The sequence below is a fragment of the Leuresthes tenuis genome, unplaced genomic scaffold (genome assembly GCF_036924035.1).
Source record: "Leuresthes tenuis unplaced genomic scaffold, fLeuTen1.0.hap1 SCAF_14, whole genome shotgun sequence".
NCBI lineage: Eukaryota > Metazoa > Chordata > Actinopteri > Atheriniformes > Atherinopsidae > Leuresthes > Leuresthes tenuis.
Window position 1 is genome coordinate 16,976,996 of NW_027325368.1, and position 142,550 is coordinate 17,119,545.

Genomic DNA, 142,550 nt, shown 5'->3' on the forward strand with positions numbered 1-142,550 from the left:
AGTTTCTTCAGATGTTGAATTATCATTATGAATAAAGTATCATGCAGACACAGAGGAGCCTACTTTCCATATTCTGAAGTTGTCCGCCAAGGGAGTTGACTTACTCACCAGATTACAAACAGGAGCTGACCCAAACTATCTATGATGTGCATCTATCTCAGTATCATCAGCTTGAAAACCTGCAGCATCGATGGAGTCAGGAAAACAAAAAAGAAGTGAGACAAGGACAGAAACCAGTAGAAATCTTGTTTGTACTTTTTAAGAAAGATCTTTAGGCACTATTAATAACAACACAGTGCTATGGAGGCAACATATTTACAGTCAGCGCTAAAAACGTTTCCACAAAGATATCATTATAGATGGATCATAAAACATAATAACAGGAGGTTAAATTAGATCAGAACTTTCAAGACTGCATCCTGGAAGTGACACTTGAGCCTCTTTGATATAAACGGTGCTGCACGTGCAGCTCAATACATCACTCAGACTGCACACTGCAGAGGCTGAGGCTGAGACTGCAAATTGTGTTTCTGGATACAAATGAGGCAGAAAAATGGTATGATGTAAACTCACAGGTAGTAGACAAAATAATTCAAATGGGAAAGTAAAGCCATTCAAACTGTAAATCCCATTTATGATCCTAATGTTTGTTACATTAGTGTGTTCATCAACAATCAGTGAGACCAATGAAGAAACCTCGTCTTGTGTCTGGAGTGTTTGTTAAATTATCGTGTGTTCATCAGTGTGTTCACACACACACAAACCGCCATTCATCAAGAAAAACAGGGTCAGAGCAGCACGTGAAACGCTCTCACAGCAACTGTAAATTCTTCTTATCATCTTGTAACTTTGATGAAGAATAGCAAAACAGACTGGATCTGACATCTCCATGCAGAACCTCTGTGCTGTCTTTAGCTGGAGACCGACAGAGCAATGCTGCCACCACGTGGTCAAGTCTGAGATTACAAAAACGTTTACCGTACCCGCCCGTCTGTCCATGCATTTTATCTCCCCGCAAAGATAAAGAGACAGATACAATCACAGCGAACTGAAAATACTCAAACATATCTGTATTGGTTATGTTGGCCTAAATTTCTAAGCTGATGCCAATAACAGTGATAACTGATTCACCTTTTCTGTTAGCTTCTGCCATTCATGAGCGACTGAATGAAGGCGAATTTTCTCCTCCATCTCACATCATCACAACCACCACCACCACCATCATCATCATCATCAGCGCTGGTCACATGGCACATTGGGAGCAGGCGGTGGGTGTGTCCAAACGCGTGTAGTTCATTCATAACTACAGTCTTTATTTGAAGCCCAAATTAAAGTATGCAGACGGGGCATGCTGCCTGTAGACCGCTTCAACCAGAGTCTACAACCGGGTGAGTCCCATTTTTGTCCCTCATAGTTAACCTGAGTAGTTCGCACGGGTCTTCAGGCGTGCTCACGGCACTGCTTACTGTGGTACTATTTCATTATGTAAGATATGGGATAGGTGACAGAGCAGAGTCTAGAAAATCGCAGCATGTGATTTATTGGGAAGTGTTTGACGCTCAGGGACCTCGCCGGAGCTCCCCGTCTGTCCGGCACATGAAGGCTCCCGTGTGACCAGTCGTAATTTATAACCTCGCAGGGTGAGAGCAGGCGACGCAGAGACATGGGGCTGCCCTGATCGGCGGGCTTTCGAAGGAGACAAGAAGATGCTGCTGATGGTGATGCTGATGCTGAGGCTGCCGCTGCCGAGCGCCGCCGGCTGCAGCGGATCGCTGTAGTCACTCTGCACAGAGAGGATAGAAGCTCCTTCAACACCGCCCGTATAGACCGTAAGACACAGCACATCTGGGGCACTTCGTCACCCACTCACACGTCTGGGTGATATGCAATAATCCCTCTCACCACCTTCTTCCATCTCCTACTGATGGTATTTATAACGATGAAAACACCATCAGCATCATTGAAGTGCCATGAACTTATGTTGAAAGCGTGTCTGTTTGAGACGCCTCAACCATTTGTCTGAGTGATAAACCAGAACTAATGTGCAAATACAACATGCCATTAAACCCATGGATAACACCAGGAGCAGGCACGCACACTGTGCTTTAAATTTTTAGTTTGATTTAATGACCCCACATGCCCATAAAATAATGACGAAACATAGAAAATGTGATATTATTATACATTACCATCATTGCTGCTGTTATATCAACAACAAGGGTGGACTATTTGGAATATCTTGCTGAATAGATAAAAAGAAGATAGGACTAACATACTGTGGTACATATTTTAATCTCTGCAAATTTCATGCATTCTGCAAATCACCAGATTTGGACATTTATTTTCACGTTTGGGGATTTAACTTCGATGCTCTAAGAAACTTGGTTTGATTGTCACGGTGAAGTCTACTGAAGCTGGGTTTCAATGTTTGCCCTGATAAAAAAAATTGATTAAAAAAAAAATCCCAAAAAGCTCAATAAATCATGAAATTCATCAATAAACATTTATGAATGCTCTCCTTGGAAAGCTTCCTGTTTCCACTCATACCTTGTTTAATTCCTCTGAAAAATACTTTAGATTTAACAATGTGTCAGAGAGCGCATACAAATCAAATAAAAGCAGGCAGGCTCTAAAATCCCAGTATTTTCATAGACAATCTGTTCTGTTAATCAGAGCAAGAGTGAAACACCCGGGACACAAACAAATGTTGGGACAAAATGACCCACTGGCACTGACAGTGTGTAAAGCTTCAATGAAGATGATTCAACAGAACAAGGATTCACATGCATGTGCAGTGGTGTGTGTGTGATTTTTCTTTCTATTCAGAGCTTCAGCCGCATCATCATTACCTTGAGCTGCTGGTTTGTCTGAGATATTACATAAAATATGACTCTTACAGCGAGGGAATGCGCAGCGGCGTTAGCAGCATGAGAGAGGAATACAATCATGGACTGATGTTACACAAGCTGCTCTGCTGTTTCATATGCGTTACTGCAGAATGGTCACTTTAGAGATGGAGCTTGGAGATAATAGTGTCACAATAGTGCCACAAATCTTTGTACAAAGAGGAGTCTAATGCACAGGAATCAACCAAGAGAACAGTTAAAGTGAGGTTTTGGATATGTTAAAGGAGCATTACACCTAACTGACATAAGGAGACCAGCCGATCACTCGGTGGCTGTACTGTACAGGCTGTGACAGTTGTATAATCTTTTCTGTAACGCCAAGGGGAGCTTATTACTGTCTCAACAGCCAGAGATGTGCAATCTGATCTCAAAACTGCATGAGAGAGCTTGCATCATAAACTGGGTATTTGACGTGTGTGGAGTTTTAATACATGTGAAAGTCAAGGCTAAAATTCTGAATACCTTAGCCTTGGCAGCATCAAACACTGCAGCTGGGATTTTGAATATATATTGAACTCTTAAAGCCATATTTTACGTTACATTCTCATCTGCCTTTTTTTTTCTTTATAAATTAGTCATTTCTTAGCAGTTAAGTAAAATAAGCTGCTGCTGAGGATGTTACAACCCAGAAACATAAGATTTCAGAGTCAGTGCCAGACAAATCACTTGCTGTGTTTGACACCTATACTCACACCTATACTGCTACTTGTCTGAATCTCCATGTAATTTATCTAAATAGCATCTGCCTAGTGCTTAGTTTGGCACATCAAGCAAACATCCAACACCGAATAAGCAGCTGAGTCGTATACAGCATTTTTTTACCGAACAGAGCAGACTGTGCCTTTTGGGAGGGTTGCCTTAAAGGAACTAAAACAGATAAAACAGAGAATTTCAGGCTAAAAAGGGATAAAAGGTGTTGCAGCAATCTACTAATATAGAAAAGTAAGGGGATGTTTTTATTTGAATTTTTGCACATTCAAACATGTAAACTCATTTTTGTACACTGGAAATAAAAATGATAATTTTTCAAATGAGAATAATACAGAGAACAGAGCAGTGACCATGTCTTAAAAAAACTAATTAATGAGTTCAACTGCGGTTTTTGATTGCATTTGTTAACTCAGAGAGAAACTGAGTTTCATGTCATTCACCAAATGATCTGTACTTTGAAGTTTCTGTATCAAACACAGAAGTGTTATCGATGCCCAGCTGTCTGACACTTTACTTTCCTCATCCTCTGCAGGGCTCACTCACATTGACCTGGACCATGAGCAATGATCTGCCTGTTCTGACAAGTCTGACTGAGAACTCCACTGTGAGTAGTGCAATATGAATCCCTCCCTATCTATCAACACATACTGTCCACACCTTCAGCTGGTGTCTGTAGTCTGGTTTATGGCAGCTCTGCCTGAAGAATGTTTCACAACTCTGCGAATGATACTGAATACTGTGCCAGTCGTAAGCATTATAGATTGAGAAGTGATGGTAATTAGCATGATCAGTAATCAAAGAAGGTCTGATTTAAAAAAAAAAAAAAAGGACTTGGTTTTGTGCACCATGTGTCCTCTGGAGGATGAGGAGCTGATTGTGATTATCAGTTAGTTAAATCTGTCTGTGCAGAGGGAGAAATTACTGCCAGTTTGCCTCTGCAGAGTGTGTTGGAAACATGGCCTGAAGATCAGCGAGAGGCTTCACTGCTCCGGCTGATCAATGGTGCTGTTCTTCTTGTTTGGCTGAGCTTGTAAAAACAGCGGATTTCTTTAAGTCACAAACGGTCTGATGCTCATACATGTTTTTACTGTGGGTGTATCAGACACATGCATACAGCGTCCAAGATCTAATTTGTGTCTCAAGTGGCTTCAGCTGAATGTAGGCTGCTGCGGCATCTATGAATATGAAATATATACGATTTCTTTTAGACAGGGTGCTCAGTTTAACTCATTCAGGCCTGAAGCTGGTTTGAGGCTGACTGAAAAAAAGGATCTTTTTATCTATGTGAAACAAGCAGGAAATGACAGCCTTTTGTGTTCAGCAGCACACTCACCTCCATGAAGTGACTTGCTGCACTTAAACGTAACTTGTGATTGAAGCTGACAGACTGATTGATGTTGCTAAGTTGGTGACCTCTCAGAAGATGCTTTTGATTAACTCTAAAAGCAGAGTCATCATGAAATTCACAGTTTTTGCTTCTTCCCCATGAACTGATTGAGGACCGTCAACAGTCGCAACTCTTTTTAATCTTGCTTTTCTTTGCTGTATGTTGGTTAGAAAGGATATTTTAGGAGTTTGGCGTTTTCGGGGCAGACAAACAGACAGACAGGCTCTAGTATGCTTACGGTCTTTGCAGCTCCTATTAAAGTCATTATCAAAAAAGGTGGTTTGTGCTCAAGGGTGAACTTCTGCACTTTTGCTTCCGCTCTAAAGCTTTTTGCAAAGATCCTCATTAACATCTTAATAACACCAAATCCAATTGATAAATATTCCATTTGTGATGGTGTAAATATTCCAATTATTTGAGCACTTCGTTCTGAAACTGGCATCGGAAGAGGAGCCAGGAAAGTCTTATGTGGGGATTGCTCATGTGCGTCGGCATCCTCCTCCTCCTCCTCCTCCACCTCCGATTTCCATTTTTAGCCTGCGGAGGCCTCATTTCCCTCTCATTGAGAAGAGCTGGGAAATTGAATTAAGGGTCTCGATGACGTTTCGATTAGCATCCCCAGCCGCGCTCAGCCAAGACTGAGAGTATTTATCAGAAGAGAGCAGTCGTAGTTGTCAATGCAAGTGTGTGAGTGAGCAGACAGGACGTAAATGACTGTGCATCTGGGTAAAAGTCACTGTGAGGATGTAGGGACTTAAGAGAGTGTTTGAGCGTTAATTCCACTCATTAAATATTACAACGCTTAGCTGTCAGTGTAATGCCACGAAGAGATTCTTCACTGCCCACTGAGAAGCTCGGAGAGAGAGAGAGAGAGAAAAAACAGTCCCAGCAGAATGAAATGCAGCCACCGTGTTCTCAGCAGCAAAACATGACAACAGAGATATGCAGGCTTCTGCCTTGTTAAAGGAGAGTTATGAGCTGCACCAATGCCATGCGAATACAAGGAAAGGAAATTAAATTGATGCTCTGCAAGCCAAGCATAAGAGGGCACAGACAGGATCAGGGTTAGACTGAGGAAGCTTATGTTTGTGCTGAAATAGTTGATATTAGGGTAAAAATATAGGGCTTTTTACATCAAGCAAAGTCAGCGATGTTTCCATATTTTGTGTGATTTTTTCCTACTTTCACTATTTTGTTTTTTGTGATCTATCAGTCAGTGTTTGAGTGTCGATTTATTTTACTTGCTGCTGGGAATAAAGGTTTGGCAGCATATTTGGTTGTTTAACGGAACTCTTTTATCAAAAATATCTACAGAAAAAGAAAGCAGGTCAGACACAGAAAACCAGGGCTCTGTCCCATCCCACGCACAGCTGGTAACAGGATTACAATGTGTAATTTGGTAAAACCTCAAGTTCACTCATTGTGCGGATGGACTGGGAGTCTAGCGACTCCAACGTTCTGTATCGCCGCCGTTAAAGATTCGAGCACATATTTTCTTGTCCAGGGCAGTTATTTTATTTTTTATTTTAGTGAGTGAGTGAGTTTGAAAATCAACAGCTCACGGTTCACTCAAAACAGGAAGCACACACTCGATAGAGAGATTATTCACAGAAATACTTCCCGTCTTTCTTCGAAACAGCAATCTTTGGTTTTCATATGAACATAAATAGATAATAAAATCACTGTCACCCTTAAATTGTTTTTGATCCCTTAGGTGACACTCTACAACGTATCAGTTTTGCTCTACATAACTGGAGTACAATCACATTTACAGAAAGGTTGGGATATTGTGTAAAATATAAATGAGAACTGAATTCAAAGATGTGCAAAGCATCTAACTATGAACTGATGTTGTGCAATATATTGATCTAAATTTTGGCTTTGGGACAAGGGCAACAAAAGTTGAATGTGTCACAGTTAATTAGATTAATTAGCAAATTAGCAACAGGTCAATATCATGACTGGGAGTAAACAGAACATTCCAGAGAGGACATGAAGATGAACAGGGGTTCCTTACTCTGTGTGGAGAAACAGTGAATTTGCAAATAATTTTGTCATCTACAGTGAATATTGTTATAATACAAGGGCAATATGCAACAATGAATGATCCTGATCTCAAGACCCTCAGCCAGCAATGTATAAAAAACGGAAGATATTCTGTAAGTCCAAGCACAGGTTCAGGACACTTGTCAGTGAACACACTTAACTTTTGCATCCACAAATCCAAGTTCAAACTCTGCATAGAAAATGCTAACAAAATACAAATATAAACAAGATTCATGTCAGCTTCTGTGGTCCAGAGCTCATTTAAGATGGAAGAGAGGGAAATGAAAAACTGTTCCGTGGTCTGATGAATCAGAATTTGGAATTCCTTTGGGAAATCATGGATACTGCATCCTCCAAACCAAGGAGGAGACAAACCACCCATCTGTTTATCAGCACACAGTTGAAAATCCAGCATCCTTGATGGTTTGGGAGTAAATAAATCAATTTGAATGATGCACCAATTCAGATTTTGGAGCAACATATGCAGCCTTCCAGATTACTTCTTTTTTTAGATAAGTTATACTAATTTCAGCAAGGTGGTGCCAAACCACAAACCGCACGTTTGCAACAGTATGGCTCCACAGTAAAAGAGTCTGGGTGCAAAATCAGCCTTTCTGTAGTCCAGAACCGTTCCCCATTAAACGAGAGCTGTCGAACAAAAATGCATCAAGAAAGGCCCTGAACTGTACCTGAAATCTTGTATAAACCAAGTATGGGAAAACATTTAACTTTCAGAACCACAGCAACTGAAAAAGTTTGTCATTTAGAAACTGTGTTTTATTTGATCAATAAGTGCAGCTTATTAAAATATCAAAACATGGCAGCCTGGCTGTTTGCTGCTATTTTACGAATTTGTAGTGTCAATATGTTAGTCTTCTCCTTATTAATTGATTGTAGTGCTCCCTAGTGCTCCCTCAAAAATAAGGACAGAAATCTATGAAAATAGTATTCAGGATGCAAATGTAGAGATATGCAGAGTGACCCTTGTCAGACATTACAAAGGCATGTTGTTATATCCGATTGTTAGACTTGTGTACAATGCTTTGGTGTTGCAACATAAGACAATTATTTTCACGTACAGTACAAGGGCTTCAAAATACCCTTCTTTTACGCCCTCAGGATGTGCCCGTGTCGGCCGGCCAGGTGGAGAACTATGTGCTGCTTTTGGTGCTACTGAGTGTTTTTGCTGGGGGGATGCTGGTCTTGCTCTCTCTGCTGCTCCTCTTCTGTCACCGCTGCTGCTTGGGTGGAAGACGCTACTCCAGGTGGGTGCTGGTCCAGGTTTGCATGGAAAGACATGGGAGGACAGGGGCCACTGGAATGAAGACTGCTCCAGGTTTAAAGTGAATGGGATAGGGAGTAAAAAGCTGCAATGTTTTAAAACTTTTAAAAGAGCAGAAATAGTATCAATAATTTCTTATTTTCAGAGCGAGCGATGACCCTGAGAAGACAAACACCACTTATGCTGAGGATTCTCAGCCCACACAAGGTCAGAACTGTTTTTCTTTCAAGTACATATATATAGTCCGGTCCGGTATCATCTCGATCTCAATCATTTCCCTCTGTTGATGTGTCCTTGTAATCTTTGTCGCTCAGAAATCACAATTCGTCTGGATGAATCAGACGCTCTCTCAGCGTCAAGCTGTCACGATGGAGAGCCAGAGCGATTCGTCTCTACTGGGTCTACTGGACGAAGAGTCTCCTTCAACGAATCTGCACTTTACGAACAGGAGAAAATGACTCAGGACAAAGGACGCAGGTATAGCTCCCCCAAGCAAAGCTGAATTTTCCTGTTATCTTTTGCCTGAGTTTGATGGACTCAGATTAGATAATTACTCTTTGGCCTCAGGTACACTCTGACCGAAGGAGACTTCCACCACCTGAAAAAGGCCCGACTGACCCACCTTCACCTGCCTCCAGCCCCATGCGACTTGAAAATACTCACCATCATGGAGTGTGACTCAACAGAGAGCAGCACCATCAACATCAGTGAGACAGCAGCGTCCAAACTGCCCCTCACCATCTACCAGGTAACTTAACAACATGAAATTCATATCAGAAATGTGGTTTATTTAACCACAGTTGCAGTCTGAGTGAGTCAACAAAACAAAACTGGTTCCATTCCATCTCCAGCCTGTAGAGAGAAGAGTCCCCGACTGGATTGGACAGAGTCTGAGCGGGGGACTTCCAGGAGAGCCACATCACTCCATCGTCCTGGACCAAGGATTCAGGCAGTCCTCATCTGCCTTAAAAACACAGCACACACGGTCACAGACAGTAAGTCTGCCCTTCTTTCCTTTCTATCTTTTTAAAAGAAAATTATTTAAGTCGCAATAACAACAATAACATGACAATGTTAGTCAGTTAGTTGTTTAGTTAATCAGAGCTTTACCTAATGGATTCCCTTTGAATTTTTTAATGCTTACATTAATGCTTCAAGAGGATGAATTTTAAGTTTGATAACAGACAAAGAACAGTGAGCACTGCACCTGCTGAACGTCTGCATTCTGGGAAGCGTCAGAGACAGTTTCATAAACTTGTCAGCGTGTGGCAGATGTCGTCCTTTTTTTTTTTACTCTTTCTCTTTGTTTTGTTCTCAGACATAATTTCCACTGACATACCTTTCAAAATAGTGTTGAGCAATATCTGACATTTTTACAATGCTTTACTTCTTACAGTGACTTTGAGATGCAAAACACCACAAAAGTGGATAAAACACGACAACAAAGCTAAAGAAATGCACGGACACACTCACACACAACAGCACACACAACAGCTATAACAATTCAGAACAAATAAAGATACAAAACACAACTGTTCAGAGAAGAAATGAAAGAAAACATCACAACAAAAAACTATGAGAAAAGCGACAATATGACAGAAAGGAAGAACAAAAGGAAAAACATTTCAGATATCCATCCTTTTAGAAAACACAAAAACACACGATTACAAAAGATATATAAAAAAAGACTTGAAACCAAAATACACTATGATTAAAACAACATGCAAATAAATGTGAGACAAAGAAAATTCACAGGTTCAAGCAGGTTCAACATAACCAGGGTATCTTTAGGTGATCTGGCTTCACTAACCCTAGAAATGGAGATCTTGCTTTTGCCTGAAACATGTCTAATAAAGCCTATTTGGTCTTTGACTCTAGCATCTATTTTATGTTTTCATTTTCAAAGAGACGTTATTGGTTGGGAAGCAGTGCTTTTATGTGTATTGAACTTTAATCTCAAACCCTAACATGCCCTGGAGCAGGTTGGGTTTTCAGTGGAGGTTGCCACAGTCATACGACCTGATAAAAAGAGAACCAACTTCGTGATACTTAAAGATTTAGGTCAATAAAACCTAGGATGAACAACAACATTGAACAACAACAACAACAACATAGACAAATTACAAGGTGTCATTAATATAGAAAAACTAAGCCAATATGCAGGAGCAGCATGTGAACAACTGCATACATCCTGTGATTTAATAGCTTGAAGAACCAACTTCAGTAGCAGTAACTTGAAGTAATTGTTTTCTGTATGATGTTCAATAACTGTGATGGACTGGCAACCTGTCCCGGGTGTACCTGCCCCTGCCTCTCGTCCAATCACAGCTGGGATAGGCTCTACGACCCGAGTTGGATTAAACCGGCATAGAAAATGGATGGATGATGTTATCAATCTCTTCTTTAGAATGTTTTTTCCGTCCATTCGGCTTGCAGCATTGGTTTTTGTATGGCTTTATTAAATTCCCACCACAGCATTTCAATCAGGCCGAGGTGTGGACTTTGAATGGGTCGTTCCAACACCTTGATTCTTTTTCAGCCATTCTGTTGTAGATTTGCTGCTGACTTGAGATCATTCTTCAGTTTCATGACTCAATTTCAGCCAAGCTTTAGCTGTCAGTCTCATTGACGCACCACCACTGTGCTTCGCAGTTGGTATGAGGTGTTTGTATTGATGTTCTGCGTTTGGTTTGAACTGAACCTGCTGCTGTGCATTATGACCGCAAAAGTCCACTTTGGTCTCGTCTGTTCCAGAAGTCTTGTGGTTTGTTCAGATAAAAACCTAAGCTGTGCTGTCGAGATGTTTTAAGACAGATGAGTCTTTCTCCTGACAACCACTCCAGAAAAGCCATGCATGCTCAATGTTTTAATTGTATTTTCATGAACTTTAAGATTTACAATGCTTAATGAGGCCTGAAGAGTCTGAGATGTAATTTGGTTTTTTTGCAGATTCTCTGAACCTCTATTTTTTATTAAAGCTTCTCACATAATAGTATAGGCTGAAGTGTATGAAAAGCATTGGAGAAATCAAGGAACATGATCCTCACAGTGCTGTGTGCGTTGTCCAAATGAGAGTGGGCTCACCGAAGCAGGTAGATGGCATCTTCAACACCAACCCCGGGATGATAAGCAAACTATAGTGAGTCTTGAAAGGTGCTTGATTACTTAGGTGAGCCTAACAGTCTCAGCAGGACTTTCATTATGTGGGATGTTATGGTAACTGGTCTGTAATTGTTAAGGGCAGATGGATGAGATCTTTTTTCTCCTTTGCACCATGTCAAACCACACCTGAATCCGTAATATAACTGCCAAAATTTCTGCTTTTATGGAAGTGCTCACACTTTCTGATGGTCAGTTAATAAAGTGCAACTGATTAGCAACACCTGGCTGCTATTTACCTTCTTAACTCCGATAGAAACACGAAAGGCGTACTTAGGTTTTTATATACTGCTACTGCTTTTTGCCTTAGTTTTTGTATTATGTCATGAAGTGTTGTTAATCTTATGTTGAATTGACCAAATTTCAAGACCCAGTAAGCACCAGATGATCTTTTGCTTTGCCCTTATATATAAAACCTTAGAATTAAGGTTTCTTTTTTGTGACTAAACATTTCAGCAAACAACACTTGCTCTGTGTTCTTTTGCTGTTGTTGTCATATTTCTGTATAAAATAACATTCTAATTATGATAAAGCATTGATACTTTCTCAAAAAAAGCTGTCAAACTGAAATCTTAGTATAGCTACATTCATGCCATTTAGATATGAAAAATATTTCCACAGGAAATTTCTGTGGTGCAGATTCATCCACTTGTATCATACGTAACCAGCGAGAAGCAGCTGCCACAGGCTAAAACCTACTGATGCACAGTGACATCAGTTACTGCTGGAACTGAGTGACAAAATGACAAACTGCTGTCCCCCGAGGGCTTTGCCTCTGCCCGTCACGATTCATCTTAGTGTGTCTCCTTCCTTAATGTGTCATCGCTTCCTTCCATCCTTTCTCTCCCTTCATCTCCTGTGTCAGATGGAGGCTCTCGGGGACAGGGGAGAGGCTGAGAGTGAAAGGGGACTGAGAGGAGAGCCCACACAAACTCAGGCCCAGACTTCAGTCCTGCATTTCTTCTCTAAACTGCGGCGGCACGCCAGTCTGGAGGGGGCTGGGCCTTACTTTAAAAGGTGGAAGTTTGATACCAGTCACCGGGCTGCCAGTCTGGATGCCAAAGGTTTGTATAGATGCCATGAATCATGAGTAATTTCTAATGTATGGAAAATGTCTCGCTTAGAAAAAAAGTGCGATAGAGTAACATGATGATGTGTGTGAATTTCCACCAGGGTCCCCAAGGAGGGGACCCTTCCATAGACAGAGAGCAGCAAGTGAAACCACCGAGCACACTGAAGAGGATTCCTCTCCTCTCGCAGATGACGCCTTTGAATCTTTCCCACACACTCCCATCCAGACCAGCGGCCTCCAGTCCCTCTCTGCAGAGTCTCTCTCTCATCCTGCATCCTCAGTCTTCCTCAGGAGGTATATCCCTGTCCTTAACTCAATGACTTACACCATCATATCATTTTCTGACCTCTGTGCCCTCTGTCTGTGTAGGCCAAAACTGGAAGCCATGGTGGAGATAGGTGGTAGCATCAGCTCCAGGAAAGAGGAACTCTGCTTGCCATCAGATCTCACTCAAAGGCAAGATGAGGCCACGGTCAAAGGAGTGGAAGAAGAGACGATGTTTGGAGCAGTTATGAGAAGAGAAGCAGCAGGAGACGAGCGAGAATCTTCAGAGAGCAATTACTTGTTTGGGACAGAACAAGAAGCTGACATGCAGGAAAAGTTTGAAGACATGTTAAAGAAGACCACAGACACAAAAACAGACACAGCAGATGTGAAGAAAAAGAATGAAGCGGAGGTGGATGATGGAGATGAAGTGGTGTTGGGAGCTGAGGCCAGACAAAGGACTGACTCGGGCTCATCTCTGTCCTTCATGACACGCCAGGAGAGCTTGGAGGCCCCACCTTCCCTGTACAGAGACATTTGGAGCTTGCGAGCTTCTCTGGAGCAATATGCCTCCTCAGACCAGAGCAGCACCGATCGAGAGTCCATCCGCAGTGATGCAGACAGCGTCTCATCCATTGGGGGTGCAGGGGCTCGTTCTGCCCTTGACAGCTGCCTGTCACAAGACCTGGATGATGAGCCTGAAGGAGAAGGAGATGGGGATGGGTTGGAGGGGGGGACCAGAGGGGCCTCAGGTGTGGATAGTGAGATGGGAAGTGGAGCTGGAGGAGAGGGTGAGGGAGGAAACAGGAAGCTTCTTCAAATGGACAGTGGCTATGCCTCCATCGAAGCACCATCAAAAGCCCCTGAAGAGATGCGGCTCTTTGGGGCTCCTGGAGCACCCCGAGGGAAGACAGCATCTGAGAGAAGGCTGTTTTTCACCAGCTCTGGAAGAAAAGGTTCAGTGTGTGAGAGTGTCGAGGCCAGGCTGTTTCAAGAGGAGCTGGAAGACCAGATGGCGGACAGCACAGAGACAGTGGAAAAACTGAAGCAGAAATCTCAGAGTGGCAGCTTATCTCACACCCTCCAAGAACCATATCAATTACTGAAACCCCTGCATCCTCAGAAACTCCTGGAATCCCAGTCTCTCATGTCTCCCCTAATGAAACCAATCACCCAGCCCTCCAGTCCTCACAGACCTCGTCTCCGCCGCCGTGACTACAGCATCGATGAAAAGACAGATGCTCTTTTTAATGAGTTCCTTCGTCACGACCCACGCTTCGACCAGCAGGACTCTCCACTGCGCTCCAGGCACAGATCCAGAGTTCACCTCCGCAAACAGTGGCAAAGACATAAGCAATACAGCGATCCCGGGTCAGTCTCTGGTGGAAGGTACTCTCCGTCTTTGGAGAGGCAGAGGTTTACTCCATTAAGGAGGGGTGACAGTGCCGGTTATCCTCTGGACACCAGATATCACAGCACGCTCTCACGCATAGCGAGTGCTGCAGATGAAGAAGCCAGTGAGGTTGCGGCCTCTGAGGACGCGGAGGGAGGAGATCAATCAAGCGAAGGAGGTGCAGGGAACGCTACAGAGAGAACATGTGAGGGGACCGACCCAACAACAAACACTTCGAGCTGTGCAGAGTGCAGTGGTGACACCGATGGCTGCAAAGTCTCTCCGAACAAGGACACAGAAAGCACAACCAGTCGATCTGCGAGCACTGCGACTGCACAAATGAGCCACATGGATCCAAGAGTGGACAACAAGAACAACAACAGTAGTCAGGCTATCCTATCAGAGGTTTCCCTGCAGGCAGAGAGCAGCCTGACAGACAAGCTGATCGTGTCAGTAGAAGAGAGGCTTTACGGCGGCCTGAGGAGAGCAGAGACACCCGAACAGGGAGGATCAGACTGTGCGCTCACTGCGTCTCACACAGCCTCACCTGGATTCACTCCCATATAACCTGTTAGCAATTCTTCATCACTTTCTTTCATATCCACTGGCTACAGACTGAAAGACCTACAGCCAATCAGTATCTTCATGTGTTAAATACTGCATCAGAGTCCTCTACAGGACAGAAGCTCCCTCTTGATGGCCAGTCTATTCCCTCATATCCATTCAGATCTTAGCGGCCACTGTGACGACATGTGATGCCCCTTTCTACCAGTAATCATTCTTCAAAATCAAAACGCACTCATCCCATAGTTTTGAAGATGTAGACCATCCTATTTTCAGACGATGAGTTTTGAGCATGCAGATAATATGTATGTTAATAGTGTACAGTTTGATCTTCAAAACAAAAAGCACTTTGATGGGAAGAAAGATAATGGTGGTGTCGGTCACCCATTTCTCTCATTTAAATCCCCGTCCTCCTCAAGTGTCCTTCTCGTCTCAGTCATTTTGAGAGTAAATGTGTGTGAGAGCTGTTGTGTCTGCGTTGAGCAATATAAAGAACAATGCTTCAGTGTTTAGCCCTCTCATTCATGAACGCTGTATCAGCTGGTCTGGAGATAACAGACCACGTCAAGGTAAAAATCAGATGGGAACCACAAAAAACAGCTACGGAAATGTGGGCATTGAGCATTTTTGTACAGATATTTCATCCATACGCATCACAACTGAGGCGGTGGTTTCCAGGAGCTTCCGTGGACTTGTGTGGAGTGTTGCCGGTGCTCGGCTGAGGCTGACAGATGACGGTTAAAGTGACTGACACAGGATCCTCTCAGGCGTTTACACAGTACTGACAAGAGTTGATGCTGTGACACGGAAAGGGTTGAAACTGATTCGAGACGACGGCGCCTGTTCGCAGCAGAAACTGAAAAACGGCGTCTTACCAAATAGAAGTATGAAGACATTTTGTATTTTTCCTGTCAACATATCCCCTGAAAAGACAAAAAAAAAACAAACAACAACATTGAACTGATCCTGGCGAGACGTTTAGCCAAAGCTCGATAAAGCTAATACTTTTCAGTCTAAAGCTCCATTGTTTGGCACCAAATATAGCTGAGACACATTTTCAGACTGCACAAAAAATGTGTCATTATGACGTTTATTTCCGTTTGGTCCTGCAGATATCATCCTATCGCCATAAAGATCCACTCCAGCACCAAATGTGTGTTAATCTTTTGCTGCTGCCAAAGTGGCATTTCCCTTAAACAGATTTTCAACGGCCTGGTTAGATGTTTGGAAAAGTGAAAGCTTAGATTACTTTCTCAATCTTTTTACTCAAACTTGTTTAAAAATGTCCGTCACCACTTACAGAAGCCTGGTGCTTTTTTTTTTTTGGTTGTTTTCTTTAAACAAATATACTTTTTAAGAGGTTGAAATTGCATTTCACAATCTGCTGTGTGGCTAAATGCTCAATAAAAAGCTCTGAATTAGACCAGGTTTACAAAATATCCCAGGAGTAACGCATCCAAGTCAAATTCTGCGAATAGGGATAAATATATATTTATACTGACTGAAAAAGTTGCTTCAGACTAAAATGTCAATTTTGAGGCATGTATATACATGATTAAATTGAACAAAAAAGGTAAGGTACTTATTTGGAGAACTGTTACAGCCTCATGTTGGAGAAGCAGCAACTACAGAATGAGTTGCTCTTATAGGTTCCAAATATTTACTGCTGCAGCTCTAACATGCAGTTGATTTGAGGTTTTCAAGAGTCTAGAGCACTGCCTAATGTTGTAATCCAGAAAGGAGAATGTCACTGGAGCGCTGCGATGGTAAACCCAGCACAAACACAGAAATACATTGAGTTACTGTGTGTATCTTAGGGAATCCACGCCCTAGTCCTTATTCGTGTAGCACCAACTGCTTTATTATAAAATGACGAGCACAGGGAATTTGGATTTCTTGCAGCCTTGACAAAAGCCAGCCCTTATGGAACCAAGTACGGTGTTTCTTTTTTTTACTGTTGTAATGTGACTCATATGAGCTGATGCACTGTGAAAATGTTGAAACAGCACAATCATTACCACGAGAACAAGAACCTGAAGTGTGTTCTCACATACTAATCGTACTGCTGCAATGTTCCTCAGCCTGTTCATTCGAGGCATCAGTCCATCCCCTCCGCACTGCTCTCTGTGGCTCTCGTTGAATGGGGAGCCTCTGTGTCAGCCTTGCTGACGTGGGGAGAGTCACTCCTCCCTCCCTCCCTTCCTCCCTCACAGCTGTGACTCACCTGCTCTTTGATCTATTCCCAGTGAGAAGCTGACGATGGGCCCGGCTGCGTAAGAGCGGGGCAGGGCTCTTGCTGATGTGATCGGTACAACAAAGCGTCATTAGAAAAAACAGGGGACTGGGCAATTGTCAAGCTCACTGCCTGCAACTGGGCGACACCGGCATCGACTACAAAATGGTCGCAGAGAGAAAACGATGACGTAGTATTTCAATCGGTAGACCCACGAGTAAAATAAGAAGAAAAAAACTGAATGGATATAAACCACTGGGCTGTATTGCAAAAATAAAAGTATGCTCAACTAAAATGCAAACAGAAAGGATAATCCAACAAAATAGCCTGTTTGGGACAAATTTTATATAAATAATAATTAAAAAAATATTCATTGGTAAAATAAAAATAAAACCTAAATGAAGATCAAATATCCTAAAAGGTCAGCGGTGGATCTCAGAGCTTCAGTCTGTCAAGTCTGTCCACACCAAACATTTTCCCTTACTTCCAGCTCTGTACAGCATGCACTCTTTCTGTTGGTAGTAGCATGATAACCCATCAGAGATTTAAATATAGAATTATTCATAAGTTGTTGGGGTTTTTTTTTTTCCTCTTTAATTTTTTACACATCACAATGTGTATTTAAAAACTGCCATTAGGGTTCTGTAAAAACAAATGTAATCAAAGAAACAGAAGGTGGTGGGGGGGAGGGGGGGGGGTGGACAGGAGCTGGGGTGATGGTGTCTGTAACGTCCATAGGAACACTTTGACCCTCTGACAGATGACAGAATGAGGAGGGGGAAATTAACTGGATGACACAAGCTGAAAGGAGCCAAAAAAAAAAAAATATAGGAGAAAATAAACAGCATCTTCACGGCAAGTGCCTCAGTCTCAGAGCAAAAAGAACATTTCATGCTGTCCTCCTCCTCCCGATCACTTGCACCTCATCTTCAAATACTCTGCAGGCCAGTGGTCCAAGGAGGTGTGGGGACAATAATGTCAGCAGGTTTCTCTCACAACTGTGACAACTCCAGACACAGAAGGACGAGGACAGATCAACCTGAAAGGGACAGAGACAGAACAGAAAACAGGTGTCTGGTGGAGCCTGAATTGTATGTTTATGTCGACACAAATTTCCCAGAGATGAAACCGAATAGTACGACAGAGTCTTATGACAGCACTAGTTGCTGCTGTTAAAACGGAAAGAGTCAACCCACAGAATGACAAGGAGAGACAAACATCCCACAACCTGCTTTTATCTAATCCGGAATGAGTCATCCCCTGAACAAATTAATACACAGCGTCTCCTCTGCCCTGCACCCAAGACAAACAGCCATGTTGTGAGTGGTTCGTATGTGTGCAAGACAGAAAGAGCAACTGTGGGTGGCAACTGGTAACAGATGACAACCAGTTCCATTTTTCTGCAGACTTGCAGGAAAGATCTACAACACTTCCTCTAGACAAAGGCCACGAATGAACCCTTAAAGAGATTCAATGTAGATGCATCTGAATTTAGGAAAAAAACAAAAGTTAAAAAAACAAACCAAAAAAAGGATCCATCAGGCTTGTCCAGGGGCAGTTTTTGTGAGCGCATAAGAAAACGCCCCTGTGTCTGCCTGGGGACAGGTGGTGAGTCAGAGCACTGCTTACTGAATATCAACACAGAGTTTCTCTCTACACCCATTTTCCTCTTCTACTTTACCTCCTTCTCATCATCGCCAAGTCTCGTTCTGTTCTAACACATTCTCATCTGCTTCTTTGTTCTTTTTTTCTGGAGCTGCAGCACTCCCCCCTTAATCTAGTCCCTCTATCGACTGTTTAAAAAGCGTCCTTCAGAAACACACACATTCACTTTCAGCTTTTGTCTGCACACTCACCAGGTAGGTTGTTGCTGTGGGACAAAGAGGAGGAGAGGGATGTCATTGCTGTTTGCAGGTGGAGAGCTTGCGGATTTTGCTGGCTGTGGAGACTCCTTTGCGTGAGGGGTTGGACGAGGAGGAGGACCTGCGTTCGGCTTTGGCCTTGCTGTTCAGAGACCCCCCCTCTGTCCCGTTCACACAAACTGGCTTGGCTACGGCTGGACTGTGGTCTGCATTCCCTTGATCCTGACCTTCTTCAGCCACTTGCCCTAAAGACGCACACACACACACATTACAACCAAAACATATCCAACACACAAATGTTGACTGTTGCTCTCTGCCCAAGTGTGAGGTGACAATTTGAGTTGGTATACCAACAAATGTTTAAAAACTGTAAACATCTTTTCTAAGACCATCAAAAAGATAATCGGTTTACAGGAGAATGTCAGATCACATAACCATAACAATGTTATAACATAATAATAAGCTACAACAACAGGAAATCCACCAGGTGAAACATAAGGTCGGACCTTATATTCTTACTCATTTCAAGTGCAGATGTCTGTCTCAGCTTGTGCAGTCGGGGCTTTTAGCAAAATTTAGCTCCCGCGCACCAAAAACTAACATAAGCAGTGTCAAACAGTTCAGTTTACCATACAAACTATTCAACCCCTCCTATGAAATATCCCATGTGGACAATGCTCTGTGTGTGTGGGGGGGGGGGGTGAAGATTGGAAAACCATTCATACTCCCACACCAAAACCCTTTCAACTGAACTATTTTTAGACCACTTCATTCACATTCTGCAGCTCCGTTTGGTTTTTATGTGGGGCACCACTTCTAGATACCCAACACCGACAACTGCATGTATTATTACTGGCTGTTGCTTAGCAACAGATAAAGGATCTGAAATCTAGTGGGAAATATGACAAAAGACGAGTCGGCAAACAAGTTAAATCAAATATAAAAGACTATGTTAGGATATATTCAGCCCAACATCTTTCAACAGGGGGGTTGGAGCTTGAGCACACAGTTAATTAACTGAGACATCTTTGCATTTTCTGGAACTGAACGAAACAGGATTTGACAAAGTGCAGCTTGTCCCAGACAGACCAAAAATGAATTGGAGCAATGCACGAGAACAAGTCGTTTAACAACCATGAACAAAAATATCAAACTGGTATCAAAGAGGTTTTGTTTTATAATAGTGGAAAATTACAGGAACTTCCATGTCAGGAGAAAACTGTATTTGTGAAAAGCAACTTCGGGCTCATAGTTTCTTTTCTAACACGAAGTTCTTTCAAGGACTGAAAAATTAATGGAAACAAAAAGCCCAAATAAAAGAAGGAGAAAATGAGAGTAAACTGTAACAAATTTGAATACAAACTAAACAGTGTAAAGATTAGCCGTTTTAAAATGCTTCAAGGATTACTGAGAAGAGTTACCCAGAGGGATGGGTGGCACTTGCCTGATAAATGTAGATAACCACTTAAACTGCCGTTTAGGTGCATTTTCCACTGCATGCAAGTGAGACGTAATTCTCCTGGTAATTACGCCGTTTTGGAAGTGTATGATTTTCCCAGAGTGCCAAATTCCCACAGTTTTCCTGAGCTATGCAGCATTATCACTGCGAGACACAGTGGTTTGATTTCTATGCTGTGATGTGCAAGTTTAAAAAAAATAAAAAAAGCAACCTAAACCTTTGCAGTCCTGGTCAGATTTGCTTGCCATTAGGTTAAATAATACTAACTGGCACATTTCAATTATTTCCAAGGATATTTTAGATTCTTTGCTTACAATGCAGAGGGGCAAAACAAAACAAAAATCCTACAGAGCTGCAGTGCAATTCTACACGCTTTTACCTGGCACTGTGAAGTCCTGAGTGTATATGATCTCATCCTCTCCATCATAGAGCTCGTCATCATCATCCTCTGTGTAGCCGTGCAAATCCTCCAGATAGGGCACCACTGTCATACTCCGCCAAGGGTCCCTATTTTCTGCGTTGGCAGGGATGGGCACAGGGGGCTCTGATGGAGGGTGTTTCTTCCGCACCCAGCTGGGAATGTTTTGAAAAAGGTGATGGTGTTAGGAAGACAGACGAAGAACAGGGCAGCGTTTTGTTCACAGAAATATATACACACACAGATATATGTATCAAATGACTTACTTGTGTTGCCTTATGTTTTGTATGGAAAACCTCTTTGCAGGATCATACTCAAGCATTCCTGAAAGACACACATCGTAAGGGCAGATTTAACCACACCGCCCTGAAAAATTCCCACCGAGGGTTTAGCGAACCGGTTGGGGGTACAGCAAAGAGGAGAATGCTACCGGAAGAGAGATGACAAACCCTTTCAAGGAACATCCACTAATACCAATAATGATCTCATTCGTCACCGTGTCAAAGCACCCTGCCTAGCTTTAAGGAGTCAATTATTCTCCGTAAGAAAAACATCAATGTGAACGGTGTATCAGCTGTACTGATGTAATGAGGATTTTGTGCCTTAATTAAAATGATGTGGGATGGATCTCTGGGAAAAGCAGAATGTCAGTGTGCTAAGGAAAAAGTGATGTGGTGCCTATCCCAATTATGTAATGGTATCCCGCCAGGCAGAAAAGGGCAGAATGCAGAGAGCTGATAGTAGTGCAGCACCTGCTGAAGGACACCTTTTGTAGCACTAGGCTTATTTTAGACCATGTAATTATGGACTGACTATCTCTCAGGTGCTGCGTCATCACGGACAGACGTCACACACTCAGAAAAGGAGGGATAGAGGCCTGATGTGAGCTTTTGCCTTTTCTTTTTTTAAACAGTAACAAAAACAGTATTTTGCTCCATTCATTGTTAAATGCTTGATTTACAATGACAAAGACATTGTTTTACAAAAACAAACAAATCAGCTGGGTTGCTTAAAACAACCAAACATCTGTTTCACAGCAAGACTCTAGACTCTTCCTCGTTTTATGAGAGGCTGAAACATTGCAGCATTCAACTCACAAAAAGCATCGCCTGACTATGAAGTGTTAAGTATTCTGCTGCTGGCTCCAGATCAATGGAAACCACGTCAACAGCAGAAGGGATTTCTACATTTTGGAGAAAGCCTTGAATGCCGAAGAGTCATAGTGACACGGCACCCCCTACTGGACACAGAGAAAAGATCAAAGCGCCACAGCAGCCAGTTGGTGATTTATTACAGTCGCTAAATGCCTCTGCAGTTTCATTTCCACCCAGTGTTCCATTTACTGTACCATCATATTAATGAAAAACACCTTCTATGCTTAAAATGAATGCATGACAGATCCTAATGATGCAGAACACAAACATTTATTGTTATAGTAGATCTAAGACATTCAATCAATTATTTCAACACTGCACTATGAATCTACCCTTACACTACGGTTGGCATCTTAAGAGGTATAGTACTCAGCTACTATTTGTAAACGCAGCATTTAGACTGAGCCCTTCCTCCTCTGCAGTGCAGAGTAGCAGTGTTCAGAGAGAGGGAGAGCGACTACGACCAGTGACAGAACAAAGCAGTAAACCAGAGAATAAATAGGAAAATTAAATAGAAATATGTATACATATTTTACCCATCGTTTCACAGCATGTTTACAGTTTGTAAAGGTCCACATTTTTATGAGGATGTGCTGCATCATCACATTTTAAGACGCTTGTCCCTGTTCTGCCAATTGAGCCTAAGTGTGTGTGTGCAGTTAGCAACGATGTGTACAAAGAAAACAGGAAAAAAAAACAGGAAAAAAAACAATCTGAAGCGAATGCCTCGTGTCTGTAGTCTTCTCTCACACACACACACACACGCACGCACGCACGCACGCACGCACGCACGCCAATTTTGCTGGTTGGTGTCTACACACCCTCTGTCCAAAAACATCCTGAGCACAACAAAATAAGAGAAATAAAAAGCAAAAAATACCAACAGAGTCATTTCTGCAAAGGTATGCATCACCACACTTTTTATTATTCTGCTCAAACTGCAAGAAAGAGCCCTCACCTCGCAGCAGGTCCGACAGAAGAGGTCCACATTCCTCAGGAACACTGTAGTCTCCTTTTCCAATGTTCTCAAATAGCTTATAGATATTGTCTCCCTCGAACGGATAAAGACTTGTCGTAATGTTGTATCTGTTCAGAAAAACTGAAGGTCAATAACAGCGAGAGAGACTCTGTAAGAGGAGAACAGCATGAAGGTTGAGACTCGTACGCACAGTGTTACTCCAGCAGACCAAATGTCCACTTTAAACCCTGAAAAGGTGTCCAGTCCGTTGGCGATCTCTGGGGGCTGGAAGGCCGGCGAGCCCTGACTGGTGCGACATGTGTCATCCTCTGCAAATGGGTGGAGAGCCTAAAAGTATAGGAGAGTGGGGGAAAAAAATTAAAAGTTTGTTCATATTGATCTTTCTACAAACATAATCTATTAAATAAATGAAAAAAATGTGTCATCGTTTCCCTTTTAAGAAAAGGGTGCGTGCAGACACAGACAGACGAAGGCCACATAGTCAACTGTCATGTCAAATCTTATATACAAAGCACCAAAACAAACAAAAAAAACAACTGAACAATGGCTATATGAAAGAAATCTTTAAACATTAGTTGGATTTGGTGAAATCTAATGATGCTGGTAACACTCGGTCTGCATTCACCTCTGCTACTCCCAGGTCGGAGATTTTAAGTGCCCCGTCTGTGGTCAGCAGCAGATTCCCTGGTTTAATGTCTTTGTGAACAATTCCCTGGCTGTGCAAATATTCAAGGCCATCAATGAGTTGGCAAAAGTACCTGCAAAAGGCAACAACAAAGACAACAAGGGGGAGTTATAGCCACACACAATAAAATAAAAAAGGGGAGCCAAAAAAAAAAAAAGAGAACAATTAGCACATCACATAATTCATCGCTGCGGTCAGAAAGAGATTCGTCACTCAGTACTTCGACCTCTTTCTAGCAGCAACATTCACACATTCTCTGCTGGGTTATTTTAATAGTAGAGGCTCTGCAGATTCAGATCTAAACTTAGGCCCAGAGAGACGGCTGCAGAAAGGGTCAGACTAATTATAGCACAGTGGCTTAGAGAAAGAGAGACTAGAGTGAGAAGGGGGGGGAATGAAAAAGTGTCTTACCCGTGAGCTTGAAATACTGGAAACCTTTTCTCCGGGACGCTGTCCAGCATTTCTTGCATCCCACAAACGCAATACTCCATCACCATATACGTAAGTCAGGAGTCAAAGAATGTTTCCAAACTAAACAAACACATACTTTAATAACGAGAACCAGGTATAAGCCGTAAAAAACAGATACAGAATTAGAATTTATGCAAAGAAATACATCTTTAACAACATCAACGTGCAAGACCACTACAGTATTGTTAAAAAGAAAGGATATATTTTCTGCTTCTCTTCATTATAGAGCACATCCACTAACTGAATCACATTCTTGTGTTGGAGTCTTCTTAGCAGCTGAATCTCCCTATAAATGGAAGAGAAAAACAATGAAAAGATCAGGAAATAAAATCCACAAAACAAAGGAGGGCTACAACATTTAATACTGACTCAGTGCTGCTGTGAATACAGACTAAAGACCAGGTACCACACACACACACACACACACCGGCTCCCTGGCAACAAATGCCACTGCACTGCTCAAGTGTAGCGCATTAGTAGTTTTATAACTTAAGATGTTGAGCAGGAAAGAGAGCTGTTGACTGGAGCAATGAGTGACTTGCTTGTATTTGTAACTTGATTATTCATTTCTTAGGTCTTTTTTTTTTTTACTGTAGCCAAGTGATCAAGCATAGCAGCAGTCAGTTACACGAGTTTCATCAGAAAGACAGTTAGCCTGACACTTCACTTCGCTACCCGAGGAGATGGGAGTTTAAATCACCAGCATGGAAAAACCCCTCGAGACTCAACATTCATCAGAGAGCTGTGAGTGTGGAAGCTAATGAATCTGGATGGGAAGAGTAGAAAGTACCAACCATAGACCGCCCCCCCCCCCCCACCCTCAGCATAGTGCCAACATTCAGACACAAAAGAGGAAGGAAGATTTTGCTTGATAATCAGGGGACAGGGAAACTTTTCACTCAATTCTTAATAGATTATCAAGTCAAATACAATGGTGAATCTTTCATCCTTGTATGTTTTACTTAGTATTGTGAAATCCTACAGTGTGCTGCATTAACACTGCTGCACAATACTCCTATCAGCATGATCAGTGGGTAATGAATGGAAATAAGATTTCTGGATTAATGCAAAACGTGTTCCTAAATCATTATATACCATTAGGAGTCATTTTCTTCCTCTCTGGATTCTGATGGCTGCAAGCGCTCACTGCACCGTTAAGGCTTTACCATTTCAATTGCATATTTAGTTAGAGTAGGATGATTATCAGGATTAAAAGGATATGCAAGTGAAAAATAAAAAAGTGCAAACAATAAGTTTTGAGTCTTTGAAGGGGTGTTTCCACCACCCCTCCAATAATATAAAATAATAATAAAAAAGCTTTTAGGTTAAGAAGGTAATGAAGCATCTGCCTTCACACAAAACTGGAGCATTTCTGTGCCTTATCACCACGGAGTCCATGAGCTTCTTTAGTCCTTTGCCTTTAACACAGCTCCAACACTAACAAATGGATATGCTGGGCCGAGTAAGCTTCTTGCCTTCACACGAACAGTTACAGTTACGTCTCAGACACGTGAAAGAGAAATTTGAAAAGAAATACAGTGAGGTGCAAGAGTCTCATTTCAAGCGTTTTTTTTTCTGTAGAATACTAAAGACAGTGTACACTGATGACAAAACAAAACATCCCACCCGCTTAGGCCACCGCTCACATCCACGGCACCAACTCATGAAACAGAAGCCGTGCTGACACTGAAAGCACAGCGACTGCTGCAGTCCATCTGCAGTCTGAGTTCAACAGTGTACTGAAGGACCTTGTGCGCCGACGGCCCGCAGGCTGCAGAGCTCAGAGGACTGCAACACTCAGCGATATGGAAGCAACTGTAGTCGTGAAGCAGCAACGTAAATAACCGATTAAAATCGGAATCTAAGCTGCGCTGGCATGTCTGTGTGCGCTCCCCTCATTCCAGACAGATATTCTTGGGTCGTTACCATGGAAACAGAAGTGGCATTGCTCAATCGATACCAGCATGACCGGGCCCATCCCGATAGCAACACTGCAGAAGCAGGAAGTGTTTGGCAGACAGGAATGTTAAACAGCCGCTGGACTGAGGGGATGGGGGCTACTGTGGCACTCAGACAGGACTTTCCAAAGACTGTTTGCCAAACGGCTTAAGATCTTTCAAGTTACACAGCCTGTGTAACTTGAAAGTGACAAATGTTATGAGATTCTTGGTATGACGGCTGTAGTTGTATTATGTCATTCTACAGTGCATCCTACTTTGGTACAGTCGTTCTTTCTTAAGTCTCAACGATATCCCCATATCTTTTCTTAACCTCTTGACGTTTTCCATCAAGATCAAGGAAGAGGGTTTTAGGAGAAGACATTTATTGATTAAAATAATAAATAAATCAAATGACCTCCAACCTCACTAGTTGCATTTGTCTTTTTAACATCACAATCACTAAGACTTTCAATTAATTGCTATATCTTTCACAGATAACATTCGCCAAACAAAGGCAGTCGGACTAATGACGTCAAGTCTTGTTTAAGCCGTCTCCCGTCAAACTCAAACCCACAGGTTTCATAAATGCAGCGCAGCCCTGAAATTTACTTAACATTTTCTAGTAGGTCAGCCCCCAAGAACTGACTGAAAATGGCTGAATGAGCCCGAGGGTGAACCGTAAAAGTACCTGCAAGCCGGTTTGTTCAGCTTATCTAGATGTTTGCTTTCCACTGAATGTTGTGGATTCACTCCATCCACATGAAATGTTGATGTTGGGCCTCACCTGTCAAGCTAAATGCGCTGTATACAAAACACTTCAATTTCCTCACGTTTGCGTTTTGCACCATGTCGCGCCCCCTGTGCCTTTACCCTGGTGCCACTCCAGAGTATTTCCAGTTGTGAGAATACATCTTGCGTGAAGAATCCGCTGCCGTTGTGGAGTGCAGGTTTCAAAAGGCAGTTCATTTCCTGCTTCTTTGGTTACCAAAGTATAAATGGCACACAATACGTCAACCTCCTCCGTTCAGTAGTCTATCTCAAAGAATAAATATACTTCTGTTTAAATTCAAGACAACAGCTGAACTACGCAATGCTTCGTGCAAAGCACTGCACAATTCGTTGTGATCTGTAGCACTCTCGTAAATGAAGGATTGGGCTGCCACAGCAGAACAAGCGTAGCCACTGATGGAGAACTACAGCTGCTGCCGGGTAATTTTAGTCCCATTTAGCTAACCCCCACAAGAAGAGATACGGTATCTTTTAACTTAAAAAAGGTGCCCGTCTTAAAATAGTAAACTTGATCAGGTCAGTCCAGATATCTAATAATATAGGATTTAAAACCAGTCTAACTGAAATGTCCATGTAACCTTCCATCATTCTTTTGCAGCCATTTTGACTGTGGCCTAAAAACACATCTTGCAGCGCTTTTTTTTTTTTTTTGGTCGTCTCTGTGTGAACTCGTTGTGACAGTTTCAGAGATACGTCTATAATTAGCACAGGCCCACAGCGATATGCTGGACCGATATTTAACAACACTACTGTGATTAAAACTTCTGATGCGCATCGGGAAATGGGTGATGTAGAAAAATGTTTTGACAGATGTGCAGGAGAGTGAAATCACCGCGGCGCTACGAGAGAAAAGACGGTAAAGGAGCTTCCTATTTTCTGGGCTCGCTGTTATTAGACCAACAGCTCTTTTTACAGCTACAGAAATTTTAGGGTAGAACAAAGCTAGGAGGTTCTTTATCTCATCTTATTACCTTCTCAATCTAACAGTTTGGGCTGCATGGACTTACAAACAACTTCAAACGTCAAAATAAGTTATTAACAGAAATCTGAGCAGTCATTCTGTCGCTGTAGCCTTTTTAAAAAGGATTGCTTTAAAATTCAAGTACTTTATTTGTCTCGACTAACCTATTAATACTTGATCTGACAAGTGAGTGTATTTGCAGACATGTGACGAGGGTTCCTTGAGTGAATGGTTAAGGAAAGTACATTTCTTGTTTATGTGACAATTGGAAGTATCCAGGGTGTGTTTGGAGCAATCTCACATCAATGCTGGGAGTGGTGAGGTGAAAAATTATAGATTTTGTATCAAACTGAAGACCGCTACGTGCTACGTCCCCCCCCCCTCCAACAGAAAACTAAATGACAGCGAGGGACATAGATAACAAGAGAATGAGACAAAAGGCCATTCTCACAGTCATAAGAAACCCATATGACTGTTGGGAATATTCATTAAATTGTCAGTGTGGTGACGCAAATGAATTAACTCATATTATGATCAAGCATCACAGTCTAGCCAATGCAACCACGCTGAAGCACAACTCAACTCTCTCCAGCTAAAGACTGAGTAATTCTAACGACAAATCGGGGTTACAAACTCATAAAACTCACTTTTTCACATTGGCTTCTCCATTGGGAATCCTCCGAAGCTTCTTCTTCTTCAGTATCTTGACAGCCCTGCGACAAAGTGTCTCCGAGTCCAGCATTTCTTTCACTTTGCCATAAGATCCTTCCCCTAGCAGATCACCCATAAGGTACTTTCCTATCAGCTTTGCTCTCTTTCTCCGTGGCTGGTAGATCACCTCCGTAGAGTCAATGCGGTGAATAAAAGTGTCCATCTCCATCAGTTCATTTTCATTCAGATAGCCAAGATGATGCAGATCCCTGGCACTCATGACTGATGGCTCTACAATGACAGCTTAAGTCTTATGTGCAATAATGATAATAATAATTAAAAAAAAAAAAAGTTTTGCAAACGGTTATGATTGCTACTAGGGTCTAATCCACTGCTTATCTTTCAGCATGGAACCGAGCGTTTCAGTTTGACAAGACAAATGATAAAATACTGAAATTTGGAACAGGTGTAATGAGGCCTGAGAGTAGAGGGAGAAGGTGGGTGATCAATCTAAAATTTGTAAACATCAGGGCTCTTTTTGCTCAAGAGGAAAGAAAATGGGTGCAGAACCTGTTGGCCCCAGTGCTAATTCAGCGCTTTATACTGTGCATTATGAATTAAGTAAATGAGTGCAACCGACGATAAATTTGAAAAAATATTATCCTACAATGTTATTCGACTTTCTGTAAGTTTCAATTACCTATTTATACATTTAATACCATACAACTTTAGGTAAAGGCAACCAGTCTTGCTTCAAGGCTTTGCAGCAATGCATTTCTGTCAAAGGTCCATGCCGCATGGCATAGTTTCCACAGGACACATAAGTGTGTATAGATGGACTGGATCCAAGCATAGATCAACAGCCAACGCATGCAGCAGTATGAATCCAATCTTTGGTCTCAGTCAGGCTCCAGGAGCTGGACTGAACCATCCAATGAAACGAACCGTCTTCAGGTGTCCTCCATGTCACAAATGTTTCTACAGCCTGGTACCTGTTGGTAGAAAAAAGGGGTCATTAACGAAAATATACCGATGGCTTTCACTTTTTTCTGAACCAAGTACAAAGAACATGTAGAAAAACAACTTTGAAGAGCATATATACAAATTACAGTTATAGTATAAAGGGCTTAAAGCGCAGCTTTCACTTTATGGGTTATACTCGCATCCAAATTTAAGGCAGGGTTGAGGAATTGCAGCTCTTCAAATTAACAAGACGAATCCTCTCCCCTATGGGCTCAAATGTTATTGGACAATTGATTCAAACGATTCTTCTTAGACTGGCGTGGGGTTTTCCTTAATAAACCACGATTTAAGGGTCACTTAAGAGTATAAGTGCATAAATACAATTATAAAAAATGGTCAATGTCCCAATGCACTATCGACAAAACTGTACACGTTTTTAAAGTATTAACAGTTGGCTAGCTGCTATGCTAGTGTAGCAACTCTGGATGAATGAATTAGCTTTCCAAATATGAACTGACACTTTGTAGTTTCTCGACGTGCATATCCTCAACGACCAAGGTCATTTTAAACTTCAAAACAACGGAAACTTAACAACTGCTTTCGATAAGAGCTGACAGTGCGCAACCAGGGGGGCAACCGAAACGTCGTCACACAACTCCAGCTAACGGTGGATGTGCAGCAGCAGCACTAGCTAGCCAACTTCGTCTGACGTTAAGATTGGCTAACTTCACCTCGTTTGCCGGTAAAACGGCGCTATACTCGGTGACGCGCATTTTTCTCTGACTATGCTGCATTAAGGTCGCACAATAGCGAAACTAACAAAAGCTTTGACATCTAGCGCAGTCCCAGACATACTAAAAAACAACAGCTGATTACAGCTAACACAAGCTAACCATCGGTTAGCGCAGATTCCACTCTAAATTGCTAGCTGCTCACTAAACAAGCTAACAGGCTCCCGGTGCCGGCTCTCACCTAAATCCAAATGAATGTATCTCCGTTGCAGGTCTTATTTATCCTTTGCGTGTCCGTCCTTGATAAAGCAAATGTTTCCTTTGAGTTTGACACAACAGCGGTGAAATTCACTGACTCTTCATGTTACTCTTTGCCTCTCAGGTTGTCGCCATCTTGTTTACCTCCCCCCCGAACTCAAGTATATATCAGCCCCACACGTTAATGCGTCAAATCAAAGTTTTACCCTGCAAACTGGAGGGACGAGGAGAGCTTCAACAACTGCTGACAATTACATCTGTCGGCTGCAATTCTCTCGGCCATTTGAATTGAATTAATTCGTCAAACAGATATTTGAGATAAGATTTACAAATCTCCAAGAGGAAAACAGACTTGCCTCTTATCTATTAAATAAAGGCATAATGAAAAAAATAATAATTATTGTTATACACAGAAAAAACCTGAACGAATATTAAATTAACCCAAATAATGACTACAAAGTCATAAAACTGTTAAAAAATGAGACCCCAAAAAGTTGCGAAATAAGCATTTTGGCTTGGCATTAATTGGCTAATGATGAAAAACAACAGAAATGCAAACCACCGTAAAGACATGGGGAAATTCCTTCAAAGATCGGGGCAAACCACAACGAATCGTTTAAAATTTGACATAAAATGGTCATAGATGACAAAAGAATTATAAAGGAGACGCAAAATATTCTGACTGACTTCTCTCCCTCTTTAGCGTTTATTATCGAGTAATCACATTTCACACAAAAACAGAAAGAAATGACTACTTATGTGGTCCATAAATAAGAATTCTCCAGAATAAAAGAAAAAAAGGATCAACTATGGACCAAGTGATGTGTTGGTGTTGTACAAAAAAAGTAATTTATTCTTAATCACAGGTATGAGGAACTGATTACTTTCTCACTAATGCCTAAATATTGAGGGCATGTCACACGCTAAATCTAAAAAAAATGTTTAAAGCCATTTCTAAATATGACAAGTGTAAAATTTTTGGTAACAACTATCATTATTACATATAAATATATATTTGAATCGACATAACAATTGAAACAGCTCATACTTACAGTAGGCCTTATTCTACAGTGTCAGTCAGAACTTGGAGTTAAACCTGCTTCTCAGATGACCACCTTAAAATGTGTCAAATTTATGATTTTGGATTAAATTTCTTCTTTTATCCCATTGCAACTTGTTATATTTTTCACAATGTCCTAATCCTTTTTACAGACCAAATGATTTGTGTATCTATATATATATATATTACCTTCAACTATGGCTTGTGTTGCCTCTGATTGAATATGTGGCCAACAAGTGGGTCTCGCTTTGCTGGGTTCTCTTGAGTTATATTTGTCCCGTGTAAACCTCTTTAGGTAATGGCAACCTGAAGGTCTGATTTCACAGATCTGTCGCCCTCCTCAACACTGACTGTTGGAACCCAGTTAACACTGCTTAGTGGCGCTGTGGTCCAGAGCCATGCAGAAAGTAAGTGATATAAAGTGTCAACATGGTTACATGAGCACCTGCATTCAGTACATGGGCATACCATTAAACTGCAGTGGGTTTATCTTAACTCTACCTTGTTTCCCAATAAACAGTTAATAAACAGGAACATCTGGTGTCGTTCACCCCTCTGTAAAGACTTGTGAGATTCCATATTTCAGTGAGTGGTCATGTTTATTGTGAACAATGCAGCATATATTGAATGGAGTTGGCCATTATAACCCAGTGAGGACCTCAGTCAATGCAAAAATCATACAGAAATGCATCTATACAGGACTGACAATTAGTTGAGAGTGACTTGTATGGGTAAAAATGACAAACTACACAAACTAGAGTGAAATCATTGTGGAGGTCAGGTGATGACAGTCTTTCTCTATAAATATTTTTTTTTTCTTACTTGTTTCACAATCAAAAGTAAATGCAACAAAGATGCGAGTTCAATATTCAACAAAAGCAGTCGTTTTCCTGAATAAAACATACAGCGTGTACCAATCTCTTTTCAGTTTTCAGACTTCATCACCTTCTCTCACACACTTGCACCTAAAATTGTAAAATTTCGACTGCCAGAGTGTCCGTTTCACAACAAAGCCGAGCGGTGGCAGCTGCGGGGCTCAGCTTTAAAGTTATGATAAACAAGAACAAGTATAAATGGAAATATTCCTCCAGGTCAGTAATATGGTCTCCGTGGATTATTCTGCAAAAAGAAAAGAAAGATTAAAGTTTAAATATTCTAAAAAAGGATACTTGACCATATCGTGCAGAGCAGCAACACATTAAAGCTCTAAGAAATGTCTACAATATAGAATTAGAACTCATTACTATTTAACATTTAATACAGAACTGTATATGCATTTTTACAATCAGCAGAGGTAAACACAATCGGCATAAGCCGGTGTAAAGTCAGTGACTATTTTTAGAACATGAGAAAACATAAAACGTGGTACCAGTGGGTTGGGCCTGAAGCGGTAAGCAAGCATCATTCTCTTTCTAAAAGCATCGTACTCGTCATCATTTTTAGAAAGCTCGGCTGGACGGTCGACTCCAAACCCGGCTCCATTCATAGCTGTAGTTCCCCTGGAGAAGGAAGGAGCCATTCAAAGCCAGTTTCTCTTTTTCATGTTCGTCTTGTAGATGGAAAGCTACTAAAAATTCTGCGCTAGTGTATTCTTATAACATACATGAACAAATAGACATTTTTTTCTTTGCGGTCAGTGAAAGTGGAAACAAAAGCAGAAGGAGAGCTCACTTGTTAACAGGAGCTTTGATTCCCTGTCCGTCACTGCCAAGGCCTTCCCCTTCCTTCCAGCCCATCTTCATGAGCATTCGGAAACCAAGATTTTCCACCGTCAACTTAAACTCTTTGTACTCGGAGTAGTCGGGGTCCCGGCCTTCCTGAAAAACCACAAAACAAAATGTGCAGACATGAAGCAGGAAGGCACTACAATTTGACCAAAGATGACACAAAGTTTTTCCCTGGTGTTCAGCCAATGTAAATGAGAAAGAACGAACACACACGCCCCGCTTAGCTCAGTAATATCTGTGCATGTTCACCTTGTCCAACACTTCTGGTAATGAATTAAAACAAACATGCAAACACAAGTAAGAGCTATAGCTATATTTTTAGATTTTCCAGAAAAGCTTTTGTTCTAGTTATTCTCAGTTATGCTGCGTGGCATTTTAATTACGTCCTGCTCTTATTTAGTCTAAAATAACTTCCAATTTCATTACTCATCTATTACTGACAGATTGTGCCTGCAGTTTTGCTATGTGTAGCTTTAAATGGAATGGCAAGTGGGGTTTCCTAAAATAGCTCTCAACAAATGCCAATTATAGTCACTGTCTGGGGCCTTGCTCAGGAAGAGCTTAAAGAATCTGCAGGGAAACGGTTGATCAGCTAGCCATAACTTAAGTGCACCTGACCTGGATAAACAGCTTATGAATGGATGATGACAATCCTGTTTACAGACTATTTAAAATAACCTCAGCTTGGGCTAAACTGTCTACGACCTCCATGTGGCAAGTGTTTACAAATGATACCTGCTTTATTGTACTTTCAGAAGTGTTCATCTTTATTAAGTCATTTAGTCATTAAGTCAGTTCCAACTGTTCTCTCTTAGGCAGGCGAAAGACCAAAGAACTCAGCGGAGTACTAACTTTGAGTGCCTTAAAGGTCTCCATGAACTTCTCCAATTCTTCAGGGGGCAGGAAGTCCCCGATAAAGTGTTTCCCTTTACCCATTTCTGTCAGAGATTCTGCCCACTCTGGAAATGCAGAAATAAAAAATCATACACCAAGGGTCAAAGCATGTCATTTCAATAAAGCGGCATCCTCAGCGGCCGCTGAGGCTTACCTCGTGTCTTCTCCATTTCCATCTGTCTCAGCTGATGCTCCCAGGTCCCTGCCTCCTGGTCCACGTCTTCGTCACTGTCATATTCATGTTGGTGATCTCTGATGGCTTTCTCCCACATCCTCTGCATATCTGCCATTGCACGCTTGTGCTTCATGATCATGTCATACATCTCTTGCATCTGAGGGGAAAAGAAACCCAAGAAAAAAAACCATGTTGAAAACTCAGAAAGCAATGCATACATTTATGAGAACCAATAAGTGATCAGAGTCTGAAAGACATCTCTATTTTTATGTAAAAAAAACAAAACACAACCAACAGTGAGCTAAATAAAACATTTATGGATGAAAGTAGGGGAAATTGAAAGGCAACAGCGTAACACTTGTCACTTTGTACCTCTTGTTGTTCTTTGAGCTGTTTCTTCTGGTCCTCAGACAGTTCAGTCACTCCAACCAGACCGAGCGGCTTCCCCTTCTTATAACCGAGGCCGCTCAGCTCCTGGGCTGAAACAAATGTCAAAACGAACGTACACATCAGTACAGTTTTAACTGATCAAGTTAATAGTGTCTTTAAAGTGTGGTGAAGAGTTAAGTGAAAGCCTATGTCTCTCAGTGTATATTAGCACGTGTAAGAAATTCAATATCAGTTTATTGCTAACGGTCACAGTATTTTGAAACGAGCATCATCTTCCGCAGCTCTGAAACGCCAAATGTGCACATTTGCATTAGCATGCACAGATTGGGGAAAGAAATTATATTGGCTACTAAAGACACAGAAACATACACTATAGTTCATCACAAGCTTATGTACCAGAGAGGGAGGGCGTGTCAGGGTCTTGAGCATTCATCTCCTGAGGAATAACAATCTGAGGAATTGTCAATTGGACTTTGTCATCTTCTGAGCCCCATCTGCTCTTTCTCTTCCGTTTGATGGGCGGTGTTTCAGACTCCTGACTGGGAGGCACAGACATGCTGTTCAGCACTGGGGGAATTCTCGGTAATGGAGGAGCTGCTAGTCGCTGAACATCTGCTCTGGAATCTGTTGCTGGAGGTGAAGAGCTCTCAGAGGTCGAGCCACGATACTCTCGAAGCTTCTCTTTGTAGAGATGGTTGGCTGGACTTTTCCTGTCATACAAAAAACTGAAAAAGGGAAATTAGATATTCTATGTGAGATCTAAGCGAAACGTGCAAATAAAAGAATAACAAAAGAAAAAAAAAACTAAGTTTCAGGATTACAGAACACAGTGATAGATATGGTGAATGACCTGAAGGCCGGGTTGTCTCGGTTGCGCTCAATAGCAATGGCTTCCACCTCGGGGCCACCCTCCGCCACAAACTTGGCCATATTTTCAACCATTTGCCGGGTTTCCGCATCCACTGGGGGGGAGACTTTAAGCAGCCTATTAGTACTGGGACTCAATTCACACTCTACTACAGTACCGTACTGAACTGGCCCTCACACACCACCAGTCTAGAGCCAATAAGGGATAAGAAGAGGAAAAGGGGAGGAGGAGCAAGGGGAAAAGGGGAGTTGAATGGGAACTGTATGGATGTGAGGCTTTTACTGCAGCAAAATTAAGAAAACCAAAGCCCTGAGAGACTCCCCCATATGTGGGGGCTTGCATTTGCATGCATAATGTTCTGTACAGATACAGAATGCAGTTTTTTTTTTTACTATATCTTAAAACACAGATTATACTCCAATTGTTCAAAGCAATGAAGGAATAGGACGCTATACTTCAAAAGCACAGTGGCAAGAGAAAGCAAACTACATTTGAACTGAAAAACTGAGAAAAATAATTTTCAATGCAGATGTATAAATGTCTCAAGTTAGCTTCTGGTATGGTACTTTAAGTGAAATACTAATGATGACTCATTAACTTGAACCAACACTAATGGTATGCTGACTTAGATATGTGCACAGTTACAACAATGATAAATATACTGTCCTTTTCTCAGTAGTTTAATTGCCTGGCACCTGTACATGAATCTAAAAAATGCTTTACAGAAGTTCTGCTACACCTGGTTCAATAACGTTTAGCAATTCAGAGATATATACGAATAAGAGCTCAACTAAAAATAAGTGAAATGATAAATGTAATTTTACCATTATCTGATGTCTTCTCAGGTCTCGGAAAACCCCTCTTCAATACCGCAACCCTTCTTTTGTAGTAGAGATACTCCAGACTGCTCTTATCATACAAAAAACTAAAAAGGCAAGAATAACAGTTGAAATCAGACAAGTTTAAAAACACAGTTAGATTAAAATACATTTAATCCAGTCACAATGTTCGTAAGACTTACGAGAAAACAGGATTGTCCTTGTAGTCCTCCTTTGCTTTCATCTCCAGATCAGGTCCTCCTTCCGCCACAAAAGAGGCCATCTTGTCGATAATGAGTCTGGTGTCTGAATCCTCTGGGGGAGAGACTTTAAGCAGGCTATGAGTACATTTACTCAAAGGGCACAAATGACAAAATGCCAGTCACAAGGCAACTGTGCCATTGGAGTATGCAGAAGACCCAATGAAATGTCCAAGTCATGGCGTTCTCCCATGTTACACTGAAAAATGCAGGCCAGGAATTACCTTTCATTTCTAAGAATTTGGAGTAATCGGTCTCCTCGTCCTCATCTTCATCATCTGGAGAACAAAATACACTTGGCCGCTGGCTGAGAACAGGACTCTTCTTGGACTGTGAGTAACTCTTGTACTGACTAAGCATTTTGCTAACTCCAAGGCCAGGCCGCTGGCCCACAAAAATGCTCTTTTTCTGCAAAGTGTTTCCTCCTGGAGATGGAGTCGAGGCTGAGGGAGTCTTGGAATCATTGGCTGAACCTAAAATAAGAATGAAAAAGGTAGAATTTTTAAAACAAATCTAGCACCAACTTTAAGACCGTTTCTTTTTTATTATTATTATATTGTATTTTATTACATTGTAACATATCACACAATAATGGTTCTTCCCAGGCCAGATTTTGCATGTAATCACAACCAGTAAGTGAACTTATACGAATTGTCTTGACAGTTTCATTGGGTTGTGTCATCACATTATTTCACTAGACACATTCACTTGACATGGAATATTGATCAAATGTATAGATTACCATGACACTTATTAGAGTACTAACCGGGTGTATCGCTGTCTTTCTCCTTCTGCATCTTCATGAACTGCTGTAAGAAGCTTCCATCATTGGCAAATTTATTGGAGGTACCTTCCTGCAGACTGGATGAAATGGTGGGATCAGGAAAGACGTAACATTTTTAAATTTACAATGCTGTGATTTAGATCATTGTTGGTAACGCAGGTGGAATTTGTGACTCTTATAACTCTATTTTATAATGTATCTGTATCATATTCCAAGATGAGCAATTACCTTGGAGGCAGGGGTTTGCTAGTGGTCTGTGCATTCATTTTTGCTTGCTCTGCCATTCTGGCTTCAATCTCCTTTTTCTTTTGAGCAATGAGTTTTTCTTGACGGAGAATGTTCATGTTCATCTTGTTTTTCTGCGGTTGCACTGGCTTGGACCTCCATCCTCCTCGCCCTTTACCAGATTTTAAAAACACAACAATAAGGTTAAAACACACCTGAACACTTCGTCTGACTTAGTTTAGTTTAGAGACCCTTGGTAATACAATTACTGAATAGGTAAGTACTGACTGCAGCCAAATCTCAGTGCTGTTTAAGTTAATATTGTCAAATTAAAATGATCAAAATGGTATTCTACTCTGTTAACGACAGTAAACGACTTCTTCAGTTGCTACATTAGCTAGTTTACGGCTGTGCTGGCTAATTTATGTGGTCACTAAGCATAGCTAAGATACATTTAGCTTTGGTCTAAGGAGACTTTAGAAAATGTACCCGCATCGCCTGACTCCATGGTTGTAGCAAGAATAAAACTGGATTTTCAAAACACTGTTCGCAGCCAACAATAAGGCCTTAAGGTGCTACTGTTGAAGCTAAATGACTTGAATAAATTGCTAACATTACTAAGCACTATATTTCCGGTTTCAACTTTTCAGAATAAAAGCTCAACAAGTACAAATCAGTGCGTTCCAAGGCAAAAAGGCCCAGGATATTAATTAAAACAACACAGTTTAGTTCTATCTATCTCTCTATCTATCCATCTATCCATCTATCCATCCATTCATCCATCCATCCTGGCTTTAATTTTGACTTTTTTTTAAAGCCGGAAGCTCTCCTCTGCTATTCATGTCAAAACGTCATGATAACGTACGCTGGTGTTTCCGTTTTTAACGTGCTTTCCTGTCGACGAAGCAAAAGTCGACTTTTGTTGTCCCTTCTTGCTACCCGTCCATACCGTACCGATCATCTGCTGGAAATGGCTGAAGCCACTCCACGGCCCTGCCGGTTTTTCTGTCACCGGTGTTCAACAGAAATTACTCCACGTTTACCGGTAAGATGACATAGGAGATATTGACCTGAGTACGGGAGGAAAAATTATGTTTTGGCATGTGTTCTTACATTTGTGTGAGGAGCTCAAAGAGTCACGTCCACTATTTGCTTCTGTTAAGCTAAGCCAGTTAGGCTAGCCTTATAGGTAACCACAGGGTGTAAATGTCAGACAGAAAGTTGGCGGGTACATTTGTATTATAATCGTGTGCTTTATAGGTGTAATTTTAATGGAATTGTAGCATACTGAACCAGCTAGACAGTGCCCATCTTTACAGCCTTACAAGCTCAGTTATAAAGGCATGTAAGGTTTTCTAGGTAACTACAGAAGACCGCTTTGGTCGAATCTGTCAGGTTTTAAGTTCTCAGTCGATTATTTCCACTCAGAATTTTTTTTTAACTCACTGTGAGCATCTATTACCCACAAGGCTTATCGTTGGTTGATAGTAGTTGTTACAATCCCCCCCTAACCCAAAGAAGTAAAACTGTCACTGTTTCAGTTCAGATTGAAGTCAGTTTCAAACAGTTGGTATTGATGAGTGACAAATGTTTAGCTGCTTGTCAAAGCAGTCTGTTGTCAAGCTTTTCACGGGAAAATTCTTGAATGTTACAGTAACATTTACTTTATACTCAGTCAGCTGCTTACCTGTGTGGTGGCCTTTTGTCAAAAATGTCTAATTAAGTGCTGATTTATATTTAAAAAGAAGAAGAAATTCAACAACCGTACGAATGTGTAGCCATAAAGTTGAATTAGCAAGGCTTAAAACGAAAATCTACTAAGGACAGAGTTTTTGTTCTGTGCTGCTTTTTTTACTGTTCCAGTGTTACATTCGATCTGATGAGCAGACATCTGCGTAGTTGTTAGTCATGGGGTGTTTTCACATCTGTATTTTCTTTGTAGGACTACACATGTCCACGCTGTGAGTCTGGTTTTATCGAGGAATTGCCTGAAGAAAGAAGGTGAGGAGGATTGTTGGACGTCTCGTGAAGTTCATTCATTTGATGTTTATGCAGATTTCTGAGTCTTACTGTTTGTGCTTAAGCAGCTCTGAAAATGGGTCTGCATCCACTTCCTTTGCCAGTGATCAGAATCGCCCAGCCTTTGAGGTCAGTGTAACAATTAGAACGAGCCGATTATAAGGTAAAAAAATTTCAGCACCCTGCACCACGATTTGACTTTTTTAAACGTGTCTTTATTGCCAGAACATGGACCACCAACACTTATTCACATTTCCCCCTGGGTACGGACCATTCACCCTTGGGATTTTTGATGAAAATTTTGACCTTCGAACGCGGCTACCCACAGAGGACAACAGAGAGACCGAGAGCAGGAGAGAAAGGGAAATGGCATCACGTCAACGATACAGTGCCAGGCAACCGCGGGGCCGACATGTTCCTCGGCGACAGGGTACGCGACATGAGGGAGTTCCCACGTTAGAGGGGTGAGATATTTTCAGCAGTAGTGCACATGTGAAGTATAGAAAACATGTCTGCTTCGGACAGTTATTGACCATTATTGAAACTTGTTGAAAATTGTGAGTTTTTACATGTACAAGCATTATATAGGACACTAAAAAGCTCAGTTCTTACAAAAAATATTTACATCAAATAATGCTGCATTATTATTTTATTACCAGTGACCAGCAGTAGCTAAATATTTATCATTATCAGTTGGGTCGAACAGTATTATATTTTTGTGATCATAAAATTATAGGTAGTCATGTGAAAGTCTGCTTCTAAGACGTCAAGGATAAGAACATAATAGGAATTCATCTGGTCCTTTACAGGTCATATGATTAGGTAGATACAACACGTAACTTATTACAAAGAGTAATTGTTTATTCAACAGGTATTGCTAATCAATTGCACTTGATTAATTGATCATCAGGAAGTGTGAGCACCTCTAGAAGAGCAAAGGTTTTGGCAGTTAGTTGGTCTGAAACCTGCGGGTGTGTGTTCACACAACGCCAAGGAGGAAAGACATCAGAAATTATCTTAGAGAAGCGACTGTTGCTGGGTTATAGGGTTATAGGGTCATTCTACAGTGAGAAAGATTGTTTACAGGTGAAACCCTCTTTTTGTGAGGCCAGCGGACTTGAAGCTATCAGTTTTTTTTTCTCTTAATGCAGAATTATCCAGCAGCTAGTAAATGGAATCATAGCACCTACAGCCATGCCTAATATCGGGATGGGACCGTGGTAAGTTGACGAACCTGTGAGACACGAATGTGTACTTGTTTACGAAACTGATTTTTATTTTGTTAACTCTTACATTTTGTCCCCACTACTTCTGATGTAAAGGGGAATGCTACATTCCAATCCAATGGACTACGCCTGGGGTGCCAATGGACTTGATGCCATCATCACACAGGTAGAAAAAGTTTCTTTCACGTGACACCAGATGTATGCTTCATATGATCCCTGGTCGGACATTTAAGATAATTTTGTAGCTGCATAATAAAGTCAAATAATTTTTTGTTGTTGTTGTTGAAATGTTTAGTTAAGTCATCCTTCTATTGAAACAGGATGTCTAAAGGTTGTCACTCGCAGAGAACCCTTGTCCTCATGCTAATGATCCCACAGTCATTTATTTTTGCTTCTGCTATCTTTCGTTTGAAGTTATTAAACCAGTTTGAAAACACCGGCCCCCCTCCTGCAGACAGGGAACGAATAAAGAGCCTACCGACCATTTCCATCACACAAGAACACGTCAGTAAGTTCCTCAAAGAGCGGTCTTTACATTGTTCCTTTCACATCACAATATTTATTTTGTAATTGTGTGGTTGTTCATATTGGAATCAAATTCCACAATGCTAAACACTGCTTTTACTAAAATGAACAGAGTTAATGCTAAAATTGCTTTCTGTGACATGTATGACCCAGGATTATGTAAAGCGACAGATGGTCAGTCACTTTTTGTTTGTGCAGGTGCTGGTTTAGAGTGTCCCGTGTGCAAAGAAGACTACAGTGTTGAAGAGAGTGTTAGGCAGCTTCCATGCAATCATTTGTTTCACAATGACTGCATAGTGCCATGGCTGGAGCAGGTATGTGCATCTAATATGAGGCCTTCAGGATTGATATGAGGCACTGACTGTTGTATTTGGTGTCAGTTTCATAAAGCAGTGTTGCTTTATGAAGCCAAATTTGTATCAGATCACCTGTGTGTTATCAGCCTGTGTGGTTTGTTAAAGGACCTCGCAAAGTGCCCTTTTCTTTTTTTTAAACAAGTTTGTGTAAGGCTCTTATTTCCACAGGATGCTTTGGCCCAAATACCACATTGATCATTCATTGCAACATGGTAATAATTCATAGAATGTGAACAAAAAACTTAGTTTAGGTTTTAATATAGAAAAGGGAACATGAGAACACAGAAATCCCCCTCTCAATCCTTGTTTATTGGTTTCATGCCTGTCTCAGGCTTTGTCCCGGCTGCAGGCTTATCAGATTTATATATAAGACAGTACTATCTATGTGAGTTTCTATGGTAACAACTTAAGGCATCAGTAACTATGTTGTTACACTGGTGAAATGGTTTTCCGACATCAGATTTCCATCTTAGACTGTACAGATGTTTCCCGACTAAGCACCAGCATAGAATTTATTACCTTGTCTGTCCACAGACTGCTGTTTTTCCTTTTGTCCTCTATAGCGTTCTGCTACATTTACTGCTCTGGATTTGACATCCTCATCCTCATCATGTGGAGCGTCACCAAAGACACTGAAATCCAACTTAAGTAGCAAGACTGTTTAGATTGGAATACATCCAGAAATCTGATCAGAATTTCTCAGTCGGTCTCCAAATGTCCAGGCTTCCTACAACTAATTTAGGATTGTCTGGAATCCAAAATAGTTCTGTGATGACATTTTCATCAAAAATAGAAGTCACCCACCTGTTATCAGTGATCAGCAACTGATGTTGCCGGTGCTTGATGACGCTTGCTTTCAAAAGAAAGAATATCATCCAGATTCTCATTTGAATTAATTTCTGTGTTGATTATGATCTAATTCATAACCTGTTGATCCTCTTTTCTGACAGCATGATACGTGTCCAGTGTGTAGGAAGAGTCTTAGTGGACAGAACACGGCCACAGACCCACCAGGGTTGTCAGGAATGAACTTCTCCCCCTCCTCCTCCTCCTCTTCCTCCCCAAGCTCACCTAGCAATGAAAATGCTGCCAGCAACTCATAGACTTTCCTTAGTGGTCTGAAAACAACACACCTTGCTGAGACCCAACAATCGAGACCAAGGCAGTTTTCTGTCATGACTAACTTGACTTTTAGTCCTCATTCCTCGCCACGTATTGAACGGACACCAGGTCCAGCTCCTGCTGCTATTGTTTCAGAGTTTATGAGAAGTTTAGACTTGAGTCGAGAGAGAATTCAGGAAGGATGTGAAATGTAATAACAATGGGATCGTGACCTGACCTGGAGCTTTTGTTTGAGCCATTGTGGACTGCTTTTTGATGGAAACATGTCTTTGCCACAAGGCTGGGACACTTTTTATATTTAAAAGACAAAAATTATCTTTTTAGATCAAGAAAAAGAAAAGACAGAAACAAACAAAAAAAAAAACATTGTCTGTGGTGGTGCAAAATTGATAGATGCATAGATAGAGAATTTATTTTGAACTGTCAGTCACTGTACAGCTAAAGAATCAAACTAGACCTTGAAAAGAAACTATTTATTTGCGTCTTTTATTTTCCGTATGATTCTGTGTGATGGTGAGAATGTGAATTTGGGTAAACTACTGTACAAAAACAAGCAGGATATCTATTTTTTTTTTCAAACTTTTTGCTTTGGATACATTTTTGAGGACATGTTTACGTTTCTTTTTTTTTTTTTTTCTTTTTTAGAGCTTTTTCTGATGTATTTGTGTGTCACTAAGGTACAAATGGTTGCAGTTCAACACCGGACACGTTTCTTTTAGTCCTCTAATGAAACATAAACTAAGTCACCTGAAAGATTGAAAGAAACAAACAAACAAAAAAAAAGGCATGGGATTATCTTACCTCTTTGGAAGTGGCCAAATGTATTTCACTAAACAAGTGTTATTTTATTTGCTGAATTTTTGTACTGTCGCAATAAAGTGCTAAAAGCAACAGATTTCCGAGTTTCTGTGAATAAATGTGCGGATTCACAGCGGCGGAGGGAGGTGATTCACTGATTTGAAATGTAACTGAACACAAACGATGATTCCATTACCTCAGTCTGTTTTTTGTTTTTTACGAGAGATGAAACAGGCTAGATGTAGTGTAAGTGTTGCCTTATTCATTGGAGAGAAACCGACAAACTTCCTAAAGAGGAAGGTGCATAAACTCACCTGCTTTTCTCTCTGTTAGGACTGTGACTCGTGAGGTTTCTTTGCTTTAACATCTGTAGAGCTTAATAAGCACATGTTGATGTTTTTACACTCTCTGTGGGTTTTTGGATGGAAAAAACTGCCTTTCAGACTTACTGCTCCTCGACCACCGCAACCCCATGTGGACTAAGTGGTTAAGAAGATGGATGGATGCTCCTTGACCTTGTAATTTGAATTAGTCGTGGTCAATAAACAACAAATAAAACTCTTGATAATAGAGTGCTCACAAATATCTGCAAATGCAAAATTCAAACACGGTTTCAGGGTACAGCTTAATTGTCACAAGTGCATCTACTCGCTATTAGAAGTTAAATTAGACTTTGGCTGTGTACAGTGAATTGGTTTCAGTTTTGCTACATGTTAAAAAACTATTAACATAAAATCAAGACTCTTACGACAAATCTGCAAAAAAGAACATGCCAGGTCAATGAAAAAAAATACAAATTCTTATCAATGAATGGTGAATGAAAAGGGACTGGCTTTTGGCACTGAAAATCTTTTTGTTTATTTTGATACATGTCTTGTTATTTGGAGCTGTAGCGTTCACAAAACCTTGATTACTCATGACAAAAGTACTAAAATGGTCTTCACGGCCCTTTCGTAAAAAGGAGGCTGCGCACCAGTGTTAAATTTCATGAAAATACAACTCCCAGTTATTAGATATTTGCAATGAGCCTGGAAATCTTTCTCTGTGATTAACAAGCAGGTGGTGGATGAGTCACTGCAGCGACCTGTGAGCTTCCTTATTTGAATAAACAGGAATAACAAATGAATTTTATTGCTCAAGCTCTCAAAGTTGTTAGTGCTAATAGATGAGGTGTTGCCACCCACTGTAAATATATAAAAAGCTGTTAGGCTGGTTGGAGTAGCTTATTTACACAACCCTGGCAGAACAGGGGCTCAGGTGGAGAATGGATATGAAGCCCAACAAATAATTAACAGGAAGTGCAATTTGTTATAATAATGTTGGGAAGAATGCAGATGTTACTCTGTATTTCCCTCTAACTTATTCTCAGGACATTTGTGTGTATTCTGTGCCAAACCAATAAGGTCATCACTTCATCTTTTTTATATAGGTTAACTCGCTTTATTTTGATCAATGAATACCTCTTTTTAGGATGTGGTTTCTCCACCTGTGTGTTGCAGAACATGTTTTTGAGCGTCACACCACTGCATCACCCTGTGAGAATTTAAGCTGACCCTCGGTGCCTTTGCGCAAGTTGGACTAATGAAGTGAAAGGCAGATGGCAGCGATATCGAGCAAGAACAGGGTCAGGGAGGAGAGATTAGGCCTGTGACTTTCCAGAAGAGGTGATGGAAAGCAAGTCATAAAAATATGTAGCAAAGATGTTGCAGAGCAAATTGGGCAATTGAGATGGATCATATTTTGGTATCATTTGGTATTTTATATAATACCTAGGTGTCATAAAAAGTAGGTATCACATGTTTTCTATGGTATACAGAACAGTACACATGGCCAAAATTAGACTCAACCAAAACTAGATCAAAGAAAACAGGCTAACCACTTTATCCCCACTCTGGTGATAGGACACTCGATTATCATGTCCTAGATGTGTTAACATGGGGGTCTTTGGTTATTAGCATAATTATGCATTCAGACTGTACCAGTGAAGTTCCCAATGCTCGAGCCATTGTATGAAGAACGAGACAGGTAACACTTTCTAGAAAATCAATCCAATATTTTGAAAACATAGATATAAAATAAAGTATTACATTGCTAACATCTATCAGATTTTTTTGGAAGCAGTACATGTAGCCTATGGACTAATTGCAAATTTCTTACTAAGTGTGAAATCACATAAAGAGATGAGCAGCAGAACCTAATGATACGTCCTACATTAATTCCTACATCAAATACTCATAATGAGTCTTGTATTAGTCAAGCATGACCAAAATCTATCAAATAAACGGTTACCAGCTGTTTAAGTGAAGCTGCATCTTAGTCAGGGAGAGGAATACAAGCGACATGATCTATACTCTGAATTTCAAACCTTTTAAAAAAAGCCATCACCCACTGATTACTACTCAGTGTTACTCTAACAACAGTGCACACACCATAAAACAAAAGAGCCAAAAACAAAACAAGCAGCATGGAAATACCACAACTTTTAATATATGCTTTTAAAAAAAGATTTCATGTCAAATTCTGATGAATAAGTAAATGTACCTTAAAATTTCAATATAAAAACGACAAGAAAGCCCCCAAACACCTTTAAAGAAACAGTGTTGCCTCCCTTTTATAAAGAGAAATGGACCTCTGCAGACATGTTCCTGTTTGTGCCCATTTGTCTAAACTAGAATTTGTGTCAGAGGCAGGGAAATGAAGATTCCGTGTTACACGTGCTTCATCTGTAAGGCCACTAGAGCGCGCTAAACACCCAGTGAGGTTAACGTGGATCAATGTAGATTGTCATTGTCGACACCTTTTTAAAACACATGACTTTGAATCTTCATTAAACACGTGGTAATTATACCTTTGAGATTCGTAGCCTATATGATGTAAGCGACATAACAACATGTTCGTATGGATAGAATGACTCATGGTAACCAAATTGAAGCTGGAGGTCATGGCAGTGGCCTCATTTGGGAGAGAGTTGTGTTTAGTTTAAAGTTGCTTTATTAACTAATATTTCAATAACATATGACACAATTAAGGGGTTAAATTGGTTTGATGCTTGAATGTCTTTGACACAATAACAGAGGATAAATGCAGTGGTTTGCAAATAAGTCACGTCCACCTCTCCCTCTCCTTTCCCCCCCTTTCCCTCCCCCTGTCCCTTCCCCCTCAATCTCCCCCCTCTCTCTGATTGGCTTTCTTTAAAGATAATTGGAGGCAAATTTTGATATGCCCAATGTCATGGACAGGGATGAGATCTCACCGGTGTCTGCTGCCACCATGAAAAAGAAGGCGGTGGGCAGCAGTGGATACAGCCACATCAGCTCACCCAATGCTGTCGCATCCAAATGCACAAGAAGCGAGAGCGCTCAGAACTGTCTGGAGTCCGGTTTTCCCGGCGCACCTAAGCAGCCCGGTGTGACCAGCAACGTCGTGATGGACGAGACGGAGGACGGTGAAGAGGAGTCCAAGTTTCAGCATCCGCGGTTGCGCCGAGCCGGGGGGAGCGGCAGCGGCGGAGGTGGAGGAGGAGGAGGAGGAGGAGGCGGTGGCAGTATCAGGATGAAGAACTTTACGCCAGGAGGGGGAGCCGCGTCCTCGGCTTCCAGGAGAAACTCCAACAAGGAGCCCTGCCTTACGCACACAGAGGACGTTCCTGCCGCCTCACGGCCCGCTGCTGCCTCCAGAGCAACCGAAACTCCCTGTCCGGGCGATGCTGCCCAGCGCGGCGAGACCAGTAGAGCATCTGGGGCGGAGGCGTTGTATTCTGCGGTCGCGGGAGAAGTACTAAACGCGACAGCGGGTGATGGTTGCAACGGCGTCGCTCCAATTTCAAGCATGAAATGCAACAAAAACGGAGAATGCAGGAGGGACTCGGGTACCGGGAGCCTGCGCTCAATAATCTCCAAACAGGAGAAGCAGACAGTGGGGTCGGGGAAAGCCGAGGACGGAGGGGGTGCCAAACGAGGAGCCTGTAACTCGACCACCGCCAGTATGGACGGTTCGATCACACCAGGTGGGTCCTTGACTGGGGGGCAAGGAGGAGAGAGCGCAAACCCCGGCGCCACCCCTGTGTCCAGTGGTGTCCCTGAGAAAAAGGACTCCAAGGTGTCCTTCTCCAACGCACCGAGCCGGAAAGCCTCATCCTCACTACACGGCCCAACTCAGACTCAGAACCAGCAGCCAAGGAACTCTGTCACTTTCCAGAAGCCGGAAGATGGACCGCCAATTGTGCCCGCTGAGGATGCGGAACCTCAAGGCAGCCAAGCCAGCTTCATGCAGCGGCAGTTTAGTAGTATGCTGCAGCCTGGAGTTAACAAATTCTCCTTACGCATGTATGGTAGTCAAAAAGCAGTGGAAAGGGAACAAGAGAGGGTAAAATCAGCTGGAAATTGGATTATACACCCTTATAGCGATTTCAGGTAAGGCATGGGGCTGCCATTGATTGCACGGTAGAAAACATGAGAGGCCGTTAGGGTCCCCATTGTCACCTACAAGTTACTTTAGAAGAATCACTCTGACTATGGAAACACATGCATTGTTAATTTCCAAGGCTACTATAGCGGCTGTTTTTTTCCTAAAATCCCACATGATTAAATCTGCACAGAACTGAAATGATGCATTAAAATGGGCTGCCATGACCACCCCTCCCTAAAACAACCTGTTGTCAGGCAAATGGACTTCAGTCAAGAGTGTCCTTTCAAGGTTGTAAACAAATCCTGCTCCCGTCGGAACAGTAGCATGTCTGGGGCGCTCAACAAGACAGGCCTGTTATCACATCTCGTCTTTTCGTTGCGTGACGCTCACATTTATCAAAGAGGGCAGTGCGGCGAAGCGATAATGCTTAATTTCAAATGCAATGTTTTCAAATAATCTGGTTGTTGTAGTGTTTGTTCTGCGACGAGAGCCGCGCTATTGGGATATAGGCTATGTGTGTGTGTGTGTGTGTGTCGGTGTGTGTGTGTATCCGATGCACTCAGTAATGGAATGTCACCTTGAGCCAAGTGTGCGAAAACCTCAAGCATGCTCACTGGAGACATACCCGCCTGTAGGACTCTTCGGATCTTGCATTTTATCAACGGACGCGCTCTGTCTGACACGGCTTAAAAGCAGATAACCCAGTTGGACATAAAGCAGCTATTTTGCCAATCAAATATTTAGGGAAACCCACGAGCCAGGAGCGCTCCTCGTGACTAACGCTTGCCTGTAAGCCTTTTATTTAGCACGTATCAGTCACTGAGTTGTATTTGGGTTTTAAAACCGGTTGGTTTCAGCACCATCGGGAGTGGACAGTTCCCTTTTCTTTGGAGTCGCCTCATTTTCAGCGTTACCTTTAACCCCCCCCCCCCCCCCCCCCTTTTTTTTTTCTCAGCGCCATTCATGTTTGGCCCACTGATCTCACATAAATCACTTTCAGCAAACCACTAAATGCTAAACTTGAGACACAGCTTCAACGACAGGACACTTAAGAGAACCTTACTTGCCACATAAACTCCCACACGAGAATAAGCTGTTGGTGGCCTAAACCGAATATTATCCTTATCAATGCACCGTTAATGCAGCAAGGTTGTTCAATCATTATCATCGCGTTGGTTATTGTTGTTGCCGTGTAGCGGAGGAGTCAGAGTTTGTTGCGTAAGTCGCAGTGTAATGACTCAGCGCCGCACCTGTCCTGCAGAGCTTCCTCCGACGACTCAAACCTCAGTAATTTTACCTTCCATCCCAACCACAGTCACATTAGTGTCAGCAAGCAGTGAGACACTCGTCTTTCTGCCAACCATGTTTACTCTAATATGTTGAGCGCCCCAAATGAAACCTTTTAGATGAACCTCACGGCTTTGTCAAGTAGCTGACTATAATAGTACTCATATGCTCTATTTGCTATTATCATTTTTGTACTTTGAACAGCGTTTTCTATCCCACTGTCCCACCTAGATCCCAAATTAATCCAAACAAATTTGTATTGTTTGAGTTTTTAACTTCAGCTTGAAACCAAGCAACATTTTCAGGGAAGTGTAACGTTGTTTGTACTTCTTTTTATTGGTTGTTTTGAGATACAGCAAAAAAAAAGACATTTATTAATGCATAATTTATAAAAACATACAGTGCAGTGGGATTGGTGGGGCCCTGAACAATTAGTATAATAAATGTCAGACACATAAAAGGTTAAAGAAGACTGAAAGTTACTTTCCTTCATGGACCAGCAATTTAAAATCAGACAGAGAAAATGTAGTCCAGACAAAGAACTGGAAAAGGAGCCATGCTTTCTTTTTTACTCTGAGGTATACCAACATGAGCATTATTAGATTAATTTGCCTGCCTTATGAAATTGATTTAGAGATCTCTTATAAACACTAATTATAATACATGTTGATTTTCAACAGCTTATCTTTTTCTCATTAATCTCTGCATGTTGAGACAGGGAAATTGGAACTCCTGCACTTTAGATGCACTTTTGCATCTTGAATTAGAATGTCTCTTGTGCCTATCGACTTTCCACAATAACTTTCTAAGCCTATCTGACTCTGTTTCTTGTATTTGTTCCCTTCTCCCTCTTTTACCCTCTTGTACACCACCCACATCCATTTATACACACTACCACGCTCACACCACAACTTCTAGGTTCTACTGGGATTTTACAATGCTGCTGTTTATGGTGGGCAACCTGATCATCATCCCCGTGGGCATCACCTTCTTTAAGGAGGAGACCACTACGCCCTGGATCATCTTCAATGTAGTCTCTGATACCTTCTTCCTCATGGACCTGGTGCTCAACTTTCGCACTGGAATCATAATTGAGGACAACTCAGACATCATTTTGGACCCTAAAACTATAAAGAAAAAGTACTTAAAAACTTGGTTCATTGTAGACTTTATCTCATCCATCCCAGTGGATTATATATTCCTCATAGTGGAGAAAGGGATCGACTCTGAGGTGTACAAGACTGCTCGGGCACTGAGGATCGTTCGCTTTACTAAGATTCTAAGTCTTCTGAGGTTGTTGAGGCTCTCCAGATTAATACGTTACATTCACCAGTGGGAAGAGGTAAGATCACACATTTTGTGGACATGTCTGGCCAATTACATAATTGTATTTACTAATAATGATAAAACTCAGAAGACACAGAAAGGCACATCCAATCTAGTTAGCGATAAAAGGTCACCGGCTTGCCTCCAATATGTTGGAATTGGCTCATGACCAAAGCAACAATCTGCCTCTCTGTCTGCTCCAAGTGGCCTGCTCTCCTTCACCTGGAGGCTCAGTATTGATGTTCTCACCTGCCACCTGGAGAGAAACAAACATTATAATGTCAGCATGACATGTGAGCATTAACAAACTTTGCATTCTAATTACTGCTATTGTAACACAACCACCTCCCTCCTCTGTCTGACCTGACAGTCCCACAGGTGGTATCAGGCAGTCTAACAAGCAGCCTATCATCAGTGCAAACATATTTAATCAATTAAAGCACCAGAGGAGGAGCAGGTGAGATGGAGGATACTGATAATATGCAGCATTAGGGGGCAATTGACTATGATTATACAATATGTGTCTGTAATTGATTATGAGCTGCTGGAGAGCATGGGTGACCATGTGAAACACATGGAAAGAAACTAAGCTGATGTAATATCATTCATGTAGGATTTTGATGCTTCTATCACACTGAAGGCATGATTCAATTTTCAGCTTGAATAGTAAAAAAAAAAAATCAAGGATGGGTGCTGTTGCTGGGTAGATGCCTTTGCCCTCCTTGCCACCTCATAATTTATTTTCTATGTGAGGGACGATTTTGCATATCTTCTCAGACTATGTCCTCAGTCAAAGAACAACCCGGGACACAAGAAGTCCAGTGATGCCATGAGATCACTCGACTTTTCACTTATGCTGATATTGGCAGCCTGGTGTTGGCATTTTGCAGCAGTGAACAGCGCAGTGGGGCTCGGCTGCTCACTTGACCTTTGGATAATTGGATTTCTGAAGATATGATGTGATATGCACACATACACACAGTGATGCATGATGGGAAGTGATACTTGGCATGCATGGAGAATGAGGGTGGAGAAGATGAAGAGTAAGACACTGGCATGTGGTGGAATTGCCCACTTCAAATGCTTGCTTCTTCAACGTTGTCTGTCATAGTGAGCTGTTTTCATTGTTAGAGCTGTCCATGGTGCTGAACATCCTCAGCAACCAGAACAACACAACTGCGTACAGTATACTTTCTCTCATCCATCCTCTGTGAAAAATTATGATAATATGCTCTATTTTGCTAGTTAATGACTGATAGAAACTGACAGTGAAAACCCCATAAAGGTTAAAGTTGCATTTAGAAAGATCAGCGTGTGTGATTCATGTCCAGTCTCATTCCTCATCACTCCCATAGCAGAGTATCACTTCTCCCTCTGCAGCACTGAGTAAGTAGTGACCCACTTCTTGAACTTCATAGTAGACATCAGACCTTCATATGTGTTCCACTGTGAAATACTCTGTTATTTGCAGACGTCTACACCTTTCATAGATAATTAGAATTTTAGCTATCATGTTAAGCAGCATTACAGTGAGGTTTTCTCAGGTCAGTCAGGTGATAGATGATTGGCCTAAGTGACTGTCCAGCGACTGAGAATGATTGATGTGTGAGACGACACAGACTATCAGTTGTTCAAGATCATGATGGTCCCTGTCCATCACGTGTGTGTGTGTGTGAATTTGTGTATGTCAGGACATCCGTTTGTGTTGTTAGTGTATCTTTGTGCCTGCAGGCTTGCGTGAGTGTAACATGTTTATGACTGGACCCTATCTGTGTTGGAGCCTCTGACTGATGTCATGTATCTCTGTGTAAAAAATGTCTTGCCTGCTCCTGCTGAGTTTGATTTGGGACTGATGGGACGTTGCTTCCCCTGCTCATTAATCAAACCTTGTGTAATCTAGAGAAGCTGAGTGTGATGCCAGTTCATCTACCCAGTTATGCACTCTACGTCTTTAGTCTTTATGAAAGGCATACTCACAATCTTCTCCATGTGTCAGCTCAGTTTTAACTCTTCTTCCTGTTTCATGGTCTCAATCAAGATCTTCCACATGACCTATGACCTGGCCAGTGCAGTGATGCGGATCATTAACCTGATTGCTATGATGTTGCTGCTGTGTCACTGGGATGGCTGCCTACAGTTCCTGGTTCCCATGCTGCAGGACTTCCCCTCAGACTGCTGGGTGTCCCTTAACAAGATGGAGGTATGTTTGAGGAATCAGTTCTTTGTATAATAAAGTGTGCAAACAAACATGTGACAAATAAAAGTCAAAATTCTTCTTCTTCTTCAAGTCCTTATGTGAGAGGTGCTCCATGAAACATGGTGAGCCACCACTTGCCACTAGATCAACTGAAAGGTTGTGCAATTCTACTGGAGGGATGGTACATCAATCCTCCAAAGGATATTGCCTCTTTTGACATTTTGATGAGGTTGGTTGAGAGAGCTATTCAAAATAATCATCTAAAATCTCCCATAGCTGTTCAACTGCGTTGAGATCTAGTCTCTCTGAAGGCCATAACAAATGATTCACATCATTTTCAGAATCACAGCCATTCAGTGATTCCCTATGCCCTAAAGACAGAGGCGCTGTCATCTTGAAAGAGACCATTTGCATCGAATTGTAGATGTTTTACTCCAGAATAAAGGCAATTACTCAGAACAACTTTGTATTTTTACATTGACCGTGGCTCTTTAAGGACACAAGTTGACCCAAATTATGCCAGCAAAATGCCCTTATAAGAATCAAATGTTCAATCCCATTCCAATCTCTTGAGATGCTTTTCATTATGCAAACATGTTGTCCTCATTTGTATCTTTTCTTTGCATTTACTGTTCTCCCATTAAAGATGTGATGATTTAAATCAAGCAGAGAGTTGACAAAGCAACCAAATGCTAAATCTTGGGTTCCAATGAGTCAGTATACTAGATGAAAACCATAGTATCAGATGTGTGAAATTTCTTTTCACTGTTAGAAATGAACCATTGTCTGAAGGTGGATCCATGTTCTGCATACCTAGGACTGCAGCTTCTGGTCACTGTGTTCTCAGGAGTGAAACTGTAACCGCACTCATGCACTCTGCACTCTGCACTTATCCAATAAAAGCCTTGTTACAGTGACCGGACGTTTTCAGTCCCAGATATAGCAGAACACTTCTTCCTGAACATAGTTTGTGAAGAGCATGTTTCTAAAGTGAACAAGGATTGGCATCCAGACACTCAGGTGGCATTAGTACATAGTGCCACCTGCTGAAAGATTTTGGCATTGGATACAGAGTACGTTTCCTCATCGTGAGCTAGTTGTAATTGAAACAACCTCCATCATGCATAAGGAAGAATGACTTCATAGTCATTGGAGGAGAGGGGACGCGAGGAAGCATAAGTAAGCCCATAGAAAAAGCACCCATGGTGTACAATACATGCACTTGCTCTCTTGCTGTGAAAAAAAGTGAGGGATGACTCATCTGACCTTATCACTTTTTTCACATCTCCATAGATCAGTGTTTGTGGTTCTTGCACCACTGAACTCTCAAATGTGCATTCAGCTTCACAATGAGGATTTACGCACTGCTTCTTTACAATTATTTCCTTCTTTATGTGATTGCTGATGGTGTGTCCTTGCTCACGAGTCTAATCTTATTTGTGGAAGAGTTCCTCTTCTGTTTTTTTTTTTTTTTTGGTAAAACATTTCACCAATGTACCACACATGCATTACTGTCCTTAAATGTGAGCCACTGAACACTTCTCTGACTCCCTACACTGATGTCTCCTCCATAAATACAAATGCAGTTCAGCTACTGTTATTATTGAAACTCTGGCCAGTTCAACAGTCTTTCTGACTGAAGCTCCTCCCATCCAAACAATGACCCTTCTTTCAGTGCACTATTTCAGACTTTTTCTTTTTGCTATTTTGATACACAATCAGAATCATCTTGGTCTTCTTAACATTTTTACACATGCCATCAAGACTGACAGGATATTAATTTCTTAATGGTATAACATGATGCACTTGTGTGGAAGCGTTAGATTTAGCTGCATTTCTGAAATGATTCAGTCAGGTTCTCCATTAATTTGTCTCCTGTCTGTATCACCTCAAAACTGGATTTGAATCTGGATTTGAGAGTTGACTGTAAAAGTGCTAACTGCATTGATTGAATCATCGTGGCATTAACAGAAAATAATTGCTAAATGTTGGTCCACAGTAATCACGATAAACTCTTTTTCTTTTTACCACAATAGAAATCCTGATGAATGAATGAGGTTGTTTGAAGAAGAAAATACTCAGATTATGAGATTAATTATTCATTATTTTTCAATTCTAAAGGGGGACTTCACCAATTTTACAAATCAGATTCTGTTTATAGATCCTTGTGTGTATGAAAAAGATAGTTATAAAAGGTCTTTTGTTACTACAGAGGAAGCTGTACGAACTCTGATAAATGTCAAGTGATGCCACTTGAAGTTACCAGATATTGGCTGCCTGCTCCTCCGCTCTGCTTGAGTCTAACAGCTCAATGCCAGCATAACACACATTAATCTCCAAACAAATTGTTGTTTGCAGTTTCAGTAATATAGACTAAAGGGAAAACTTTTAATATTCTCCATTGTAAACTTTACAATGTTGTATCGTAGGAGTATTCTTATTAGTGTAAGCCGTTATGAATAAGTGACTTGATAACAGAAAACATGACAGATAGAAACTGTGGCCGTGTACTGGTACAGAGCACTGTACTATTCAGTGCAATATTTCAGATATGCTTTTACTGAAGCATTTCTCTCAAACTGAGCAAGAAAATCACTCTAATACCCATCCTCTGCTGCAGTTTTCAGCCTTTGTACCAGACAGAAAACATTCACAGGTTACTATTGAAGAAGCAGTGGGAAAAAAAGAGATTTAAGCACACCTCTAGATCCTCCTGTGCCTCCTCTTCAGCACAGTGGGATGATGACAGAAAAGATAAAAGGGGGAAACAGAGAGATGGGGGGAATATGACCAGGCAGCTGGGCTCTTTGTTGCCATGTCTCTCTCAGAGAGATAAAAGCTGGTTGTTTATAGGTTTGTCTGTGAGCCCAGCCTTTTACTAAGCAAGGGAAAAGCACACCAACTAAAAACACAAGGCAGAAGTCCAAATTGGGTTTTAAACAGATTGGTTCCTGCCCTCAGACATTGTCTGGTTCGGGCATGACTCCTTGTAAATTTCAGATTTGAAGTATTTTTGGATGAGACCACTGATTTATGTGGTTGTACAAAAGTAATTTTGGTCAAGACCTTTTCTATTTGTCATGTTGGTGAGAAGAAAGGGATTGATTTGAGTTTGATGTGCCAGACTGTTACATACTTTAGTTTGATTGTTGATTGTTTTTAGTGGACAATTTACTCGAGTTTGCAGATTTTCCAGAGAGCAGGGCAACCGCATAGCTAATGTGACACAATATTGCTGAATCCAAGTGAATTTAATAAGAACGAGTCTACAAAAACTTTGTTTGATTGTTGATTGATTTCACATCAGCAGTTATTTCAGTATAATTATTTTTTGTAGATTTACCAGGGATCACAGAATTGATAAATTGGAGCCCCTCTGGGTGTAATGTCTATTATGTTATTATATTATGGAGAAACTGACTCAGACCACAGGAGTTTGTGACAGTGGCTTCTAAAGTAACATGATAAGTGACTTGGATGGTCCGATTCCGCCCTCCTGCTGGTCACAGCAAGAGCCTACTCAAACTGGGCGAAATTCACCCAGACCCAATTAGATTAGCTTTTAAAACCTGGAAAGCAGTCATGGCAATGACACCTCTAAAATTATTAAAGACAACATTTTAAGTTTATATAACCTTAACCAGATATGCATATATATGAAGATTATGATAAGTGGAGGCATGCCCATTGTACCCTGAGGCTACCTCAAAACCTCTATCAAAAGTCTTTAAAAACTTTAAAAATCATGCTTTAACTGCATTATTCAACTATCCTTCATTGAAAAACACATACAGCTCTCACAGTAACAGCACATTTAAAGATTCGTCAACTTAGGGAGAAAATATCAACAGATGATTAAAATCCATCCATCCATCCATTTTCTATACCTGCTTAATCCAATTTAGGGTTGTGGGAGGGCTGGAGCCTATCCCAGCTGTCATTGGACATCCTGGACAGGTTGCCAGTCCATCACAGGGCCACACAGAGACAAGCGAGACACAACCATGCACGATCACAATTTAGAATCACCAATTAACCTGACATGCATGTTTTTGGACAGTGGGAGGAACCCGCATTACCCGGAGAGAACCCACGCATACACAGGGAGAACATGCAAACGATTAAAATATATGATTAAAATAGATTTTAGTAGTAGCTTCTCATATGAATTTACTGAAATGCCAGAGTCTAAGAATGTAAAATGCAACAACAGCTTCAACTAAAGTTTAATATTTATGTTATATAAATGGTGCACAAAATGCAACCATTTGCTGTGTGAGTTTGAAGTCCAGGATGATGAATTTTGTGGCTGACAGGTCACTGACTCCTCTAGCGCTCTCCTCACTGGAAAATCAAAGACAGTCAGCCTCCAGAGAGCCGTCACTCTTGAATGAAAGGGCCACTCTGGCACGGTACAGCCTGTATACAGCCACCTGAGACCACCCCCCTATTGAGTGGCTGACAACTTGTAACATTAGCCATTGTGTTGCGGCCAGGCCATCCATCAAGCACCCTACAGTGGCTCTGGAGGTGTGGGTCCCACAGGCAGAACCCGTGGAGGATGTTGAGAACACTCTAACTCTGAATGACATCCACCAACACGTAATTGGATTCTGTCAAACTTATTACCTCGGGGAACATGGGTTGTTTTAGCAGTGTACCCAAACTTCCATCCTTATGTATAATTTTGCTTACATCTAGAATCTGCTTTACACAGCCTTATCAGCCCCAAAGTTAATTTCCATGATGGAGTGCTGAGAGAGCCTTGCTGCATTACAGAGGCAACATGGTAATAATAGTGATGGCAGTGCTAACTGACAGACACAGGGTGTTTAGACTCAACAGTGTAATTACAACTGTGTGTGCACCCATCCCTTTCTGTATCCACATTACAGAGATGTCTCTTTCCCATTATTCCCCCGCTGCCATCAGCAGGAGGGGTCTTTGCACCACAGTGGTCTGCTTGCATGGAAAAGATAAGCCAGTAATCACTATGTCTATGGTGTTAGATAACTTTATTTACTCACAGTAATTAGTTTGACCACACAGTATTACAGGTCTGCTGTAGGACATTGCAGATTTGATTTATCATACTTGCTGGGCCAGAAACAGCCTACATACTTGTGAAGAGAAAGCTGCTGTCTGAGCCCTGCAAATGTTCCTGGGTGAGGAGAGACTGTGAGGAGATGTGATCATGTGTGTCCCATGAGAACTCAGATGTTTTTGTTCTGGAAAAATGTTAAAAAGCTGAATGCTTTGATATCCTACGGAAAAAAGGGGCTGTAGGGAACTTTAACATTACTCAGACAATAAGTGACAGCTGCTTTGTCACATATGGTCACAGTAAAAGGACCTGTAAAGACATGCTGACTGTAACAGTTTCCTGATCACACAGAATATTATATCTAATTCAGTGATGCTTCATCATCACATCATCTAAAAAGAACATTGTCTCAGATATCACAATATGATACAAAGCTAATTTTATGGGATATCTTCCTGGCAGTGTGTTGAAAAAACATGTGAAGATGTTATTCTCACCATCATCCAAAATCTATTTTAAGCAGAGTGAAGACTACTTATTCCTGGTCTTCTTTTCTATGACGTCTTTTGTTGGTCTGTAGAATCTTTGACACATCTGAAAAAATAATAAAGATGTTGATGAAGACACTTTATTAAGCAACCTCCTTAATTTAGCAATTTATTCGAATTGGATTATGTCTGTATAGTGCAGTCAACATAAAACACAATGTATAACAAAATTCAGTGTTCTATTTTGTAAATATCCCTTTTAATATAACCTGGGAGAGCTGGTGTTTAGGAACAAATGTGTAACTCTTTATGGCACACATTACCAACTATAGTCTGTGGTTTTTACCTACTCCCAAAAACCGCTGCTAACCACATTAAAGCTAGTCACCACAGTGATGTAAAAGTGACTCGGATTCTGAATCTGTCACAGAAATACCAACTCTCACATAACTGCATGGCACACCAGACCAGGCAGCTATAATGCTGTGCGTGTCCAGTGTGTGTTGTTCACACACTCTGAGGTAGACGAGCAGAAAGAAGGCACGAGCAGAGCTGGCTGCTCAGATAAGTCTTTGTTAACTGAATTGGTGGGTGTGTGACCTTGCCAGGACAGAAGCTTGGTTACGTACATCCATTATCTTTTTATATTTGTTCAGTTTATCAGCATGCTGTTTCGTATGAGTGACTCTACTTTCCCTTGTCTGCTTCAGACCTCTTTGTCATTCATTCCATTCCTGCACTGATCACTCCTGTAAATCGTCTTTTGCATCTCTGCTCTTTTTCTCAGATTCAGCAGTGGTGGTGTGATTGGAAAACATCCAACTAACATTTCTTTATGCACAACTAACAACTATTGTATTGGTTATCATGAAAGTTATCATCCTTTATCAGTATTTAACTTAACAAGGTTGTACACCTTTACATGTACGAGAGGGCATATCTTGAGTGAAATAAACTATTAACACTACAGATGAACATTTTTCATCACTGCCTCAGAACTGCAGAGCAGCAACAAAAGTCTCAAAAACATGATGTAACAAACCAACTGAACCCAACATGTCAGCTTGCATAGTTGTATCTGGAACAAGGTTAATCTATCGTTAGCAACACATTATTAGCTGTTTGATAAAGTAGTTACTACTTTGTTTCTATTGTTGTGGGGGGAATTATATGAAGTGTATTTCCATTCTGCACAATTTGTTGTTCTTCTTCAGATTTAGTTTCAGCTTTAAATGTATATGGTTTAATCCTCCTATTGACTTACCGTAAACATGGAGTAATGTTACAATGTTAAGGCAGAATAAAAGGTGAGCAGCTGGCGGGGATAAAGGCTGGAATAAATTTGCATATTCATAGATCCATGCATAGATTATGTCTAGGTATAGAGTTTGTGTACAACAAAGCCATTTTAGGACATGGATAGTTTATAGATTATCTAGAAAATAGATATAAACGTAAGGGAAAAAAACCCTTGCAAATATGTCATTTTTAAAAAAGTTATAATCAATGACTCAAGAGGACATTTAAATTACACACAGACATTCATGGTTCCCAGGGGGTGTATCCCAAGGATTTTTGTCATTCTTTTAGTTTTCCTCTAACCCTAATGGCAGCTTGAAATTTGTGATTGAGAACTGAATATCTTGAAGACTAATTGATGAGTTCCCATATAAGCCATTAACATAAGATGCAATTTGTCCTACTTAACAGCAACGTTCTATTTGACAGATAAATTTAGCATTTCTGTATGGATCCATGCAGAGAAATGTTACAGCAGGGCATAGAAAGATGGACTTTAAGATGATACAAGATAAATGTAAAGCTGTAAATGTAATATAAATATGAATATAAATGTGCTACCTGTCTGGTTCAAACAGGCTCTCAGCTAGTAGAAATGTTGGTTATCAACAGAGAAAAGGCTAGTTACGAAACTAAACTGAAATCTCTGAGAACGGTTGAGATTAAGGAAGACATTGAGTCTCTGCCGCTCTCTTTCCTGTGCTATTTCAGAATCAAAGTGCTCATTATTCATCTATTATTCAATCTGTTTCACTCCACTGTTTTTCTATCTGTTTTCACATGCACTACTTAGTCTCAGCCCACTTGGTGGAGCTACATTTGTTTTGGGAGACTTCGTTTTTCTCCACTCATATGTAGAGGCTCTTTAATGGCCCTGTTATGTTGGCTTACTTGCATGATAGTAGACCTTTGTGCAGAAGACACATGCTTCTCTGTCGGACCTGTGATTCTTTCATTTCATCTCTACCACTTTACCATTTTGATTATTAATCCCTCTGTCATAGCTCTGACTATAAACACCAAGGAGAAATCACCAGATTCCTTTCTCAAGTTTCCAGATTAAGGGATGACATCTACAAATCTCTTGTATCATCCTTTCAAATCTTTATTATTTCCAGATTTACTTGTTTAAATGTTCCCAAATACTTATTTTTAGTTTGAATTTTTGGACATGTGTATAAGGGACAAAAATTTGGGCCTGGACTTCTGTTTTTGGGTTGTTGCCCAAATAATATTGACCAGTCCCTTGGAAACAGATCGAGTGTATGCATGTAAAAAGCTGGAGCAGAAGATGTGGGACACATTGGCAAAAGTACAATCTCAAAATAATTTTTTTTGGCTTTGTTTGTATGTGTCTGCATTAAAATGAATGACTTGCACACAGAACAAGGTATTCTGGATGTGTGTTGGTTTCACAGGAAGCCCCAAAACATTGACTTTTACCCTCATCTGCTAAAACAGCAGATAACATTTAATTAAATCTTCATATGATCCAACATGTCACCAATAATCAAAGAATAGATACATGACCCCTGTTTAAAGAATGGTAATAAAGTACAACTTAAACGTAACATCCTAAATGTACACTTATGCTTCAATATCAATAATGTAATGACTTTATGTATGGTAACATATCACAGGGTCTTAATCAGCACTTGTTAGCGCTCCTTATAGTTCTCATAGTTACTCTTCTCACAGTCCTTTACTAATCAGAATACTTTTTCTGCAATTGATTGTTGTTAGAATTTCAATATTTTATCATTTTCCTGTGAAGACCATGTGTCTGATATACAGCACTTGACAAAGCATGGTATTATCAGAAAGTTCGCATCCACAAAGTTGACTACAGAATTTTTTCTTTGGAACTGTGTAGCCTCTAAAGTGGGATTCATTTCATGATTTGAAATAAGTATGTATGTTTCAAGATGTTATAGAACTGACACATTAATAAACTGCAGCGATGTAGATAAAATAAATGTTGATTTGCTTCACAATCAGCCTGTGACCTCTGTGTAACCTTATATAAATTTTAGTGAGGTGTGCATGTAAATGTTTCATTTTTCTATTCTATTAATTTTTGCTCAACTAGGCTTTAAGGAGATTTCAGAAAGCTATTTCTAACTTTAACTTCAGCTACACAGGCAGACAACAGGTTTCTCTTTTTAAAACATGCAAGCAAATAAGTAGTAAATTATAACATCTGTTTAATTTCTGAAACTCTCTGTTGGGCTTTTCAGTCGTCATGCATCTTGTATTTTTTGGTACAGAACTACAGTGGGATGACACTGACCTTTTTACTTACATTTAGTAAAGTATACTTTGTTCCTCACATGCTCTCACTGTCCTCAAACAAGGTCATTGATTCCTCTTTGTAAGTTACATAGACAGGTCTTTCCCCTCATGTGTCTCCAATGAAGCAGTTTGTCGGTGCCTCTAGAAGATTTCTACTCATTCAGCTGTGAAAGGGCATAGTTAATGACCTCTCACTATCATTTCTCTCTGAGGAAATCATTTCTAAACCATCTCTACCTCACTGATTGGGCCTCAAAGGATTCCCCAATGTTGTTTCCACTTCCTCCCCCTTTCCTCCTAATGCGACAGGGTCCCTCGAGTTCTTATTTGTTTGAGTGTTATTTTATGACCCCACTGTCCCAAAAAACTTTATTCTAGTTGCTTACTCTCTGCCACCACTCTTCTCTGATGCTTGTCTTTTTATATATAAAAACTGATGTCTTTAACTGATTGTTTATTCCCCTTCTTCTCTTTCAACAGAATGATACCTGGTCAGAGCTGTACTCCTTTGCTGTTTTCAAGGCAATGAGCCACATGCTGTGCATCGGTTATGGCAGACAAGCCCCGGAGAGTCTTTCAGATATCTGGCTGACTATGCTGAGTATGATTGTGGGAGCTACCTGCTATGCTGTTTTTATTGGCCATGCGACAGCTCTGATCCAGTCCCTGGACTCCTCCAGACGGCAGTATCAAGAAAAGGTGAGGAAACAACCCCGTCCCCTGTTGTCAATGCTTTCTGTTTACTGTTTGCTAATAATAACACTTATGATCCAGTGTCCCCTCTGATATCCCTTTTAAAGCAGAGGTTTGACATTTGGGAAATGCGCTTATTTACTTAGCAGCCAAGAAATAGATGGGAAGATTAGATATGGTAAAGATCGAGCTATCTCGTGTTTTTTTTTTAAAAAGGCAAACGCTCTCTAACACTTCTCAACCTTTCATTGATTTACTCAAAAAGGGTAGACCTTTTCATCCCAAAGACCTTTATCAAGACATATCAACAGTAAAGTGACACAGTGCTTAGATACAACTCCAATACTGTCTTAAGGATTTGTCAGTGACTCATTCAAAGCCAAAAGTATACCACATCTTTACATTTTCTTTTGCCAAAATAGGGAAAAAAGCCAACATATTATCAGAGATGAAACACATACCTGGTAGCTCAATATAAAAACTGGACACAATGGAAGAAAGCGCACATGACTTTGTTCAAAGGTTACTAAATTAATCATTTCATCAACTCCTAATTTACACATCAGAGCTATTGTTTGATGTGAAAAAACACAAAAAACTGAAGTGTAAAAATGACAAACTGGTGATTTATTGGTGATTCTGTGCTGCACCATATCTTGGACAAGAGCAATAAGTTGTTGGGGTTTGCACGGGCTGTCAAGCAACCAAACCCAATAAATTAGTGGTCAGGATTCTATCATTTGACACCACAATTTTCACAGATGAAACAAACAAACTACAACAGATTCATATTTAGTGCTGACTTTTGTTATTAGAGAGTTTTGTGTTCTGCTCCAATCATTAGTTGTAAAATAAGAAACTGGAAGTACTGACCGTGACATTCATGGTTTACAAGTGTTCCCAAGGATTAGCTCCATCTGATTTTAGATTTAAATCTTTTGAATAATGAGCTGGATGAAATTACTTTCTTTATTAGCGAAGCTTGCTGAATGAGAGCGGCATCAGACTGATATGATATCCTATGAATGCCAGTCTAGAAAGATGCTGACACTGTATGTAAAAGTCTCAATGCCTGGTATTCATCAGTGAGAAATTTTGTCTTTTTTTTTTTCAGTTCAGTATTTCACTACTGTTCCTCTCCTCAAACTCAATTAGATATTGTTGAATCGGAAAAATGAAATAGTCGCAAACAGCTTCAATTTTGATGTGATTCACACAGCTCGGCAATTTGCAATTATTTACTGGCCACCTGGCTGCTGACCACAATTTATTAATCTGCCAAACCCAAAATTTACCCATATTTGGCTTGTAGCAGGTGTTGATTTTGGACCCTGCACGCTGCTGTTTGCCTTTACACTGTTCTAATTTGACATCTTAAGATACTTGCGGCTGATTAAATGTTTTAATCTAGCCCCATTTATTTGTTCTTTGACAATTCAGAATTTTCATTTAATGAATATAAATGATGGAAAGTAATAAGCTGTGATGCAACATCACATGGTAACGTCTTTTGACCCCAGAAGAATATGTTTAGACTATGACCTTAAAGTCACTCTAATACTTTAAAACACTCATTTATATATATTGCGTTGTGGTAGTATTTTTTGTGGGCAATTGTTTGTCTCTTGAAACAAAGATGGGGATCAGAGCAGTGCCTATCAGAGCTGCGGCAGAGGTCTGTGGTGTTAGCTGCTCAGCCACTCTGTTTCCAAGCAGAGTCTTGCTGGCTGGGGAGCAGGGGGAGTGCTGCTGGCTGTCAGCAGCCAATAAGACACTGCGGGTGTGTTCGGCCAGGTAGAGCCACGTTGCCAGGGGCTGGGCATATGTGTGGGCCGGTGTGTGAGCGTGCGTGCGATATGATGTCCCCTAGGGCAGCAATAGAATTGATGAGGCAGCAGACCAGCGTGTCCTGCCAATGTCATCCTGAAGGTGACGTAAGCAACAATGGCTGCCTTTTCCTCTGTCTCTTTCCGATAACTCACTCACTGGTTCTCACTCCACCTGCACTCCCTATCTTTAACCATCCCCATTTGACATGATGTCATCCCCCATTTTCTTCACCTCCACCTTCTCAGTATCTCCAGCTGTTTTTTTGTGTTTTATCGCCTTTTCAATCTCGCTCTCTTCTCACCTCCTGATCTAAATTTCTCTCGTTTTCCCTCTCTTTTGGGCTCTCTATCCTTCCTGGTGGTAGTGTCCTTGAAAGGTGCAGCGATACTGCAACCCGGCTGCTACAGGGAGCAAAACGAGGGGGAGGGGAAACCTGTGGGAGACAGAGCCCTGGATGTTTGAACGCTGTGTATTTCAAATGAGAGTTTAGTGTTTTTCTCAGTTTTTTGTCTGGCTATCATTGAGCGGAGCTCCTGCAGTATACAGTAAATAATGACTAACAAATGATTTAGAGGACAACAATTTAGCACGAAGGGTGCTAACTAGTCTTGTTTTCAGTGTTTGTCCTGGATTATGAGAGTTAAAAGGAAAGAAAGAAGCCTATTGTCTTTTATCTCCCACTGGTGGTTGCTTTAATGGGTAATCTGTCCCAGAGAGGAACAGTTACTCGCCCTTTTTTCATTTTTCTAGGGCTATTGTTTGAGAGTTTTAAGTTCTGGTGTCAGGTTCAAATATCTTGTGACATTCTATAGTCTGAGAACTGACAATAAACTGAAGCCTGAAATATTTAAGAGATGTGATGAGTTGTACAAGCGTGTTTTAATCCCCAGACGGCCTGTGTTTTTATTCAGTTCAAGGATAAACTGAGAACTAAGCAACATACATGCACTGACATGAGAAATATGTTCACAATCCTTTATGTGTATTCTCATACATTCAAACATCTTTTAATGTGACCTCCTCTCATTGCAGAATATGTACTTTTTCTGCTGAGGCCTGTAAAGTGCATTTCCCCAGAGCTCTTTTTCTGGCCAGTTGTCAGATTTTCTTTTCATTTGAGGATTAGTATTACAGCAAAAGATGTGTGAATTACACAAAATAAAAAAATATAAACTGCAGAGAGCAGAAAAGTGCCAGGCATGTCACTGAGGCTGATGCTGCTGGGTGGATTTGCCATGCCTCCAGATAGGACTGCAAGTGACATTTCTATCTTTTGGAGGGTGTTAGCAAAACAGAGCTGCTGGCAGTCTGCTACAGTTCCAGTGTGGATGGAGCTAGCATTGTGTGGAGGTTTCCATTTCAGTCCAGAAGCAATGTCAGGTTGAATTTAGAGAAAAACATGGCAACAAGGCTTTGGTACAGGGACCCATGTGTAATTTATACATACTAGCAGTGACTCATAACAAAGGGCAGGCAAACCTACAAAGAAGGAAGCAGACTGACATTATGCAAATTCAAAGTAAATGAAGTAAAGTAAATATTGCAAATGTAAAGCAGAACAAGTAAATTGCAAGTATTTGAATTATTAACATTCCTTGAACCCAGTCGGGTATTTTAATCCTGGACCTTTATATTCAGAGCAAAGATGACTAACTGTCCATATTGTTTGTCAGACATACTTAAAATGCCTAACAAGAGAGAAATTGGTGAAAAAATTCACAAAAAGAATAAATGACAGCATAGCCTACTGATGGTTTTGCATGTATTTGCAAATATCTTGGTGAGGTTGGGGTCAAACTAGTAGTGTTATTGAAAATGAGAAAACTGTACTGATTACAGTTTGACAATGGGTGTCGCTGCAGTTTCATCATTTTATTTCATACATTATCTATTCAGTTTATGTATTTTTACTTACTAATTTTTTTCAAATATATATCAAATATAAATATATAAATATAAATATATATATTTTTCTTCTAAATAAACCATACAGAATTTATGCAATCATCAAAAAGAATTTTGGATCAACTTAGTGAGGACCCCCCAGATCATAGGAACTGAATTTCATTCAAATTTTTACTTTTCATTTGAGTCACAATCTTAGGGCGATGCATTTAAATGTGTACACTAAGTGAAATGCTTATGAACCTGCTGAAAATGACTTGGTGGTTGAGTTAGTTGTTAAAAACATCATAATTCTATCATGGTTTGAATCCTGCTGTGTCCCCGATACTAAAATACAACATCAGGCATATTTCTTTCTTATCATCATTATTGCCATTTTGCTTCATCAGTCTGTGATTCTGATTTTGTGGTTCCACAAGCTATCTCGGCATTTTTTAAGCGACTAAATTCATATCACAACTTTCAAGGTATAATTTATTACACATATTAACACCAACTTTTCACTTCTGTCGTCCTTTTAGTTGCTAAAAGCTCTGAGTCAGATGTGAGTCAGACATGCCAAGTTTTAGGTGTAGGCTTTTTTTTTTATGTCTGGGGGACAAGTACCAGGAGAGAATTCAAAGTATAGTGGAATATTCTGAAATAAAACTTGCTGGTATGTGACTGTGAATACAGTTATTATCCTGAAGATCAACCTTTCTTATTTCATACTATGACAGATGAGTCAGCACAACTATAGGCATAATTTGCTCTTCTAACCTCTTTTGTTTTTTAACATCTTTAAATGTAAATGTTCAGGGTGCTATCATTGTCCAATATACAATTTCAAAAGTGGTGCGCAAGTTTCATACATTTCAAGGTTTTCTTTTATCTAACATGGAGTGATTATACACACAAGTAAAAAAATGAATACACCCCTACTTGAATGATTCATTTAGTGGTGCTGAAAGTAACCAAATATATTCAAAGTTGGTCAAGGACTTTTAACGTTCTGTCAGTGGTTGACTGTTGTTCCTTTGTTTTTGTTTTTAAAAAAAGGGTAGCATAGTGCAAGAAATTCAAGACGACTCTAAAAGAAAAAGTCATTTCTGCTGGAGCTATTTCTAATCGATGCCATGTTCCAAGATCATCAGTTCTAACATGCAAAAAAAAAGTCTGAAAGGTCTTGAAAAATACCTAAGCTATCACCATCAGCTGAGAGCAGCTTGGTTCTTATGGGTCAAGAATAAGCAAGGAACCATCAAGGCACAGCTATACGGTGAACTTTAAGCTGTTTGGACACCAGTGTCACTGTCTGCAGTCCATGTTTACATCAACACGGATTGGGAAGAAGAATGAAATTCCTCCTTCAAATCAACTCCTTCAAGCTCAACTGAGGTTTACAGCTGACTGCATGGACAAAGAAAAGATCTTCCTGAAGAAAAAATTATGGTTAGATGAGGTAAAGTTTGAGATGAGTGGCCAGTATGACCAGAGTAGAATGAGTAGATTATACAAAGTGAATGGATTAATGAAGATGGAAGTATTCTTCAACATTATCTTCCTTCACCACCCATTTAGGAGGATGTAGGATTTTCCACATCAGACAAAAAAAAAGATAAATGTACCAGTGTGTGACTATCTTCATGGTGATGTGTATAGATCAGTGAGTTAAATATTTCACTATGATGATGGAGAACTGGGTTTGCGCTATGATTGTCAAAGAGTTGTCCCAATTTTGAAGGTCTCACAAAAAACATCCCTGTAACTAAAAGGGAACCTCACATAGTGATTTATGGTGGGTGTTCTGAGGGGACCCAAGGTGGAGATACTGGAGACTTTTTTGTATGCCATGTTACATTAAACCTTTGGAGCAGCCTTTCAAAAGTCTTGACTGAAACCTTTTCAGTAATATGATGCCTGTGCTTAAAAGTCTAGTCTGTGCCAGATCATCGACTAATTCTGTGGTCAGAATATTCAACTAGAATTCTTTTGGAAAAACTCCTTCATCACTACCAATAGTGTAATTTGTCAGCTTGTATGTATAATAATCATCACGTGTTGTGTCAGAAAACCCAAAATAAATTGAAACTTGTGCATCAAATGCATGTTTTTTCCTATCAAATATGTATCTCATACTGTCAGAAAAAAATCAGTTCAAAGTGATAAATGAAAACCATGATGTCCAACATGAGTGTGCGTAACCATTGAACATAAACTGCAAAGAAAGACCCAGTGCGAAAGATGAAGAACCAACTTCTGTTGGAGACAACAGTGCAACTGATTTGTTCATTTGTTATAGCTCTCAAAAGTGGTCTATAGTCTGCAGTCTACATAGTTTACTCCTCTCTATCATGTCCCACAGACATGCACCTCATGATATAGATAGCTGGTCCATGCACCTGTTCTTGTTTGATAGATATGGTAATTACATTTAGCTCATAGTGTGTGATCTGTAACATAGCAGCTGCTTCAAAATATGAGACATTACTTCCAGTTTGCTTTGCAACTATTATTTGTTGGGAACATTTTGGACGCTTTTCAAATGTCTTCATTTCAAGTCAGACACGTTCACTTCCCATTTAGGGAAGAGCAAGCTATTGATAGCATTTAGCACTCAACTGCGATGTTTCAGCATGTGGAGGGAGAGAAATTTATAGAATTTATAAGTGGAGCACTTCCACTATCTTTGACAATACACAGAAAAAGTGAAAAAAGAGAAAATTATAAAGTTCAATCTGTTTTTTACATATGCTGAGAGACTTGACAACATTTAAAAAAAAATAGCAGTTCACATATTTGCTTTTGTCTTTTTGGTTGATGTTCACTTTAATTCCCAATCAGATTCGTGGATTCAGCCTTTTAGATGCTCAGAACAGAAAGTAGATTAGTCACCACCACAGGTTCACCTGTTGCATTGATAATCACCTCCTAATGGCCTCACAGGGTTTTACACTAAATCAGCTCTCCACAGCTGCTCTTGCAGACACCGGGCAGACAGTTGTCTGGAAGCTCTCTGTGATGAAATGCCACAGGAAGGTATTCAACGCCGTTTTCTCCTCCCTCTACTTTGTTTGGCTACCATCAACAACAGCCCTTTTTTTTTATTCGCACTGCTTGTTACTGATCGCTCCAATTACCCAGAAGCAGGCTGACTGTGCAAAGATAGCAGCCAATACCTGCATCTCTTCAGTTCTGCCAGATGATATTCACTATTCTAGTTTTTTTTTAAGTGTCCAATGAACAAACCCTTATCATTCAGTCTCCACTGGTTGTCGCTCCCCTTGAATGAGCTATAGGATTTCCTGTATTTCTTTGGAAGCTTCATTTCATTTAATGAGACTTTGTGCAGTGAGATACCTTGTAGTGTGTTGTTACTCTCTCTGTACACATCCCTGACGGGTAGACAGACAGGACAAGCTCTGATTTACCGCTATCTGATTTTCTTTTCTTCCGGTGAACGTGCTTCAAATTGTAACAAGGCAATTTGACAGGGAAAGAAGTGAATGAATTATACATCCACACGGTCATTTGGGGTGAACCCGAATTAGAATCTCCTGTGGAGAGAAGCTATGGAGTGAATGAGAAAGCAGAGAGCAGAGGAGGGAATAGGAAAAGGCTGATGGCTGTGTTGGGTAAATGGGCATAAAACATCAAAGTAGAAAAATGTAATCAAAGTTACAAACTAATTCTCCTTAATTTTCTTTTGAGTGAGAAATCCGAAACAGCTGCATGGAAGGAAAAAATATCAGCGGAGCAGCATACACTGCGTCAAAATGGCCCAGAAAATGGATGCCACTTTCACTGGGATTTGGGTGTTTGTCAGTCCCCCCTGACTGTTGTGACGCACTGACCAAACGTGTGCTCTTTCCCCGCTGTAATTCTGGAAAGGTTTCAGGGTCGGCTGGTGATGATCGATACTTTGTACTGTGACATGACACTGAAAGTCGAGTCATTAAATGTCACCATCAAAGTCCAATCAGGCTTTAGCTGGCTCATTAGTTCAGACTTAGCTGAGTCACAGGCTGCTGGAATTAGCTTCATGTCTGACCACAGCTGCGTGGTCACTGCGTCTCTATCTGTGTGAGATTTTCTCTGGTTTACAGAGTCCCGAAGAACCATGCTTTTCTCACAATCAGCCTCTTTACTCTCTTAGAGCTGCAGTTAGTGTTGACATATCGGGTAAAGAGTTGTGACACAGGGTCATTTCTTCAGGCTGCTCTCCATCTGCAGATGTCATGAAGCAGAGTCACTCATGCAGGTGAGACTCTCTGTATGGCAGCTCCATCAAAGGAGCCGTTCACAAAAGAGTGATCCTCACATGGGTGCTTGATTCAAATGTATGTTGCAATGTTTGGCTTTTTTAAAGATATGTTAATGAAGGAAGCTCTCTCATTGAAATATGCAGTCATTTTTCTGGGCAAGGTGATGGTATATTTCCCCACCTGCACTGCAGAACAATCCACAGTCAGGGTACACCAACTGCAAAAATGTGTATGTGCTGCAACTTTAGAAAGGTGACAAACTCATTTTTATCATTGTGGCTCTGCAGTCCAGTTAGGTAGATTTGAAAAATACGTCAGACTATCGGTAGGTTTACAAGCACAGTTAAGTCGAGCTATGGATATAGCTAAACATGCCCTTTTATAAGACTACTGTCCTTGCTCCAGTTTACAAACCAGGAAGGGGAATTGATGTATTGACCAACGTTTGTCCAAGTCATCTATGATACTTGGCAATATGCCCCATTTCGGCATGTCGGTTTTTTTTCTTCTGAAGTCGCACTTAAGTGGTCGCACTTAAGTAATGGAATAAAACAATTAACAATCAACTGGTGGTGTATTAGCATGGAGTGGTGGAGCTTTCTGTTTCCTGAATGCTGTATGCTTTACTTATTTATGGTGATCAAATCCTTCCCTCATTATCTGTTATTACTGGCTTCATCCTCTGTGTACCAGCCTCTTCTTTTGTTACTTGAAGACTGGAATTGTGGAGCAGAGCTCCCAGGACATGCGGGAGTAATAAAAATTTCTAAGGATCGTGCTCTGAGTTTTTCTATTCAAGTCTTCAAATCAATTAAGACTTGTTTAAATAGTTTTAGTTCCAGTTTCAGGATGTTAAATTCTTGGGAGTTCATGAGAATCTCCCCTGAAAAAAAAGAAGCCCTTTAAAATTGAAGAAGCCTCTTGGATGAGAGATTGCATATCTTCAAGAACCGCAAAGAATTGTTCTGAATAGAGAATTATTCTAAATTTACAACACATCATCCGGAGTAGGACACGAATGATTAATATATGAGAACCAAAAAATTAACTTTACTATGTCTCCCTGTGTCATAAAGGCTCGAAAGCATTTTACAATTGAAATCTTGTGCCATCCTAAACCAGATTTACAACCCCTACAATCCCTTAAATTAAGGCTAATCAAACAGTATAGCATTGCTGAACATTTATGTCTGTGGGTCATATATTAAAACCAGTCATTTACAGCAATATCAGTCAACAGTTCAATCCTAAGTGTTGAGTGTTGATTTCATTTTCAATGTGTTGTAAGAAGAAGAATTCAGCAACATGTCTAAGTTCATACTGTATGCAGTTAAATATTTGTATACAGTTTACATATGTGGCCCCCTAAAATGAGATGGTACTCACTGGATGGGATGTGTTTAGTTTGCTTCTTTTGGTTCGGTTACAAAATCACCTGTTCGTAGTGTTGTAGAGCTATTTGGATCCATTTTCAGTATTGAAAATGGCTTGTTGTGCTGCTGCCATTAAATCAAGGGATATAAATTGAACATTAAACTGCCCTGTGGAGCAAGGATTTGAAACAGTGATTCTCTCTGTGTACCAATGCATTCAGCTGTGTACAACTTGAAATGTTTGTTTGCCAAATGGGCTTTTTTTCCTTAAGAAGCAGAGAGACAGGCCGTCTGTTCTTTGTAAGTAATTTTCTCTGTAAGACTTTATGTGTTCCTATTGAGGACTCAGAGCTTGTAACTGTGTTTGAGCAGGTGGGCTACACTGTTTTGCTTGGAGCCTCTAGCAAGACACATGTGCTGACACAATGATGTCTGCAGCAGAGGTCAGCCTGGGACCTTACATTTATGGGGCAGTCTCGTTATTTTGAAGCTGACCTATTGAAGTCACTGTCAGAGGATATTTCTTAATACCTGCTGCAGATTGTGGAAGAAGTAGATAGAAGTTGTTCAGATGATGACTTCCTTAGGCATCGAAAGTTGTGAGTACACAGTATGTACCAGGCTGTGGAGCTCTCAAAATTATGTTTCGGACAGCTTTATGGGTTCTGGGTTGAACTGTGGTCTTATGGGGCTTTCCATTTGAGCTGGCCTGAAGTGCTCACAGTCTGACAGCACTGTCCAACATTTCTCCTGTTCAAGGAGAAACCTTTTCCTCTCAACAATTGACTGCCCAGATACCCCCTCTCTGAAGCCCTACCATGTAGTCTTTTGTCTCTTGCTTTGAATAGATTTGAGTTAGCATATCGCTGCATTCACTTTCAATTGATCTAGTATTGATTAGCATCTAGGCAGCACTAATAAAAGAGCCAGTGTTCATTTCAGTTGTGTGGCTGTTTGTACTATGTTTTACAATGCACTGGAGGGTGTGATGGAATTCACTTACTGTAGAAGTGTGTAGGGTTCTTGGTTGAATGCAGTCATCTGACTCATGAGATGTCAGCAGAGTGATTGTCTGTCTCTGTGAAGCAGTCTTGTGATGATAAGTTGTCCCAAGTCTCCAGGCAAGGACAGTCCTAAAACGTACATAACGTCTTGTCCTCTCAGAGTGATGTATAGAGAGCGTAAGAGTACTACTGTGTACTACACATATGTGGCTTGTTTGTGTATGTATATGCCCAATGGGCTGAACAGTTTCAGGCTTAGGGTGAGTTTGCGTTGCATAATGTCTTTTGCATACATTGTTCTTGTCAATGCTGAGCTGCTGCTGTAAGACATCTGAGTTTCCTGAACTTGCCTCTGGCACGAGGGGAGATTTCCATCACAGAAGAGACATGGATGATATACTGTTGCATAATTTTACTGTGTACATACTCTCTGGTCTCTATTTCTTCCTCAATGAGCACTGAAAAGAATTAATACAGTAGTAATAGAACAATCTAAATGGGCTTTTGAGTTGGGTAAATGCCAAAATAAAATAACATATCCAAATGTGTCAACCAGGCAGTTGAAAACCAACTGTTTGAAAGGGAACTTACACTATCTCTAAATTTGTCCAAGTTTCTCCCAGCCATGGGGACAATATTGTTCATTTCTGCTCCATGTGTTTTGCCACTTTCAAAACACAGTGGCCCTGAGGCACAAAACACAACAACACAATGAAAAATGAAAAATGGAAAAACAATATCTGAAAACACAAAGACCAAAAATAAAGCATCTCAGAAAAAAAACAGAGTTTCAGAAAATACAGCAAAACATCAAATTTAAAAAGCATTTTCCCTTCCTTTTAGTTGAGTTCTCTGAAATGGTTATTTTTAGTAAAGAATATAGAACTGAAAACTTAGCCAGGGCTTTAGGGGGTCATGTAATTTTTTGGAGAGTAGAATCAAGAGTGAACAGCTGATCTTGTCAAAAACCAACTCGACAGCTCAGTTTTTAGAAGTCTAAACAGGAATATATGTAGATTCTGTAAAGATCCTACAAGTGGATGTATTTTGTAGGTCAAGTGAGAATTTCCAACAACGAGACAACATATTTGGGATTCACTCAAATGTGCTGTGCAAGACCTTGTCCAACAATTCATTTATTCAGTTGATATTTTTTTAGGCTTTAGAGAGTCTGGGAGACTGAGCATATGGGTAATACTTGTTAATAGGATTCATTTATTGCTACCTTTGTTCTTTTTCTGGCCGGAGGATTTGTAATGCAATGTTGCAAATGCAAAACTGCTTTTACTCCATACTTTATACACTGCATTAACAGAACATCATCTCTGTCCGTCACTCTCTTAGTATAAACAAGTGGAGCAGTATATGTCCTTCCACAAGCTGCCTGCTGACTTCCGACAGAAAATCCATGACTATTATGAGCACAGATACCAGGGCAAGATGTTTGACGAAGAAAGCATCCTGGGAGAACTCAGCGAGCCTCTCAGAGAGGTGAGACACATGTAAACAGTAAGGCACTTTTCCAAAAAAATTTTGGAAATTGCCATATCATTTGTCTTTGATATATCTCTGTTCAGTGCTGTGTGTCCGTTGTAATATGTGCTTACAAGATGATCTTTTACACTGAATTTGCTGAATTTATGCAGACATGCATTGTTTATGTATATTTTATTGTTCTTATTTGCACCAAACAATGTGCCTTTTCCCAGGAAATCGTAAACTTCAACTGTCGTAAGCTGGTGGCATCAATGCCACTGTTTGCCAACGCAGAGCCAAATTTTGTGACCGCCATGTTGACAAAACTACGCTTTGAGGTATTTCAACCACATGACTACATCATAAGGGAGGGCACCATTGGCAAGAAAATGTACTTCATCCAGCATGGGGTGTGCAGCGTCATCACCAAGGGCACCCTTGCAATGAAACTGTCCGACGGCTCTTATTTTGGAGGTGTGGTGTATTTTCCAGCTTGCACATGATTTTCCAGGTGATTGTGTTTTTGAATATTTTTTCTAAGCTTCTTCTTTCCTTGTTTCAGAGATCTGTTTATTGACGAGGGGTCGGCGAACAGCCAGTGTGCGAGCAGAGACTTACTGTCGACTTTACTCTCTGTCTGTTGACCACTTCAACGAGGTGCTAGAGGAGTATCCCATGATGAGACGAGCCTTCGAGACTGTCGCCATTGACCGTCTGGATCGTATAGGTAAAAAAAGAAGAGAGAAAAAAAATCCATAAAAAGTTCCATTTGAGTGCATTTATACTGTCAAACACATTAAATAACATTTGCAGAGCACTGCATTTTTATTCAATTAAAGGATGATTTTTTTGAAAATGAACAGACAAAAAAAAGGGGGAACATAACCAGTATATAAATGAAGAAATAAGCAGTAAGATGAGATGGTCTGTTCTCTCAAAAAGACACAGATCACTGTAACAATAGATGAGAGTGCAGGGTGACACCATTATTTTCCTCACAACTTGTTCTTTTAGAGGATGTACCTGGTGTAAAGGACATCATATGCGATATCTGTCTTCAATAATTCCATCTTTCTGAACCCTAGTGTCTTTCATTCCCTGTCCTCTCTCTTTCCTGTCTTTGCATTATAACCTTGTCCATGACTTTGATTATTCTATAATTTCATTGCTTTCTTTAGGCAAAAAGAATTCCATCCTGATGCACAAGGTTCAGCATGATCTGAACTCCGGTGTTTTCAACAACCGAGAGAATGAGATGATCCAGGAGATTGTCAAGTATGACCGTGAAATGGTGAAACTAGTGGACCTGCAGCGACCACGGGCCATGTCTATGACTCCCTCTATTGGTGGGATCTTTGCGCCTCCGGGTCAGCCTCAGACAGGCTCTGCAATTGCCACACTTCAGCAAGCTGTGGCCATGAGCTTCTGCCCTCAGATGGCGAGTCCTTTAGTGGGTCCAGGGAGTTTGCAGTCTCCACGAATGGTGCGAAGGTTCCAGGTTATGCAGAACTTGTCCAGTCCAGTCTCTATGTCTCCTCTTCAGTCTCAACCCCCCCAGACTCTTGGAGGGGCATTTGGATCTGCAATTTCCAGCCCACCTGTTCAAAGCCCCCTTGCTGCTTCAGGTCGGACTTTCCAGTGCATGGCGAGTGTAGGACCTTCTGGGTCCCAGTTGTCCCTTGTGCAGCACCATGCACCCAGCCCCACACAGACCCAGCAGAGGCCTGCCTCACACAAGAGCACCCACTCCCTTCATGCAGGCAGTTTGAGCCAGGATACCCGGGCTCTGTCTGCCTCCCAGCCTTCACTCCCCCAGGAGGGAATACCACAAGCTGCCTCTGCAGCCCCCAGCCCTCCACCATCCACCCGCACCTCCAACTCTTCCATTGGCCCTCCGCAGCCCCCTCACCACAGCTTGCCAGGGCCCTCAGGGGTGGGGAGATCGGCGGGAGGCCCACAAAGGGTGGCCTTTGCCTCCACACCTCCTCCTGGACCTGCTGGAATGGGGGCAGTAGCAGCAGCTGCTGGATCAGGACCTCCAGACTCTGGAGTTCCCAAGAAAGATTCAATTGTCAGCCTTCCAGAGCTAGACTCTGCCAGATCCCGGCTGTCTTCCAACTTGTGACCCTGGTAGAGTTCAGTAAAGAGGCCTTTTTTGTAGGAGAATCTGTTTGGTTAAGCTCAGTCCAGCTGTTCTCTCAGCTTGCTAAATGACCAATCAGCTACTGCAAGCGCCACCAGTCATTCGACCTGGATGCACTGTGTGCTGGTGTCAGCAGAAAGAAAAGAGCTACTCAATGTCTAGAGACAGTTTGACTAAGACGAGTCTATACAATTAAACTAGAATAATTTAAGGTTGAACTGGTGTAGTTTACTGCACCAGCACCTGTAGTCTTAGTATCACCCCTTTCACTCTGCTTCCAAACACCTACTGTATATCGCTGTCTTTACTGTAAAGATATCAAGAAAAGTATGATTAACATACCTATTGCATACTGTGTAGAATCCATGCAATGCAATCTAGCAGGAGCTGGACTTAAAATGAAAATCAGGGACTTGAGGTCAAATGACAATGACATTTTAAGCGTTCAAAAGTGTTTTGAGTGTAATTTTCTGTATAAACTGTCGTAGCAAAACAACACACATCTTCATATTGTTTAAAATAGTAGTGGATTTAGTGTATTAGACCGCTGGTCGATCTTACATCGATGTGTAAATAGTTGATGAAAAAAAAGGATGGAAGGATATTATATTCATTGTATCTACCCAAACCAAAGTTGAGCTTGAACACCAAGTCTGGTCGTGTCTGTATCAACTAAAAAAGAAACATAGAAGAAAATGCCATTTATTTAACTGCCTTGATTCGACGTTAGAAGCCATATATTTGGTTTGTGTGTATGTATATATGTGGGTGTAAGTTTGTGCGTGCGAGTTTGTTGACACGTTTTGGTTCCATTTTTGGAGAAGGGACTCACACTCTACAATGCATCGTCAAGCATGACATGGTTCGACATGCTGACGGTGGCACTGCCCCGTTTTCATGAATCATCTGGGAAGTGGTCAGCTGTTTGCTCAGCGTACTGATTGTAACACTGTAGGCAAAGACGGCTGAATAATCTGAGCTTTACTGAAAGGAGACATTTGTGAACAATCCATACTGTATACTTGCTTGTTTCTGTCTAGGTTCATTGATTAACACATGCAATATAATTCTGCAATACTCTACCCCGCCTATATATAAATATCTATGAATATAAATATCTATACATATGCTGTACAGAAAAGTGAACTTCTTTATGTTTTCTTTTTAATGTGAAATCTTAAAGAATCCAGCAGCTATTGTGGCTTCACTTGAGGTATTGTAATCCAGTGACCATGTTGTTACCTTAACCAAAAATGTTTGAGGGAATGAAAGGTGTGTTGCAGTGTCATTTTTGTTAAAAACAGACTGGGCAAACTGCTTGAAACTGGTTTGGAGTCACAGGAAAAATGTGTGTCGGAGCTCAGCAGATCCTCAAAAACGTCACTTTAAAGCCCATTTAAAATTTGTAATTGTTAGATGAATGGGATGGGGAGGGGGGTCAACATGGGGCACAAATGCCTCACTTTTAAAAAGTCTCTACGTGCCCAGATCACTCAAAACTCCAGTGAATGTCTCAAATTTTAATTCACAACAATCTCACAGTTCAAATTCTGGGGCTGGTTTGAGGCTTTGGTTATTTTTACTCCAAACATTCTGATAACATTGAACCTAAAGTCCTTCTCTTGCTGAATGTATGCCATATAAGAAGGAAGACAGCTAATCAGATACAAACTGCCATGTAAATAAAGGGACAAAGATTTAAAGAGGCTTTTATGATGCAAGGGGTGTGGACTTTGCTGTATGAGTTGCTGAGTGTCTGTGATTTTTTTTTTTTTGGAGGGGGTGGGTGGTTTGGTGATGCTTATATGGGTTGAATGTTGCCGTATTTAACCTGCTACAACCCATACCCAGATCTAACATGAGAGGATACATTTTTTAAAAGTTTATCTGTTGAAGTAGGCGTGAATGAGAGTGAGTTGTAACCACTTTGAACTCTTCTGTCCAAAGCGAGCACTGAGGACATCTATTTAAGCACCTTGTGTTGCACTACAACCTTGTAATCAAAAAGAAAATCGATGCTCTATTCTCTTAAAATGGTTGCGTACTTCTCCAGAACCCATTATCTGGATAAACTCTAAGGACAAAAAAAGGGGAACCAATTTGGAAAGAAGATAGGCAGCTGATTTGTTGTGTTAAACAAACACAGTGCCCAACTTTTTCAGCTCTGAACATCAATCCAGAGCCAAACTGTAAAATCAATGAGATGGACATTTCACTCAGGTTTGCTACCTTTCAGAGAGATGTATTGATTGCCATAACGTGGCTTTCCATTGATTTATGTGGAGTAATCTTTCCTCCCACTTTGAAGTTCTTCATTTCCCCACACTGAAGGAGTCCCATTGAATTCTGATTGGCTCATGAAAAAGATGGAGGACTAAGTGAAGTCTTAACCCTAAGACTTTAATTAGCTTAACTATTGTCAGTGATTCTGATCACTTATTCTGAGAGTTGTTTAAATTTTAAAATGAACTATAGGCAATTATTTTCATCCAAGGGCTTCATTATATGGCTTGTAAACTCTGGCTCATTGTTACTGTGGAGTGGCCACGTGTTCCTTTTCTGTTTGATTATAACATGCACTAAACATTTTTCTTTGTCATATCTGGGTTACAGTGCTGTGACCCAGCTTAGTCAGCAACATGAGAACTTTGTATTGTTTTTTTTTTCCTATGGGAAAGATACACACCAAAATTCCAATATGGTTGTGAATGAAGTCAATCTGAGTCAATGGCTGTCGTGCGCTCGAGTGCCGTTTCAGTGCAATCAATTGGTCCTCTTCCTTATTCCTTTGTGCTAATACCAGAGTTTGCCCTATTAAGCTGCTATCAAGACTGTGCTGATATTCGATGAATGAGTCCACCTGAAGTAAGAGCAAAATGGAAAAAGAGTAAAAGAGCTAATGTTTCAGGCGATATCAGGCACCGTCTGTGTTTCTTTGTATCCATATCCGGTAAGACGTGTAGTATGTAATTCACTCCCACTCAAAGGATGGCATCCCTGACACTTTGATCAGTACCACTCTGTTTGAACCCTCAGCCATAAGGCAGATACAGCTCTGGCCAAGCACATACTTCTGTCAGTTTGTTTTATGTCACAAATGCGTTCAATCTGTTGGCTTCAAGCCACTAATGACACGAGTGTGGGGCATGTATTCGCCTGATGATCGGGGGGTTCAAAGTGTGATTGCTTGATGGTTATTCTTCTGGACCTTGCTGTGAAGTGGGATTGATATCCCTCATACCTGTTTAACGCTGACGGCAATTATTGCGAATAACAAAGTTTCCAACCTCTCATTCTTGCTGCACCAGATATTAAAGGTACTGATTGCCTTGGTGTTGACATGTTAGCAAATCAGGGTATTGTTTTTGTTTGTAAAATTGTCTTTTATTTTCTCAGTCTATTTCATTTGGTTGTTGTTATACAGTTTGTTTTTACAATGTGCCCTGTGCACATGGACTGTACATACCTTGTGCCTGGTACATTTAGTTTCCACATAGTCTATTTTTGTGGTATGTATGTGCCTGTAAAAATGCAAATATGTGTTGTTTTTTTTTCAACTTGCAATATATGTAAAAACCATTAGATGAAGACTAGTATTGCTGAATTACAATGACAATGTCAGTATATATAATTTTCCCTGATATGGGAAACACAAAATTGCACATTTTTGTTGGTTTGAGCCTTCCAACACCATGCGCGCTGTACTCTGTACTTTCATGTTCTGTACATATGGTATACACAGAAATGTGGGGCACATTGTTGTGTTTTTACCACAACCTGCTGTATAAGAAACATTTTCTACAGTGAGAGGGTGAGCTCTGACTGGCTTCTGGTGGATATCGGCAGTCTAGACATTAGCTTAAATGACCTGCTTGCTGCAAAGAGCCAAAAATGATAGAAAAATAATAATTAAAACTGTGGAGATGCTTGCACATTATCAAAACATAGGCTGTGCAAATGCTGGAAAATAAATGTCAAACTGTGCTGTTGCACAGTTCTTCACACTGATGCTGGTTGCACACTGATCTGATGTTTGCCATTAAAGAAAAAAATAACATTCTGTCTTGTGGAGAATCTGACTCTTGAGCCTTGGCAATCTCGAGCATGACTCTCAGTTGAGTTACGTGACAGATAAAACAGAGTGCATGTTTGTATTTTTATTATCTAAGCAGAGTTCTGTGTACGATTCTTTGTGGGACCTTCAGATCTAGTCATTGTTGTGAACCAACTCCTGTACAATGATTTTATTTAGTCTAACAGTTAAACTTTTGTGTCGTAGCTACTGTAGCCTGCTTAACTTACCTAAGCCTTCTCTCTGCTTCAGGACTCTGTGTGCTTGAGTTTGTGTGTGCGTGTGTGTTCCTGTGCCTTTCCTTCTACAATGTTGGTCCCACTTGAGAATATGATGCCATTTAGGGGTTTGAAACCCACATGAAGCTAAGAAAGATGCCAGCACAAGCTGTAGAGTGTTAAACGGTCACAACTACATTTGTTAGACAAAGAAAAAACTAAGAAAAAAGAAGAACACAACAACACTGAAATGCTTTATAGAAATGATTCTAGCACACCCCTAGACTTAGTGGCATTCCACAGCCTGCACGATCTGCTCTGTGTGGGCATCGAGACACACTTTACCAGCACCATGTAGACAACAGCACAGATATCTGGCACAGCACGTGTTCTCCCTCTCTGGAGGCCAGTCTGCAACCATCTCAGGCTGTGCTCGGCTTCTGCTCTTGAAAAAAAAAAAGGGTTCAAGTATCACAGAACTCCAGCTCTGTCTTAAGTTGATGTCTACAATCCAGGGACAATTCAGCTCCCAGCCCAAGCCACAGCACAACCAAATCAGTCTCAAAGGATCAGGAGGGTGATCGTTGTTCGTGTCCAGTCCTTACGGACCGTGATGCATAGCTGTTAGCGGGGGCATGGGACTGATTTGAACCTTAGTCCAAAAGGCTGTCTTGTCCACCACCTCTGCTGGCCGAGAACACAGAGCCACACCCTGGTCTATCTCAATAAGCTGGTCTGTCAGTCAGTGGCAATGTTGTTCAAGCGTTCGTAAACAGACGATACATTGTTGTGCAATAAAAAGATGAGCGCATTGGCATACTTATCTCTGTGTGTGGACCTTTATTTGCCGGTATATCTTTTTTCGGCAGCTGAGTTTCCCTGCTGTTTGAATACATAAGTGTGTGTGCGTGTGTCTGTACAAACCTTTAACATGCCTCCTGGAGATGTATTTGCAACTGCAAACAGATGTGCACTCACAAGACTTCAACCTTGCTAATCAACCCCCCCCCCCCCATACACCCTCAGCCTACCCCACATAAGATGAGATCTTGCTCCGCAGACAGGGGCTCCACTGCATCCCCGATGAGATGTCTGAGCTCAGACTAAGAGATTTCAGCTCGTCTGTTTGTGTGCGTGTGAACACACACAGCACTGCGCAGCAGTAAGTGAAATTTGTTCAGTACCTTAGAGGATGTGAGTGCACATGCAAGTCAGAGGTTTGTATTTGTCTGAAAGAGAGAGAGAGTAAATGAACCGGTGGCAGGAGTGTGTGTGCTTGGTCTGTGTTTTTGTGTGATAAAGGGTGGGTGGGTGTGTGCGTCAGAGATGAGGGCAGTCCAAGGACACATTCCTCTGGCAGCCTGGGAGCAACATCCACCCATTCCCTCTCTGTCTACTTCTTCTTTCCACACGCACGCACACATACACACACATACATACACAGCTGTCTGGATCCTCACTGATTATGCATGGCACACTGAGATAGAAAGATTAAAATTACATGCAAGGTGAGATTTCGACACTGAGCTTTACACCGTTCCTGTTGCCTCCTCAGGTCTACATGCAGCTGGTACAAATGTGGGTGAGGCCATCCGCAGTGCGTGTCCGTACTTTTACCTTGATGTGACATAATGTCCTCTCTCTTCCGCTCTATTGACACACACACATATACTCCCCCTCTCTCTCTTTCAATTTCATTGTAATTCAATGAGGAAGCAATGTACTGATAGTGGCTGCAGGCAGATACTACACCAAGTTGTGAAGCTATAAGGGTCTGACTATATAGTTTCATCCTGTATATGGCAGAAGACCGTCCTCTACCTCGTTTCCTCTGCAGTGCTGGTCCTCTACTTTGTCCCTGGCTGTCCTACTTCAATTAATCATATCAGCATCACCCGCACTACCCCCCTGGCTGTTTACCTCCAGAGGGCAATTCACTTATTTAGCTCCTTACTGGTATCCTCGTCTGTTTCTGTCTCTTTGCCCGTGCTTCTCAGCACACCTGCTCTTTATCAGCTTCCTATTCCGTCCATTTCTACAACAGAAAAACATTAGTCTCCCTGGATTTTCCCTGGAAGCCAAATCTGCATTTCAGCTATTGTGAGTCATAACTCTTCCAAGGTGCAGATTGCAGATCAGTTACCAGAATGAAATGTTGCCATTTTACATTTCCAGAAATTGTGAATACCTAGGCTACAGCATACTACAGCAGCAAACACAAGCTTGTCTTATCAATCAGTAAACAAGCCTGAATTAGGAGGTTGGAGGGGTGATGGTTACATAAGCAGCTGGGCCTACATCTCAGAGCAACAAGTTCTCTAATCAAAACAAGCATATAGATTGACTGTTCATACCTTTAGATATAGTCTATAACAGCATTCTGTAACGAATTATGTTCAGTCGATAACACATCAACAATTTCTCCAATCCTGGTTGGGTTTAGTCAATAACATTACTTGGTTAGGGTAAGAAAATTGTCATGGTTCAGGCTAAAATACAATCTTTACAACACAACACAAAGCTTTTTGATACTTTACATGCAGTTGTTCCCACTGACTTTAGAGGTCACATATTCTTTGAATGTAATTAAAAGTTGCATATGCCTGCATGCGCAAAATGACCCATGGCCATGTCTTTAGTGAGGAGTAGTCGCTCCACTGGGTTTCAGTTTCTTTTGAGTACTGTGTGAGACTTTTGTTTGTTTTGGTTTTTTTTCAAACTTTAATTTTCAGTCATTTGTCAGGATTGGGCAGCAAAATTACACGGTTAAGCTTAGGAAAGGATGCATAAAGCTGCTCAAAACCTTATTAGTTACTAATAAAGCATCACAATAGGGTCTTTTTGAGAACCTGATTTGATTTGTAGACCAGGAATGTACTTTTATCACATGTTCATGTAAGCGACTTGCTCCATAATTAGTCAAATTCTTCACAAACTTGCCAGTGTACAGTTACAGGGTTATTCCACGAGGGGGCACACCAGATGATTCAGAGCGGAAAAATCTCAACATTGGCACCGTCCCCTCTACGTTTATCCAACATTTTCCACCTTGCAAAGATGATACCGATTTCGCGGCAGCCATTTTAAAAACATATTTGTCACTGTGAAATGTCAACTATTCATTGAATACACATTGCAGCATAGCATTAATTCCTGACTCAATTTCCAGTATATGCGAGGCAGCCATGATGAACTTGCATATCCATAATTAAAAGCAAGTATATTCCTGGCCTAAGTCATATACTATTTCTTTTCAGGAGCCAATCACCCAGTAAATGCACGATCTGTTTCTTCCCCCAGTCACATTTATTCAATTATCCATTTGTTTGTTTCACAAATTTAGTGGATGATCACACATGCCGGTAATGTCATTGTCATTCCTGTTTGTTTGTGACTGCATTGTTTAGGTTCTTAATAGATCTATTTTTGTCAAAGTATCAGAATATTTCCTTGCAGCTGAAAACCAAACTGGTTCCCTGTAGATTAAATAGCCCCTTTTACAATGAAATAAGAAGAGACATCGGTCTCTTTAGAGAAAGAAACTTTGACATGACATCTTGGTTTCTAGAAAACAAAAAGCAACTCCCAGTGCTTCTTCCAGACAGAACTTGACATGCGTTGCATTTGCCACTGGGCTCAGCACACTGATTGATAGATTTGAGGAATATAGAGCAAATAATGCAGAGTTTTAAAACTTAAAGGCTTGTTATTTTGTTTTCGGCAGCGGGGGAGCTACCAGTTTGCATGCTGTGTAAGTGTTGACAGCACAGAAGATGCAACTGACACTAGCTAAAGAAAAAAAGAAAAAAAACTCTGCCAGCGAGAAGAAGAAGAGTACCTTGAATGTGCCAAACTCTCTTGCAACACACACACAGTCCTATGCAGGCAGGAGGGATCACTGCAAAGTTGTGTCATACAGTCTTCTGAATTCACACACACACATTTTGCTCTCTGTGTCTGGATGGATGCCTCATGTCTATTGACTGCTCAAGTATTTCTCACAGTGCTCTGGAGTCAAAGTTCAACTATGGTCACATAGTGAGCTTGCCAAGCTACGTAGTGCAGATGCACTTTGCTCTGTGAAACAACAAACAACAATTGCACCATGCAAGGCAGTGAAAGTACCATCAGGGCTTTCTGCCTGAGGGAGTTTGTGTGTTTTGCTGTAATATCTACAGCCAATTTTGTGAGCATGCCTAGTCTGTGTTTGTGTATGTATGACAACAAAGTTTCTGTCCCCTGCCTCAACTGTGTCTCAGCTGAAGCTGCTTCAGCCTTGACTCTCTGCTCTGGGGAGCATCGAGAGAACAGGGCTCAACTCTGACTACCAGGATTAGCATTTGGTCCAAGCTCCAAGACCATGAATGAGTCAGTGAGCGGGACAGCGAGAAGATACAGAAAATCCTCTTTTAGCTGCAGGCAGCCTCAGTGGCAACACAGTTTGCTGGACAGTGGGCTGGGGAGGAAGCGTGAAGTGCGTCAAGCTGAGATGATGGAGAAAAACACATAGCTAGAGACAGGAGGGAAGTGTCACAAGATGATTTAGAAGCTGTGTCATTCAATTTAAAAAAGTTACAATAATTTGACAGGTCAATGGAATAGTTTGTCATGTAATCTTTTCGGGTTTGTTCTTTTGCTTAATACGTTGTAAAATCAACATCCTAAGATTTCATACAGCATATCTTTTTAATAGAAAGCGGGAAGTTATTCTTGTGATGCAGACATTTTAAGAAAGATTGTCCTTCACATGTGTGGACAACTGTCAGCACTATAAGTTGATTGTCTGTTGCCTGTTAAAGTCTGCAAAAAGATATTCAAGTGAGAATTTAATTGCACATGTAGCTGTGTACTGTACATAGGACAAGAGTCCTTTAGATTTTAATATGCTTTACTGTTGTTTTATTGCTAGCATTCTAAAGGTACCAAGAACTGCATATTTGCTTACAACAACAAATCATGCAACACGTATCATGCCTCTTGGGTAAGACAAGGAGAGGCCATCTCTAGTAGGAAGTCAATACACACATCTAGCATTTTATGTGATATTTTATATTATATATAAAATATATTTGATATTATATATAAAATATAATAATTATTATATAATGTCTTGCATAAATAATCTAACTGTTTAGATGGAGCTCTATAAGAAAAATCCTGAATACTTTCTGTGAAATAATCACCAGGTGGCTGATTTTTAGAAACATTAACAAAAGTTTTTATCCAACAAAAGATACGAACTGACCCAGCACTCAGACCCAGAGAACTAAAACCATTTGTCATAACTATGGTTTAATTTACATGGTAACGATATTCCAGTATTAGTCCGATTAAGACTGTGATTGCTATACAGATTGTGCACCTTTCTCTCCTCGACTTGAGGTCAGAATTTGCACCAATCTTCATATTGACATGGCAATCTGAGACACCAGCAAGCCAGTGCCTGTGATAATATTAAAAGGATTTTTTTTTACTGCCCAACGATATTAAAGAAAGGAAGTGCCAGAATGTTATATGCGGTTCGGTGCCATATTAGGTACTGCATAATCCAAAAATGAGCCAGCAAACAAAGTCGCAATTTTTGGACTAAACCAAATCAGACCTTTATTTGCTGAGTCTTTGAGAATGGAGTGGTTAATGCTGCAGAATGGTGACAGAATTTTCCCACCTGTCTTTGATTGAGCTTTATCACCTGCACATTGAGGGGAGGCAGCTGTAATAAGATCACCTGTCAGTGATGACAGAAAAGTTGCACATTCAACTGACGGAGATCACACGTGGCAGCAAATATCTTTGGGTGGTGAATGTAGAAGTCGCTTGGAAAATAATAAGATAATTTTTTTAGTCATTTATCTGTTGACTTTTTTGCTTTTTCGTAAATTGTAATGTCAGTTTGATGTTTTCTTATTTTACAAGTAAAAAGGGAAAACTTCTGTTTGTCAAAATACCAGTGTTGGTGTGGGCAAGGCGTCAGCTGCATTATGTACACATGTATAGACCTGAGTTGAACTGTTGCATCCCACAGGAGTTTAACAGCATCGATTAAGAAATAATTCTGCTTTGTGAAACATAGGCTACAGCAGAGTCAGTGCAGAATATCCTATATGCAGCTCATGTAAACACAATAATCACCAAATAATCATATTCAAAATAAGGTTGATAGTCGTAATATTGCTGTGTGAATAAACATAGACAGTGAGAGGAGACAGAGGAGAAAGTAGGAGCTAAAAGGATGTCTGCTGGGCTCTCTGTTCGTAGGTGGGCTGAGCAGCTCTCCATGTATCTGCCCCGCTAAACACTTCCCATTACAGGTGACCCAGAAATGTCTACAACCCCTGCCGCCCCCCCCCCCCCCCCCCCCCCCCCCCCCCCATGGCCAAAAGAGACGGAAGCAATACAGAGGATGTGCTCAAAAAGGGGAAAACATTAAGATGATAATATCGTAGAAATAGTAAGAATAGGAAATATGATTCATGAAGAAATAAAAGAAAAGACACAATCTCCGAGCAGATATTGTTATCCTTTTTTCCCCACAAGCACTTTGTCTTGTTTAACAAAGGATTTAATCTCCTCAACTCTTTAGGCTCTTTCTGTGGTGATTATTTTGAGGCAGGAAACGGAGGCTCCTACTCAGTAATTTTGCTCCATCATCCACTTCCACCGATAATATTTGCCCTCGGCTGCCAACTGAAGTGATGAGAGCCAGGACAATGCCTTGCTTCTGAATCATCTCATCTGTTCTGCTCTGTCAAGGTCTGCACTCAGTGACACTGTGGCTATTCATCCGAGGAGACACACTCACACAATCATACGCTGTCACACACTCACAGTGAAAGACAAAAATATCCATCATATGATTGCAAAGCTTTCATTAACTAATCAGCGTAAAGTTTCCACCCAATCTCTTTGTGTTGGTATGCCATTGCACACAATTTGTCAATTAAAGTAGCACCAGAGAGTCTGGCAGTTGCATGCTCTATTGCTCCTCCTACAGTTGTGCGATGTAACACCACTGTCATGAAAACAATTGTCTGTTTGACCTGCACATGCTCAACACATGAAATTGTTGTCATGTTAAAAGAGGCGGGCATAGACAATATCAGAGGTCACAAAAATGCCAATATGCGAGATAGGGTATTGTTACAGGACCCAAGGGTGTATATTTTCATACTATAAATAATGAAGAAAACAAAGCACTAAAGAGCACTAAAGTAAATGTCTTGAGTACATAAATTACAATGTAGCATTTCCATAGAAAAAAAATCACTGCGTTTTCATTTCTATAATACAGGAATCAACCATTGTTTCAACTTTTGCTGATCCACAACCTACGCAGAATAGTAACATGCTAATGTATGAAGTGATACAGACCCTATATGCTGCTAAACTAACATCTCTCAAAAACATAAGAATAAATTAGGAACGCTGATTCCCCAGAGAACAACTGAAGTCAGTGTGGCGCACTAGCCCAGGTATATATATGTTTGATACCGTAGATCACAGAATCCTGTTGCACAGGCTGGAAAACTGGGTTGGTCTTTCTGGAGCAGTCCTTAACTGGTTCAGGTCCTATTTAGAAGGCCGGAGTTATTTTGTTACAATTAGCAGCTATGAATCTGAGCAAGTGGCCATGACTGGTGGAGTCCTCCATAGGTCAATTCTTGGACCTCTTCTGTTTAACTTGTATATGCTCCCTTTGGGTCAGATATTACAGAACTTTAACATTAATTATCACAGTTATGCAGACGATACACAACTTTATGTGTCTCTGTCACCAGACGACTGCAGCCCAGCAAATGTACTATGTCAGTGTCTGGAGGAAATAAACACCTGGATGAGAGAGAATTTTCTACAATAAAATGAAGACAAAACTGAGATCATTCTGTGTGGTAACAAAGAGAAGAGGGTCAGCATTGGTAAATATCTTGGGACTCGGGCCCTTACAATCACTGACCAAATTCATAATCTTGGAGTGTTGATAGACTCAGATCTGACTTTCAGCAGCCACATCAAAGCTGTTGCCAAGGCAGCTTTTTACCAACTCAGAAACATCAACAGAATTAAAGGTTTTCGCTCCCAAAAAGACCAGGAGTCTTTTAACTGGACTTCCCAAAAAGAGCATTAAACATCTGCAGCTCATCCAGAACGCTGCTGCTAGAGTTTTAACAAGGACTAAGAGATCTGAACACGTCACACCAGTTTTAAAATCTTTACACTGGCTTCCAGTCAGTCACAGAATAGATTTTAAAAGCCTACTTATGGTTTACAAATCCCAGAATGGTTTAGGCCCAAAACACATCTGTGATATGTTCAGAGAATATAAACCTCGCAGAACTCTTAGATCGAAGGACTCAGGTCAGCTGGTCCAGTCCAGAGTCCAGACTAAACATGGAGAAGCAGCATTTAGCTGTTATGCTGCAAACAAGTGGAACAAACTGCCAGTGGAGATTAAACTGTCACTAAATGTAGACATTTTTAAATCCAGGTTAAAAAACATTTCTTTTTTCTCATGTGTCTATGCATGAAATCTGCACGGTATCTTTTAACTTATCTAGACTGTTGCTTGTTTTTGTCACGATCTATGCTTTGATTCATGTCTTTGCTCGTCATTTCTGGTGTTATTTTGAAATATTAACTTCCCTCTCGTTTCAGGTATCTTGCCCTTCCTCCTCTGTCAAGTGTCTGATTGTCTTCCATGATTCCCAAAGTGTTTCCACCTGTTCCCCTTGGCTCCTCTTGTGCTCAAACAGTCTGCGTCTCCCTTGTCTTGTGCCAGTGTGTTGTTTTCTGTCATGAACCTCACTCTAGTGTCCTTGAGCCACAGAAATCCACAGTCACAGATTCCTTGAGCCTGCAGTAAGTGATCCTCCTGCAGAGCATATCCTTTGTTTGATAATTTATTCTTTAGCCCTAGTTTATCACAGTAAGTTCCATAGTCTGTTTTGTTCCTCCCTTTTGGAGTGATTTTACTTTGTAACCTTTTCACAGTCACCTCCGTTAGTGGAGCTTTGCGTTCGTTTAATGTTAAAGTTTCATAGTTCCTTCTCTTGTGGAGAGATTTTGTGTTTTGTTCTTAAAGATCTTTGTGCCACCATTAAAGGTGTGCTTATAGTTAATTGTTAAGTTTCACAGTGCCTCTGTCTCACAGATGAAGCTTGAGTTAGCCACCTCAGTTCTGTTTCAGACTTGCTCAAAAATACGTTCTTCTCATGTAAAAAAAACAAAACAAACTCTTATCAGCTTTTGTAAATTTAACCAAAACAGAAGTCCACCACATTCAGTCCTTTCAAAAATATAAATCAGAAAACGCAAACTATGTTATGGATAAGCTAGGACTTTTTGGTTTTTGTCTTTTTGTGAGCATGTTTGTTCATCACATATATCATAATCCATAGGCTTTAGTACAAAGGCTCCTCGAAAATAGTTTTTGTCAGCCACTAAAGCTTGTCAACAAATTACCAAGCGTAGCTGTGCATGGACAGGGATCAGATGGAGGATTATTGTACAACAGTAGCATCGCACAACTGCAGGAGGTGCATTAGAGCAAAAAATAACCAAATTCTCTTGTAATGCTGTGAAGACTCATCCAAAGTCTTTGCAATCGGCTTTCAATGCAGAGGTTAAATGTTGTGAATCTGTGAATTTTGCGTAGATGAAGAAGCTATAGGTCCATATAATTTTGGAAAGTATTTCTTTACATATGAATCTTGTAATTTGGTTGGCGATGATATTCTTATGTGCAGAGTTTCTGTTATAGCTGATTGCTGAAAAATAGATATAGTCATATATCAGTTTTGAACAGCAAACGGTGCCTTATATATAATCAGTAAAAAGAGTTATGAGCCTCTGGACTCTGGTTTGGTGATGGCAGTGTACTTTTATGCATTCAGCTTGAAAACGACACTTTGTCATTTTAGATTAACTTGAATTTGCTTGTTACCAACTGAAGCAGTTTTTTTTTTGAGTGTTTGTTGTATTTAGCTACCCCACTTGGGTGGCAAGCTTGCATAAGTCCACAGATTTGTTACTATTGTAAAATCCACTTTTCAGAAATTCGGTGTTATGGATTGTTCACTTAGGACAGCTTTGCTCGCTACGTTTTTTTATTTTCATAGCAACAAAGCTAACACAATAGTAACTGAATTTACTTAGAGGTCATCAGGGCATGCATTAGGTCAACTTGATACTAGAGCGCCCTCTGTTGGATCACACAACCAATTACTTTTAACAGTCTAATGCAGCTGTCAGTACAGCTTATGGTAAAAAAAAGCACTTTAAAGTAGAAGTTTTTTCATTCGAATGGGTCACTGGTGATAGAGGTTTCTGCACATACAGACTGATGTTAATATGCTAATGTCAACGAGTTCAATACAGGTGGTGACCAAGTGCCAATAAATGAATAAATAAAGGAAATACATTTTTATTAATAAAGCATGTTTCTTGGTAAAAAAAAAAAGGTTTTCTCCAATGAAAAATGCTAATTTACAAACTTTATTTTTTGTAGAAACATTCATATTATTTTTTTAACAATACTTATTACTGATATAGTCTATGTGGTGCACTACTATGGGTAACTTTTTGTCTTGTCCTTTTTATTTTCGTTATTTTACTGTAAGAATGTTTTAATTGTGACCTGCAAAGGAGCTTTGAACAAACTGGTACAATTAAGAGAAGTTCACAATACTTTAGAGCACACATAAACTGTCACCCTCAAACACACACAAAAAAAGATTTAGTCTTCATGCAGCTTTTGAGGGAAAATAAATCACAACGCAAAAACTGCTTCATCAAGGTCATTGTTCCTGCTTCTGCACTGCTGTGTTTTCCCTTTTGTTAAAATCACAAGCTCAGGTGATAGGGATGAATGGAGCAGTCAGAAAGTGAGAGAAAACAGCGAAAACTATAATCAAGATAAACAATTGTTGTGACCCTTTAACAGAGCGGTTTAATTCTGGCTGTGTCAAGCTTTTTGTCGAGCATTAGCCCAGTGGCCGGGACTTTCTGCCCTGTCATTGTGTTTTGCTATGTGACTATAATCACTTATACACTGCTGTGAGGTCTTACATTTTGCAGTGGAATCCAGCTCTCTGTGCAGAAACATAATGTTTTGTAGTGACTTTAAATGGTCTTAGAAGAGATTGATGACTGTGTGCTGAGGCATCCCGAGCAGGACATTGTTTCTGGGTGAGGGTAAGAACAGCAGTGAGGGTCTAATTGTCAGGAGGATAGAGAAACCCTTCAGCATCCATCATCTTCACACAGAGCACCCCTGGGTCCTACCAGCACCCTCATCTCTCTATTTCCTCTGAGAACAAACAGACCTTGGGTAAGTCCTAAGACAAATACAACAAAAATGCACCCAAGGCTCTGAGTTCAGCTCTAATGAGGCTGAGCTGTGCCCCATATTGGGTGGTTGCTTTGTTTCACATTATGAAATACTCTACCCGTCTTTATTCAGAAAGAAAAAATGGTGCTGTTTTAAGAGTGTCTACAGCCACACAGCTGTATTTCTGTGAGCATCTGCAATCTACCACGTTTTTTGTGGGTTGTCAAATGTTTTGATAAGATTGTGTTCAGTCTATTTGAGTCTTTCACTGTTGACCAGCAAAGAAGTCACTTTGTGGGGTAAATATATCAATATGATTTTGTTGTTCCATTTATATCCCATTTCTGATTCATTTAAAGAGTTTAAACCCTATAATGCTTTTTGGGTTTTTTGTTTTTCCTTTACTTATTCCCTTTTTTGTGCATATACAAAGATTCTCAACTCTGACAAGACAGCCAGTTTCAAACCACGATAACAGTGTGAATTCGTATGGACTTGCCAAAAGAGTTAGATTATTTTCTCTACCATTATGCAGTAGTTTTCTTCATGTGCCTCCATTAATAACACCCTTGTTTAGTGTTTTTTCCTTTCACCATTTGTACCCTTTTCAAGAAACTTGGAAAGGGTACAAAAGGTGAGAGGAAATTATGGAGGAATTGCTAATGCCAACCAATCTCTCTTGAGAGGGGCAAACTGTCAGTCGCCAGGCTTCGTATGCATATATTTATAAGAAGAGACACCTCAGCAACCCACACTTCCATTTTCATCTTCTAAACTGAAACACCTGACACCAAGTGGCTTTTGGAGAAAAGTTTAATGAAGCCATTCACACACAATGAATGTTCAATAAACACCCAGTACGACTGTTACATATTAGTTTCTTCAGTTTGTGCTGTATTGTATCCGTTACTAATATGATGACCAGGTTACACTTGTGTTTGGAATGCCAGAAATTCAAAACAATTGCAAACAATGGTTAAAATGGGAGTGGAGGTATGATCGTTTAGCAGTGGTAAGATGCAGTTTCACAGAAAAGACCGTAAAATTGTAGAATAACTAAATTCTCTTTCAGCATCGAGTTTGCATTATTATTTGCTGGGCTGCATTCAGTGATCAAGTGGTTATATATAAACCGTATTCTTGACTTACTATGACTCAACTGGGATGTATTCCAGTGGAACCCATCTTTCTTCCACTTGCCACCATTACATTTACATATGTGGTTTTTTGACAAATATATAAAATGAAAATACTTTGAAATTAGGCATGGGTAAATACCGCTGTTATTGTGAAACTATTATCTCGTAAGTTCACTGCAAAATACAGTGCAATAGATATCTGATAAACGTGGCCATGACCTAGGTTTTTTTTTCATGTTTGCAGATCGTACAATTATGGTACCTGCTGAATTGTAGCAAGATGAAACTGTGAAGAGCAGCACAGATTTCAAGGGTCTCATTCATGTAAATGAAGTGCTAGGAGCTGGCAGACTGAAAAATGACTGCATTCTTTGCTATGGTGGGTGTTCATTTTTTTTTTACTTGTTTGATACTCACCTAAGAAATTCAATATTTCCCTTATGCTGCATCCTTCTTGGTGCAGTCATGGTGTAAAATAAAAGATACATCATATGCACATGGCTGACATACGTTGTAGCAGTAGTCAGGCAACAGGATAATCATCCTAATTTCTGACACTGTCAGAAAATTGTCCCTGGCTTCCATTCATTCTGAGACTGTTGCAATGTTGCTTGTAAATCTCTCAGGGTCTGATGAACTACAGTTTTAGGCACAATCACCACAATTCTTTCACTTTCTTCAGCTTTCATTTGGAAAAGCCAAAAATTGTCGTTCACTACAATTAGTAGTGGCTATTCAAGATTTGCATGACATGTTTATCCTAATTATGTCAAGCATCACTCAGCAGTTTTAATGGCTTTGGACAATTTGTCTTGTTAGAAGTCATATTAGAGAAATAACATATTTCCATGATTGCATTTGATGTTACATCACTCTAAGACAGAAAATCGATTATATGAACACAACATAATGTTAATGATCAAATTAAATAAAAGTGATCAAAGCTTATCAGGCAATCATTAAACCTCAAACCAAAATGTGCTGCTAACTGATACATCTCAGGCAGACAAGGGAAACAATCACTGTTGACTTTGCATTTTACGCCCTTGACATGTTTGTGCTCTTAAATTACAAATGTTCTCCAGTGTCCTCAGGATCTTTGTAGACTCTGTTTCTAATCTAATAAGATTTACTTGGAGGCTTATTTATTTTCTCCTTCCTTTGTAGTCTATCAGACCACTGCTGCTACAACCACCCCATGGCTCGACACATATGCACACGAGTTAAGTGCATGACAACAGCACGCTTGGGATCACCATTGTCTCTGGTGGTGTTTATCCTCCACCCCACCAAGCTGGACAGTCGGTGTTATCTAGGATGGCAGAATACCCAGGGCCTCTCCCCTCTCCCCCTCTCCTCAAATATCCCAGTATGTTCTATTTCTGTCCTTGCATCTCTGCTCTCAGCGAAGTGCCTCTGACGTCTCTCTCTGCACTAAACAGATGAAGGCTGTCAGGGATGGGTATTCAGCAGAGGATGGCACCATGAAGCAAAAGAATTAAAATGATGCCTCACTCCTTTTCTTTACATTTTATTAGATCATGTTTCCCACCACAATCACTTTTCTGGAAGAGGAGTGATAATAGAACAATGGGTGCGTGATGTGAGCTTTCAGATGTGTCCCTCTTTGCTGTTACAGACGGTCATTATCACGATTAGACGCTATTTTTATGTACAAAAGCAATTAAGTAATGAGACATAAATCATGATTGGAATCGAGGAGGAAAGACAGGATGTAAGAGTGTGAAAAGGGCAAAGGGGATATGGGATGAAGAGAACAGAAATGAGAAGAGTGGGATTATTTACCAAATATCATCTCTAAAACTGCTGAGTCACTGGATGGGAGAAGTTACAGACCAGCTTTCTTTCTCCTTCTGTCTCTTCCTCACCCACAAGCCCCACACCAAGACACACAGCTTGTCCCCACCCCACCGCAAAACGCACACTTACGCAGAAAAACAGAGCCCAAAAGGAAAGAGGATGAGACATGTTAGTTCACAGTTTCACTGTTGTACCGGCTGTGCTGACGTCATATGGATCTATTACGCCAAACCAAATCACAGAAAAATTAATGAAACATCCATTTATACAAAGCTAGGGGCAACATTTTAAAAGCCTTTTGGTCAGATGATGCACATTTGGCATGAATCCTGAACACAGTGAGTAATAAAATAAAGGGAAATAAATTAAAGACTGGTTTTGATGTCATTTTTTTGGCCACAGATGGCATCTTGTGGCTTTTGCAACATGTGTCTGCATTTTGGCTCTGGATTGTGAGCAGGATGTTTTAACACTTCCCCTGATCTACATGTCTTCCAGTATATTATGCTGTTCTTACAAACCTCCAACAGCATATAAAATCAGTCACATGGTCCACTTACTGGAAAGTTACAGCCCTTCGGAGTAGAAATCATCGTGTACAAATCGGCAATGAGCAAAGATTAATAATCCCATTTTACATTTGATTACATTACACTGCTAATTAGGTAGAGAGCTTTAATTTGTTTGGTCAGGATGAACAGTTGTACTTTGCAACATTTTTCTAAAGAGCTGTGATGGTCTGTGAAATGTGAATAAAGACAGAATGACAATTTCACAGCTATTTAAATCATATATTTAGTTCGTCATATTGTGTTTTTGTATAACTCGTTTTGTAAAATTTGGAACAGGAGTCAGTACTTCCGTAGGCAATTTAGGAGATCAGCTGTTGTTTTACATGCAGTATGTAGTTTGTTATTCTGAAATAAGCAAGACCTTCATTGAAAAAGATCATATATGTTGCTCCAAAACCTCTATATTTGTGTACAGTTATACTCTGTATTATGTTACAGATGACGAGGTGATATTATGAGTGAAAGCTTTTATCAATTTCAAATTTTGCAAATGTAATTGTTTCTGTGCCGTCTGCCTAAGCGTTATCGAATGTCATTATTACCTACACATTACCTCATTGAAAAGTACTGGAAGTTATTGTCTCTGCTCCTGAGATTTGTTCCTTCGATGTGTACTTAAAGCCTGTACTGAGTTGGGAAAACATATGCTGTTACCCTACGCTTGGAATCAGCTTCAAACAGCTGCTCTCACTGAGTGAATTTAATCAAATTGTAAACATTTACAATGTTTGAACATTCGGTTGAGAATGTTATGATTGATTGATCATCGCTGCCCGTTTCTGATGACTTAACAAGTAAACTAAGAAAAGAAAATAACATTTTTCAAACACGCACATCTACAAACCTAAGCACAAAGATAAGGGCTTGGTTATCAGTTGAGCTGCCGTGGCATCAGCAAGCAACATCCGGAATCGATTGATGGACCAGCATCCTCTATTGTCTGTGTAACAGTGACAGTAAGAGCACAGAGGAGAGAGGGGAGGAGAGGAGTCAGATGTGATACAGTATGACTCAGGGCTATGAAGTCAGAGTGGGTTTATGAAGAGATTAAAGGATTGGCGAACAAGGCAGGGAAAATGTGGGCAGACAGACAGAGTCTCTAAGAGTTCTGAAACTTGCAGGAGAGACTAAAGGGTATAACACTTAACAGTTACTCATCAAAATATTATCTAATCAACTTAATATGCAATAGTACCTCGGTATAAAGTCTGGATCACAGCTACTGCAGTGGAACAAATGCACAGACATCTGTGTCCTCCGAGGTGACAGCCACACAGTCAATGAGGCTGTCCCGTCAGCAGATAATGTCAGCTTGCATCTTCAATACAGCTGCACAGCTACTGTTCATCAATAACACTGCAACTTGTCCAAGTCCTTGAGTATAACATCAAAACCCCTCTCAACTGATCGTCAATGTGAATTAAGATTATTTTTAAGATACATATTTCCCCACAAAGAATTGCAACATGATCAGCAATTAAGTATAGACATCTCAATGGTATTTTAGATCTTACTGTACGTCATATAAAGTTTTTTTCTGTGATAGCGATAACAAGTGATTTAGATGAGTAAAATTATATATATTAGTGCTGAATAATTTCTAATCTACAAATACAAACTGCCAGGTCGTTGATCTCAAAGCAGCTATAATCAGCAATAGCTCAAATAAATCCTTGTTTCTGAAAGGGTCCCATTCAAACCATTTTGTTACTTTGAGTGGCATCCCATTGGTTCCTGTGAAAAACCTTGAAGCTGTTTGGATATCTCTTGTCTTTGAGAAAGAGCTGCATGAATAAAGCTGATTGATTGAAATGGTCATATGGTCTGACTTGCTTGACTGTGGTCAAAAGATCTCGTGTCACCCCCCCCCCCCCACCCCCCCATCCCTCACCCCACCCCCAAGCCACACACACATGCACCCACTCACTCACACACACACACTCACACACACACACACTTTTGTATCCTGCTCTGGTAGTAGTGGTGTTAATTAGAGTTGTGCTTAAATGGAGGCAGATGTACTCCACCCCATTCTTAAGGTCAATTAGCTGTGACAGTAAAAGCCACACATTCCTAAGACCCAATTAATGGTAGGATTTACTTGTTATCACACCGAATGGATGTAATTACATCGAATCATTCGGTGTTATGGTTAACTGCTGGATGGCAGATGTTACCGTTTGGTCTTAGAGTGGAAAATTATAAATCGTATATAAATCTGAGGCACTTTATTGATCTGTTTATTCCCTTGAAAATACTTGTTAGATAAACACCTGCATTGTCAACTTGTTTCAGTCAAACATATATCAAATGCTTTCAGGAAATCCAAAACTGATGAGAAGGACCTCACCACAAGCTGAGAAAGACAAATCTTTACTCTATCCAGGATATGTATAGTGCTCAATAAATCTTGTTGGCTCACATTAGCTGTGGATGACAGCTCAGGGAGACCAAAAGTGTCAGCTTGACGATTCAGCACTTCGTCATTGCATGACCCAAGAGATTAAATCATATACATGAAATCAAAAGGTGATTTATTCTTTCATTAGAAACAGCAAATTTTGACTTTTGGGATACGATTTTGGCCAATGGCACCCATGATGCCTAAGAACACGAGTCAGAATATCTTCAGAAGTAAATGCAAAGGAACCACTGCAATAATGTTCTTACTAAATGGTGAAAAAGCTTTGTGAAAAACTAAATGGACTCCAGGCACCATTATTTCTCTCTTAAAAAGCACAGCTATAATAACTGTAACTCTGTAAAGGCAGAACATTATTGGCAGAACATTCCCTGTCTGCTGTTAGTTTCTGCCACTCCACTACTATATGTTCAAGTCTTTTAATGTTTGCATGGCAGATTTTCACTCTATGTAAAGGTTTTAAAATACATCTAGTTCAGAACTCATGTATGGCGAATTTTAAACAGTGTGGCTCAAACAGATTTTTTATACTGCATCACACTTTCAAGCCTAAATTTTGCCTTTGTGACCTTTGGATTTCGTCATTCCTTTGACTGTTAAAGACAACAAAGCAGATCTGTATCATGATAACGCCACCCACCTTATTTTACTGTTAGTAGCCTTCTCTTTTCCATTTGGGCTTCGTATTATCTGTGATAAACACAGTCATGCACCGCAATCCCATAGGACTCTATTTTGGTTTCCTCTGTCCAAAGGACACTATCCCAGAAGCACTGTGGCTTTTAGATGAAAGATTTTGCAAACATTAGTCCTGCCTTTTTGTGTCTTTCTTTCAATACTTCCTCCAAATTAAATCTATATCCTACTCACTGACTTTTCTTTGAGTTTCTTCTTAGCAGCACATCCTAGAAGCATTAGCAGTTATAAGTTACTTATAATATTACATTACATTGTATTACATGTATTACAATACATTTGCATTGCAAATAAATATAAAAACATTTCACATATACATTTTACATATACATTTCACATATGTGTAACCAAAAGTACCACAAACTGCATCATATGTGTGTAACAGCTTCCAAAATATGATTGAGGAAAAGCTTCCAAGTACATACGAACAAAAACAGATAAACAGTTGAAGACACATGAACATGCGTTGTTCTACATCTCTTGATCTTGCTGTTTCTTCTCCAAACTCATTGAAATCAAAGCCAAAACACTTATGATTGGTTGTCATCACGCTGTGTTCTGATTTGGTCTGGATGGTCGTGCTCCAACATGTTCATGCTTGCCATTTCATCCTCAGTGAGAGAACATGCTGTGATCCAGACAGGAGCAGAACTGGTAGGAAACCGTGATCAGCAGCATGACTCTTTTTTTTACCTCCAACACTCCGCCTCACACACACATAATGGAGTGAAATTCAGTTCAGCTGTAAATTAATTTGATGCAGCGTGACCTTACCATTCTTCAGTTTCTGGAGAGATAGTGCTAATAATAGAGATATCTAATCAATGAACGCACACAAACACACATACTAACAATGGGTTCATCTGATGACTCTGCCGTCCAATCTCTGTGTAATACTTGACTTATATCGGTGTGTAAGGGTTCATCTACGTGTCCCCTGTCCACTATGTAGACACTTTGATATAGTATGTAGAGGAGTGGAGGGGATGGAAGGACAGGAGCCTTCTTCTATTTTTGGAGTCGGTGTTCTCATGGTATCCCAGGAGAGAGGCCCGCTGTGGGCTCCCCTCTTCTGACAGGAGCACTACAGAGAAACCTGCCAGCAGCAGAGGATGTCAGTCAGGCTGATAAGTACACAGGGACATGCATTTTGGGGCTTTGCAGATGCAAAACACTTGTGTATCAACAAATTAAAAAAGCAGAGGCATACTGTAGCGACTAGATTGGCCAAGGTGCTATAAGCAGTCACACTCTGTACCTCGTTTTAAACTGAGTGACCTCCACTGGTGATCTGGATGCATTGTTGATCCACTTTGAAGAAGGGAAAAAAAAAGAAAAAATAATTAGGACCATTTCTCCAACATCCAGGCCTTTTCTGTTGCTGTGACAACCGCAAGGACAAGAGGAGGCAACCTTGGACAGCAGACAGCTTTGTGTCAATACTCAGCACCAACACTGACACACATCTTTCCAATTTTGCCTGTAGAGTACTGTTGAGTGTTCAACCACACAGTTGTAAACCAGAGAACTCATTTTATTTCTAGATTGTCTGTGACCTGAGAACACCACTGCTGCTAGAAAGTCTGTGGCCAAAAATCAAAAGATCTAGGTTAAGAGCTAAATGCCACAGGGTAGTTTGAATGCTAAAAGGCTGGTGACTGAGGATAAGTCCAGGAGTTTATTTGAGTGTAAGTGGATCAAGAATAGATTAAACAGTTTGTGAAATACGTGAATCAATTTTTAAGGCAGACATTCATTCAATAAACATCCAAAAATGTCGAACTGCCAGCAGTATTTTTTTGGGGAGTGGAATATTTGATTTAATTTCAAAGCTCCAATTAATAATGCAGGTTACGAATATTATAATTGAAATTTTTCTAAAATTGCTAGAAAATATACACATGATGATTTAAAGCATCAACACATTAACTGGCATTCCTATCTTAGTATCTCAATTAAAAAATAAATAGGTTTAAAAAAAAAAAAACCACATCAATAACGTGCCAAAGCAAATACAATACTAACATTTGCTTTTATAAATTGAGCCACAACCCGTTATGTACATCACATTTGATTGATTTGGGATGAAAACCAACAGCAGAAGAAAGTTTGTGCTCTGTTTTTGATCCACTTCAACGTGACAGATGTGCCACAGACATACAGGTCGTCTGGCACAAGATGAAACCAAAAGCTTTCAGACAGAAACCAGGGGTATTCAATCAGTTACTCTCCACACTTCTCATCACTGTCTGTTGGTAGAGCAAATGGTAAAGATTTTGTGTTTAGTGTGACATCTTGTGGTTAATTCAAGCATTTCAGTAACCAAAAAAAGAACAATCATCCTTACATATTTAACAGAGGCAAATAGTCAGAACAGAGGAAACATGAATAACAAAGCTTTATTAAATTAATGAAGTTTTAGAGCATTGTTGCATCAATAAATGTCCGTTTCACAAACCTAATACCAATTGATTAATCAATGCATATCTGATGCTCGTGGCTCTCTCTCCCGTGCTCTCTTCCTTTTTTGTGATAGCAAGAATCTGTTTTATAAAAAATTGGTCAACTCTTATTTGATATTAGGTCTAGTCCATCCAGCCCCGAGAAAAGATAGATACATTCAAGTTCTATCATACATTTCACTTACATGTAGGTCAGACTGCAAGCTTCCATCAAACACAAATAATCTCAAATCTAAATAAAATAAACGTATATCAACTCCAAAAAAATTGACATTTTACAAAAAACTATGGAAACAAATGTCTATTAAAAAAGAAAGGCTATTAAAGGCTTTTCAAAGGCAGATAATGCTCTAAAAATCAAGCTTTCAAAATGTAACTTTCTCTGGGATTTCTTCAGTAATGCTTGGTTGGTGGTCAGAAGATGTGCTGAAACCTCAAGGAAGATGTAATTTAGGTAAATGATAAGAAACCTTATAGAAGAACAACGTCCCATTATTCTATAAATTTGAATATAAACTAAATGGCAAGAATAAAGAATGTTTTACCCTACAAACCGCTTGAGCTTGAAACCAAGTACTGTGTTGCTCAGGAGTTATCGCCAAAGCGTTTGAGCTAAATCATTAATAGACAAACGTAATTAAGTCCCAGAAGGCTTTGCGAGCTGCCAGCGCCTCGTGGTAGTTGTAGTTCTACAACCAGGTTCGCTTCCGTGTAGCCTGCGTTAGGTGGAGGAATCTACTCTGTGAAGACAAACACGTGAAATTATTGATCAGGTAGGGCAAACAGCTTTTGTTGCTGATTATTGGCTATTGAACTTGTTGAGCACATGATTGATATTAATTAATTTGTTTTGTCCATTATTTTTTTTCCCTGTTATTCTAACAGCTGCAGATAGGGTGAGAAAAAAAAATCAGCGCTTACATGGCGATGCATTTCCTTTTGTTCGACTAGCTTATGTGTAGAAATGCAGAAGCCAGTTCCTCTGAAATGTTTCTCATTTTACTGTAAACAGGGACTGGGGGGTGGTTTCTAAACGTAAGACACCTACTTTGTTCATTTTTTGGCTTTACATTTTTTTTCGACGACAGTGGACACGCCGGTGTTTTTCAGCTTTCTTCGGTGAAGTTACACATTTATTAGCCATATAGTTAGCTGTATAAATATGTAACCTGTAGTCGTGCTAGCACTGAGCTAACTTAGTTAGCACTGTCGCTTATCAGAACGAGCTTGTTGTTTACATCCGGTTAAACGAGTTTGTTGGCTAGTTTGCATAGCTTTGGTTAATTTTACTGAGGGCAGCAGATGTGCTGGGTAACATGCTGTACTTTGGTGAATTTACTTCATTTCTCTGATTTTAAGTGGTCTTGTTAGTGACACTGTCATATTTCCTTTGTATGCACTAACCGATCTGTCTCGTGTCTTGCAGGGTTGTGGGAATTTATGGAAACATGTCAAAGAAACGCGGCAGGTAGGCCTAAAATAACTTAATTAAACTCATTTTCTCCTCAGCTTAGGTTCTGACTTGTACAAAGCAATGTTTCAGATTTTGCTAAAAGAGGTAAAAATAAAAAAAAATTAAAAAATGGCATTTCTAGTATTCATCATTAGCCTAACTAAACTGTATGAAATGTATTTAAAATGGATTACACTGTATTGTTTCGGTGGTTTTTTTTTTTTTTTTAAAGGAAAAATTTAAAACGCTGCTATGTTTCTAAATAAGTTCATTATTTCACTTTATGCTTTAGCGATTGATCTACTCACCACAGAAATTAATTTAAAACCGACAGCACTCGCACTGTGATATCCTCTTGTCTCAGCGGCAAAGGAATAGTCATGAACCTTAAAAGAAAAGCAAACCTTTTGGCAAACAACATCACCGAGGCAGGGGACTGAAGCCAGAAAACACATATTATTCTGTGGACTAAATGGTGAATTGTCAAACAAAGTCAAGCACACAGACTTGGAGTGTGTCTCTGCTTCAGTGAGTGGGGTAGTGCAGAAAGTCTCAGCAATGGGCGATGTAAGAAAGAAATGATCTGGCCTTCCTCACATCTTTAACTGATTCCCACAAAGTGCTCCTAAAGCTCATGTAAATGTCAAGACCAGATGGAATTTGCACGTTAAAGTACAGTTTTTTTTATATATATATATATATATATATGAATATAGTACTTAGGTGTGTTTTAGTTTGCTGAAGTCGTACTTAAGATAAATATTGAAAGTCTGGCTTGTAAATTAGACCCTGATACTCCGCCGCTCATCTTGACATATTGGTCTTTTTTATGGATGCTGTTATTCTACTTTACTGCTAAATTAAACAAAGCTTTGCAGTAATTGTTTGCCACCCTCATCCTTTATGGACATCATATTTCTGAGGTTCCCCACCACTTTTTTGATAGTAATAACACATTTAGAGGCATTTAAGCAAGACATCATTTGTGAGGAAGGAAATCAAATGAAAGAAATGTGATACATAATAGACTTTGAAGTGCACATATCCCCTGGGTGTTCCTCACTCGGTTGTTGGTGGTTTTACGGTCTCATGTGTTTATGTGACATTTTAGTAGTCCTCGCTGTGCGGTGGAAATAGTAGAAGCTCTGCACCTCAGAGGATTCATCAAAGTATAGGAGCTGTGGATGGCGTAAAGGTTTGCTTTAATAAAGTTCATCCTGCTCCTACAGATGTTCTAATACAATACATTTCCTCCGACTGTTACTGCAGGAAGCGTAGCAGTGGAGAGCTGAGTGACAGCTCAGCGTCAACCCTGAGCCCAGACCCTGACAACCTCTTGGGCCGCAGGATTCAACACACCTGGAGGGAGAAGGGTAACGTAACCAAGTGGAAAGGCACCGTTCTGGAGCGCCTTATTGTGAACAGCTCCCTCTACATGGTCAAATATGACGGCTTCGATTGCGTCTACGGCATCGAGCTCTTCAAAGATAACCGGGTGTCCAACCTGCAGATTTTGTCAGAGAAAGTCTGTGAGTGTGACCAGATAAGCCTCTGATCATGGAACTTTTTAAGCCATCTGGATGTGCATGTTGTAAACAGTGAAGTGTTGAAGTGTTTACTCTAACTTTGGACAGATGTTATCATGTCCACATTGCGTTTCCTTGCACTTCAGGGTGACATCAAGCAACCTTTGACTCTGTTTTCATTGGCTTTCCCCATGAGTTGGCGTTCTACTTTTATTTTTCTGATTTGAACAAACACACCTGTGTTGTTCCTGACGGACCTAAGAAGCAAACTGCTGGGTTTTTTTTTGCCAGAAGAGCAAACCGCATGCCTGGTAATCAAATGCTAAATGACACTAAGTCCTGGGAAGCATAATAGAATATCGACAAAGATCATTTCCGAAGGCCTTTAGTGAGAAATTAATAAAATACATTTCTGATTTCGTAAAAAATTAAAGATGTTTTTTTTTTTCGTGTCTAGCTGACTTACAGATTACATTGGCTGAAATAGATTTATAATTTCTTATAAGTAATTCTGCGGATATCATTCTGGCTCATCAAGTGTCTTCTCTCTCCTGCAGTAAACAATAAGATCAAGGTGCCCCCTGGGGCTGAAGAGCTGGTGGGTCGCGCGGTGGAGCATCTGTTTGAGAAGGAGGACGGGGAGAAAAACGAGTGGCGAGGCATGGTGCTGTCCCGAGCCCCCATCATGACCCACTGGTATTACATCACCTACGAGAAGGACCCGGTGCTGTATATGTACCAGCTGTGGGACGACTACAAGGACGGAGACCTACGTGTCCTGCCTGAGTCAGGTACAGTAATGAGAACTTTAGTGTCAATGAGCACAAAACCACCAATGTTTTATATTTCAGATGCTCCCAGAGAAGTGGGAGGAAGAGAACAGGACAAATTTACATAGTCGGCATTGCAAAACACTCTAGTGCTTTGCTCCTTTTCACTTGAACATTTTGTCCAGAACTTCTGCTTGGATGAGCAGTCAGAGAGTATATTCTAATGTGGCGGCGCACGTGTCCTTTAACGAACAGACTATGCTGTCTCCAAGGAACTGGAGAAGGGCAAGGCACAGCACATGTATGAAGCAGGGCAAGCATGTTTTGGGGGTGGTTAAGGTTCACCTCCGGAACTGCTCACAATTTACCTTAAATATGAAATATGTTGCAAATATTAAGCTAAAGCCTCTCATAAACTCTTGTTCTTCGGTCATACCGATCTTATGTTGTTATATGGTTTCTGTTGATCATCCAGAGAACAAACATCTGCTGCCAGCAGACAGGAAGCCGGGTGAGGAGCCAGAAAGTCTTGTGGGCAAACAGGTCGAGTACGTCACAGATAACGGCCTGAAGAGGACGGGCTTAGTCATCTACCAGGTCCCTGCAAAGCCCACCGTATACTACATAAAATATGACGATGACGTCCACATCCATGTCTATGATCTGGTGAAGACCACCTAGTACTGACTGTCCGCTTTAAACTTCAGCTGATGGCTCATATTTGCTCCAACCAGTCGTTACCTGTTAAAGTGTTCAAGATTTCCTCCAGTGGGAGAAAATGTGCCCCCCCATCAAGAGCCCACGGCTTTTATTTCTGATTGCTTCAGTTTATTTTGTTTTATTTCCCTCAAGGGCCTCCGTCACTCTCGCATTATAAGTTTTTGGATTTTACTCACTATATGACTTTTAAGTCCCATTTATTTCATATAAAGCAGGGCCCGGCAGACGAGATGGAGCTAGTTTGCTTTGGTCAAGTCGCAGATGGACAGTGCAACTCTCAAACTCCAAACTTCACTCTTATTTAAAACAGCCCATCAAAATCAAGAGAATTCCCTTTTGTTTTTTTTTTGTTTTTTTTTTTGCTTTTACATCTACATTTTACTCCGATTTCATTTCATTTATTTATTTCATCAGGAGTAGCAAAAACAGAGCTTGTCTGCGGTGCTTTATTTCTCTCTGGAAAGGCCTCGGTTAGTTGAATATAGAAGTGATATTCATTTGACTTCTGTGCTGATTTTCCCATCACAGTGCATTCAGTTTCCGTTGAAGTGTAAAAGGCATTTATGAGACCGCGTCTCACATTGTGGATAAAAAAAAAACAACAAACAAACAGAGAATAACCTTAAATATCATGTATCATTTCTCTGTTCTGTTCCATGTAAGCTGTACGTTTTCTACATTATGATAATGTTTCAGAAATACTGGTGTTCACGTCAAGTTGTTTCAAACTGTGTTTGTGCTACGCACTATTTATGTAGTTGAAATCGGCTAACGACATTGTTTAGTATTTTGGACTGATGTCTTTATTATTTGCCCCCCAACAACAACAACAACAAAAAAAAAGAAATATTGTTCATTGTGACCCTAAATATGTTTTGTTCTGTAAATATAATGAGACATTTTTATGAACATAAAACAAAGCTGCTTGAAAAGTGTTTTCTCGTCTTTGTGCGGCAGTGGATGTCTTGTTTCATGTATGTGGGTTCTGTTATGATGGCGAATGCGTTCTGATAAAACGCATTGATCAATGAAAATAGTCAAAATTGACAAGTAGAACAAAGCATAACGTGGGAATGTCAACGTGTTCACAGCTGATGCAAATTTGACATGCCTCCCTTTCCACAGTTCGATGCGACGACTCTCTTTGACTTGTGGAATTCACCGTATACTAAAAGACACTGAATGGCCTCAGATACTATATGCGTTTAATCAGGAATGCTGCTTCAGTTCAGAGCCGTTTATTGAAAAACACCCTTTTCATTTTTACCTTCTGCCATTGTTAAATCATTTCTACTCCTTTGGAAGGCATCAATTGCAGGAATAATTTTCAGTTTCATATAAAATACAGAAAAGAAAACTTTATTATTCTTTTAAATAACTTTCTTCTTATTATTAGTTAAAATAACTTTTATGATTGTGAGGAAATGTCTCACAGAGCTACAATTTTCAACACTTACGTGTGCTTGACTCTTATCAAACGCTCTGAACACAGGAGGTCAGACTCTGCAGGGGTGGAAAGTGCAACAATGTCCAACCGCTGACAAACAACCTGCGTAAGTAAATGTGAAGACTGGTTGTTTAAAGAAAAGGGGGGTATGTGCGTTGCAGGAAAAATATTTTATATCTACAGGTGTATCTACTCGTGCACGGTTAAGATGATCTATGGTTTGACTTTAGGAATCTGCCTGAATTGATTTACATGCATGCTTTAATGTTTTTACAAAAAGACGCTTGCTGCACCTTGGTGTTTTTCTTAGTTGTTTCTGGCTTCTTCTTCTTCTTCTTCTTCTTCTTCTTCTGTGTATTCAAGGAGAGTTGTGGATTATGAACGGAGCACCGAGGCTAGTTCTAGTCAAGTTGAGTGTATACATCTAGAAATAATTTGATTTCAGTCATTCTTCTACATTCTCTGTAGTTGTCAGAATTAGTTCTTGCTGCAGCATTATCATGACGTACACAACAAATCAGTTAGGATACATATCGTACTACATCATGTCATTATATACACTTTAGAAATAAAATGGCATGGTATATATCATAGATTTAGATCATCAATACACAATGAATATTCTTACTTTAGGCACTGTAAGCATATACTGATGTTGATGCTTTTTGAAAGCAGAAACTTGACTTTTTACACTGTAGCGCTGTAACTTTTATTGAAGTTAATCTATTTAATGTCTACCATTAGTGTTGCAGGCATTCTGTCCTATATCTCAGTGTATGATTGAGATTATTTATCATGGCACTTGATAGAATGAATTACAGCTCATGCTGCCATCTCAAGGGGAGCATTCTATTTCTTGTTGAAATCCAACCACCCCACCAGAATTCACCCAAACCCAAAACAGAAAACCCCTGTACTAATTCTGAGTGAAACCTGAGTCACGTGGATTTGTTTTCTTGAAATGAAGAATGTCTGCACCAAACTGTGACAATCTGAAACCTGAATCATCATATTTCACAGGTTAAGTGATAATTGTGAGCCGCAGGTGTAGCTGTTGAGGAAACGTAGCTGAGGCAGTTTCCGTGCTGGTTCAAAGCCAGTGTTTGACTTTGCAATTTGACGCTCAACGAACAATCTCTACCAAAAAATATGGTGCTGGAGTAACACAAACTCAGTGTCAGTGGACCAGCTTTACATTCCTCATAGTTTGTTTAAGAAAATCAGAGCCAGAGAAGTGTCTAGTTTTCCGAATCAAAGCGAGAACACTTAAAAACTGCAGTTTCAAAACTGAGAATCATTAATCGGGCAGAAATGAATACCTGTCCAAAATATTTGACTCAGTAGGTTGTATTTTATCAGCAGGGGCAAAGTACAACCAAAATAGGCCGTAAAACAATAAAAGAATAGCTTACCTAAACACAATATTGTGTCTTACTTTTTCATTTTTCCCTAGTGCTGTAGCTTTACATTTCTTAGGCTTATTTTTCATCAATCACCTGGACAGCTTCTGCTTCTACAGACCAATGAAATCAACTCAACCAGTTCCTAACTTTGGATTAGTGAAAGCTTCTATTCATCTTACAGCTGTAGACCCTGTACAAACTAAATTCTTATTACTCTGTGAATGTCTGTTGTAAACCACAAAGTGGATTGTCCCAGTGGCAGCAGCTCTTCATCTTCCCGTTTGTTTCAGGTGTATTTGATAAATGGAAATGATAATAAGACAACATGAATAGTCATGACCCCTTGCCATTTGTGAATAAAATTCATATAATGTTTATCAGCCCAAAAACAATATTAGAGACGACCCTGCTCGGATATTTATTATCTAATCCTGTGCACAATCAGCCATTAAATGAAACTCCTGTTTGATGTCAGTGTTGTTCTGTGACTGTTGATCAAATGTCAGCTTTAATGTCGACATGTTATCGCCTGATTCCTGATCTTTCTGATCACACATGTAGCCACATGCTGACTACTGACTGTCTCTCCCACCCCCGGAGCCTCTCCAAGGTGCCAGGGATGAGGTGACGGGTGCCAGTACAGACATCAGGGAACAGTTGGCATACCATCACACCAGGCTGGGCGCCCAGATAGTAATAACAACGAGAAGATAGTGCATGCAATATACAAGGTCTACACTCTTGAGAGTGTGTCTGATGAAATTTTATCACCTGTTGTGCGCTTTCTTTTACACATTCATCTCTATTTTCCATCATTGCCTCCCTTCACGAAACCATCTGCCTGAGCGTTTGGCAACAGCTTTTATTGTTCAGACGACATAATTGCACACTAAAGTATCATTGACCGTGGCTCTTCTCTCTTAAAATGAAAGCTAAGCAGGATAAAGAGAGAACCATATGTAGCTAGTGTGACTTTGTTTTTGCCATGTGGATGGCAAATGTTTTGGGAGATCCATGAGGCTCCACGCTAACAGAGTCTTGATAAGAGTCTTTGAGTGTAAAAGAGCCTTCAGACTCCTTCCAGCTTTTCTTAAGAGGTACAGTCTTATAGTGTCCTATGAGCAATCAAAAAAATACTTTATAGTATACAGATTTGTTACCCATAAGCAGTAGCTTTAATGCTCTGTATCAGGTTAAAAACCAACGGTGAATCAGTACTATTTTAGTTTGACTCATAGGTACTCAATGAGGGTGCAAGAGCTAGAATTCTTAATGCAAATTCTTCCACAATTTCTATCCATTCACTGAAAATACAGTAATGGAAACAAAGTATACCTTCTTTCAAATCTAAGATTTCATGTATGAGGACATACCTGCATGAAAATGACATAAAAGGAACATTAAAAAGTCATCTTGTCTTTACAAGTTCTGAAAGTTAGATCTCCGATGAACAACAACACCTGAGCTATTACACTGTATCATTTTTTAAAATACAAAAACCAAGCCAAAAACTGAAAGCAGAAGTCGCTGTCAGGTGCTGCCAATCAAATGTACTTGATTAACTGATCATCAGCAGGTGTGAGTCTTTCTATAAAAGCAGAAGTTGTGTCAGCTTGCTGGTCTGGAGCATTCAGGGATGTGTTAACACAATGTGAAGGAGGAAAGACATCAGCAATGATCTTAGAGAAGCAATTGCTGCTGCCCATTAGTCTGGGAAGGGTTATAAAGCTATTTTCAAACATCTTGGAGTCAAGTAAGAAAGATTGTTCGTAAGATGAAAACATTCAAAACAGCTTAAAAATCTTTCCAGGACTGAATGGCCCAGCAAGTTCACCCTGAGGTCAGACCATAGAATGCTCAGAGAAACTGCAAAAAAAAAAACAAGAGCCACATCTAAGACTCAACAGGCCTCAGCTGACAAGAAAGTTCATGATAGTACAATAAGAATACGACTGAAAAAGTTAGGCTTGTTTGGAAGGGTTGCAGGAGAAACCAATTTCTCCTTATAAAGAACATGGCAGCACAGCTTAAGTTGGTAAAGTTACATCTGAAAAAAACACTTGACCTCTGGAGGAACGTCCCAAACACAGTTTGAAACAGCTTGACTTGAACACCAGTATTTCTGAAACATTATCATAATGTAGAAAAGTGGAGATGTTAGGTCATAATGCACAGGGGTGAAGATCATAGAGTTGACCATGAACTCCTCTGTGTTTCGCAGTATCCTAGAGCAGCAGGACAATGATCCCAAAGACAGCAGCAAATCTACAACAGAAAGGCTGAAAAAGAAAAGAATCAAGGTGTTGCAATGGTCTAGTCAAAGTTTAGACCTTAACCTGGCTGAAATGATGTGGTGTAATCTTAATAGAGCTGTGCACAAACAAACAAAAACCTCAGTGAACTGAAGCAGTAATGTGAGAAACTGATCACGTCATACACAGAATATTTCCTTTGAGTTGTTACTGCTACAGTTTTACAAGCTATGAAATCATGGGGTGTACTTAGTGTTTACAAACCACATCTGCATGTTGTCTTATTTTCTGTTAAATGAATAATGGCATTATGTAATATGTCATATGTTTGTTTGTTCATCTGAGCTTGTATTTAGCTCATTTTAAGACCTGGTATAGACCATGTTACCTTTTCTTCTTATTATATCCTGATATGTGAAACCTTAAGGTGACAGAGAGTGTAATTTCTCCTTGACATGGCTGTATATGAAAGGTGCTCATGAGAGAATTCTCCTCTTCTTTTCCATGTTATCGGTATTACAGGACCTTCCTCAAAAACCTTGAAACTTTGTCTGCATTCTTATTGGCCAATAAACAAATGCACTTGACTCTTTTGTGTTGCTTAGCAACACAACCCATTCCTTGTTTTTTTCTATATATGAAAAACCAGGACGCTGCCAATCTTGAGACTTACATGGTGCAGTGTGAAGGAGATGCAGCCACGATGCATTTCTAATTAAAAACCCTGCAAGCGTTAATGCTTACAAAGGGCAGAATGACTTGCCAGTGGTCAACATTACCAAGAGGCTTACTTTTGCTCTCAGTGGACGTGGAGATTAACGCATTCATCATTCAAGAATGTTGGTTTCATTTAATATTTGGATTTTAGTAAAAAATAAACCCGACTTAGTAGTGATTAGTCCAAATAATTGATCTTCTGTCATTTGTTTGGGCTTGGTGCCATGTTTGTCATGCATAACAAAGATGTGGATACAGTTAGGTAAATCATGCAGGTATCCTGGTAACAAGAACAAAGGTATGTATGTGCAGTATGTTTTCAAATAAATTTCTGCACCATCAAGCCTTGGTATATATTGGGATTTCTCACATTGAGATGTAGTTGTGCTCCCCTTCCACCGCTTTTTTTTTTTATCAACTGTGGCAGCATTATTTTACATTATGTATTTTAATGATGTCCCCTACTATATTTTCCTCTTTTTAATGATTACATTTTGTCACAATGACGAATAAGTCAAAAGAACACAGACAACCACGTGTGCAGCGTTGCAGTTTAGCAGCGTAGTAGCGAGCAGGAATTGTGTCTCCCTGGGGTGTCAGCCAGCTTCTCAGTCTTCTTGGTGACAGTAGATCATTTATATTTGCTCTGTTGTGTTTATTGATAGTAAGCAAAGCTTAGAAAAGGCCCAACTCTGCATCCACCTGAAATACATACCATATACTGCTTGTGTAATGCATTACATGGTAAAAAAAAAATTAAAAAAATTACAAAAAGAGATGGACTTTTTCATCCCAAAACCATTTCTGATTCTAAATGGAGAATTCTGTTGACTATAAAACACTATTAATCAATAAGGTTGACCTCTTCAGACCTCTTTTAATACTTTAAATATGATTGACTGTACTGTTGGCTTGCTCATGGTCTCTCCAGGTGGTTGCTTGCCAAATTGTGGGTAAAGTGACTACTTGCAACTCTAATAGAGACTGTAGAGGCAAGTGACTGAGACTGTGTATTAAGCTAACAATGGGATTAAGACCCTCCTTACCTACTGAAGATTTTTAGTTTGTTTAATAAAGCTTTAGGGTAAAACTTTTTGGAAATGAAGCATACCATAGATGTCTAAATGCAAAGCAGGATTTTGAAATGATTTTATTTTTTTTTGGGATCTCCTCTAACCCTGTTGTGATGATGCTGCTGATTTGGGTAACATGTGGAAATACACATAAAAGGTTTATCTTTGATTTTATTGTACAATAAATAACAGCATTCTCTCCAATACAGATTGATTAATAACTAATACAAATGTTGAGGAACAATATGCAATATATATGTATACCTACATAGAAAACAACAGTAGTCTCTCTGGGTCTGTTTTGTACAAGGCACTTTATGACATAATCACAGTATTTCCCTGAGCAGCTTTCATGGCATGATTCAGTACCATGCCTAAATTATGCTTTTGATTGCAATTTTGCCAGTAATTAACATTACTGAACACTCATTCACACAGGGACTAAATCAGAACATTTTAAGTGGCTTTTTAAAGGGCAGGTTTCATATTGTTGCCTCTGAATAAACAGGAAACGTGGTCATTAACGGCAACATCGTTGAGCCGTGCAGCCTAAAGCTGGTGCATACTGCAGGGCACTGCTTGTGCTGAGAGGTAGACTGGGACTTGTTGTTCTTTGATCAGCGTCACAACAAAATCACTAGTCTTCCACTCAGCACAACCAACACTTTCCCTTCATCTCCGGTCGCGTCCACATCCTCTGCTTCAATCTGCCGTAAAAGAAAAGGAAACAGAATTGTAACACTTCAGTCTGAATCTTCCCTACTATGTACCGGAGCACAACACGGTGTATTGATTCTGCAGCGGTGCCAATGTGAACTTCAGAATTAGAGATGACTATTGCAGAGCAGGAGCTGATAGGTTGTGAACTCTTGTCAGAGATGGAAACTGTACATGCCATCCCCATCTCTCTGTTTCCCTCAACCCATTTTCTCTCTGAAGCCTGTTGACATTCCATCCTTCCTTTGTTGTTGTAATGCCAACCTTTCAGCTCCTCTCAAAAGAGGGAGACAGGAGGGGTGGTGGGCTGGTGATGGGGGGAACACAGAGAGACACAGAGGATCACAGCACAACACTTACAATATACCCTGTTTGACATATGCAGCGAACAGAAACCCTAAACGGGGTATAGCTGAAAATCATGTGGAAATTGAAAAGTAAACCAACAGCTCATCAAGTGATTTGGTGTTTTCCATCTGCTAAGTCACATTTGAACTGGAACAGAGGGAGGAAGAGAGAAGAGACATACAGATTGTCCTGCATCCCCAGTATGTGTTTGAGCTGGTAGCTATGCAACAAGACTGGGAGTCGGTGGAAGAGGGGGGATGGGAAGAGGGGAACAGTTTAGTGAGGGGAAGGAAAAGAGGAAAAGGGGGGCGAGGGGGGTCCTTGAGTGCAAACTAGAGAAAAGACTTTATTTATACCAAGAGGAGACCCTGGAAGAGATGATCAATAATTGTTCACTAAACACCGTGTCGATTTAAAGCAAATTAGGCTACTTCCCTCTGGTCTCTGACATTCAAAGGATCTTCCACTCAATAATCCTCCATGTAGTGTCCAAACCGAAGCTGAATTGAATTATGAACATAAAGCTATGCTTATAGCCAATAGATGTGTGAATAGGATCAATTATACTCTACAAATCAACCTGTTGTTTCTTCCATCTCGCAGCTAAACGGAAATGATTAGCCCTCGACGTGGGAGCTGTCCAGTGTCTCGGTGCTGAATGACGCCCTACTCTCTCTCTCTCTTTTTTTTTTTTATTACGTCCATCTCCTTCTCAGCATCTCGCCTCGATTCCGGCCCGGAAAAAAGAAAAAACATGCCACCTGTTGCTGCATCAAAGTTTTCTCTCAGGAGGTTATAAAGCCAAAAGACCTCTCAGATCGGGCACGTAAACTGCCGCGATCCCGGTTTAGAAGTATAGTGAGGTCAGTTAGTTTTTTTTTCCCCCGAAATCACAGCTACATGACGACATGTTAAACATTTTCCTTCAGGCGAGGCAGGAAGAGGAGGAAAGGGATGTTATTTAATTTCCCTTGGACGCATTCGGGATTATATGATGACGGATTTTTGCTTCATAACATTTGTTATTACATCCTAAAACACAAAGAAAATGAGGGGTAAAGAAGAGGCAGCCCTTTTGAAGTAAAACAGTATAAACATCCTACAAATAAGCAACCCCATGCCCGACATCCGTTTAAGGAATGATCCAGGATAAAGGCTAAAAGTGATGCACTCACCGTTTATCGATGGACACAACAGGTGATGCGGACACAACCTTATTGTGCTGGCTCTGGGTGAGTAGCCGAGGGTTCACCTCTTTCACTGTTGGCTTTATTCGATAGAAATCAGCCTCAGTCTGAGCCTGTGCGCCCTCCCATCAGAGCTCCACGTAATGGTTATCGTGATGTTACTGGGTAGGCTGGAGGAAGATGGATCTGTGTGTTTATATATGTCTGCTGCCCGGGGGAGACAAGGAGGAGGTGGGACAATGTGGCGTGACGACGGCGAGAGGGGACCAATTGACGTGGATTTATTTATTTGATTTTTCAGACCTTGTTAAGGGTGCGGCCCGAACCAGGAGCCAAATTGCATTATATGAAGGTTAAAGAAGCATATGAATAAAACATATGCGGGGTGAGGATATACTGTATGCTATTGCCTCACTATTCTTATTTCGGGAAAGACCCTCTTTACTGTAGTGCCAAGATAATGTCGCCAAAATTTGTGATTTTATTTCAGGGTGTATTTTAAGCTGATGAAAAAAACACTAATGAAAAAAAGAAGAGAAACGGGGGAAAAAAAAGCTGAATTTAAATCATGCCCTGCAGAAGTGTATAGAATATCATCTGAGCGCCTGTGCCTGGCTTTGTTGAAGACCACAGACGTAATTTAATTAAAACTAAACTGTTACATTAAGATTAGACATTAAATTGATTTTCAGTGGAAAGAAGAGTGCATACCTAGACGCTGAGGATGCTACATGGCTGCAATGGCAACATTATGTGCTTAGGAGAACAACGGGGCTAAATACATTTTTAATTGACAACATAGCAGATAAAGGATTTCCTTTGGCTGGCATAAAACAAAAGAAGGGACTACTCTGACATATGGAACAAATGATTTAATAACAAAAAAATGTTTTTAAAAACCTGCAATGGCTCCAATCAGCCAAATAACCTTTATGCATAAAGGAACACAGCACACAGCAAATTCCCTCAAAGAACAGAGGCAGTTGAGGGTGGGTGAGAGGTGTCTTGAGTCTTGTGTCCATTTCTGAGAGTAAAAACGTGTGTTCCCCAACCTAAAGTCATCCATCAGCTGAAGAACAAGAGAGTCTAAAATCTAGATCAGCAACATTTAGTGTATAGACAGTACATCAGAATACACCAACAACCAACCTTAAGGTACCATTTTTGTAATTTTAGAACAGTGGCTTCAGTCGTTTTTGCATTACATCTATTTTAAAATGGCTTTATAGTCTAATTATATTCTCGGTGTTTTTAAAAAAAATCTTCTTAGCAGTTTATTGGCAAGTTCATTGAAGCACGACAAATGTGATACGCTTGAGTCTGGATTTTGCATTGTTAGGCTTGGTGCCAGCATTGTTTTTTGTTGTCACACAAGCGTTGTCAACAGTCAACAGAGGTGTAATTGGGCCTATTTCTCTGCACAACTCTACCTGCTACTCACTCGCTGAACTGGACCAAAGGGAAAACTCAAAAAGCCATTACAAGGAATGAAAGAGAATATGTTATGCATTTTAGTGTTTTTCATTTCCTTCAGCGTCTTACACAGCTTTTTGTGGATGTAAAAGATGTGCTGAGTCACAAAGCCCACAGTCCACCTCAAAGGGCATGTTAAACAGGTCATATAAACAATTACATGAGACTAGAAAAAACTGAACTACCGTATCAGCCACGCCACAGCTGGACATTCAAAATACATGTAACCACATCAGTTAGATTAAAATAGAATGATATCAAAGCTCTAAAAGCCAGACTAAAACACCCAGATCATGTCATTTGACCAAATTGAGGTCCAATTACTCCTGCATGTATACGCTCAACTAGACTTAAACTAGCTAAGCTACTCTGCACACACTCCACGGTTCCTTTTATTATTATTATTTTTTTTTAAGTTATCTACATTGCCATGTAATGCATAAAGGTCGTTAACACCTAGTGTCGGGATGTGTCTTGGCTGATGCTGTTATAAGAGGAAAGTTATAAGGGCATCAGTTTCCACCTAAAAACCATCTCCATATGTGTCTTGAGTGAACGCTTGAGTAACCTTTTGCGATCAGATGTCACTATGTCCAAATAGACACGTAGGTCAGTCATACTCATTCTGCTGTGGTGGGACACTGTCCAGACATAACTAATAAGTGATGTTTCTCTGAAATCCAGAAATACATTCAGTGACCTGAACCATATTATAGATGCAGGAAAAAACATTGCAGATTAACCTGTGTCACATTGATAGTTAGATTCTGATAAATAATTCTAAAGGGTTTTGTTATGTAGAACATGCAGAATGACAGATGAGTAAAAGGAGATTAAAAACGAAAGCTTTTAGACTTTCTGCAGTTTACATTCTGACCTTGTACTGTGCAGATTTGTGAAGAAAAGCCTGAAAAACAAATTTTCCTGTAAAGCATCCATGGGCTGTTTATGCCTTCTACAATGCAAAACAGCATACTCCCGCCTCCCTCCACTGCACCAAGTTAAGTTCTGCTTAGTTACATTAAAACACCAATTCTGAGGAGCAGATGTCTATATGCATTGGTCACTATCAAATCAGGTCAAAGAGGTAAAGGCAGCTACCAGGACTTACAGGACAGACAAGAAGCTTTGGTATCACTGTCTCTGCAGAAAATAACATATGGATCAGAATTATAGACCGCATAATATGATCATAGTTATCTGGTGTCAGATGAGAAACTGATATGCAAAGGGTGGCGAGCTTCTAAACATCTCTAGCTCCAATAGACTCCCAATCAAATGAAATACAGTCAATAATATTTTCCCACAAATTATTATAATGTTGTGTAATTAAAGATAATTCTGGCTTTAAACATGAGTACTTTTTGTCAAATTGGGTTGCAAGTATCACTTTCCAGATGTACAACTGGTGTCCCAGACTTCTGTGGATCTGAGTGTGTTCACACCTGCACTTGAGTTGTTCACGTTTGATCGGATAACTCTGCATCTTGATACCAGATGCTAACAGCCTTGTAATGCCTGCTTAGTGGCTAGTTTAATACCGCAAACAATGACTAACGAGCCGCATTTCATCTCTGTATAAAAAGAGCGGACTGGGCCTTTAAGGAGACAAAAGATAAAACAAAGCATTTCAGACAGAAGGTGAAAAGAGATGGGCTGCACAGTGGTGTGAAGGTTATAACGCCGTCACCTCAGAGCAAAAAGGTTTCGGGTTCGAAACTCAGCTGGAATTTGCACGTTCTCCCCATTCATGTGTAGGTTCTGTCCGAGTACTTTGGCTTCCTGCCACTGACAAAAAACATGCATGTTACGTTAACTGGGGATTCTAAATTGACCCATGACTGAGCGTGGGTGTCCATGGTTGTTTTTCTCGTTTGCCTCTGTGTGGGCCCTGTAATGGACCAGGGATCCATCCAGGGTGTACCCCCACAACATTGAATTGGATTAAGCGGGTATTGACGATGGATGGATAGATAGATGGTGACAAAATATGTCGTAGTATGAGCAAAAACAATGTGCTTTTCAACATTCAAGTGTCAAAAACAATTCCAGAAGACCCTCAAAATAACATTATGAAATTATAAATTAGCTCAATATGGTCTTTTTAACGAATGAAATTTGAACATCAGGATATTGGTCCATGGAAGGATTAGATTATATCCCCTGTGAATTATAATTCAATGTTGCTGTAATTGTCAGTAAGCCTCAGAGTGGGCTAATATGAAACTTTGTCATCTATCATACACTTGGGACCCATTATCATATACCCTGTTACAAGAAAATGAAAAAAATAAAACTATGCAGCCTCACTTTCACACTTACTCCTGCTCATGATTTCATGTTAGTCACATACTTTTTTACACTTAAAAGCTCCATCTAACAACCATTTTCACTTTGTCTAGGAAATGGCGCAAGTGAACAAAAGTTCTCTTCTCAGGTGTCTGAAGCCTGCATCGATGTCTTGATGCATGTTGTTGCCAAACCACACAATGTTCAAGTTAAACATACTCGATCCCAGTTCTTTTTCATTCATCTGTCTACATTACCAAATATTATTGCTCAACTTGATGACAGCCCAGCTTTCAAATTCCACCCAGAGAACATGTAAGGACACCATTACAAGGATGTTTCCGGATGGAAGTCGAGTTATTTAAATGATGCATCGTCTCCATCATCTGCTAAACACCCTAACCATCCCCAAGTTTATGAATACAAAGGTGCTGAACATGGGGTAGGACACCTGTCTATTTGTGAATAAGGCTTTCTCTGTGTTCTGTTCCCTCTGACAAAATGAGTAAAGAGAAACCTGGGTGCTGTAGTAAATAGTTTTCACAAAAGCTTTGTTGCTTTGATATCTCAAGAGTCAGGCTTAGGGGAGGAACCTGGGGAAGATCCCGTTCACTGTGTTGTGAGGCTTTAGTCGTATGATGCACATCGCACTCTGTGTCTCTTGATGGAAACATCAGGAGGTAGGATTATGCATATTAGCGATCCCTCTCTGTTCTCCCCGCTGCTTTCAGAGCTTAATGTTAACATCTGCCCACCAAGAGTTGCAGATGAGCCTTCCAGGCTGTGCTGAAAGTCCTCCATTCAGGTGATTTATCTGATCACTATAATGGACGAGGCATGTTATTCCGATGACATTATAATGGAGTCCAAAGGGAAGAAAGGCTCTGGCTCTTTTGTTGATAGAGACTGAGTCACCGGAGCCTACAGAACCTGATAAAAACTAATTCACAGAAAGGTCTTTAATTTTGGAAGTAGCATTGATATTTTTCTTTCCTTTTTTTTCGTTTTCGGTTTTTTACTTTCCAAATTCAGCTTTTAATGGTTCCAGCAATGCATCCGAGGACTATTTGTGATTTTTAAATCAACACCAAAACAAAAAGGAACATAATTATTCATCCATCACTCTGCTTGCATGTGGACCCTTCAGCTGTTTTGATAAAAATCCATTTGCTGTTGAAATGTGTAAGAGTGAGTCTGGATAAGCTACAGGGCACAGGCGGAGGTGTGGGAGCTTTGGGAGAATGTGAACACTAGTCATTTTTCATGCTCAGGGTCAAAACTATGCTTGTGTGGGCTAGCCTGGTAATATGGTGGAAATCTGCAAAATCCCAGGGAACAAGGTGAAGCTTTATGGCTGTTGGCTTAGAGACCTCATGGGGATGATAGCTGTATCATCCCCATGAGTCTATGTTTATACTTCCTGGTGGCCTCATAGAAGACAATCAAGATTACATGCAGGATATTCCTCCAGTGACAATTAAATCTGAACGTCACCTTCCAGATAATATGGTTAAGGTTGATTTTATGGGTGTGGTAGCAGCATTATAGCACTGCTTTACAAAGTCTGGGTCTGTTCTTATGATGGCTCCCTCTGGTGTTCACTTTGAATTTGGGATCAGAGTGAGAATCTACAGCAAAACTCTCAGAATGATGGCAAATTATGAAAAAAGAATTCTACAGCCTTTACAGTTTACTTTCTTGAACTTTTCTCGGCATGTCACATCTTTGGCGGTTTATGTTCAACACTAGGAAATTTGTCTATATTTTTCCGTCAACAGATTCTTCATGATGGAAATAAACAATGATTCGATCGTATCAAGTGTTGTCTCTGTCTAAATATTCACTAGAGAAGCAAACGTGTATGGATCAACATCTGAAAATAGTCCCCAACAAATGAACCATTTAGTGTTTACCCCATTAACCCTTTCCCATGTAACGTCAGCTACAAATTACAGCACTAGCTATTATAGAAAATTATCCAGGTTAACTTTTGAATGAGTAAAGGTAGATTTTATTCATTTCAAACTGAAAGACATAATTCAATTTTCAATTCAATTTATTTATATAGCGCCAGATTACAACAATTGTCATCTCAAGGCACTTAAGTAATATAGTCCAATTCAAGCCAATTGGAATTCAATTCATTGTAATCATAATCCAATTAGACATAGACACTGCTGAAAATTTTGTAACCCTAACAAGTGCTTATCCACCCTCTGAGAACATGACCTGAGGGTCACCAGGACCTGGAGTATTAGTACTACGGTGTACGTCAGTTTTCCTGCTGAAGGGTTTCGTGGGAGAAATTTAGGCCACATTAAAACTTCTCCTTAATTCTGCTTTGCCTTTCTTTTAAGAGCTCAACAAGTCCAAGTAATTTCTAAAGCCGGGCATTATGAAGAGTAAATATAAAAGTAAAACTGGGTTGCATTTCAGATGGAGGACTTTTCTTTGGGAAAACTAAGATGGAACATACTTTAAAGTTTCACATTTTAGGGCCATCTCGACAAGTTGACTTTAACATTTTACAAACTATATAACCAGCACATGTTGGTGTTGTGGGCTCTTTCGCAGGTTGATTAGTTAATAAAAACAGCTCTGACAAATTTTTATAAGATATGGTGTTTTAATCGTGTCTTCGCACAGAAATAGTTTCCTTTTAAACGTTCTTTCTGTGATTTAAGTTGGCAGCATTGTTTTTGAAGTGGCATTAAAAGAAATGTCCAGACTTCGGGGGTAAAACGGCCCCTCAGCTTTCTCGGATAAATTCAATAAGCGAGCATGCGGCCTTTGTACGGTAAATTTACAGAACAAATAAATAGCATTCATTTAAATGTATCACACCAGGTTAACTCAGGCATTCAAACAACGATTACAGGGAGGAAATGTAGCAACTTATATGATATCTTTTTTCTTTTTTTTTTTCCCCAAATGAAAAAATGACAATTCTAATTAAAATAGAACAGGAGCATGACTGCGCAACACAAAAATGGGCTGAATTAGCAAGTTTTCTAAGCTTGAATATCTTAGCAGACATAGCACAAAGCAGAAGTTCTGCACACAACAGCATCTCACCATCTGGGTTTGGAAAAAATACACTAATAAGGCCGAGTAGTTCCGATTGATTTTTCCTTGCCTGATTTTCCAATTAGGAATGAAGGAAAACAACATAACTGAACGACTTCTTAAGTCATGTTTAAATTAAAAATCTTTACACGAATTACCTTCGGTAACTTATTGTTCTGATATTATTATGAAACAATGCGAGAGCATTGGTGAGACTAAAATGAATGGTCAACAGTTCTCAAAGCACAACAGGTTCACGTAATCCGTTATCAGCGTCCAATAAACATCATTTTGCATATTTTCCTGTAAAATGAACAAAGTTAGTCCAGAGATGAGTCTGAAGATTGCAGATATGGACACGGAAGAAAATCCACCAGCCTTCCAAACAAACACTAGGAAGAATTTATGTAAAAAAAACAAGGAAAAAGCAAGAAAGAAAAAAAATAAAAAAATAAATAGACAATCAAAAGGACAAACTTAATATTTGGCAGGTATGCACAATGTCGATTTGTAAACAAAACTATCAAACAAACGGTCTTGAAATTCTCCCAAACACTGATCGCAGGTCTGTTGGAGGAGGCAGAGGCTCCATCATTCAGAAGGAAGAGGATTACTGTGTGAGCTGCATCTCCTGGGCCCTCGACAGTCAGGCCGTGCATCTCTCCACCTCCTCCCGCCTTCAGCTACAACTTGGCTAAATACACTAATGGGAGTCGAGGGGGCTCTCTGAATATGACCCCAGGTGAATATTCAAAAAAGGTCCAGTGATACATGCACAGACAAATTCCATTCCCTTCTTTAGTCCCTCGAAGTACAGACTACCGGATCCTGGTGAACAGGTTCAACACTGAGACCGATTCCTGCAGGAAATATGACGAAAGAGTCATACACGTACATATTCGTGCACAGATAACAAAAGTGAGAAATATTCTGCATTCAAGGAACAATCAGTAATTGTCAGAATCATTACCTTTGTAGATCTCATCTTACTAAAGACGTTCCAGAACCGAAGTGTTTCATCTCCAGCTCCTGTCACAATGGCCTCTCCATCAGGTGACATGGCCTGTATATAAGTCACTATTACACACCAAGTATATGACACTGCTATAAGGGATCAGAATAATCAGGTGTAGGCGTGACGGCAACATTATGATTCCAGTTCCCTTCCAGTAAGGGTGGATATTTTTTGCCTCTTGCTTAGATACTGGATGATTCTCAAAGATGCTTAGTGAAAAACATAAAGAAAATGTGTCATAATAATATGCTGAGAACAGTCACTATAACTTACATAACATTTTTGGGGATAGAATTTTACTTTCCAGAGATGCTTTCAGTAATTTTTTTAGTTTAAGCTTCGACAGATGAAAACACATGCAGTGTATACTGACCAGGTAGAGGACTCTGTAGGAATGTCCTGTGAGTTTGGCCACTTGAGTTAAAGACGGATACTTCCACACCAGGATCTGGTTCTGGGAATAACCATGTGTGCTGACCTGAGGAAAACAAAACAGTGTTTGTTGTGCAGTTACATCAGAAGACCTGAAGCGATGGTGTTTATCTGGAACATAGCCAACGGTAACTCCGCACCACCACTTCCAGCACAGAAAAAGCATGTTTAGACTTGCCAAGTTCAAATACTGGAGGGAAGAGCACCACTCCCTCCATTCAAAAGTCAAATGGCCCGCCTACCATTCAACACACTAAAGCCGTTATTCATTTGCTGCATCTTGCTGAATTAAGAGCTGAATCACCAACAAATCTGACAGCAACCTAGGCTTTGGTCCACATTTGTAAAAGAATCAGGGAATCCGTTTCACTTCATCACTGTATACTCAGACATTTAAAGTGACTCACCAGCTCATTAGTGTGCTTGGACCAGGCCAGATTGCAGACTTGAGAGCCGGTGTCGGTGCATTGCAGGGGCTGGCCAGTCAGAGTGTTCCAGAAGCGGATGCAGCGGTCGGCTGTGCCGCCTCCAGAGGCCAAAAGGCCGTGCTGGTGAGGCGACCACGCGATGGCCTTCACTGCTGCCAAGTGCTCTGTGTACTGCTGCACAGGCAGGACGCTGGAGTGGTTCCATACGAGTAACTGCAGGCGGCAGGTAACACAGTGAGGGGACAGAAACGTACACATGTGCAGCTGAAAGAGGAAAAGATGAGAGTCTGCCTTCATACCTTGTTATCATTTCCACCCGATGCCAGCAGTTGGTGGTCCGTGCTCCACTTGAGTCCACATACTTCCTGTCTGTGCCCTTGGAGACGACGCTCGGACTGAAGAGGCGGAGCTCTGATGTCCCGCTGCAGGATCACACGGTCACGGCTCCCAGACGACAACTGGTCCGCGTTCCACGCCAAGGCGCCTGGCAGCAAAGAATTACAGGCAGATTAAAGGGGAGATAATTCACCAATAATGACAGAGAGATGTTGCTAAACGACTGCACCAGGGTTATGAGGATTTAATCCTGTAATTGTCTCCTCCCCCATCCCATCTCCACTGAACTCACCCACTCTGGCTGTGTGTCCTTCTAGGACCGAGAGCTTCTTCCCTGCAGCTGCATCCCAGATCTGAACATAGCCTTTATGTGTACCCACTGCTACCAGGTTACCCTAAAAATAGGCAACACACTTAGCACAAAAACGTATGTAAAGATCACAGCAACACAAAGACTTGAACTGAAACACAGATCTTTGTAAAGGTACAATAAATTAGCCATTTTAGCTGAAAGGTAGAACTCTAACAAAAGAATAGCATGCAGCACTATATTTCATTTCATTTAATTTAATTTAATTTAATTTTGGACATAATAAATGTGTCTTAACTTTTGACTGGTGCTGCATATATTTAAAGGATTAAATACAGCTTATAAAAAAAAAAACAATTTTGGATTTCAATTAAATATCAAGTAACAGTCTTGCTCAACTGTGGATCTTAAATGGTCACACTGAGTGACTCAATAGTTAAAAACAACTGGATTGTTCTACTTTCATCTAAAACTGTATCAAATAATAAATCAAATAACAGAACAACCCACCCTCTCCGACCAGCCCACTGATGTCACAGAGTCTCCCTCTACAGAGAGGTCACAAAGACGTGTCACCTGCACAAATGGAGGCAAAAAATAAAAGAGACAGATTAACGCAAAAACCTGGAGGGCAGCGCAATTAAACCCTGAAAGCCTTTTGGTTATGAAATATCCATAATACACACGCAGAGACACTTTTCATTATCGTGTCCACTATGATTAGAGACGTCATTTGACTGAGCAATGCGTTTGAGTTTCACAGTGAACGCAACACACACACACACACAGAAACACACACACACACACCTGGCTGGTACAGGCGCTCCACAGGTATACGCAGGTACCCAGTCCAACACTGAGCACATTCAGAGAGGACCAGTCCACCAGGTTGAGGTAGAAGTCATCTTGAAGTTCTGGAGCATCCAAAACTTTGAAGGGAATTTTGGAAATTTTGCGGGTAGGTTTTCTTGGCGACCGTAACAGTTTTTGGCTGCAATACACAATACAATGAGAGCAATTAAGAATATATTGCATGAAGAAATATTATTTGGCCAGAATAGGGGGGGGGGGTGTATATGTTACCTGTTGCTGCTGACAGGTGATAAAGAATATGGAGAAACTGTGTTTCCATCTTCCTCTGGCAGAGCCCTTTTAGGACTAACAGAATACTATGAAGAAACAAAACAGATGATTATTCACCGAAGGGAAAACGCCATTATAAAACAGACTAAATGGTAGAGCTATGTTATCTGTTTTACACTAAAAAGGCTCCTCTTTGTAGGAGTGGATGGCAGCAAACGACGATCCTCTGACTGGGGGTCCTGGACTTTCTCGATTCCTGCTCCCAGCAGCTCGTTCTTCAGCAGAGCTGAGTAAGCCAGACCATCGGCTGAAGACGGAGGAACAGACAAGGGGGAAATCAAACCTCGCTGTTGAAATAATTAAGTTCAAATGTTTAACTCCCTCTGCAATTTCTCAGCTCTTTCACATCTCTAAAGATGAGAGGGAAATTTTCCCATAGATTTGTTTGGTCCTTATCCTCTGTTTCCATGAGTCTTCCAATGCTTAGTACACAAGAGAAGGTCAAATAATTAAAATTGACTGGAGGAGACAGAGAGATCTGAAGTATCGAGCTGAATAATGGAAGAAACTCACACTGAAAGTAGCTACAACAGAGAGGAGAATATGTTTCGGGGGCTGAAAATCACATCACAACATATTTAATTGAGCAAAATACATTAAATGAAAGGTACTTTTCATATTCTTAATAGAGCCCATCAATAAAGTATGGTGGAACCACCAATTGTTAGTCATTCCTAGAAGTTAAATGCTGGTCTCTTTACAGTCGAAACAGAGGAGCAGATCAGATTTTCCACAAAGTAAAGGAGAGCAGTGCACTGCAGAGGAAAGGAGTAGATGAGTGATTCTCTGTCTCATGCCTTCACATTATTTTGTGCTACAGACACTTCATCTCAAGGTCAAATCACATAGAATCTATCAGAACAAAGATTTCTCTAATCTCCAGCTCTGTGAACGTGCTCAATTGTGATGCTCCAAACCACAGTAGTGATGCTCAGAGCAGCTATCCCCTGCTGCAAGGTGGCAGTGGAAGGGCGTGTCAAGACAAGGCCAAAGTGAGCTCTGCCTCGTGGCAAAAAACAACGTTTAGATGAAGGTAAATGATTACCTTTGTTGCTGTCGGTAGTGCCATCTTTGGTTTTCCTGTTTTGATTGTGCGACTTCTCAATTTCCTGTATCAGAAAATCAAACCAATGAATTAACCAAATCAGTACACTTAAGGCATGATTATTATTATTTTAAAGATTAAGGGGAAAAATCTATTGATTTATTCAATGTTTGCTTCTAGGTCATAGTCAACACTTTGATCCTGAGAGCATTGTGCTTTTGGTAGGACAGAGAGTGAAGTCCTGGCTGTATTGCAGCAGACTCACATTAATGCGGTGGAAGTTGACACTCCAGTTGGCTCCAGCCCGGGAGGGAATGAAGCGATCACCATGCTTACTAGGGGAGGACAGAGGGGAGCTGGTGGGTGTCAGAGATCGCACTGCACCAACAGCTTTCTGCGTGAGGGAATAGAGGAGAGCATTTCCTGAATGGAGGCCAAACACAAACAGGCCTTGGATTGTGAACTGAAATCTTAATAACAAAACAGGAGGATGATTTATGTGGCAGATGGTGCATCCATTTGAGGTGTTAGCAACAGGAGGCAGCACTCACAAAAGCCAGTCGTTTGGCTGGTGAGGTCTTGTTTCGCTCAGCACTAGTGACACTGTCAAATAAGTGGTTCGTTAAACCCTTTCCTTTTCCAGCAAGAGCAGAGTAACAACCTCTCCATCTGAAGCGCTTTGGTACTTAACAATCCTCTATTAGGGAGGGCCTATTACGGTTCTGGAGCTGTGCTGATCACTGAAACGTCGTACAGTTCAAAACAAAGCAGTTTTCACTTAAGGATTTTTGTTTACTTGGAAGCGATACTGCAGGAAATCACAAAGCAGCTGTACTGGTCATCCCATATTTCCACACCGGTAAGGAGAACTCAGAAATAACTGCATTTCTTGAGGAAACTTTAGAAACAGCAGGTACTTGGTGACTTCTAAAGAGGAGCAATAGAAAACACTCTTAAATGAAACCTCACAAAGTGGTGTGGGGAGCTGAAGGGCCCAAGACAGAAGGGCTCTGCAGCAGATCATTAAAACTGCCCAGAACATCAATTGTTGTGGACGGTTTCCAATGATGTTCATCTACAAACCATCAGCGATCAGAGTCCAAACCAACCCCAACCTGCTCACTCTGCTTCATTCTTTTTAATGGGACTGTTTAATCCATCTTCTCCACTTGACCATGAACCGATTTCTTCTCCTGACTGAAAGGATGATGTTAATATTTGGAATACATTTTCCAGTTGCATAATGAAAACTGAATATTGAATGTTTAGTTTTGGCTATCCTAGGCAAGGTGTGGCAATTATTTAATGACAGTAGTAGTTCAGGAGGAAACAAGAAACACAGCTTCTTAATGTGCAAGGACAAGCAAATCCATCCATCTATTCATCGATTATTTTCCACTAATCCGAGGTTGGGTCCGAGACAAACGGACAATACCTCCAGCTACTTCTGGGTCTGCCCAAGGCTTTCTCCCAGTTGGATGTGCCCAGAAACCTCCAAAGGGAGGCAACCAGAAGGTATCCTACCAAGATGCCAAAACCACCTCAGCTGACTCCTTTCGATGTAGAGGAGCAGCGGCTCCACTCTGAGCTCCATCCAAACTGTCAAGCTCCTCACCCTATCTCAAAAGCGGAGCCAAGCCACCTTCCAAGTACACCCATTTCAGCCCCTTGTGTCCATGACCTAATTTTTTTAGGTCAATACATAGATCTCGTGACCATTGGTGAGGGTTGGGACAAAGATGGACCAGTAAGTTGAAAGCTTCGTCTTCTGGCTCAGCTCCCTTTTCATCACAACAGGCCAGCCCTCATTACTTCTGATGAAGCTCCAATCCATCTGTCCATCTCTCGCTCCAATTGCCATCTCTTGTGAACAACATCCCAAGACACTTAAAACTCCTCCACCTGACCCAGAGGGAGCACTCCACCTTTTTCCCAGTTGAGAACCATGGTTTCAAATTTGGAAGAGCTAATTTTCTGTTTTTGTATGAAAACAACATAAAAAAAATTAATAAAACTGTGTGTGCGTTATTTACTTACTATTGGGCTTGCATTCTCATTTTGGATATTGATTTGTCTGAGCAGCCTGCACTCATAGTCCTGGTCCATGACGCCTGTAGACAGGTTCAGGTCAAACAATAAAAACATAGAACAGTAAAAACGATTAACAAAAATATGAATATCATGAAAATTACAAATTTTTGAGGTTTATTTTTGACATGACATAATGAGTGATCCAATTTGCTAACTCACAAACACCAGTCATGCAGTTGATTTGTTTCACTTTTAGCAGACAGTCGCCTAAATGTAAATAGCTGATAATCCTAAAACCAATAGCACTGCAGGGAGACACTGAGACAATTAAGCTGTAACCCAGTTTAATCAACAATTAAGTCCTTCGAAACTATTAAACAATTAACACTCGAGAGTCGATATGCTAACCCCAAACCAAATAGCAAAGTAGGGCTAACCTGTAAATGACTTAATTCCAGAGTACGGTTACGACTGGGGTCAGTCTAAAATGCAAACAACAGCACCTCAATTATATCTGACTGAACTAGCAACATAAGAGTTGTAAAATGGTTTTAGCAGCAGGACCATGAATAAAAAAAAAAAACAGCTGAGATGAGTAACGCTGATCTGTAGTAGATGCAATAAAACAAACAGACAAAAAATGAGAGAATCCAATCCCTTAGCATTCAGAGCTAGACAAATGCTACCGCTAACTCAGCTGTCTGCCCTTAAGGAAGTTACGCTAGCTGTCCGGCTAATGCTTTGTCAACAATGTTTGTTAATAATCTATCCTTGTATTAACACCTACCTTTCCCTAATATTATCCTCCCCTTTACGCGTTGTTAAGTGGCTTTGTGAAGTTGTGTTAGGACCAACAGAAAATTGTTATGGTTTGCTTTTTATGGCTGAAGACCAAATTTGCAGAATACAAATGTATTCTTATAGCGAGCATTCAATTTGGTCTCGCAAAGCAACACGGGAAGGCTGTGTCGTCACCGATTTTGAATCACACATTTGGCGTTGCTAAGGAAACGTGTCACACAGCCCAACACATCGCCTCTTCATCTCCCCGCAGTTGGCAAAGGGCAGAGAATTTGTCATATTTATTTACATATTTATCATGTTCTTATAGTCACATATGGTTGATAATTTATACACATAACGTGTTCGCTGCAAAATGGAGTAAAATGTCTTTAAAACAAGAGTGTGTGACTTGTTACAGAGGTAAAAACTAACACCTATGCATCATACAAATTTGAAAATGCAATCTTACATTATTAACTAATTCAGAAATGTTGATGCATTTTATTTTGATCCACTGGCTCAGATCCGATTAAGACCCCTACCCACGTGATGAAGTGCTTCGCAGCACAAAGAGCTCACATTCCACCAACCTACAAGTTTTTAATCAAGCAATGACATCGGCAACGAAGCAACAATTCTGAAATTATTTAGTGAAACATAGGTCATCACAACGACATCAATAAATTCTTGCTTTTTTTACATAGTTCATGTTAATTCAAGCTCATTTAACCCTTATATTTTTCCTTGGTCCTCCCCATAAGGGCAGCTCTCTACCCCCAAACCCCCACCCCAAAGTGCACCTACTACTCCCCAGTTTGAGAACCACAGACATAATATAATTCAAGTTAACAGTAGTGGGAATTGCAATAGACTTGCAAAGATATGAAAAGATATAAGTAAAATTTTTCTTGTTAGCAAATATTTTCATTTTAGAAACCCACTGCATGACTTTAACAGTATCTCTTAAAGGCTTTATTAGTACAAAAAGGAGATGCCAGTGAAACAACCATGCTGCAATTAAAAACAAACTGACCACATTCCATATACAAATTATTTAAAAAACAAAGACACATTCATTGACATTCTTGACAAATGCCATAAATATTTCACCAATTTGTAAGACACAGCAAAGCCCTTATGGAGAAATATGGCAGAGAGCAAAACTTATTCTCAACATTTGCTGAAACTTTGCAAATGTTGGTGCAATATTTAAGGAATCACATCAAGAGTCAGGTTACCTATGTGGTCCAGCAGCTTACCTAAAAAGAATCCGATTCACAGTGAAATAGAAAGCTATATTAGGTTCAAGTAAATTACTGTAATCATAATAAAAATAAACCCTTGAAACCCAGTTATATGTGCAAAAGGATAGTTTTAACAACTAAATTGTCTAAAAGGGCTACAAGGTGAATGCATACATGGACTAAAAATGAACACTGAGCAAGAGATTTGGCTCAGCCCAACAGCTCAAAGGACTCAAATGTACTTGTTGTAATGTCGGAGGTTTTCTAACATTGGCAGGGTACTGACTAAGCTTTTTTCGAAAAGGATACATCTTCTCTAAGTTTTAGTTTGTTTTATAGCAATGTTCACATTCTCTGGATACTGTTGTTGAACTTGTGCCTACAGAATGACTCCAGGTTAGAACAATTATAGCCTTTCAAAATCATATTCTCTGCATGTACAGCATGTCCAGTGGAAAATATGGTATAAAAAAATATTTATAAAGACATTAGATAACTACAGGTCTGGAAATTTGACAGTAAATGGCTTGAAAAATACCCATAACCAATAATAACAGTACAGAGTTTTTCCTGCATTACCTATAATGACTATAATGAATTATAACACAGCAGAAGCAGTTTTGGTTTTAACCAAACACGTCCTAAGAAACAGCAAATATTGTAGAGCAGAGCAGCTGTAAAAAGCTGGAGTGTAGACAGTACTACAGATGTTTTCAAACCAGTGCGAAGTGAGCGTTGGAATGGCAGAGTGAAATAAAATGAAGATCATGTGAACATAGGTTGTTGGTCTACAGGGAGGAGGTATCTCTGGGCATAAGCTGCAGACCATTGCTGACCTGGAAGCGGGTTTCATCAGATATACCATATTGCTCCAAGGGGTCCTGTAGAGAAAGAAGCTGGTAAGTCCAGACGGCAAGAAATGTACAGAGCTAATTCCTTCTTATTGAAGCAGAATCAAACTTCATATGAAGTAGTTCATCAAAATCACACACAAAGACAAGAACAAACAGAAAAACAAAGTACTTTCTCACTGAACCTCAGTGGTGTCTATTCATACAGAGAGTCTGGGTTTTACTTGTTAAGGATTAACAACTCCACTTTTGCTCTGGGATTTATGTCTCTGAGCGAGTGGGATTTCAGAAACCACTAACACTGCTGTAATGATATTTTTTATGGCTTCTGTCAAGGTTTTATTAAAGGATTTAACCAAGAACTGTCTTAAGAGGACTGTAAAAATCCGTGGATCATCCTGAGCAACCAGGAAACTGTTTGGATTGGTGATTGAAACCCAAAATGTCTTCCTTCATTTATCAACTCATACATGTTGAATTGGTATCGCACATCAGAATATACAATCCACACTGTATACATTTTCATGCTATGAAACCGATGATACGCGGCAACGTCGGTGTGGCATTTAGGCTGACATACAGCAGCGAGGAGTCTCACCTTCCCCGTGAGCCTGTGGATTTCAGTTCGATAGAATATGAGGTTCCTCCTCATGAACTCGTAACTGCAAGAAAAGAGAACAAATTCATTAGACATGGGCAAGGCAAACATTCCAGCACACAGAAAACAGATTATATATCATACATATATATGTCATATATACCCAGATCACTGGAACATGAATTCTCTGATATTATTTAAATACTAAACTTGTGGGCACATGTGGAAAACAGCCATGCTGGTTTTATCCAGATCAGAAGCAGATTGACACAGCTCAGACCGTTATAATACGATCATCATCAGAAAACAACCTTCTCATTTTGTCTCCTCTTTGGGAGCATCGCGGCTTCCCCAGTATAATTCAACACAAGACAAAGGAGAGTAGTCTTCAATCACTTGATAACACTTTGGGTGTTTCACCCATGTTTCTATTGCTTACGACCAAAACACAACTTGAAGGGGGTCTTTGCCTGTACTCGCAGCATTCAAATAGCATCTTATAGCAGATTCAGTCTCATCAAAGCCACAAAAGCTATTTTCATTACCTCAGACGAGACTGTATTCAGCTGTATTCACAGAACACGCTTCACAAACTTAGTTTGAAAATGTGTTAGATGAATGGCATTTATTTATTCATCCATTTACCATGTTCATTTTCTAAATGGCAAATAATACAGAAAAAAATCATTTTAAAGTCTTAAGGGGTTTCTGGGAAATGGGGTCTAGGGAGGCTAGTGCCTAAAATCAATGTAAGTCCCTGCAAAGATGCAAGAACCGTTCACTGAAATAACCAGTCAGGGATGTCTGATTTCACAATCAAAATCTTTGCCAAATCTTGCCATTTCCCTTGTGTATGTGCTGCTTTGAGGTTGTGGTTTCCTGGAGCGAGAGGAGACTTGGAGAACAGCAAAAAGCCTTTAACATAAGTCCTTGCTCTTCTTGAACTAGGGAAATATTTTCCACGTCTGACATAACCGACACTGTGAGCATTAATGCTAACCTCATTAGCATGTCAAACTGTTGACCGTTACCAAGTCTAAAACCCACCCGCAGCTGCCAGTAAAATCTTCTGATTGGTTCCAACTAGCTTCAGCCGCACACCTTGGAAAACAGATTCTCTTGCTGTCGTGATCTCACAGATTTCGTGAGAATCCACCCGCCTTACAGGGTGGGAGGAGAAAACTACATAAAAACAAGAGCCCAACTGGCTGTTTTATATCAACAACTGGCATAGAGCAAAGATACATTTCTGACTGCCATTTTCTCCCTGAAGAACGGTGGCACATGCCAGAAATGACGTGAAGGTACCAGTTGAGCTGGAGGCTTTGGTGTCGTTTCGACTGGTCGCGTTTTAATTTTGGAACCTGTCCCATGCCGCACGATCGGTCCGATTCTTCGTGATTTAATCAGCACCATGAAAATCATTCCCACCTAGATCATATGACCGAAAAAACATGTTGTCATGTAATAATATAGCCCTAAATGGATCAGTGCAGTCGGTAAATCACCTGAAAACTTTTACAATACTTTGTTCTCTGTGGCCCTTTTGTTCCACCAACAATTAATAACACAATACATCTTTGTTGCTTTGACAGTTCCACCTTAAGGAAACAGCTACTAACGGTTTCCCCTCTCCCGTCTCCCTGCTCGTTACGCCCAGCTGTGCACCAACATCAGGAAAAGGTGCGCACTATTCAGTTCTAACAAAGTTGACAACCACGTAAGAGCGAAACATTTTGATTTATTTTGATTTGATGACTACCTGCATATTAAATTTATTTATTTTCCCCAAGTTTAGCTTAAAAATATGTAGTTTTTCCCAGTAGTCAGTTATTGACAGGTCTTCAAGCAGATGCAACCCTTTATCGTGGCTGTGGAAGGGAAAGAAAGAGTAACTCTGACCTCGCTTTGATAATGGAGTCTATCCACTTGCCACATTCCTCTTCGTTGTCGCATTCGAACAGATACTTCCTCTCCGCTTCATCCAGAAATACTACCAGCATGAAAACATGGCATTAATTCAATAACAGACACAAACAGAAACAGAAACAAGATGAAGTCATAACAACACACTTTGCTTTGCTGTCCAGGGAAGTGCTGAAAGAACCGTGTGTGCCAACTCATCTTTACTGACTGAGGAAAAACCCATCAGTAGTGGAGAAAGTGTGAGTCATCAGTGAATATGAAAGTAAACCTGTGGACCCTGGGACTCACCAATAGAGAAGGTCTGGCTGTCCTCCCTCTCCACCCGACACTGCTCCAACAGCAAAGCTCCAATTGGCTGATGAGTAAACACAAACTTCAGCACTTCCAAGAAATTATTTCACGACATGAAGATATATAATAATGACACACGCCGGGCAGATAAATGGCAGCATGTCCAAGTGTTCAAATATTGACTGAGCTGACCTCCTCCTCATCGGTCCGGAAGTAGAAAAGGAAGTTAACGACAAGTTTCACCAGCCTCCTCTTCACAACTGCACCATACCAAAAAGGAGCAGAGATAAGACTCGTTAACATAGACCACATCCTCCATCAGTTTCACTGGTGTTAACATAAACTGCTGCCCGACATACACTAAACGGAAGTGAGAGTGATCATCTGAATGTATTAACTGTAACTGTATTACCATCTCCTTTTTTGGGACCCCGCATCCCAAGTTCAGCTGCCATCTCAGAGGGCTGACGGCTCAGAAAGATCAGCTCCTTCTCGTTGAAACGCATCACGGTCACTGACGCAGATACATCCAAGTTGGACAGAGACGCAAGGACACGGTGTGGTTACGATTGCTCCGTTTCCCCAACCGAAAACATAATAGAATCGTCTCACAGGAATATTAGTAATTTTGTTATTTATATAGTCGGATTCGCTGCCTTATTATCTGGTGTTCTCGCAGTGTGACGGCGAGTGTTTGGTCATTTTTTGGCAGTCAAACATATAGCGGCGTCAGGCTTCTCCTCCGTGCCTCACACCGGACACACGGCACACTTTCTGGTTAGCAGTGACACTCCCATACGTACACCAGACTGTCAAGATACTGCCTACTGATAGCACCATTGTACGGTAATAAGTGAGGGTCAAACACGACGAACGATATAGTGAGAAAAAATCTGAAGTCAAAGACAGCTGTAGGAATCTCATATATATATATATACATATATATAAAAGAAAGCATAAAATATAAAAATAATTACATTCAAAAGAGAAACGGAGGGGAAAATGGCAAGTAACACCTCGGCTCCTGTCCAGGAGGTGGCGGTGACACAACTGAGCCGCTAAAATCAGAAGAAGAAGGAACAGTAAGTGCACATGCGCAGTATAGATCAACGTTTGCGTGATCCTGTCGTTGTGGATTTGGTGAGTATGTGGATAAAGTAAACTAAAAGTAATATATTGTCATGTTATCGTTTAGCTAACCAAGCCCAAATCCCAAATTAGATACACACAATAAGTTTAATTTTACTTGTAGTTTGATCGTTGATATTTGCTAAAAACAACCCCATTTCTAGCTGTTAAGAACGTTAGCTTAGCACTGCATTCAGTAGCAAGCGGTGTCTGATGCTAGCATACAGCTAACTGGATGTTGAATGGTTCGTTTGTTTTTATTATGTGCTTTTATTCATCAGTGTTATATTAGGTTACCTTTATTGATTAATTCAGAAATATAATTTGGGAGAATTTTACTTTTATTATTCAGATGTGTGTAATATTGTAGATGTGTGTAGATTTGTGTAAGTACAGCTCCCTTAGGGGGGGAAATTAGATCTAAAGGGTTTGAGGACTTTTGTTTTTGCACCATATATATCGCAACCCTGACTCGTGAATATTTGATCGTATAATTGAAAGTTAACGTGTTCCCATTAGTCACTGTAGGTTATTTGTTATTTGAGCTTTTAAAAAATATATAATACTTTGCACACAGATTGTGCAACTTCACACTTGTTGTTGTTCACAAACAGCAGTGCATGTTGTCCTTTATTTCTAACATTGTAGCAGTTTGTCTGATTTTTATTTTTTATTTATTTATTCATTTTTCCTCATAGATAAGCGGAATCCATTTGGAGTCCAGTTTTGACTGGATACTTGAATTTTGGTCTGACCACGTGAATTAGTCCATTATCCTGCAAAGATGGATTTCCAGCATCGTGCTGGAGGGAAGACGGGCAGCGGTGGGGTGGCATCTGCCTCTGAGAGTAACCGTGACAGAAGGGAACGGTTACGTCAGCTGGCCCTGGAGACCATCGACATCAACAAAGACCCCTATTTCATGAAGAATCACTTAGGATCATATGAGTGCAAACTTTGTCTGACACTTCACAACAATGAGGTGAGGATTCACATAACAGACCATTCTTGGATTGTGGTGTGTTTGAATATTGTGCTGTGTTTCTTGTTATTTGGGCATTTCGTTTAAAAAGAGCAAACTGACAAGCTGCCCTTTCTGCATTACAGGGTAGCTACTTGGCTCACACACAAGGAAAGAAACATCAAACCAACTTGTAAGTCCACCTCCCATCAGCATGTTTTTTTAGATTCACTGTGTGTTGATTTCAGTTTCTTCTAATGCAGCGGTTCTTTTTGGCAGAATTGTTTTTTTTTTCATTTATGCACCCCTAATATTTATGTTATTTGAGATCGGTGCACTGAAGCAAAGGACCACCTTATTTTGTGTTTTCAGAGCAAGGAGAGCAGCCAAAGAGGCAAAAGAAGCTCCTGCTCAACCAGCTCCAGCTAAAGTGAAAGTTGAGGTCAAAAAGTTTGTCAAAATTGGTAGACCAGGATACAAAGGTAAGCCAGCTTTGTTGTAATATATCACTGCAGCTATTTGTTTTAAAATGATTACATTTTCTGCACTACTGTAGATTATTCTAATGGTTTTATGGCCCATGTGTTTCTCTTCTTCTTCATAGTTACCAAACAGAGGGATCCAGAGACTGGTCAGCAGTCTTTACTTTTCCAGGTTAGAATCCTGATGAGAAATCTTTTGAACTCTTAACCAACTGAATGTCCTCTGGTTAAAGAAAAAAACCTTTTCCCCCTCCATTGACAGCTGAGACGGCTTCATAATTTTGTGTTCAGTCTCTCAGAGCACTTGCTGATATAGGGCTGGTGCTCAGTGTTTGATCATGGACTGCCTGTTCTTTATGGTGGAGGTGAAAAGCTGAGCATATGTTTGGTTTGACTGTCTGTGTCACTTCTTTGTTTAAATAAATGCAACAGATTTGTTCTAATTATTCAAATGATAGAAGCGGCCGTTGTTTGGTTCAGATACAAAGCATCATTATGCTTCTTCCTGTAGTGTTCTACATTGCAACAATAGTTAATAATTTTTTTCAGCCATTGACATCTGTAAACTATGGTGTGTTTATTTATTTATTTTTGACTCTTTTTATCAGATTGATTATCCAGAGATTGCTGAAGGTATCGGACCCAGGCATCGTTTCATGTCAGCTTATGAACAGCGTATCGAGCCCCCTGATCGCCGCTGGCAGTACCTGCTGTTTGCTGCCGAACCGTATGAAACCATTGCCTTCAAGGTGAGTGGGACTTGCTCTTTTGTTGTGCCCCTGTTGTTATGCTTATGTCCTACTGTAATATGACATTGAGATGCTTGACCTTTTAGGTCCCCAGCAGGGAAATTGATAAAGCAGAAAACCGCTTCTGGACCCACTGGAACAAAGAAACTAAACAGGTACCGACAGACTCATAAGTATTAGCCGCCACAAAGCGAAAAACAGGTTATTTTAACCCCAGGGGGAGTATTTGTTCTAATGTTTTCATGTTATTTCTCTGCTCAGTTCTTTTTGCAATTCCACTTCAAAATGGAGAAAGCTATTACCCAGTCGACCGGTCCGGTGCCTCCCTCCAATGTAAAGCACCCCCCTCCTCTTATGAGTGGAGGACCTCGCTCAGCAAATGACAGTCTGCCTCCTCCTCCACCAGGAGGGATGTCTGTCCCTCCTCTGCCACCTGGAGCGCCAGGTACACCCCAGATGCCCCCTCAGATGCCCATGCCTCCCATGCCGATGAGGCCGCCCCCCCCAGATGGTCTCACAATGTCTAATTGATCTACTACCATTGGTTAATAATTGCTTTCAGTGATCAGTGTTCAGTTCAGTCTGCCCTGACTGTCCACAGTGTCCAGCTCACTTTGAATATCTGAAAAGTATTCAGCAGGTTTTTTTTTGTTTTTTTTTATTAAATTTGTTTGGTCGAAGTAAATCAGGCAGGCTGTTATAGAATTTTTTTTTTATATATATGTATTGCCTGGATGTCGAGCTTTGATGGCTGGTTAATCTTTTAAGGTTGCGTTTTTTTTAAAATAAATACAGAAGTGAAAATGAAAAACAGTTGAGTCTTAGTCTGTTCTTCTTCAAAGGCATCTCACTGAAACATGTAAAACATTGACTGAGTTCCTGAACTATTTAACTATTTAGACTATTTAAACTCAAGGCTGATAATCAGGATAAAAGATTGAATTTACTGAGAAATGAACCTTCTATCTGAGAGGTGGCTTGTCGAAAACCTCAGCTGTTGGTCTTAAGTTTGTAAAGTTCAGTCTCTTCCAGCTGCGTCGTGTTAATGTTTAACTGCATGACTGTGCATCATTTATTAAATGTCCTCAAACGCAAATAAGCACCCAAATCATGACAAACTAATCTAAAACAAAGAAGTCAATGCATTTATTTTCATGGATCTGTCATCTGTCCATGAGAGCAAACCTAAGTTGTAACAATGCTGCTGATCCTGTTCTGTGGTTTAACTAAGCACACTTGGTTGAGATTTCAGTAATTAATTAGAAAATTCTAACATTAGCCACTGTCAACCTTTTTTAGTCTTTTTCCTTTCTTTCTTTTCTTCCGGCTTCTTGTTTTTCTTAGGAACTGCTTCTTCCTCTCCTTCATCCTCTTTATCTGCCTCCTCTTCAGGGTTTTCCTTTTTCACCCCTTTTTTCTTGCCTCTGATTTCCTCTTCTCTGGCTCTCTTGTACTTTAATTTCCCATCTCTTTGCTTTAAGAGTTTTTTGTCTTGCAGCGGCCTGTTCCTGACACCTCTCAATGCTCGTGTCGTTACTCCTTTCTTTGATTTTCCTCTTTTGATCTCTTCATCATCATCATCCTCTTCCTCCTCATCATCATCAAGGTCGGGCAGCCACGATAACATGACTTCCCAGAGAGATGTCTCTGGCTACCAAGGCAAGAACAGCAGTGGAAACTGTCAAGCCATTCAACTCAAAATTGGAAAATTAGAATTTTGCATCATGAAGTTGATCAGTCATTACAATAAGTTGCAACTAAACCCATTTTACCTCCAGCGGACGCCCTCGGTGCCGTAAAGTTCCAGGCTTTCTCGTTGTTAGTGCAGCTTCTTCCTCCTCATCTGTTGCTTCACGGCCACGAAACGTTTCTGTGTATTTTTTTAAGATAATTCTTTCAAACAGACCACTCATGCCACTTGTCATGCCTTGGATCTTACATTTGTGTACTAGGTTAGTTACCATTTAGTCTCTGAAAGCCTGAGGTCAGCACCAGAATGGTAATGGCCACGAACAGACAGCGGTTGAGAGTGACGTTCTCCCATGGGGTTTCTATCTGAGTCAGGTTCTGGATGGAGAAGGCTTTGCGCAAGGATGCTGAGGAGGGGATCAGAAATAAAGGTTAATCCTGTTGGCATTGTGCTTAAATGTTAAAACCTGACAAGGGGTGAGGTTGTGACTCACTTGTTTTGGTGAAGCTTGGTTCTCTGGGTGAAGTCTTGGGTTCTGATCTTGGTTGCTGTGGACCTGGAGCCACCTCCTGCAGGAGAACAAGATGTAGCTTAATAGGTTTTAGATGTTAAAGATTGGACAGTTTTGAAATTTTGTTGATTTTGGTTGTTTTGCATCTAACCTCTCTAGTTGTCCTTGAAGCGTACATTTCTGGAAGAAATGAAGATGTTGGATATAAAATATCTTTTAAAAAACACAAGAGCTACAAATACATTAAGAGAAACCAGTTAATGAATAAGACTTCTAGACTTATACTGCTTGATCAATCTGGTGTGACCTCTTATTAAAGCAATATCTGCAACTAAACATTTCAGACCGCTGTTCATCACAGCAGCTATTGGATTCAGGTCAGAACTTTTACATTTCAAAATATTAACTTTGTGTTTTTCAGATGTTCTTACAACAAGAACAACTTGTATGCTTAGAGTTGTTATCTGGCTTCACTCGCACTTTTTCCCAAGGTGTTTTTTATGCAATCATTACCTGACATTTACCTGAATTTGGAGTTCACAAGTATAATTCATAAGTCAAAGTTCTGTCGATGACAACAATCTTTCCTGGCCCAAATAGAGTAAATCAGGCTCAAAACATGATCTTACCACCACATTGTTTCACGGATGGAATAAGATTCTTATGCCTGAATGCAGTGTTTTCTTGTCACCAAACATAAAACCTCTCGTTTAAACAAAAAAAAAAAAATTTTGTCGGCTGTTGAGAAAGTGCTTTGCAAGTGCGATCCATTTATCAAACCATTTCAGTGTGCAGCTGACACTGGTGGCAGGTTATCTTTCTATGAACCAAAGTTGTTGGCAAATCAAATGATTGACCTGTTGGAGGCCCTAAATGAAAAGTCTGTGGGTCACAAAAGTTACCGTGGTCCATTCTAGGGGAGGCAACACCCTCTGCCCACCTCCCAACAACGTGGAGACATTTCAGTCAAAACCATAATGGTCTACATTATGATGTCACCAGGTGAAAAGTCAACACCGTGTTTATTGTTCATCCTCAGGGACTGCAACACAGGACTCTACTGGAATGTTTCAGACTGGACCAAAGTGGTGGCAAATGAAAACACAAAGGACACACATGTTTCTTCTCACATATGAGGCAGAGCTCTTAGACTTTAAGAGCTCTGCCTCATATTTTGTGGGTTTCTAATCGTAGCGCACTCTACTGCATTGGGAAATGATCCAGCCATACTGGCAAGGGTTCATTATCACAGTGTCCCCTTTCACAGGGAGTCATCTTTCAGTTGCTCGTTGCGCTGCTGCCCCCAAGTATTTACAGAGACATAATATAATGCTTTTAAAAGATATACAAAGCATTAAGGAAGATATGCACAGGCGTCGCAGATTTGGTGTTTGTATGTCACCACCTGATCTGCGGATCTGTCGGACAGGCTTCTGTGGAAGAGGTTCTGCCCTTGGTGGCCACAACTCTTCCTCAAATGTTTCATAGCTTTCTTCCATTTCTCTCCTGAGAAAAAGAGAAAGAGGGAGGAAGTAGCTGAAAATGATCGGATTTTAGGCCTGCATATGTTACATATTTGTGCAATCAAGAGGCCAGTTCAGCAACTAGATTGTGTCATTTAATGCTAGTTTCTCTTGCCTGCCGGTAACTTAAACAAGTTGATTTGGTGAGTCCCAATGCCAATGCAGTTGCTTTTATCTTAACTTTGAACCACAAAAAGAAAGTTTTTTTCCAACTTCTCATCAGCATTCAGTTTGGCTGCACAGAATGATTCAAGTAAAAGGTTAACTTCTCCACTTTATGAACGACTTTGAAGCTTTTCCCTGACCTTAACATTTACAGATGAATACGGTGAGGCCCTTATGTCTTACATGACATTTCTAAATGGACATTGAGCTAATGTCCTTGCAGTTCCATAAATAGATGGAGCTGTGTCGCCAGAGAGACAAATGGATACACGTTATATGAATACACAAAAGGAAAAGGTCTGATGTTATTGTTAAATGCCATTGAATAACCTGTTTTGTGATAAGGCCTAACCTTTTCCCCTGATAGAAATTAAGGCCTACCTGCCTCGACATTTGGGCTCCCCTGAGCTGCGTCGGGGAACCTTTGTCACAGAGTCGTTCCTCCACAGAGATGGCAGCACAGTCACACTATGAGCTGTCTGACAGCCAAGCACAGGTGCTGGAGAATGAAAAAACAAAAAGCTATTGAGTGTCAGTGAGAGGCATTGACAGAGGCAGGGCTGACATTACCATGTCCCATACAGCTGTTAGGTTTCCTAGAACACTGAAAGGGAAAATAGGCTGCATATTATGACCAGTTTTGGTAAACTGGGATGGAGAAGTTTTGCTTTGAATCAGGCTTACTTAAGCAGTGATTCTATAAAAGTGATTTATTTTTCTATTTGCTTATTTTTTTTTTTTAATTTAGACAAATGGGCTAAATGTCCCATAAATTAAAGACTCTATTTTAATTTCAACACAAGATTCTTTGAATGCTTTTTCACTGTTTGTCTGAACATCATTTTAATGATCCACCAGCAGAGAGCACTGCTGTTCTTGGAGGGTGGAGTGTGAGGTCACTCTGCTTTGCAGACAAGGTCTGCAGTCCATCAGACAAACAATCCGTCACACAGTTTAACTGTGGGGCTGAGACATTTCTTTTTATGAGCAGGCCAACAGCTACTATATTGAGAGCACAAGACACATATGGCCTCTTTATCTTATTAGATTATATTTCTGTGGAGGCTTCAGTTTATCTCTGTTTACTAAATGAGTGGATATTGTGTATTGTGAAGACTTGAGGCAAACATAATACATATGCCACTA

The 142,550-nt window shown here is 40.4% G+C and overlaps 10 protein-coding genes across 12 annotated transcripts in view; 5 read left to right on the forward strand and 5 right to left on the reverse strand.

Annotated features, from left to right (window-relative positions):
• The first annotated feature begins 1,306 nt into the window (after nt 1-1,306).
• On the forward strand, nt 1,307-16,330 carry LOC140269301 (voltage-dependent calcium channel beta subunit-associated regulatory protein). Its single transcript, XM_072364339.1, has 11 exons — nt 1,307-1,388; nt 1,640-1,829; nt 4,150-4,221; nt 8,170-8,315; nt 8,478-8,539; nt 8,647-8,809; nt 8,900-9,080; nt 9,184-9,327; nt 12,357-12,555; nt 12,665-12,857; nt 12,933-16,330. Exons 3-11 carry the CDS (start codon nt 4,174-4,176, stop codon nt 14,785-14,787), a joined length of 2,991 nt encoding a protein of 996 aa, XP_072220440.1. The 5' UTR covers nt 1,307-1,388; nt 1,640-1,829; nt 4,150-4,173; the 3' UTR covers nt 14,788-16,330.
• A 1,010-nt stretch (nt 16,331-17,340) lies between these two features.
• On the reverse strand, nt 17,341-30,516 carry stk11 (serine/threonine kinase 11). The gene is made up of 11 exons (XM_072363546.1): nt 30,322-30,516; nt 28,383-29,378; nt 24,248-24,331; nt 23,986-24,075; nt 23,515-23,647; nt 23,080-23,216; nt 22,869-22,996; nt 21,023-21,080; nt 20,718-20,911; nt 18,874-19,124; nt 17,341-18,056 (listed from the first exon to the last, which is right to left on the reverse strand). The coding sequence occupies exons 2-10, from the start codon at nt 28,664-28,666 to the stop codon at nt 18,916-18,918; spliced, it is 1,317 nt and encodes a 438-aa protein (XP_072219647.1). The 5' UTR covers nt 28,667-29,378; nt 30,322-30,516; the 3' UTR covers nt 17,341-18,056; nt 18,874-18,915.
• Nucleotides 30,517-31,028: 512 nt separating this feature from the next.
• sugp1 (SURP and G patch domain containing 1) lies at nt 31,029-38,162 on the reverse strand. Its single transcript, XM_072363472.1, has 14 exons — nt 38,029-38,162; nt 37,543-37,711; nt 37,297-37,391; nt 36,755-37,003; nt 36,474-36,597; nt 36,277-36,377; nt 35,435-35,558; nt 34,981-35,309; nt 34,567-34,673; nt 34,174-34,351; nt 33,978-34,084; nt 33,070-33,215; nt 32,768-32,897; nt 31,029-32,517 (listed from the first exon to the last, which is right to left on the reverse strand). The coding sequence occupies exons 1-14, from the start codon at nt 38,045-38,047 to the stop codon at nt 32,491-32,493; spliced, it is 1,905 nt and encodes a 634-aa protein (XP_072219573.1). The 5' UTR covers nt 38,048-38,162; the 3' UTR covers nt 31,029-32,490.
• A 258-nt stretch (nt 38,163-38,420) lies between these two features.
• Nucleotides 38,421-43,682, forward strand: LOC140269123 (E3 ubiquitin-protein ligase RNF126-like). Its single transcript, XM_072364145.1, has 9 exons — nt 38,421-38,584; nt 39,482-39,540; nt 39,627-39,687; nt 39,784-40,022; nt 40,710-40,778; nt 40,881-40,950; nt 41,199-41,292; nt 41,508-41,623; nt 42,616-43,682. The coding sequence occupies exons 1-9, from the start codon at nt 38,510-38,512 to the stop codon at nt 42,766-42,768; spliced, it is 936 nt and encodes a 311-aa protein (XP_072220246.1). The 5' UTR covers nt 38,421-38,509; the 3' UTR covers nt 42,769-43,682.
• Nucleotides 43,683-46,804: 3,122 nt separating this feature from the next.
• On the forward strand, nt 46,805-81,706 carry LOC140269239 (potassium/sodium hyperpolarization-activated cyclic nucleotide-gated channel 2-like). The gene is made up of 8 exons (XM_072364263.1): nt 46,805-47,997; nt 50,198-50,621; nt 52,644-52,805; nt 62,406-62,624; nt 74,319-74,465; nt 74,684-74,924; nt 75,013-75,177; nt 75,629-81,706. The coding sequence occupies exons 1-8, from the start codon at nt 46,805-46,807 to the stop codon at nt 76,573-76,575; spliced, it is 3,498 nt and encodes a 1,165-aa protein (XP_072220364.1). The 3' UTR covers nt 76,576-81,706.
• Nucleotides 81,707-101,995: 20,289 nt separating this feature from the next.
• On the forward strand, nt 101,996-106,722 carry LOC140268891 (spindlin-Z-like). Of its 2 annotated transcripts, none has more exons than XM_072363885.1 (5): nt 101,996-102,094; nt 102,748-102,789; nt 104,044-104,303; nt 104,858-105,091; nt 105,546-106,722. In XM_072363885.1, the coding sequence occupies exons 2-5, from the start codon at nt 102,770-102,772 to the stop codon at nt 105,749-105,751; spliced, it is 720 nt and encodes a 239-aa protein (XP_072219986.1). In that variant the 5' UTR covers nt 101,996-102,094; nt 102,748-102,769; the 3' UTR covers nt 105,752-106,722. The 2 variants fall into 2 exon arrangements, with proteins under 2 accessions (XP_072219986.1, XP_072219987.1); XM_072363886.1 differs by lacking the exon at nt 101,996-102,094 and adding an exon at nt 102,128-102,440.
• A 14,173-nt stretch (nt 106,723-120,895) lies between these two features.
• LOC140268871 (fizzy-related protein homolog) lies at nt 120,896-129,543 on the reverse strand. The gene is made up of 14 exons (XM_072363864.1): nt 129,290-129,543; nt 128,509-128,582; nt 126,737-126,865; nt 126,472-126,535; nt 125,543-125,673; nt 125,367-125,452; nt 125,091-125,274; nt 124,794-124,859; nt 124,266-124,368; nt 123,937-124,121; nt 123,617-123,850; nt 123,151-123,255; nt 122,733-122,825; nt 120,896-122,622 (listed from the first exon to the last, which is right to left on the reverse strand). Exons 2-14 carry the CDS (start codon nt 128,575-128,577, stop codon nt 122,581-122,583), a joined length of 1,491 nt encoding a protein of 496 aa, XP_072219965.1. The 5' UTR covers nt 128,578-128,582; nt 129,290-129,543; the 3' UTR covers nt 120,896-122,580.
• Nucleotides 129,544-130,242: 699 nt separating this feature from the next.
• Nucleotides 130,243-135,091, reverse strand: plekhj1 (pleckstrin homology domain containing, family J member 1). The gene is made up of 6 exons (XM_072363965.1): nt 134,608-135,091; nt 134,388-134,455; nt 134,193-134,259; nt 133,881-133,971; nt 131,979-132,042; nt 130,243-131,410 (listed from the first exon to the last, which is right to left on the reverse strand). Exons 1-6 carry the CDS (start codon nt 134,699-134,701, stop codon nt 131,318-131,320), a joined length of 477 nt encoding a protein of 158 aa, XP_072220066.1. The 5' UTR covers nt 134,702-135,091; the 3' UTR covers nt 130,243-131,317.
• Nucleotides 135,092-135,254: 163 nt separating this feature from the next.
• sf3a2 (splicing factor 3a, subunit 2) lies at nt 135,255-138,308 on the forward strand. 2 transcript variants are annotated; one of them, XM_072364176.1, is made up of 8 exons: nt 135,255-135,339; nt 136,022-136,305; nt 136,431-136,477; nt 136,657-136,766; nt 136,889-136,938; nt 137,375-137,515; nt 137,602-137,670; nt 137,777-138,308. In XM_072364176.1, the coding sequence occupies exons 2-8, from the start codon at nt 136,108-136,110 to the stop codon at nt 138,044-138,046; spliced, it is 885 nt and encodes a 294-aa protein (XP_072220277.1). In that variant the 5' UTR covers nt 135,255-135,339; nt 136,022-136,107; the 3' UTR covers nt 138,047-138,308. The 2 variants fall into 2 exon arrangements, with proteins under 2 accessions (XP_072220277.1, XP_072220278.1); XM_072364177.1 differs by having other exon boundaries at nt 135,304-135,335.
• A 371-nt stretch (nt 138,309-138,679) lies between these two features.
• The window catches only part of LOC140268201 (uncharacterized), a 6,608-nt gene continuing 2,737 nt past the window's right edge, over nt 138,680-142,550 (reverse strand). The window contains exons 2-8 of the mRNA XM_072362973.1: nt 141,786-141,903; nt 141,119-141,222; nt 139,868-139,896; nt 139,699-139,774; nt 139,477-139,611; nt 139,288-139,385; nt 138,680-139,166 (exon numbers count right to left, since the gene is read on the reverse strand). Of these exons, the coding sequence (XP_072219074.1) occupies nt 138,801-139,166; nt 139,288-139,385; nt 139,477-139,611; nt 139,699-139,774; nt 139,868-139,896; nt 141,119-141,222; nt 141,786-141,903 (926 nt within the window). The 3' untranslated portion in view covers nt 138,680-138,800. The remainder of the gene's footprint in view (nt 139,167-139,287; nt 139,386-139,476; nt 139,612-139,698; nt 139,775-139,867; nt 139,897-141,118; nt 141,223-141,785; nt 141,904-142,550) is intronic.

Coding starts and splice junctions, on each gene's coding strand:
- LOC140269301 (XM_072364339.1), top strand. CDS start 4,174: ATGAGCAATGATCTGCCTGTTCTGACAAGTCTGACTGAGAACTCCACT. Junction 8,810..8,899: donor ACTCAGGACAAAGGACGCAG/GTATAGCTCCCC, acceptor CTTTGGCCTCAG/GTACACTCTGACCGAAGGAG. Junction 12,858..12,932: donor TCCTCAGTCTTCCTCAGGAG/GTATATCCCTGT, acceptor CTGTCTGTGTAG/GCCAAAACTGGAAGCCATGG.
- stk11 (XM_072363546.1), bottom strand. CDS start 28,666: ATGAGTGCCAGGGATCTGCATCATCTTGGCTATCTGAATGAAAATGAA. Junction 21,081..22,868: donor TCTGTCGGACCTGCTGCGAG/GTGAGGGCTCTT, acceptor TGTGTCTTTCAG/GAATGCTTGAGTATGATCCT. Junction 19,125..20,717: donor TCAGGACTTCACAGTGCCAG/GTAAAAGCGTGT, acceptor GTGCGTCTTTAG/GGCAAGTGGCTGAAGAAGGT.
- sugp1 (XM_072363472.1), bottom strand. Junction 37,392..37,542: donor AGCAAACCCCTGCCTCCAAG/GTAATTGCTCAT, acceptor CATTTCATCCAG/TCTGCAGGAAGGTACCTCCA. Junction 32,898..33,069: donor ATCAAAGCTCCTGTTAACAA/GTGAGCTCTCCT, acceptor TTCCTTCTCCAG/GGGAACTACAGCTATGAATG.
- LOC140269123 (XM_072364145.1), top strand. CDS start 38,510: ATGGCTGAAGCCACTCCACGGCCCTGCCGGTTTTTCTGTCACCGGTGT. Junction 39,688..39,783: donor AGAATCGCCCAGCCTTTGAG/GTCAGTGTAACA, acceptor CTTTATTGCCAG/AACATGGACCACCAACACTT. Junction 41,624..42,615: donor TAGTGCCATGGCTGGAGCAG/GTATGTGCATCT, acceptor CTTTTCTGACAG/CATGATACGTGTCCAGTGTG.
- LOC140269239 (XM_072364263.1), top strand. CDS start 46,805: ATGCCCAATGTCATGGACAGGGATGAGATCTCACCGGTGTCTGCTGCC. Junction 47,998..50,197: donor CACCCTTATAGCGATTTCAG/GTAAGGCATGGG, acceptor CACAACTTCTAG/GTTCTACTGGGATTTTACAA. Junction 74,466..74,683: donor TCAGCGAGCCTCTCAGAGAG/GTGAGACACATG, acceptor GCCTTTTCCCAG/GAAATCGTAAACTTCAACTG.
- LOC140268891 (XM_072363885.1), top strand. CDS start 102,770: ATGTCAAAGAAACGCGGCAG. Junction 102,790..104,043: donor ATGTCAAAGAAACGCGGCAG/GTAGGCCTAAAA, acceptor CTGTTACTGCAG/GAAGCGTAGCAGTGGAGAGC. Junction 104,304..104,857: donor GATTTTGTCAGAGAAAGTCT/GTGAGTGTGACC, acceptor TCTCTCCTGCAG/TAAACAATAAGATCAAGGTG.
- LOC140268871 (XM_072363864.1), bottom strand. CDS start 128,577: ATGGACCAGGACTATGAGTGCAGGCTGCTCAGACAAATCAATATCCAA. Junction 125,674..126,471: donor CACTACCGACAGCAACAAAG/GTAATCATTTAC, acceptor CTCCGTCTTCAG/CCGATGGTCTGGCTTACTCA. Junction 124,369..124,793: donor CAGTGGGCTGGTCGGAGAGG/GTGGGTTGTTCT, acceptor GCCTATTTTTAG/GGTAACCTGGTAGCAGTGGG.
- plekhj1 (XM_072363965.1), bottom strand. CDS start 134,701: ATGCGTTTCAACGAGAAGGAGCTGATCTTTCTGAGCCGTCAGCCCTCT. Junction 132,043..133,880: donor GACTCCATTATCAAAGCGAG/GTCAGAGTTACT, acceptor CTTTTCTTGCAG/TTACGAGTTCATGAGGAGGA. Junction 131,411..131,978: donor TCCACAGGCTCACGGGGAAG/GTGAGACTCCTC, acceptor CTTTCTCTACAG/GACCCCTTGGAGCAATATGG.
- sf3a2 (XM_072364176.1), top strand. CDS start 136,108: ATGGATTTCCAGCATCGTGCTGGAGGGAAGACGGGCAGCGGTGGGGTG. Junction 136,939..137,374: donor AGCAGTCTTTACTTTTCCAG/GTTAGAATCCTG, acceptor TCTTTTTATCAG/ATTGATTATCCAGAGATTGC. Junction 137,516..137,601: donor ATGAAACCATTGCCTTCAAG/GTGAGTGGGACT, acceptor TTGACCTTTTAG/GTCCCCAGCAGGGAAATTGA.